Source organism: Ursus arctos, unplaced genomic scaffold, assembly GCF_023065955.2.
Source record: "Ursus arctos isolate Adak ecotype North America unplaced genomic scaffold, UrsArc2.0 scaffold_30, whole genome shotgun sequence".
Taxonomy (NCBI): domain Eukaryota; kingdom Metazoa; phylum Chordata; class Mammalia; order Carnivora; family Ursidae; genus Ursus; species Ursus arctos.
Genome location: NW_026622986.1, coordinates 15,749,138 through 15,893,316, shown reverse-complemented (window position 1 = coordinate 15,893,316; position 144,179 = coordinate 15,749,138). Strand labels below are relative to the sequence as shown.

Sequence of the window (144,179 nt, the reverse complement as noted above, 5' to 3'; positions counted from 1 at the left end):
CCCAGGCGCCCCGGCACAGAGGATCTTAAGCAGGAGAGGATAACAGGATGAGATTGGCAGTTTAGAGATATCATCATCCTCATCCTCATCACTAATATTTATTGTGTTGATCACATGTCAGACACTGTGCTAAATGTTTTATATCAAACACTTTCTAATACATCTTAAAAGTACAATTACTGTAGCTGACAATAAAAGTTATATGCCTGATGCTATAATTGTCAGAAAGTGGAAAGGGGAAACATTTGACTTTATTTAAATAGGGCTTTGTTCCATGATTACCGGTGCAAGCAAGGCTTTACGTGATGTGTAGACCCCAGCTTTAGAGACTTTCATCAGACAGTGTAAACAAACAGAATACTTTTCATTTTGAGAACATGGAATTATTTGGGTAAAGTGGTTAAACTACTGAGTAGTTTTGAGTAAGTTTGGATTATGTTTAATGTATTTCCCCATAGTGCCGTTTTGTGTTAGCTTAATGACTGTGTGTGTGTGTGTGTGTGTGTGTGTGTGTGTGCCTAGAAGGGTAAGTGGGGATTTGGTGGGAAGGCCTTGGAAGAATGTTACAAATGTACACCTTGAATTATGGAAATATAAAGTCTTTGAGAAGACATAAAACTATCAGCAGAAGAGTATCTTTATACTGATAGGTTTCTCAAAGGCATTGTTGAAACAAAGGGCTTTAGAAATTATCATAAAGTTACTTCGCAAGCCATGGGCTGGACATCCTTCCAGAAGTGCCATTAAAAGTACTTAGTAACCAAAAGGACACAAGCACCAATTAACCCGAAAGGACTCAGGCCACAGAGCTGGAGGCTCCCTGTTGGTTTCTGGGTGCTGGGATATCTAGAGGTGCTGAAGGAGGGACCATAGATGCGAGACCCCCTGGGAAACCTCAGAGGTCATACGGTGTTGGCTGTTTACCAAGGAATATGGAACTATTTCAATATTTTATTAGGATGATCACACCATTAGGTATTGGCTTAATATTAGCTGCATATGTTCTTATTTTTAGTAGGACTAGGAAGAGGTATATAAAGATGGCAAGACGGTAGGCATCTGTAGAAGCAACAGAAAAAATGTGCTCAGAGAACACCGCATTTGAAAACAATCAGTAAATTTAACATCCTTCAAATAGACTTCTGTTCCAAAGAAAAATGAGTCAGAACCCCAAAACAGAATGTGAGCAGAGCCCAAATTCTAAAAAGTGTAACATTCATCATAATGGAGATAGACTGTGCTCAACATTGAAGGGCACATAGTTTTGGTTCTTCTAAATAAGGACATAAAATTGTCCGAATGGACTCTCCCATCTTCAAGTATCTATTGAGCTCTTAGAATACCTAAGGGCATCGAGAGGAAAAGCAACATTCTCCCGGGGTGCCTGGCTGGCTCAGTTGGTAGAGGATGCGACTCTTGATCTCAGGGTCATGAGTTCGAGCCCCATGTTGGGTGTAGAGATTACTTAAAAGAAGTAACATTCTCCTTAACAAGGACACCTTCCTGTTAGAGCAGAAGTTTGAAAGCGAAAATGTCTCAGATCCGTCTCTTGTTGCTGGATGATCTCTGACAAGTTCACGTGTTGGGTAGGAATACTGATTTAATGGCTTTCATAGAGATCGAGATAACAGCGGCTTAAGTAAAATATACTACTTTATTTCTCTCTCACTTCGAAGTCCAAGATGGCAGGCAGTCCAGGATGATAGGCAGCTTCACGCGGTCGTCTGAGAACTTGGGTTCTGCTGGGCCGTAAAGTTGCGGTCGTATCTCCATGGTGGAAGCTGACTCAGCTCCCCGTCTATGTTCCCACCTGCTGGAAATGGGGGAAATATAGGTCAGTGGAAGGCACTCCTTCAAAAGGTGTGACCTACAAGTTACATTCCATTGACTGCTATGGGGTCGCTTGGCTATTACCTAGCTGCAGGGGAGTTGAGAATTGTAGTCTCTAGTTGGCCATCTTGTGCCTAGCTGAAACCATGCAGGTTCCCGTATTAAAAGGAAGAAGGAAAAGATGGATATCAGGGAACAATTCATAGACCCTGACCCTTAATTTCACCTTTGTGAAATGCAAAGAATTGTATTAAACAATCAGTGTGTAGAAAACCCCTAGCCTGGTGGCCAGCACATGTTGGAATGCTCAACAGTATTTAGGTCCTCCCCTACCTGTCTTCATGCAATGGTGGCCTGATAGTGTTCATGGGATCCATGCTTACGAGCGCCCAGCTAGGTAACAATGCAGACCTGGCGTAAGAATAGTCGTGTGGTGCCAATCCAGTTACTGTTCTTCATCCTGTGCCATGTCCATGAAGTTTACTAAGGGATGGGTTGACTGGTTTACTACTTTTACTAGTTCACAGGTTTTACTATTAAATAGTTTCTTCCTTGAGCCCCAGGATCCCTTTGTGTTTTGATGAAATGAGTTTAATGACCTAAAGGAAGCTTCTCTAGGAAATATGAAGGATCCCTTTGGGATCTAAGCTCTGAGGAAGAGTCTGGTACAAATCCCACATCACCAGGAGTTCAGCTCTTTCTCCCCCACATTCTACTTTCCAAAATATATCCCAAGGAACTAGGCTCCACCGGGGACCAGGCTCCTTTCTCTTCTATCCAGGTCCTAGGTTCCTGAAACCCTTTCTTTATAGTTCTTTCTTCACTCTCCCGAACAGTTTCAAAATGCCAGTCTTAAGATATCTTTCATCTCTTATTACCTAAAGGAGAAGCTTTAGGCATAATACGGTAGTTTTAGGTATAAACTATAATATGCTGTCTCCAAGATGGCCCCCAACAATCCTCACCTCACGGTATTCACTCTCCTGCATAGTCTATTTTCACATTGAGTCAGAACTGACCCATGTGATTCACAGATTACGGTGGAGATAATGGTGTGTGACATCAAGGCTAGGTCATAAAGGCCATGCAAAGCTTTTGCTTAGCTCCTTTTTTTATTCCTTGCCCTGGGGGGCGAGAGCCACCATGCCATAAGGACATGAGAAGCCTTTTGGGAGAAGCCATGTAAAAAAGCCAGCAACTCGTGTAAGTGAGCCAGCTTGGAAACATCCTCTAGCCCCAGGCAAGTCTTCCTGAACTTGCCTCCACCATCACTTGACTCTGATTTTATGAACTACTAAGCCAAGCATTTAGGTTCTATCTACACTGTAAGAGATAATAAATGTGTACTGATGCTTTAAACTATTATGTTTTGGGCTCATTTATTACATAGAAATAGATCACTAATATACTATTAATCTTTATATTTTGGGGGGATAAGCATGCGCTTCTTTCCTCAAATCTTCCGTTGTATTTGTTGCGCATTTTCCTGGGTGAATCACTACAATTCTTTCGTCAGGACAAGCAGAGTGCCAGGTAGTTCTCTACTGATAGATGATAGTAATGCAATTGCAATCAGCTGTTCATAATATTAAATTTCTTTAGGATTTTTTTTTAGGATTTTATTTATTTATTTGACAGAGATAGAGACAGCCAGCGAGAGAGGGAACACAAGCAGGGGGAGTGGGAGAGGAAGAAGCAGGCTCCTAGCGGAGGAGCCTGATGTGGGGCTCGATCCCATAACGCCGGGATCACGCCCTGAGCCGAAGGCAAGCGCTTAACCGCTGTGCCACCCAGGCGCCCCTGCTGTTTCTTCTTTTGAGTTTTCTTCTAGATGCATCTTTCTGGAAGTCTAATGGAATGATGCTATTGAGACCACTGAAGTGAAGTGTATAAACTTAATCGTGAAACTGTGCATGTCTCTGCTGCTAACATCAGCTCTAATCACTTCACATGGAAGGAAATCTCCACAATGCCTACCTTTTGCTCTCCGAATCGTAACACATATGTCATCTTAGGTTTCAGAGTCTCCTATCAGCTCTGCATCGACTTTCCCGGAACCAGCCTTATTATTTTCCCGCCCCAGCTGTATTCCTTGTCCAGAAGAGGGTCTTCGTGTTCTCATCCCGGAACTCCTGTCCTTTAGGACATAACTCATCTCTTACCTCCTTAGTAAAACTTGGCTAGACCAAACAGACTCTAGCTATGGTACCCTCCGTGTTCTTAGTGGTACAACAGCGTTTACTCTAAGTAGCTTTGAATACGTGGCATAACGTCAGGCGGTTCAGAGACTCCCCCAGGCAAGTCAGAGGGGGCTGGAACCAGTCCACATTTTAACAGGGGCCGCTCTGGGGGAGGCCTCCATTGCCCAGCCAGCACTCACACCGTCGCCACGCTTGCAGAGATGATGCCGGCGACCCTGGCAAGAGATGCTTTCCCCTGTGCACCTGCTTGTTCCTGTCACTCTCTTCTGAATTGAAGTCCTGGACCTGTGGTGTGTTTGATGGCTGCAGCCTCGGTCAAATCCCGGACCTCACTTCATGGGAGCTGGGAGAATGAATCCAGTCCTCTCATGGGAGAGGAAGGGCTCTTACAGATGAAAAGGATGTTTCAAAAGATGTTGGGCAGTGACAAACGTGACCAATGCCCTCTGTAGTCAGTAACTCTTACAACCGTATGTGCTGTGTTTCATTTAATTTGAATAAAATTATGAGGATTAACTTATTCAGCTACCATGGTTTTATTTTATTATTTATTTTCTTATTTTTTTAAATGATCGTTGACACACAGTGTTGCAACCAAGATTTTAAATAGGATCTACTCTTAATAAAATGGTGACATCGATAATGTTGTTAACCTCTCATTTAATTTCTCAGCATGGTTTTCTTCAATCCCAGACTCTGTTTCCTTCTACATGTTTTTCTGTGCTTCATCTAAGAAACTTATTTTAACCTAATCATCTTGTCTTTTTTTTTTTTTTTTTTTTGGAATTGCGACTGGGTGGATAAAAGAAGGGACACCCTTGAGGCCTCCAATTCTGTTACATATTTGGCTGTTAATTCTTTGAGCCCAGCCCAGCAATTCTTATTTAGGTATTTATTTTGAAACATTGTAAGAAACACTATCTGGGGGGAAGGCTAGGATATTACACGACTTAGTTACCGAATTTATACTGTAAGCTTTTTAAGACTGTTTTCATATTGGTTCCTGTGGCATAAAGTCATCTCATTTCTTTTAAAGTGGTTTTTTTTTTTTTTTTTTTTTTTTGTAATCTCTACACCCAGCGTTGGGCTGGAACTCACCACCCCAAGATCAAGACTCACATGCTCTTCTGACTGAGCCAGCCAGGCGCCCCAAAGTCATTTAATTTTAAGAATGATGGTGTCTGGGTGGCTTAGTCGGTTAAGCATCTGCCTTCAGTTCGGGTCATGATCCCAGGGTCCTGGGATCGAGCCCCACATTGGGCTACCTGCTTGGCAGGAAGCCTGCTTCTCCCTTTCCCTCTGCCTGCTGCTCCCCCTGCTTGCGCTCTCTCTCTCTGTGTCAAATAAATAAATAAATATTTTTTAAAATATTTAAGGTTGAAGGGAATCGTAGAGATCATTAAACCCTCATTTTATACATGAAATAATCAAGAGACAGGGAGATATAAAGGTTTGTTCAAAGCCAATCATTTAGTTTTGAAGTTGAGAATAGAAACCAGAGCTCCTTATTCTATATAAGACTCATACGCCAAACATCAGTGATCCTTGATTGTTGTGGGTATGACAGAGAAATGGGTGCTGTAGGAGAAAATAGGGGAAAATGTGAAAATAACTATTTTCTCTTCTGTCGGCTATTGATAGGGCGACCCCACCTATTACTTTGTCTGGGACACTTTTGGTTTATCCCTGATGACTAGAATAACTATTAAGAGGAACCCCTTTCACTCTTAAAAGTGTGCTGGAACATAAATTATAGGTTAGTTCACTCAATGAAAAATTACATTGTTCTTCAATGATTCCATCTGCTCAGCAAATGTATCTAGGTAAAAGGGTCAGAATACACTGTAAATACAATCATTAACCAGAGTAAAACTGAGGCCATAATTGTTTTCAAATTCCAAGTCACCACCATTGGTGGGCCATGAAATGAATTTGGGGTTATAATCAACATTTAAAAGAAGGAATAGGGGTGCCTCGGTGGCTCAGTCGGTTAAGTGTCTGACTTTTGATCAGGTCATGGTCTCAGGGTCCTAGGAATGAGCCCCGCATCAGGCTCCCTGCTCAGCAGGGAGTCTGCTTGTCCCTCCGCTTCTCCCCCCACTTGTGTGTGTGCACTCTCTCTCTCTTTCAAATAAATAAATACAATATTTTTTCTTTTTCTTTTTTTAAATATTTTTATTTATTCATTTGAGAGAGAGAGAAAAGGAGCTGGGAGAGGGGCAGACGGAGAGGGAGGCTCCCCGCAGAACAAGGGCTCGATCTCAGGTCCCTGGGATCATGACCCAAGCTGAAGGCAGATGCTTAACCGACTGAGGCACCAGGCGCCCCTTTTATAACACTTTTTTTAGAAAGCACTTTCGAAGTAGCTTAATGTTTATCTTCCATCTTTTCCTTTTCTTAAGTTTTGGCTATATAGTCCTACAACGGCTGGGCATTTTCACAGTTGACCTCTTAGTCAATAAGGGTGTGTCTCCCAGCCTGGCCTTCAACCTATATAGAGGCAGGGAGGAGAGTGAAGGTGTCTCCTTACTCCCCATTGGTCCCTAGGAGGGGTGAGCCCGTGAGCCATATTTCTATCATGTTCACTTATTTACGGATATTTAACTATGTAAACAATGAAGATTGTGGATATTTAAAGTGTGGGCATACAACCAGATGACTGAGTAATGTTAGAACCACCCTTGGCAACAGATTACAGCACTTAGTGCATTGTTATTGTGTGTGTGTGTGTGTGTGTGTGTGTGTGTGTGTGTGTCCGAGTGCGGGCCTGTGTGTAATGTCTTGTTTGTGCTGCTTTATGTTACACCCTTTATAGACAGGGGCTGTCTTAATCCGTCCTGGCTTTTATAACAAAATACCATAGACTAGCTGGGATAGTTTGTAAACAACAGAAATTTATTTCTCATGGGTGGGGTTAAAAAAGGGGGGCGCAGGTTAAAAAAGGGGATGAGGTAAAAAAAAAAAGATTATTTCTCACAGTTCTGGAGGCTGGAAGTCTGAGATCAGGGTGTCACCATGGTCACATCTGGTGACAGCCTCCTTCCAGGTCACAAGCCTCTCATTGTGTCCTCACATGGTGGGGGGGGGGCCAGGGACCTCTGGACCCTCTTTTGTAAGGCACTAATCGCATTCATGAGGGCTCCACCCTTGTGACTTAAATTCTTAAATTCTTCCCCAAGTCCCCACCTCCTAACACCACCATCTTGGCAGGTTAGGATGTTAGGATTTCAACATAGGAATTTCCGGGGAACACAAATATCCAAACCATATTAGGAGCCATATCTTATATTTTCATTTCTCCCTCTTCAACTAGCAGGCCTAGTTATTATTAGTAGACCTGCTCACCATATTGGTTAAGGCGATCAGAAGCAGGTAACAGAGCACAGAACAAGGTATTTCTGGTCTAACCACTCCTTTGCTAATATAATACCAGATCTGATGATCAGAGTTCAGGAAAAACCTGAGGTGTTTGAGCTCCTCCCCTTTGTGCTGGACTGATTCAAAGCTGTGTGTGGGAGCGGATTATTCTGTTCAGATTATGTCATCTGAACCTCCCTGTGAATACCAGGCCTGGCTTTCCTTCTGTTCTCTCAGTAGGCCTTTGAACCCACAAGAAAAATGCCATTGCTTGAGTAGGGACCCGAGCCATATTGCTAGTCACTAGGGGAACTGTCGGACTATTTATCAAAAGGGTCTGCCCTTTCTCCATGCCAAAGCTTAGGAAATGATTACACATACTTCCCAGCCTTCTCTCCATTCCTTGTCCTTTTTCTTTTTTCCTATAGAAAGCAAAAATCTACTGATTACTTGATCTAGTTATTCTAAATTAATTTAGATTTCCTGGAGTTAAGAGATCATTCGATAATGGGATTTTCAGTGATACTAATAAATACGATTTCTGAAGAGCTACAAGGTGTAAATAATTAACAGGAGCTTTCACTGCTGCCTGGAAATTTCGCTTCCAGCCAGTGGCATGTCAGTAGCGGTAAATGTGGTGGGGAGAGGACACTGAGGTGTTTGCATGCTGGGGTGTCCTTTATTTATTTATTTGTTCACTTTAAGTTGTCAATATAATAGAATGAATACGTGCCAACCCACACAATACTTCCCAAGATGCTTGCCTTTGTTGCTTAAGTTCCATTTTTCCTTGACAATATTTTAAAAATATTTATTGAGAACCTTCTATGTCTCAGGCACTTCTCAGAATCTTTTCCCACAACATGCTACATAGTTTAAATTTGGTTGTTTCTATATAGGGTTAAGTTGGGACATATTCCCACACGCCTTGTGCGTATTAGTTCTCCATAACTGTTTGTTGAACAGAATGTAAAATTATTTTTTATACCATGATGATTACACAAAAAGTTCAAGACAAAAACAAAATTATACATTCAAATAGCCCAGCTTTTCAAATATCCTTTCACCTGGCCCTAAATAATTTGATTTCAGGAAGCTTCAACTCCTTGATAGCATCTTAACAATGACATTTAAGCTGCCTACAAGTACCATGAATTTGTCAGAAAAAGCACGAAGGTATATAAAATGTGTGACTCATAGTAGGCTTTTTAAAAACAGCTTTATTTAGATGTAATTCACAGACTATAAAATTCACCCTTTTAAAATGTTCCACTCAGTGTTTTTTAATATATTCCCAGAGCTGTGCAACCAACACCATAATCAAAGTTGAAGCATTTTCAATACTCCAAGAAAAAAATCCACTCCCTAGTCTCTCCAATTCGCCCTTCTCCTTAGTCCTTGGCAACAGCTAATCTATTTTCTATCTCTATGGATTTGCCTATTCTGGATATTTCATATAAATGGAATTAGGTGACACATATGGCCTTTCAAGGCTGGCTTCTTTCACTTAGAATGTTTTCAAGGTTCACCAATGGCGTACCATGTATCAGTGTATCATTCTTTTTCTGGTTGAATATTTCACTGTGGATATACCACATTTTGTTTATCTATTCATCAGTCGATGGATACTGGGTCCTTAATGCTACCATGACAGAGTTGACTTAGAAGTTTTTGTGTGGACATAGGCCTTCATTTCTCTTGGTTATGTATTTAGGAGTAGAATTGCTGGATCATGTGATAATTCTATGTGTAACCTTTTGAGGAACTGTTGTTTTACAAAGCGTCTGCACTTTATAAAATCCCACAAGCAATGTGTAAGGGTTCTGTTTCCTCCACATTTTTGTCAACACTTGCTGTTGTCTGATTTTTATTAGAGCCATCCTCGTGGGTGTGAAGCATATCTCACTGTGGGTTTTGATTTGTGTTTCCCTAATGGCTAATGATTTGGGTTATTTTTGTTTTCTATGCTGTCTGAATATCTTTTTGGAGAAATGTCTATTCAAATTATTTGACTATTTAAAGAAGCGGGTTATCTTTTAATTACTGAATTCTAAGACTTCTTTATATATTGTTTACATATATTAAAAGTGCCTTGTTGGATACATGATCTGTAAATATAGTCTCTCATTCTTCAGTTGCTCTTTTCACTTTCTCTGTGGTGTCCTCTGAAGCACAAAGCTTTTAGTTTTGCTGAAGTCCAATTTATTTTTTCTTTTGTCATTTGTGCTTTTGGTGTCATTTCTAACAAATCACTGCCTGATCCACGGGCACTGAGATTTCCCAAATTCATCTAAGGATTTGATAGTTTGAGCTCTTACGTTTCATTTATTTTGAGTTAACCTTTATATATGTTGTGTGGTAAGGGTCCAGCTTTATTGTTTTGTGTGCAGATATCCAGCTGTCCCAGCACCATCTGTTGAAAAGACTTTCTCCCATTGGATTGTCTTGGGACCCTGCAGAGTCAATTGACTATAACATATGGATTTATTTCCAGACCCTATTCCACTGATCTCGATGTTTATCTTTATGCCAGTACAACATGGGCTTGATGTCTATAGCTTTGTAGTAAGTTTTTCCTTTTTTAAGATTTTATTTATCTACGTATTTATTTACTTTAGAGAGCGAGCATGCAGAGGAAGAGATGGGGGGAGAGGGAGAATTTCAAGCAGACTCCTCACTGAGCATGAAGCCCCTTATTGCTTGTCTTGTTGCTATCCTTTGGTTGATAGTTGCTAAAATTTCCTGTTTCTCCTGTCTATTCGATAACTGTAATATGGGTTTAGAATCCTGTTTTCCTAAACTTCTGCCAATTTTCTTCACAGCACCAAAATATGCTAGACAGATGATTTTCCAGGATGGAATCATTAGGATTCTTTTCAGAAGGAGTATCAAAAGGAACTGGATTTGCCCTTCTCTTTACCCTAATCTCTCTGCAATCACTTGCAAGGAGTTGCCTTCTTTGGACTCCCTAGGGCAGAAAACAGCTCCCATTTCCAAGGCTGGCAATCATTCCTGCTTTGAGTTTCCTGAAGTATCATTTCCCTCAGGGAAGGCTTTCCAGATTGAGATGTAGAGTGGACAAGTTTTCCATAGTGAATATGCGGTCTTGCACAGCCCACCACATCCTCCCCCCAAACCCACGATATGAAAATGGGGGGAAAAAGAGCCTTCATGTATGTTAAAATTTTGTATTTTCATATGTTTGTTTATATCTGTCTGTTCCTAATTTGGTACATTTTTCCTGTGTTCACCCCAACCTGTTAAAATGCATCCTGCTTTAGGATTTAAGCTGAAGTTTCCTTATCTCCCTCCAGGCTCCTGTTATGCTGGCTCTGCTAGGCACATAATGGGTAGTGAGTAAATATTATTTGAGATTTATCTTATTAATTGTCTTGTCTCCTGTTTCAGAACACCAGCTACTGGAAGGCTAAAGGTAGAGCTCAGTGTGAAGCGTTTAAGACACGAAGCAACAGATACCCCTCAAAAGCGGTGATGAAATCTAGGTAATCTCCCTTTTCTAGTTAGCTATGGGGGCTACCAGATCCCCAACTGGGTAGTCACCATAAGTTTTTATTTCCTCCTGAGTTGATTTACGGAACAGGTTGGAATGACCTAATCAAAAGGCTGAACGCTGGGTCCTGCCAGTCACCTATGCCCCACCTCCGCCACGGCCAATTAAAAGCCCTGGCCAGCGTCAGGAGACCGGGATCCTAATACTGGTTTCTCCAAACTGAAAAACCTTGAGAACTCCTTCTCCGTTAATTACTTCATTCAGTAAATATTAGCTCTAACTCTACGCCAGGTACCGGGCTAGGGGATGTCACCAGAACAGCAAACAGGACAAAGTATTTTCATTCAAGGAATTTACATGTCAACGGAAGGTTTGGGGAGGGGAACGTACACCATAGCCTACAGCTATTTCCCCCTTTCTTAAAACTGTGGGATAGCTTCCTGGTTCAATGCCTGTTACTTGCACGTGATCAAAGCTCAGAATACAGCAAGAGCTGCCAGCTACTATAAAGTCAGTACATGGTTGATCACATGACTACTTTGGCTTTTCTTTACGGAGAGGGTACAACTAACACAACTGGGCAAAACTCTTCAATATTCTACTCGGCCTCGGTGTACATCACCGGATTCCGACGTATGGTTAGCAGCCGCACCCATCTTCCAAAGACCCGAGGTGTTAGGCAGTTGGTATTTCGAAAGGCTGTTTGAAGGGCTTCCTTCACCCAAGTCATGCATTTGCCAGTCGACATGGCATAGGGGTGCAGAAAAGTTGCTTTCGGTTGAGTAGGGTAGCAAGGTCCCGGGGAGGACGCGAGGAGTCACGCTACTTTAATATTTTAATCCAAAGACCTGAATCAAAAGACGGCAGTGGTGCCAGGGCCCTGCAGAGGGCATGCAGGTTTTAAGGCATTGCTCCGTCTTCCATACCGAGCCCGGAAGCCGCCTAATGAACGCACGCTGTCAAAGCAGCGTAGCTTCCCCAGGCAGCGCCCATCCCGCCACCATCCGCAGCAGCAGCGCAGCATGGCGCAGCGCCGAAACCCGCGGCTGAGGAGCGGGGAGCGCCCGGCTGCCTCCGCCTCCTCACCCACAGCTGCCAGGAACGCTTTGCCCGCGCAAGCCGCCGCGCCGCAGCGCTCTCCCGCCCGCGCCTCTGCGCTCTCCCGCCCGCGCCCCACCCGCGTGCCCGCCCCCAGCGCCGCGGGCCACGCCCGTGACGTCCGTCGAACGGGGCGGGGCGCGGGTCGGGGGGCGGGGCGAGCCCGCGCTGTTGAATGGGGCGCTGCGACGAGCCGCACATTCCAACGGGCCCACGTGACGCGGCCGCGCGGCCTGAGGTAAACAACCGCGGCCCCGCCTCCCGGCCCCTCCGCGCGCCCTGCACTGCTCCTCGCCGGCGGGACGCGCTCCAGCTAGGCGGGCGGCTTTCTCCGAGAGTCCCCAGCGGCCGCCGCGGCCGGAGCAGCGGCAGCGGGCGCGGCGCCCCGGGTCTGCGGGCCGATCGCGCCGGCCGGGGTCGAGCGCGTCCCCTCCCCGCCCCCATCGCGCGTTGTGGCGCAGCAGGAATTTGGCGGGGACCCGGGCACTATTTGCGGCTCTTGACGCGCCGGAGGCCAGTGGCCCTTCGGTCATTTCTATTCTAGGGGCACTGGGTCATCGCGCCCGGCCGGCCCCCTCCGCCGGGCCCGGAGGGTGTGTCCCCTTCACCCGGGCTCGCCGCGCCTATAAGGGGCCGGAGCGGCGGGCAGGGACATGCAGCTCTACAGCAGCGTCTGCACCCACTACCCAGCCGGGGGACCGGGTCCCACGGCCGCCGCCCCCGCTCCCCCCGCCGCCGCCGCAGCCGCCGCCCCCTTCAAGGTCTCTCTGCAGCCCCCGGGACCCGCCAGCGGCGAGCCGGAGCCCGAGACCGGTGAGTGCCAGCCTGCCGCGGCCGCCGAGCCCCGAGAAGCCGCAGCCGCCCCCGCCGCCAAGATGCCCGCCTTCTCCTCCTGCTTCGAGATGGTGTCCGGGGCCGCCGCCCCCGCCTCGGCCGCCGCGGGCCCTCCCGGCGGGTCCTGCAAGCCGCCGCTGCCGCCGCACTACACGTCCACGGCGCAGATCACCGTGCGGGCCCTGGGCGCCGACCGGCTCCTGCTGCACGGGCCCGAGCCCGGCGCCGCGGCACCCGCCGCCCAGCGCAGCCGCTGCCTCCTGCTGGCCCCGGCGCCTGGCGCCCCGGTCCCACCGCGCCGGGGCTCCTCGGCCTGGCTCCTGGAGGAGCTCCTGAGGCCCGACTGCCCCGAGCCCGCGGGCCTGGACGCGGCCCGAGAGGGTCCCGACAGAAACTTCCGACTGAGCGAGCACCGCCAGGCCCTGGCCGCCGCCAAACACCGAGGCCCCGCGCCGCCCCCGGGGAGCCCGGAGCCTAGCCCCGGGCCGTGGGGCGAGGAGCACCCGGCGGAGAGGAGCCTCCGGGGCTGGGAGAGGCCGGGCGACCGCAGCGACCCTCCCGGAGCGGACGAGGCACGGCGGCCCGACCCCGAGGCGGTGGCGCCTCCCGCGCGGAGCGGCGAGGCGGCTCCGAGCGTCGCGGCCGAGGCGGTGATCGTCTCCAGGTCGGATCCCAGAGACGAGAAACTGGCCCTGTACCTGGCGGAGGTGGAGAGGCAGGACAAGTACCTGCGACAGAGGAATAAGTACCGATTTCACATCATTCCCGACGGCAACTGCCTCTACCGAGCGGTCAGCAAGACAGTGTACGGAGACCAGAGCTTGCACCGGGAGCTGAGGGAACAGACGGTGCATTACATCGCCGATCATCTCGACCACTTTAGCCCCCTGATTGAGGGCGACGTGGGGGAGTTCATCATCGCTGCTGCTCAAGACGGGGCGTGGGCCGGGTACCCGGAATTGCTGGCCATGGGGCAGATGTTGAATGTGAATATACATTTAACTACTGGAGGGAGGTTGGAGAGCCCCACGGTGTCTACCATGATTCACTATTTGGGCCCAGAGGATTCCCTAAGGCCTAGTATTTGGCTCAGTTGGCTCAGTAATGGACATTATGATGCGGTGTTTGATCACTCCTATCCCAACCCAGAGTATGACAATTGGTGCAAACAGACTCAAGTGCAAAGAAAACGCGATGAAGAACTTGCCAAATCCATGGCCATATCCCTGTCCAAAATGTATATTGAACAAAATGCATGCTCTTGAAGTGTCTGAAAACTACACCCTGGGAGAATTGCATACATAATTTGTGTTGGGAGAATTATGAACTCTAATCAGGGTAATAGCACTTTTAAACTTCCTAGTAGATTTGCCGTAGGTGTAATGCCTTAATCATTTTTTTGAATGTTTTCTCCTCAGAGCTGAAGGTTGCTGGGCACCTAAATGGTTTCATGATGGCTTTGGGTGATCCTACTGCTATTTATAATTTGCTGTATAAAGTTGGCACTTCTTCATTTGCAAGCTCTAGTTTCTCACAGTGTAAATTTGTTCATTCCCGGTGATCTGTTTTCTATAAAAATGTATTTTTGCACAACATTTTTAAAAATTGGTGTACCTTCATCTATGACGTGTTCCATTTTGACAAACAGCTTTCCAGCATAAATCCAGAGAAGTGCTTTATATGAAGTTTATTACTTTGAACAGAGTTTGTGATTTAGTAGTTATTTTATGTTGTTCAATTTGAATTTTATGATTCTTAGATAATTATTTCAAATGGCTATTGATGCATTTGTGTTACCAGATGATTGGCCCATTCCATTTTAATGAAAAACAGATTTGTTTTGGAAATCATTATTTTTCTAGAAATGGTCAACCTTTTAAAGAGAAATACTTAAGGGAAGGTTGGGGGAAGAATTTTCTTTAACGGATAGTACCAGTCTTACTTGAATGAAAGTCTGATGTTTGCTGATGGCAGAGTGATGACTATTCTGTACTTTGGTTGGCCTTTAGAGTAGATTGCCTGGTGCTCTGAATTGTTTTTATTTATATTTGTCATTTTGTTATAAAAGCATTTTAACTTTGTGACAAGATAAGCCTCCTGCTTCATTATAGCTTCTTGGATTCAACTAAGAGATTTAAAAAACTACTAGCATAAATGCCTTGAATCAACCTGGGCCGTTGTTTTATAGCAGGAGAATACTGTCTTAATATTTTATTCCTTTTAAATTCTTTCAAAAGGCAAAATAGGATTGCCCTGTATTATGTACAAATAAAAATGTCTGTAAACAGATCTTGTATGGTTTGCTGGGTCAAACAATGTTCTCAACCTAAAATCTATCTCATTTCCACTTTAACTACTTCTAGTCATATTTATTAAGTACTGCAGTTTGTACTTTTTTTATTTTGTAACATTTTGTGATTTTTTTGTACAATACTGTATTTGTACAATAGAGCGATTCTCAGCTGATGGAATGAATGAATAAAATGCGTAATTTTACTTTTACAACGTCTTTTTGGCCAAGATGGTTTTTCAATTAAGAAGTGACACTTGTAGGAGCGTCTCTTACGTGTATACAATTTTTTGTCATGTGTAAAGATGTCATGAAATTATGAGAGAGACTTCTTAAGTTCTCACATGAACAGGGTAGGATAATCATTAGTAATTTCAAAGGGTAAGTAAAATACAATTTAAAGATGGAGTAACTCAGGGCATTGCTCTCATTATTTCTAGTTAGAATTCCTGTTTAAAACTACAGAGGTACCTGCCGGCTAATAAACAGGGAAGTGCAAGTATTGTGTTAACCAGCACAGCGTTTAAGCATCATAGTTTTCTGTTTCACTTACTCTCAGCACAGATTTAAATGTTTCAGAGAGTAACCAAAACCAGTGTTCTAATTTTTATCCAGTCTGGCATCTTGAGACCACAGGAATCTCTTAATTTTGAGATATGTTACTGGATTTAGTGGATAAGTACACCCATAATGTGGGTATGTTGTTTAGTGTAGGAAAAAAAAACAGCTAGTTCGGATGTTTTATTTTACAGTTGATAGTTCATATGTTTATATTTCATGGTTATAGACACATTTGAGCTTGAGTTCATTGCTTAACCACATTTTTGGAAGAATGCCAATGGTTATCGGGACAATTTCCTTTAAACGTTAACTAATGAATTTCTTTTAAATGTTAGCTAATCATGCATCTCTGGTTTTTTTGGGTAAAAAGAGGTTTGCTTCATGGCTTTACCGGTTAACCTGGGAAAGAAATTATTTCATTCGAATTACCTGTCTAAATATGCTTCTTTCCCTCTTCTCCCCTGAATTTAGACATGTATAAAATTAGGGTATGCTTAAAACTTACACAAATAGAATTTGAAGAAACAAATTCTTCTGGGTTCTGTTTCATTTTTGAATTAGAATCCCAAGTCCTCGATTTACAACCTCAAGGGCGATTTGTTTAAAAAAAGTTCAATGAATCCTAAGGTGGTATTGCATGGCAGCATGTTTTTTTAGTTGTCTTGCCTAAAAGGGTTGTTCATGTCTTTCCCGTCCTCTATGGCTTGGTTTTTTGAAGAAGAAATGCGGTATTGGCCACTCCCTGGGGCTCCGTGTGTGTTCTCTTACGGCCCTACCAGTTCTGTGTATTAGCAGCTGCAGTCCTGGATCACTGAAAACGAGCAGCTGAAGAGGTGGAAATGTGGTTGACTCTTAATTTCCTTCCAGCAAACAGATTTTATTAAACAGTGTATTCCTTCAGATACTCTTTATAGCTGCTAAGAGGCTCCAAACTGTATGAAGGAAACACTTGATGGCTGTGAGCTGCGGTTGCTTTAGAGTTTATTCTCTTCCCCATCAAGTCGGAGGGAGGAGGATAAAATCTCTAACTCCAACTGTGGTTTCAGGTAAATCAGTGTGAAAATCATACTATTAACTTGAAAATTTTACTAAAGTGGTCCATGGATGAAAACTGATACAAATCACTGTTAGTGTGATTTTCTAAATTACTGTTTCATTTTAAAAATTAAAGGGCATAGGACTTCAACATTTTGGCAAAAACCTAATTTCTTGAACCTTTGGTTCGTTTTCCACTTGTATTTCTGTAAGATAAGAAAATGTACTCATTTCCATGTTTAATTGGACTAAGCAGTAACCTATTGATAAGTGCCACAAGGACATGTACATGATTCTTTTTTTTTTTTACATGTGATTCTTTATATTTTTCTGAACTTGTAGTCCATATGCTTTTATATGCTAAAATTTTCATTAGGCACAAAGCCTTTCTTCAAATACCACATTCTATAGAGGAGACAAGATGCTGTATGATTCCTTGAACATCAGAATTGGTTCGCCTCAGCATGGGTAAATAGTCCTTACATTGCAGTGTTTTCTTCATAACTTTCGTATTAAAAAAATGGATCTTGAATTAATCTCACTACTTCATTAAAACTTATTTTATGTGTTTTCCCTAAGGTGAGAAAGTTGAACTCTTAAAATTTTACCATGGTATTCAGTGTGCTCATATGGAGGAAAAGCGTTACAGAATAAACATGGATTTAAACCTTCGGACATCTGACAATTTAATATGCAGGTAAACATACTGGTTCAATTCAAGTGTATATTTCAAATGTGTAACGTGTTCACACTTAACACTTACTTGTCACATGAAATCTTTAGTCCAGACCTTATTACTATTTTTGACATTTCCTGGAGTGTCTATAACCATTTCAAAGAGGCACCAAGAAACGATGGCAGTTATTTCAGTTTCACTCCCTGAATGTACTAAGTGCAATAGACATGGACTGTATATTATGTTCCCTGTTGAATCCCTCGGTTCCAACCCAGTAACTAAAGGAGTAAACACTCAGTAAATATTTGTTGAATGAAAGAATGAATTGAAGGGAAGCGTAAGCTTTGGGAAATACTTATTTGGTTGATGTGAAATTAAATAGAAATGATTGGAGTTGACAATACTGGGAATTACCACTGACAATGTAATTCTGAGCATTTTAAAGAGAAGTCGTATTATAGAAAGTTAAGTACTGAAGTCTGTAATGGAAAAAATAGATTTTGAAACCCAAAAAGCAGAATTTGATGCCATCTTTGTGTCATCTTCCAAAAATGTTGAGAATGAAACTAAGAAAAATTATTTAAAAACAGAACTTCCATTAACCTGAAGCGACTGTGAAAGTGTTGCCTTGTCTGAAGGGACTTGCTCTGACTTGCTTTACGGGTTACACCCACCTCAAGTCCAGTCCACAGCAATTCCTGGTTCTGCGATGTTTCCTTTCTATAGACTGCTTGGGAAGGAAATGCTGGACCGATTTCAAGCATGCTTTAGGATTGTTGCGTTCAACAGCACGGGCTGCAGGCTTACGCCATTGGTCAGTGGGGCCCGGGCAAGTCACACGGATCAGATCCAAACAGATCTATTGGGGGAAAAGGAGCAGAGTTATTTCCTCATACTGTAAATTAGGTCAGCGGCAATTACCCTATGAGTAGAGGTCGGAGAGAGAGTTCACTGTCATCAGATAAAACCCTAGCTAGTCTGGTTTTCACAACTGGTTTTTCAATTTTCTAATTGAACAGCCCATTTATGTGTAAAACATAAAACAAAACCGCTTTTGATAAAATTCTTTAAGAAGTAATCTGTGGTGCACTGATTTGCCTTTGTAAAATAACTGAATACAGTTCAATCTTCCTTCTTTCATGACGGAGGGCTTTCGCGATGGCATGGGTGGATGGCCCGGGAGCCCTGGCAGATGGCTGAGGTGACGGTCCCTTTGTACCTAAAAGGACCTCAGAGTGCTGTTACCTTTGTGTTTTATACTTTTCCTGTCTCCTTCCTCCAGTCCACCATTGACTTAAACACACCAACAAGCGTGCTTGGCAGAATTGACTCAAAGATAGTGGGAAATGGGTTTCCAATTTGCAACAAGGATGCTCTGCTATGAGTAACGGGCTCAAGCTTTAGTTTTTGGTCAACCAGAGAGCTTTTTTTTGCTTGCTTTGTTTGTCTTTTTTGCATTCTGTGGTGGTATCCTGGAAATGCTGAATTCGTCCAATTAAGGGACCTCTGAACGTATGCGGTGGCACATCAAAACAAAACAAGCCAACTTGAGGTTAGCTGAGTTCTCAAAATTGCGTCGATTTGTCATTGCCTGGTGAATACTTTGCTTCCTCTCTGCCCTATGTAATCCTTTTTAGTAGGTACCTGCCAGTGTCTTCCTGTTTGGTTTTCTGGTTCACCAAGATGTGCTAATTATGAAGTCATTCCCGTATTAGTTCTTTTTTTTTTTTTAAAGATTTTTTTTTTTTTTTATGTGACAGAGAGATAGCCAGCGAGAGAGGGAACACAGAAGGGGGAAGTGGGAGAGGAAGAAGCAGGCTCCCAGCGGAGGAGCCTGATGTGGGACTCGACCCCCGAACGCCAGGATCACGCCCTGAGCCGAAGGCAGACGCTTAACGACTGCGCTACCCAGGCGCCCCCCCCCCCCCCGTATTAGTTCTTTATCGAAGACTCCCAATTACAGGACACACAGATGGGTCTAGTACAAACGTGACTACTGTCTGTTGAACCCCCTCTCCCGTATACACCTGTAATGAATGTGTGCTGTGTCTCCACTGGGTAAATGCAGGCTCTGTGGTTGTATTTCCTAGCTTCTCAAGGTACAAACGGGTGCTGGGCAAAGTAGGTAATTGTGAAGGAAATTTATACCAATGGGTCGCGTAACACCTGTGCAGCCAGTTTGTAGAATAAACTCAAATAAAGCCTTCAGTTCTAATGACCAATAGGAGACATTCACACCTTTTGTTTCTTACAGTGAAATTTGACCTGTCCTGGTGATGCAATAGGAATGAAGAGGGAGAACACCGTGAAGAAATTCTTAGCTGTCACTTGACTGTCTCTCTGTCATCTTGCCGAAAAGTGCCAGACCTAGGGGGACTTAACAGATTTTTACTTAAAATCTAAACAACACTCCTATCTCAATAAACAGTAGGCACCTGAAACAGAAACCTCAATCACTGCTAATTCTACAGAATTCTAGGACGGAATTAGAAGAGAGGTTGAAGATGTGTGTTAAACTTTTCAATATAAAGTCGTTTCCTCTGACAGATTTTTCATTACCTTGCCACATTATTGATGGTGGCTGTTGGCAGAAGTCAGTGCTGCTCAGAATTGTGGCAATTTGCAGAGAGATGGCTAGACTGGTTTAGAAAGCAACAGGAACCTACAGGAATAGAGAGTGTGATTTTAATAGTGAAGCTAAGCTTGTAACAGAAGTTGATTTCTCTTACACTTGACTGTTCCAAAGGGAGCAGTCCAGGCTGGCAAGAAGACACACTTCCCCCGACACTGTCACTGTGTGCGAGATCGAAGCCGGGCCACCACCCCGCCTGCCCCGTAGCTCATAGAATGAGCACACACACCCGAGGTGGCACGCTTCGCTTCTGCTCTCGTCTCTTGGCCCGAATTTTGTCAGATGGCCTTATCTAACTGGGGAATATCATCCAGACTGTTCCCAGGAAGAAGGGTAAATGGATTTTTGGCAGGAAAATAGCAATCTTCTCCAAATCTTTACTCGTCAGGAATGGGTTGAGGGTGAAAATAGCTCTCAGAAGAAAATGATAACATGGAGGTATCTGGGAATAAAGGAATAAAATATGCCTGAAATTGTTTCACATTACGAAGATCCAAAAGTAGGATTAATCTTTGCCACAATTTAGGGTTTCTTGCCACAGGTTAAATATATACATGTGCAAAGCCTTCCACGGTTTGAGAAGGCTGCTATTTTTCTATTTCCTTTCCGTTCTTAACTGTTTCTTAGTATATAGAAATATCTTGAAAATCTGGCCTTCGACGCAAGCCCTGCTTTTCTTCAGAAAGAACAATATGAAACTTTTTCCGGTTATGTTTTTATAGATCTTGCTTCTTTCAGATGTTGCTGGTTTTACTTCTCTCCCTTTCTCCATTTTCCAATTATTTTTTATTTACACTGTCCTGCTTGGTTTTCTTTTAGAAAAGTTGTATGGGGTCTCCTGTGCCTAAAATAAGGTGGTCTTTACTAAGTTTTACTAATTTATTGATTTTACTAATTTACTCAGTCTTTAAAAGAAAATCTCTAAAGCTCACCTCATCCCATAAAAAGGGAAAAAAACCCTACCACCGCTGGGTACTTAGAGGGCTACGGGCTCCATATAAGTGTCATTTAAAGATGAGGCTAACCAGGGGTGCCTGGGTGGCTCCGTCAGTTAAGTGTCTGACTTCGGCTGAGGTCATGACCGAGGCCAGCACCCGGCTCTCTGCTCCGCGGGGAGTCAGCTTCTCCCTCTCCCTCTGCTCCTCCCTCTGTTCATGCTCTCTCTCTCTCTCTCTGTCTCTCAAATAAATAAAATCTGTAAAAACAAAAGATGAGAATTACCTTCTGTATAACTCTCTAACTCTTATTCACTTTCTTAAGGTTAATAAGAATCCTCAAAATGGGGGCGCCTGGGTGGCACAGCATTTAAGCGTCTGCCTTCGGCTCAGGGCGTGATCCCCCTGCTTGTGTTCCCTGCTTGTGTTCCCTCTCTCGCTGGCTGTCTCTCTCTCTCTGTCAAATAAGTAAATAAAATCTTAAAAAAAAAAAAAAAGAATTGTGGGATTCTTGGGGAGCCTGGGTGGCTCAGTCAGTTAAGCGTCTGCCTTCGGCTCAGGTCATGAGCTCAGGGTCCTGGGATCGAGCCCCACATGGGGCTCCCTGGTCAGTGGGGAGCCTGCTTCCCCCTCTCCCTCTGCTCCTCCTCCTGCTTGTGCTCTCTCTCTCTCTCTCAAATAAATAAAATCTTAAAAAAAAAAAAAGGACTGTGGGATTCTTTCCTTCGACATAACATCCTGCTTTGCTTGCATCCTCGTTAGTATAATTTCTCACCCACCAAATCTGAACTTACATATGGGGGGCACAATTTTGAATTTCCCAGATTTGCAAATCTCATTTTATCCTCCCCACCTTTTGCAAGGGAAGAAAAAGAGGGATAATCTCGGTTCTAAAAAAGATGAAGTCAAAAAAGAGAAGTTGTTTTTCATGGCCAGTGGCAGTGTTGGGACTAGGACCCAGGCCTCTTTCCTTTAAACCAGAAGGTTGGAGGTGACAGCATGTATTTTCCCCAACGGACTGGTAGTGGCTGCCAGGGGACCTGTGTTGAGAAAAGGCCACACTCAGGCTCGGTAGGGGAGAGTCCACAGTTCATGAGAGTAGAAGAAAGTGACAACCCACATGACAGATATTTGCTCTTTCTAGGTTAGACCATGTTGCCCACGTGACCTATTTTGTGGATACTTTGTAGAGTGGAGGACAGCTTCAGTTACAATGATTCTCTATGAAAAATTAGCTTTGTTCAGTTTCATAACTCTCATAGAAAATAAATATTCATGCTTCAAATTTCACTGTTCCATTGCTAAGGAAGCAGACCATGAAATTCTTGGTATTAAGAAAACATAATTTTCAGGGCAATGCAAAGCCACATAGAGGGGGATCATCAGTTTCACCAAGAGATGGATGTACGTGTCTGTATTTATATATCTTTATTATAATATTTGTATATGTAGGTGTGTGTATTTCTATATGTAGGTATATGTATATATATTACATCTTTGCTGTATTTGTGTGTGTGTGTGTGTGTGCGCGCGCGTGCATGCAGAATATGGCTCAGAGAGGTGTGGCGCGTCTGGAGTGGGGCACGGGGATTATTACGGGTTTAGAAATCTCAGGTGATTTTGATGCTCAGCTAGGTTTAGGGACCCTTGAATTACAGGCAGATCTTACGAGTCTCACTCCATAACTGAGCAAGTGCTCTGTGACGTTGAGAAAGATCAAGCGAGATAGGAGGAAGAATAAGGAGTCTGATGAAAATTCATAAAATCATGAATGTTATGAACAGGATGAATATGGAGGTGCTCCCCAAATCTTGAAATACCAAGACAACATAAATTGACTCAATTTGATTCTCGCGTGTGTAAATATGTCCGTATTTGTCCATAATATGTAAGCAGAGGAAACACGGGATTCAGAGCGTTGTGACACCTGTCAGCGCCAGAGCCCGTTGGCAGGCTCTACTAGCTGGCTGCCCTTTGCCACATCTCCTATGGCCCCCTAAACGGTCCACCCGGGAAGGTCAGGTTCATTCTGCTTCTTAAAAGGAAGGGGTTGGTGTTAGTCAGGATTCTTTGGATTGCAAATGCCAGACACTCGATTCCAACTGGCTTCAGAAAAACAAACGAAGGGAGGGGGGCCGTATTGGCCTACGTTACTCAGCAGGATCCTGGTGGCGCTCACAGAGCTGAAGCCACGCGGCGGCAAGCCCAGGTGCTCGGGGCCTGGAATGAGGTCTTCCCTGTACAAGTCTGTCTCTTCTCTGGCTTTCATCTCGCAAACCTCTGCTTTTGTTTAAACGCTGGCCTCATTCTTCTAGTACACGAGACCTATCCAGTGAGTGCAGGTGGATCGCACCTCCCGTGAAAGGGAGTCCGTTTCCTTGTCTCCAGATCAGTGCGTCCTGAACTGCAGTGGGCATCAGAATCATCTGGATTTTTTGTTCAAGGACAGATTTCAGAGCCATGTCCAGAGTTTTTGTGTTTTTCAGTCTGGGGTGGGGACAGAGCATTTGAATTTCCGACCTGTTTCCAGGTGATGGTGATGCTGCCGGCCCCAGGACCGCAGGGAAGAATTTTCCTTTCCTCTGGGCTTTGGCGCGTGCTGTTTGCTATGCATCGCTTGGTCCCCATTGTTTGCACAATTATCCTGGTTAAATTCAGTGTTTTCCTGCTTCTCTCGCTTACTTCTTTGGATAACCCCACGTAGTAGCTACTATGCTGTTGTTTCCCGTACATGAGGGAGAGGAGAGGTGGGCGCCTGGCATACATTTAGCCTTACCTAAGGTTTTCAAAGTAGAGAGGGAATATTAGGTTTTTAAACATGGCATTTTCAACATACTTTCCACCTTTCCCTCTCAAAATACTTCGGGAAATTGATGGGGGGAAAATCGTAATCTCACAAGGACGAAGAACCTGGAAAAAGAGATGACAATAATAAAATGAAAATGTGGACACTGGAAAGAGGGGTGGTAAATAATTTAGCAGATCTGAGAGCCAAAAACCTTACCAGACTCGGGCGGAGGGGGGGGGGGGGAAGTCCAGAAACAGCACCGCTCTGCAGAATCCCAGAGAGCAAAAGCGAGAGGCACTGGTCACCTCTGCTGGTGACAGAGCAGGTGACACTAAAGTGAACGTAGAGACACAGCGCAGCCCCTGCCTATACTCAGATCTGAGGGTCCTGGCTGGCCAGGCTGACACCTCTCCCCACCTGCCACACCCAACCGTAGGCAGATTGCTTTCCGGGAGAATAGACCAGACCAGAGCAAAGACCTCCAGAGACTCTCAGTTGGGATCCTCAGGAAAACAGGTGGGCCAGGTCATTTAGAAATACACCACCCTTGGGAGCCACCCTGCGCACACATTCCAAACAGCTTTTCTCTTGGAAATATCAGCGCCATTTATCACCTCTAAAATAAAAGTGAGATTACAATAAATGAAAAAGAAACAGTAAGTGAGAAGGAAAGAGAAAGGCAACCGAATGTGGTGAATGAAGGAGAAAATCTAAAAGGAGAAAAAAAGTGACTAAATCCCTAATTGATATCTTCCGAGAAATAAGACAAGATCTTGGATCCGGGAGAACAGAGAGCTGCTATTTTTAAAAAGAACTCTTATAAATTAAAAATAGCATAGCCGAAGTTAAATATTCAGTAGAAATTTGGAAGATAAAGTAGAGGAAATCTCTCAGAAAGTGGAATAAGGAGACATGGAATGAATAATAAAGACCAAATAAGAAAATGCGGAGACTAATCTGTGAAGCCCAATATTTGACTAATAGGTATTAGAGAGAGAGCATGAAGACAATGGTTGAGAAGAAGATTATACAAATGAATTCCTAGAACTCAAGGATAGTAGTCTCTTGACCGTAAGGTCCCACAGGATGTCCACAGTGTCATCAGGGACAGCCATATAGGTTGTGTCTATGGATTAAGTTGGGAATAGTACTTCCCATCTAGGGGGTGGTGCAGTGCACAACATGTACAACTGTGTGTGGCAGCCCAATGAATGCAACCCACACCATGTCATTTCGAATAGATATTTCACAAAGTATTAGGGATTGAAAAAATAGCCTCAATGCCTTCAGAGAGGAAAAATAAGTCATATCCAGAACCTTAAGAACAAGAATGGTATCAGACTTCTCAACAGAAACATTGTAACCAGGAGACCATGGAACAATGCTTTGCAAATTCTGAGGGAAAATGATTTCCAAACTACAATTCTATACCCAGCCATATCAGTAGTCTTAATTGTAAGCAGCAGAATCTATATTAGTTAATTTAAGCAGATAAGAAGTTTGCTGTCCTTACATTGGTTTGTTTATGGACTTTTCTGGTGAGCAAGAGAATGCAGGCTTACACGCCATATTGCCAGGATCCACACCCAATGACTCTTGTGGGGGCTGCATCTGCGAAAATCTCTCCACTAGCACACCTGGTCCAGACACCACAGCACCACAGCTGGCAGGAATGATGAGCTCATTAATGGCTCTGCTATTGAGCCATCCCTCCCCTCCAGAGCAGATGTCCCTGTTTCCACAATTTACCAAAAAACAAAACAAAACAAAACAAAACAAAACAAAACAAAACAAAATAGCTACTCTCTCATGTTGCTGACTTCTCAACTGAAGTTTCACGGGTGTGTGTCCTGGGAAGAGTTTAGGTTACACAGCTCCTTCCCTAACCCCACCAGCCGAAGAGCACATTCTAGATTTTACCTTGGAAAAGTGAGACTCAAGATGTGGGACGTTTGTCAAGGGAAAGGTGACCAAAAGATCCTGGGTAGCACCAAAAATAAATAATATCTACTCTACCAGCCAAACTATTAAGAATGAGGGTAGAATAAACATATTTTTGGGCACTGAAGTCTCAAAAAATGTACCACCCCCTTGGCCTTTCTCAGAAATCTTCTGGCTGCATCCTACCTACATGAGGGTGTAAACCAAGGAAAATCAAGACATGGGATCGAGGAAACAGGCATCCATCTCAGATGAGATAAAGGGAACCCTCATAATGGCGGTGGAGGGAACTTCCAAGTTGACAGCTAGGCAGTGAGTCTACGGGGAGGCTGGAGCAGGAGGGCTCCAGGCTTCGGGAGGGCTGCCTCTGAGGACCGTGTGAGTGTCCTGAGGGGGACTGCCACTGCTGTTGAATAGTTTGGTGGGTTTCGATTAGTGATAACACAGAAAACGAAGCAAATAGAAGACAATTATTACTTTTAGGGAGAACAAAAAAGTTGTATGAGAAAAGGAAATATAACCAATATATGAAATGTTTATACTCAGCTGTGAAACATAATTGCATAATCATAAAATGTACACCCTGGATATTGATTTGGCAAAAATGAAATATATAATTGGGAAGATAAGGGGGGGAGTATATATATGTGTGTAGGAAAGTGACAATCTTATCTTCTTTTTTTTTTTTTTTTTTTTTTAAAGATTTTATTTATTTATTCGACAGAGATAGAGACAGCCAGCGAGAGAGGGAACACAAGCAGGGGGAGTGGGAGAGGAAGAAGTAGGCTCATAGCGGAGGAGCCTGATGTGGGGCTCGATCCTATAACGCCAGGATCACGCCCTGAGCCGAAGGCAGACGCTTAACCGCTGTGCCACCCAGGCGCCCCGACAATCTTATCTTCTATAATAGAAAATCAATATTTACTATCTAAAAGTAAAAGCCAAGAAGTTTAAACATATTTTTTTATTAAACTACATTATATATGTATATGTGTAGAAATTACATTTATATTAAAAATTCACATAATAATGTAAGCACATTATTTTTAAATATGAGGCATATGTCAGAGTACAGATTAAAGGACAGAAACCAGCTACCTCTGGGGAGGGGTGAGGTTGTGGCAGTGAACTATTTTTTTTTTCATTTTAAACTGTGTTGAACTATTTGACTTTTGAGAGTATGAATATATAGAACTTAATAAAAATAATGATTCCAGAGTAGATTCAAGTATATTACAGATTCTTGCAAGCTTTGCATTCCAGATTTGAGTTGTTCAGCACTGTTCCTAATGCTATATTGCGGCGATCAAGACCTGAGTTCTTGTACCAGTGTGGGATACTGGAAACGGCATAAATGATAAATCTGTGTGTAACAAGAGAGAAAGCAATGAATAAAGTTATGTTCCATCTATATTTAAATGAAGCTAGATTCAGGTCTCGTTGACACAGATCAAAACATAAGCTCAGGGCATAAGAGTCAGTGAAATTTCTAGGAGAAATGGCAGAGACAAGAAACCAGCATGTCCAGCAGGCTTGGAGTCCATGCTGGGGTAATTAAGCCCCTGCAATGGTCATCACTGGTCCGTCACTGAGGCATCTGAGAGCTGGTAGTTGGAAAATTCATACCCCCCGGAATTAATAGTCTAGTGGGGGCATAAAATAAGAAATGTGGGTGGCTCACTCGGTTAAACATCCGACTCTTGATTTCGGCTCAGGTCATGACCTCAGGGTCCCGGGATCAAGCCCCGCATTGGGCTCTGTGCTCAGTGAGGAGTCTGCTTGGGATTCTCTGTCTCCCCCTCGCCCTGCTCACACTCTCTAAAATAAAAAATAAAGAAATTTTAAGAACACAAATATAATTTTTTGTTGTTGAATAAGTTGACTCTTAGGGTTCCGAAAAGTGGAAAATCAGCAAGACTGGAGTCGTTAGAAGAGGTTTGCAGCGAAGGCAGGACTCAGAGCAGATTTTGAAGGGAGAAAGGATTCGAATGGTAAGGGGGAGAGGGGAGGACATCTCTGGGACCACACATCCGTGAACGCCGGATGTTGTAATGACCGTGGTGCATTCAGATCGGTAGAGAAACAGTTCTATGTCACCTTGAAGAGCTCCTGTGAACACTGAAGAAATGGTTGGATAGGTGGGGTGGGGCTACATGCCAGAAGATAACGACAGTCTGGAAGAAGAGGTTAAATTTGATGCATTGAAGATGGTCAGCTTTAAAGCAAGGGAGCGATTTTTCTTGATGCATCTTGGCTTAAGAGAGAAGTTTGTTTTTTTCTTATTATAGAATTAAACATGTTAATTATAGAAAATATATGTGTCTCAGGGATTTTTTGATAGAGTCCCATGGGACAGTTCTGTTAGAAGTGGAAAAGCTTGAGGTTTGAGATTAGATTTGGGCTAAGGTCATGACATTGCCCCTGGTAGTCTGTGACCTTAGGGAAAGTTCCTTATTCTTCCTGAACTCTGGTTTCTTCATCTTCTAAGTTGTGCAAATGTGGTAGACACCTTTCGATTTTCTCAGTTCTTATCCCCGTACTCTGGAAACTTCCTTGTCCCCCCATTTGCAGGGATCAATCCTTGAAGCCTTACACCCCCACCACTCTGGGGTACATATCTGACTGAAGCGACACGAAGCAGTATCATTCTTTTGGAAATTTGGCTTATTTGTGGGCCTGGGATGGTATATTTGCATTTAAGAGGCTCTGTGCATAACCTCTTCCACAGAGTCCTGGGGAAGCAGAAGAGGCAGCTGGTTTGCAGAAATTGAGAAGGATGAAATAAAGTGCTGAGAGATCTGGGTGATGGAGCGAGAATCCCCAGATTTTGATTTCCAGCATTGACCTCTTTTGAAGGCTCCATTGCCTTCCTGCATCCTTGTCATAAATTAACCTTTCTCTCTTAAGCTAATTCAACGTAGCTTTCATTGACTTAAAATGAAGAGTCTAACTCACGCGAGATAAAAAGAGCTCTTTGTACAGCTTATGTACTTCCCCATATTGCTTCTTTTTACCTCCACGTTTTGACATTGGTCCTTGCTGGGCGAAGATCCCAGTCACCATCTCTTCTCCTGGTACCACTGGCTGCCTCTGCTGTCCCCGTAGTGTGGCTTCAGCATGGCACCCATCATACTCATTATGGGGGGACTGTCACGGTGTCAGCAACATAGGGTTGGAGCCCCAGAAGCCACAGCTCCTCCCACCACTTCTGGACTCCAAGGAAACACTGAAACATGGATCACAGGATCTCGCTTCTCCAGCAGCCGCCCTAAGGGCCAGCTAACCCAATCTCTACTGCGGTAGAGTCCATCCGTTGGCTTTTGCTATGCACCCCAAAATATAATGTCTTTAAACAACAAATCCTTTCTTTCTCACAATTCCGAGGGTGGCTGGGCTCTTCTGGTCTACACTGGCTCCTCTGGCCGGATAGTGTAGAATGGAGCTATAGGCTTGTTAATTAGCAGCTGGTCGGTCTGCAGTGCCTCACCCACATGTCTGGCAGTTGGCTCAGTGTTAGGCGGGATGATAGCATGTAGCTTCCGTCTGTGGCAACAGACTAGCCTAGGGTTATGTACACGGTGACAGAGGTTCCCAGCAGCAAGAGAGGGCATGCCCCAATGCACATGCGCTTTTCAAGTCTCTGCTCAGCATCATATTTGCTAATGTCCCATCGGCCAAAGAAAGTCATATGGCCAAAACTAGATTTCAGGGGTGGAGAAAGAGACCTGTCCTCTTGATAGGAGTTGCTGCAAAGTCACATTGCAAAGGGATACGTACAAGGATGTATACAGGAATGGTAGGAATTTTTGTGACCATTTTTGCAAACTCTACCACAGAGCTTAATGCTTACTGGGGTGAACTTGGATGATCAGAAGAGAGAACAGAAAGATCCACAATCACTTTGTCTTCTTTCTTCCCGTTGGACTGTTCTGAGGTGCACTGGTTCCACATGCCCTCCCTGGGCGTGTCCTGTGTGACTATGGAACTGTCTGGATTGCTTTCCTTCCTTCTCTATTCCTCAGTCCCCGCTCTTGCTGCCCTGGGCTGGTACCCACCAACAAAGCATGCATACAGGTCTTGCCTCAGATTTATTGCACATGTATTCTGAGCTAAGACACTATTACATCAGATTCTCAAGGAGATTAAAGAGAATATCATGTTTCCGGGTTATGCTCCATAAGTTAGTATTAGAAACAAAAGTATTTCATAATAATAAAATCTTAATGGGCTTTAAAAGCGTAGGCATGTCTCGCTTTACTGCTCTTCCATTATCGTGCCTTGCAAATATTGTGTGTTTTACAATTTGAAGGTTTGTGGCAACTCTGCATTGAGCAAGAATATTGGGGTCATTTTTCTGATTGTATTTGCTCATTTCATATCTCTTTGTCATCTTTTGGTAATTCTTGCAATATTTTGAATTTTTTCATTATTGTTACATTTGTTATGGTGATCTATGATCAATGATCTTCGATGTTACCATTGTAACTGTTTTGGGGTACCAGAAACCACACTCATATAAGACGGTGAACTTAACTGATAAATGTTGCGGGTGTTCTGACTGCTCCACTGCAAAGCCACTCTCCTGTCTCTCTCCCTCTACTTGGGCCTCCCTATTCCCTGAGACACAACAATATTGATATTAGGCCAGTTAATAACCCTAAAATGGCTTCTAAGTGTTCAAGTGAGAAGGAAGAGTCTCATGTCTCTCACTTGAAATCAAAAGTTAGACATTATTAAGCCTAATGAGGAAGGCATGTCAAAAGCTGAGACAGGCCAGAAGCTAGGTCTCTTGAACCAAACAGTTAGCCAAGTTGTGAATGCAAAGGAAGAGTTCTTAAAGAAAATGAAAAATGCTACTCTAGTGAACATACAAATGATAAGAAAAGGGAAACAGCCTTATTGCTGATATAGAGAAAGTTTGAGTGGTCTGGACAGAAGATCAAACCAGCCGCAACATTCCCTTAAGCCAAAGCCTCATCCAGAGCAAGGCTCTGACTCTCTTCAATGCCATGAAGGCTGAGAGAAGTGAGAAAGCTGCAGAAGAAAAGTCTGAAGCTAGCAGAGGTTGGTTCATGAGGTTTAAGGGAAGAAGCCGTCTCCATAACATGAAAGGCAAAGCAGCAAATGCTGATACAGAAGCTGCAGTAAATTATCCAGAAGCTCTAGATAAGACCATTAATGAAGGTGGCTACGCTAAATAATAGATTTTTAATATAGATGAAACTGCCTTCTATTGGAAGAAGGTGCCAGCTAGGACTGTCATAGCTGGAGAGGAGAAGTCAATGCCCGGCTTCAAAGCTTTGATGGGCAGGCTGACTCCCTTGTCAGGGGCTGACGTAACTGACTTTCAGTGGAAACCACAGCTCACCCACCATTCTGAAAATCCTAGGGCCTTCAGGAATCATACTAAATCTACCTGCCTGTGCTCTGGAAATGGCACTACAAAGCCTGGATGACAGCACATCTGTTTACAACATGGTTTACTGAATATTTTAAGCTCACTGTTGAAACTGCTGCTCAGGAAAAAAAGATTCCTTTCAAAATTGTGCTGTTCATTGACAATGTACCTGGTCAACCAAGAGCTCTGATGGGTGATATATACAGTGAGATTAACATTGTTTAGAAAACAATGCAAACATGCATCCATGCAAAACACCCGTTTTGCAGCCCATGGATCAAGGAGTCATTTTGACTTTCAAGTCGTAGTATTTAAGTCGTATACATTTCATAAGGCTATACACAGCTGCCATAGACACTGATTCCTCTGATGGATTGGAGCAAAATAAATTAAAAACCTTCTGGAAAGGATTCATCACGCTACATGCCATTAAGAACATTCATGATTCCTGCGAAGACGTCAAAATATCAGCACTAACAGTTTGGAAGAAGTGACTTTAAGGGGCTTAAGACTTGAGTAGAGGAAGTAACTGCAGATGGGGTGGAACAGCAGGAGAACTAGTGTTACTAGTGTTAGAAGAGGAGCCTGAAGATGCGAGTTGCTGCAATCTCGTGGTCAACTGGAGTGGACAAGGAGTTGCTTCTTATGGATGAGCAAAGAAAGTGATTTCTTGGGATGTGATCTACTCCCAGTGACGATGCTGTGAAGACTGTGGACCTGACAACAAAAGATCTAGAATATTACATAAACTTTGTCGATGAAGAAGTAGCAGGGTTTGAGAAGACTGCCTCCAATTTTGAAAGAAGTTCTACTGGGAGTTAAATGTTATCAAACAGCACTGCATACTACAGAGAAATCATTTTTTTAACAGATTTTATTTATTTATTTGAGAAAGAGATAGTGAGAGAGAGAGAGAACAAGAGCAGGGAGGAGAGGGAGAAGCAGGCTCCCTGGGAGCCTGATGTGGGACTTGATGCCAGGACCCTTCGATTATGACTTGAGCTGAAGGCAGACGCTTAACTGACTGAGCCACCCAGGCTCCCCAGAGAAATCATTTGTGAAAGGAAGACTCTGTTGATGCAGGAAACTCCGTTGCAGTCTTATTTTAAGAAATTGCCACAGCCACCCCAACCGTCAGCAGCCACCACCATGATCAGTCAGCAGCCATCAACACCAAGGCAAGATCCTCTATCAGTAAAAAGATTAAGACTTGCTCAAAGCTCAGATGATGGTTAGCATTTTTTAACAATATAGCATTTTTAAATTAAGCTAAGTGCATTGTTTTTTTTAGACATATGCTATTACATGCTTAATGTAAACATAACTTATATGCACTGGGAAACCAAAAATTTCATTTGACTCATTTTATTAAAATTGCTTTATTGCAGTGATCTGGAACATATGTCTGAGGTAAGCCTTAGAAATTATACAGGCCACATTCTCAAGTCACATTGCAGTGAAACTAGAAATTAGGAAGTTTAAAGAAATCACTCTAACCTGATGGATAACCCCCCCCCCCCCAAAAAAAACAAAAACCGCAAACGTTCCTAAGTAGCATTTGGCCCATTATACAAACAACAGACTATTTACAAGGTAAGTGAAGAGGGAAAATTAATATTTAGAAATCTCCATGGTATGCAGCCAAAACTGTTCTCATGATTAAATTCTTTAATGGTCTTGATAAACAAAAAAAGAAAATAAAAAGACCTAAAATAAGTATTCTACTTAAAAGATTAGAAAAAAGAACATAAAATAGACCCAAGGAAAGAGATTACCAAAATAGCAGAGATGGGCTGGAGTCTGCCCTTCCTGGCTGCTCCGTCGATTTTCAGGAATTTGGGGAGGAGTTTGTTAAATAGCCATTATCAAAGAATCACATTAGATAAACTTCAATAAATTGTGTTAAAAACAAAAGTGATAAATACTCAAGTCATCACTTCTTAACTAATTCAGTTCATTTCACTAGTATATATGCTCTTAAGTTTACTTATGTCAATTGCATCCATCTGGTGGAAATACCATGCGTCTATTTGCAACTCTGCATTGGCCAACGTCACATTGGCAGCTGGAAACCTGCCACGGTGGGAGCATTTACACCATGGCATTTGGCAGGGCTACAGATTAGAGCCGTTGTCGCCTCCTCCTCCTTTTCTACAGAGCTGCTGTTAATGAGCATACCACTGGCCATCAATAGATCATCTTTTTTAAGGAATATGAATTTTCCAGGTTGAGATTAGAAGAAAAATAAAGCATGAAGATGCTTTATAAAGTTCAAACTTATTTTAGGGTGGTGGAATGCTCCAGCTCTCGGGGATACATTTCTTTCATTGTGATGCTTGCAGTTAAATCAGTTCTAATTAATGCAAGATGGACCTTAGCATTCAAAAGTGAGCCAGATCTCACAGTGTTTCTCTGGACCGGTGATAAGTAAGTCTGGACTATACAGAAGTGTTCTGGCCAGGTTGCTGGATACTTCTAGGCTCTCCAGAATCTAGAAATGGGAGGAAATGTATTGTGGTATATATATGGATTTTTGTCAAATGAAATATACTTTATACATGTTTTTCTATATAACATGAGAAAAATGTAAGTAGGTTGGTGAGCATTAAGTGAAAAAATAATGAATAGCAACAGGGACTAAACCCCTTTTTCACGGTGGAGGTTATTTTCTTTGGCTTTGAAATAATTCTTAGTAATAAAATTCTTTGTCAGGGTGCCTGGGTGGCTCAGCCAGTTAAGTGTCTGCCGTCGGCTCAGGTCATGCATGGTCCCACAGTTCTGGGCTGGAGCCCCGCATTGGGCTCCCTGCTCATAGGGGAGTCTGCTCCCTCTCTCTCTGCCTGCTGCTCCCCCTTGCTCATGCTCCTTCCCTCTCTCTCTCTGTCAGATAAATAAATAAAATCTTAAAAAAAAATTCTTTGTAGCAAGTTGTGTTAAAGATATTGTAAGCTGTAAGCCTAGCTTAAAAAATAAATTAATGCTAATTTAAAATACAGAATTATGTTATTGCGGCGCCTGGGTGGTGCAGTCGTTAAGCATCTGCCTTCGGCTCAGGGTGTGATCCCAGTGTTCTGGGACTGAGCCCCACATCGGGCTCCTCCCCTGGGAGCCTGCTTCTTCCTCTCCCACTCCCCCTGCTTGTGTTCCCTCTCTAGCTGGCTGTCTCTCTCTGTCAAATAAATAAATAAAATCTTAAAAAAATAAAAATAAAAATAAAATAAAATACAGAATTACGTTAAATATGTTGGCTTGAGGAAAAAGTGGGAGCCAGCACACAGCTCCTTTACGTACCAATAGCTTCTTCCTGCTTGGTTTTTCAAATTCACTAAATTGATTTTGGGAAGAAACAGTTCTCTTAATTCACTCAGTATACCTGATGAAGTTTTTTTTTTTTTTTTCATGTTTCACTGTATTAACATTTACACATAATGCAGGATGGATTTTGGAGGAAGAGAAATTGTAGTGTAATGCAGGTTTGCTGACACAGTTTTCTCCTTCATGCCCAAGCTGTCTGTGGTCCTGTGAGGGAAAAGAAATGTATTGGAACAACTTACCCCTAGAGCAGAGAGTTATCATAGTTGAGCAGTCTATGCCTCAATTTTTAAGAATGCTTAATTTGTGCCCAAGGTCCTTATGGCCTATAGAATATATTCCATCTTTTATTTCTTCATTTGGTTTTTTAAAAAAGAGTTAGCATTAGGCTTTAGCTTTTTTTTTTTTTAACCAAGACCTTTCCTTACGCTAATGATTATTTTTACAAATTCTCTTTAAATGATGGTGAGATTTATTTTCAATCAGTTAGAAATTTTTCAACTTGAAAATAAACCGTTTCCAAAGATGTCTTTGAACTCAGCCTGACATCTGAACTTTCTTTTTAATTTGTTCTTGGCATTGTGAGCTCTTGTGCATTCCCTGGGCTTATTAGAGCATGTGAAGCTTTTACGACTTTTAGTTAATATAATAAAAACTGTTAATGTAAATTTATCTTAGTTTTCAGCATGTGTTTGCTGATTCTGCACACTTGAGTCATTCAGATCTAAATATAAAAGATCATATTTTGAAAGTAAGGAATGAAATGATCCTTTCCAATTATGTTAAAATATTTAAGCCTTTGGATTTAGTTTTAGTCCAGATTAAAGATCTCTGGGAAATATGACTCCGCATGTTTTTTTCATTTGCCTTTGAGAGATAACCTAGCTGGTTTATAACGTATGTGAAAGTGGATTTTCAACGTGAATGGGCCATCTCGAGATTTAGCCTACTCTAGTAAACAAAATGGGATGAAGGACAGATACAGGGGACCATATCTGTCAGGAAAATATATCCTTGGACTCTTTAAGAAGTATTCAGTTTGAGCCTTTAAGCATGATTTGAATAGTCTACTGTTAAAATCCCGATAGTTCTTTTACCTGCCTAACCCAGTGTAAATAAATATTAAGTGATGGGTAAGAAAATCATAATCCAGAAAAATAATCCATGTTGTCCAGTGAATTTTATATTTTTACTTGAAATCTCTTACCTTTTTAAATGTAAGTTTAAGTAGCAATCTGGGTTACTTCATTCGTGGGTTTGCCTAAGTAAAATGAGGGCTTTATCTGCAGTCTATTTTTGTATCATGGTAATTCATCCATTGGAAGCAAGTTTGACATCTGAGGATGAAGTGGTGTCTTCTAAAGAGGACTCCCAGAATAGAATCAGCATATTAATAAACCCACCCATCACCCACGTGAAATCCACTAATTGAGCGTTGTTTGTCAACTAGTCCCAGATCTTGCCTGTGTTGACAGGTCTCAGTCTTGAAATGTCACTGATTCCTGGCTATTGAGCTCCTTAGGTGTTGTTAGTAGAACAAAAGGGTAGCAAGCTTTGAAAAATGATAAACGATGGTTGTTTATTTAAATTCCAAAAGCAGAGTCTTTAAAAAATACCTTTTGTATGAATTTTAAAGACCCTCTAATTGCTATAATGATCAATTAAAAGCAATCGGATCTGTCATCACCAGAACAGCTACCACTACTTGATTGATTTTAGCTAATAGATATCAAGCAACTGGTGGCCCTTAGTACAAATAGGAAGCCCCTACAGAAGGGACTGTTCGGCTGACATATTATGGATATTGTTGTAAGATTTTGTCCTATTAGTTGTCAGTCAAAAAGAAAAAAGTAAAAGTCTTTCACAAAATGCCTCTGAGGGTGGGGTCGGAGGGGAGCTGAAATTTTTCTTTTTCTTTTGGCGAGACGTGAAGCTTGATTTCTACTCTCACATTCTTACAACTGGGCATGAAGTCCTCATCCCCACCTCAGAGATGGCAGAATAAGCAATCCCCGCTCCCCCGCACACACACAACACATGAATTTTAATGTCCCCCCTTTGGGGGACGGAGGTCACACTGCACACTTTGGGAGACATCCCAAAGATCGTCAGCACTTCGGTACGGTAAGGGTTGGGTCCAATCTCTTGCTGGCTTAGGAAACTAAAAGGCACGTGAAGTTGGTGGCTCAAGCCCTCTGGGCTGGGCTGGGGCAGAAAGGGGACAGGGAGGTGGTCTGGGACAGTTGGGCCAACCATGGGAATGGGCTCGAGTTCTTGCGACACAGGAAGCTGACCCTGGGTGGTGCTACAGGTGGCTGTAGGTGCTGCTCTGGTGGCCTTCGTCTGCCTCGTTCATCAGCTCACTACTCTAGAACCATAGCTGGTCTCCCTCTGGGCCCCCTCCATGGAGTCACCGGCATGGGTGACCTTCCTGCCGCTGAGGATGCTGAAGTCCCTCCCCGCCATGGTGCCGGGGCAGTCTCAGCTGGGTTGGTGTGTCCTACCATGGCCCTTGAGGTGCAGACCATGTTAGGGTCTCTCCAGACCACGGCCACCATGGGGCCGGAGCTCACGTAGCTGATGAGGTTGGGTAGAAGGGCTTCCTCTGCTGGTCATGGTGGTGCTCAGCAAGGATGTTCTCTGTGCCTGCAGCATCTTCATTCCCGTCAGCTTGAGGCCCCTTCTCTCAAAGCTCGGGATCCCATCTGCAAGGAGTTACCGCTGCACCCCATCTGGCTTCACCGCAACAAGGGTCCACTCCCGGGTCCAGGAGGGCTCTCCTGAGCTGGGATGCAAGCACAAGCTTGGCCAGGCGCCGGGGGCCCGAGGACTGCTCAGCAGCCCTGGCAGTGAGGCCCACCCCAAGAGGCCACCCATGACCCCCTGCCTGTGGCCTACTGGCTCTGAACTTTTTTGTGAACACATCAGAAATAGAATTGGTAATAGACATGTTTGCCTGTACCATTTACCAAGTAGTTGCTGTCCAAATGGATACATAACAATAAATTTGTTATAGTCTAGCACTATGATTTTTGTGAAGTTGGCATATATCTGAAAATTTAAGATAAGTGGTATTCATTTATTCAACAGATACATATGTAATGAAATAGGAGATGAGGTTGGAGATGGGGGCAGGGGCCAGGCCTTGTACTGTCTTATAGGCAACAGCAAGGAATTTGGGCTTTAATTCTAAGCAAATTGGAAAGAAATGGAAGGGTTTACAAAATATTGATTTACTGTCTAAAAATATCTCTGTGCCGAGTAGAGAACAAACTGCAGTAAGGCAAGACTTGAGCGTTTATGGCAATAGTCAAGGCCGGAAAGGATGGCAACATGAATTGAGGATGGGTCAAGGGCAATGGGGAGAATTTGGCAGCCTCAGGTTATAAAGCCTGGAAACTGGTGGTTGAGCAAACAGAGAATCCAAACTCCACTAAATACCTAGACCTTCCTATCTTAGATGAAAGACCATCTTGCCTCTTTTTATTCTTCAACCTGAGATTTTGGAAAAAGACCTACAAATCATGCCATCTCATCCATTCTGTGGTTAAGTGTCTGAACAGATCTGTATGACCAGTCACGCAAAACAGACAGCAGAACATACAGACCTCTAAATATCTAAAAATGATGTTCTGACAACTTTTTAAAGTTCCAGATGAGTAGTTTTCAATGGAGAGAGCAAGGTAAAGCTCTCTCCCTGTTGAAGGATCCAAGACAATTGTTGGTAAGAACACAGTTCCTATGTATCTGAAGCCAATTTTCTACTGAGTGGAGACGCAGCACGCAAGGAGGCCACACAGGGTACGGGAAGGCCAACAAGTGACATTGAGATTGTCTAAACAGCAGTCCGATATTTGGGCGATGCCAACAAATGATTTGTGATTCTCATATACATACTGAAAGGTCAATTTGGTTGAGGAGTTTTTTTAATTTGAAGCTTTCAGGAAATGATTTAGTGAGGTGGGTTTGGCCGAGGAGAGAAGCCATCACTTCTTTTTATGTGTCATTCCTACTGACTGTTTAGCACAACACCAGTACAGGGAGGCACGGCATTTTCTGCGAACACATTTTTCATCTATTTGAGGCTACAACAGATAAACATGCAAAGCAATGAACAGAATAGCTTGGACACTGAGAATTCCAATATGGCGGAAAGAGCCATAGACTTTGAAGTCACCCATAGCTTCGAATTCTGCTTCTTGCTCCTACCAACTGAATGATTTCAGGCAAATTACTAAAATCAGGGTCTTTTTTAGTTTTATGTGAAGGAAAAAAAAAATGGAGGCACTGATACCTTTTTTTTCCTTCCAGTTTGCTAGGATTAAATAACAAAAACCGAATGGAATTTTTTTTTTAAAAAAAGAAAGAAAAAGGAAAACTGTGAACAGTAATAAGTACTTAATGTTTGTTTTGAGATTCCAGAAAGAAATTTTGAATTCAGAGCAAAACAAAACAAAACAGAGAAACAAAAAAAACCCTCAGCATCCTCATGTTGAAGGAATTAGGGTAATCATTGATAGGAAAAGATAGGAAAACAGCATATCCATTTGTTGTAATTGTCTCAAGGTTGGAGATGAATGGGAGTGTTCGCTTTCGTGCTATTGAATAATCAGAGACTAGAGAAGCCTACAAAGTGCAAATCGTGCAGTACAGGCAAGGGTAAAAGGAATTAGAAAAGAAAGACGAGTCTAGGCTTTTAGTAAGCTGGAAACTATTAGTCTCAGAAGGCTGATTAGAATGTGGATAAGCATGTGGGAGAAGGGTGTGACACAGGAAACTGGAAATATCTATTACCTTTCTCTTCTGCACTGAAATTCTCTTCCCTGGCCAGCATCCGGGCTCTTAGGGCCGGCCAAACCAGATGATCTTTCTGTGTTCCTTTTCCTGGTTCAATTTCTGCAGGACGCTGACTCCCAGCCAGAGTCACTCAAAAGGTCTCTGCTTTCAGAGCAGGTTTCCTGCCAACTCCTGTCTCCACATCTTCACAATCAAGGTAGACTCTTACGCTGCCAAACGCACTGGGACAAAAAGCAGAATGACTCCGATTTCTTAGAAGCAACAATACGTACGGGGCTCCTCTCTTCCGCAGAGAAGCTTATGGCGTGCTTTGTAAAATAGAGAGATCTGGAAATCGGTGCTTCATCTCAAGGCCTGAGAGAACTCAGAATCTAGGCTAAGGGCCTGTGGATATGTGAAATGAGATTGCTTTGGGATTCAAGTGGAAAATTCCACTCATCGTGGGTTGGTGAAGAGGGAGGGTGGTCTGTGAAGGAAGGACAGCCCGGGGTACTGTTGCTGTTGGGAGTAAAGGAGCAACGGCCGAATCCTGTGCACAGTGTGTGTTCAGTGAATGTGAATTATTATCTCCAAGCAGTGTTTCCTAATTTGCCTAGCGATAAAAAACCACGTGGAGGGCCTTGTTGCATTTGAAGATTTCCAGGCCCCTCATGGAAGATTCTATTTCAGTTGGCCTAAGGAGGGGTGGGGGATGTGGAATTTGTATGCTTAGAGAATGTCCCAGAATTCTTTCGTTTTCTCTTAGTTTAGAAAACATCACCTTAAAGCAATGGTTCTCAGGGTTTGGGTGCTTTGGTCCCCTAGGTACCCCACCCTTAGAGTCCTGGGGGGGGAGTGAAGAATCTGCATTTTTAGGAGAGCGGGTTAATTCTGATACCCGCGGTGAGGGAAAGAGGCTTGCCCACCTTCCCCCTTCCCAAAATAAATGTCCCCTTAAAGAGACTCTCTGACTTTTTTTTTTTTTAAAGATTTTATTTATTTATTTGACAGAGAGAGAGACAGCCAGCGAAAGAGGGAACACAAGCAGGGGGAGTGGGAGAGGAAGAAGCAGGCTCATAGCTGAGGAGCCTGATGTGGGGCTCGATCCCATAACACCGGGATCACGCCCTGAGCCAAAGGCAGACGCTTAATGACTGCACCACCCAGGCGCCCCAGAGAATCTCTGACTTTTTGTCAACTACTCCCAAACTTCGGTTCTTGGCCCAAATATCAAAATTACTGGGGCCTGGAAAGGGAGGCAGGTGAGCGCCTTTCAATTCCCATTATCCTGCTGAGATTCTTAACTAGTAGGTTTGGGGTGGGGCCTGTGCCTCTGTGTATTTTAGGGTTCCTAGGCGAGTCTGTGGTGCACCCTGGTTTGGGACCCATTAGCCCCTACCCCAGAGCAAGGCAGCTTGATTGGTATTTATACACCCTAGGAAAAAAATGTGTCAATTCAGAGCAGGATTGGTCCTTGGAGAAACACAGGGTAAGAAAAGAGAGGCCCAGAGCAAGTGAAGAGCCCCAGTCAGGGCTCCTGCGGGCTCACTCTTGCTTCCGGTTTCCAGACCTGTCCCGTCTCTGGGGCTGCCTACGTCAGCCAGCCTGGAAAAAGCAACCTGCCATTCAGGGCCTCACTAGGGCTTCCTTCCAAGTGGGGCTAAGAAGTCCCTCCTGTAGGGGCCCCCTGTAGGGGATCTACCCACAGGCTTCACAGCCTGTTCCCTTTGGCCTTGGCCTGGAATGTAGCTCCTGGATCCTCTCCTAGCTGTCAATTCCCTCCTGTCAGCCCTCATTGCCCCAAGCAGCTTTCTGATCCAACCGTCCTTCCGTGAGCCTGCCAGCCCTCCCTGCGCTCTCCAGAGCTCCCGTGCTGTGACCAACACAGCCCCTTCGGCCTCCAACTCTTTCTTGGACTGGTTTCTTCACTTTCTTGACTCTACTGAGACGTTCTCTCGTCAGGGCTATTTGTTGCCTCTTTCCCTAAATATCTCACAGTCAGGATGAGGGGAACAGTGTCCTTTGTGGTCCTCTCCAAAGCCTTTTCAAGGTCATGAGTCCACTGTGGCGGGGGGGGGGGGGGATGTCTTTCTCCTGGTTCTTACCTATCACCTCAACTCCTGATTGTCTTAGGAGATGGGAGAATAAAATAATCCTAAAAAAAAAAAAAAAAAAAGAAGAAGAAGGAAAGAAAGAAAAAGAAAAGGAAAAAGAAAGGGACACCTGGGTGGTTCAGTCGGTTTAGCCTCTTGCCTTTGGCTCAGGTCATCATCTCAGGTCCCGGGATCAAGTCCCACGTCCAGCTCCCTGCTCAGCGGAGAGTCTGCTTCTCCCTCTGCCTGTCCCCTCCCCCGCTTATGCTGTGTCTCTCTCTCTCTCTCTCAAATAAATAAATTTAAAAATCGTAAAAAAAAAAAAAAAAAAGGAGGGGCACCTGGGTGGCTCAGTCGGTTGAGCCCCGTGTCAGGCTCTCTGCTCAGTGGGGAGCCTGCTTCTCCCTCTGCCTCTGTCTCCCAGCTCATGCTCTCACTCTCACTCTCTATGTCAAACAAACAAATAAAATCTTCAAACAAATAAACAGGCAACGGAGATGGCAGGATCACCTCACCTCCTGAGCTACTTGATTCCCTGATGGTGCGAATGATGTTACATGTGTCTGAGCACATCGAGTGTCCTTAATGTGTCCAATAGGAGAACAGAGGTCGCCTGAGGCAGAGGCATTATTAGGTCAGGCTGAACGAGCAGTACTGAAAATGCACAGCGGGGCACGGGGAGGCCTGCCTAAAACATTTCTCAGGGCCTACTTATTTATATTAAAAAGCAAGCAGGTGGGACGCCTGGGTCGCTCAGTTGGTTAAGCATCTGCCTTTGGCTCAGGTCATGACCCCAGGTGCCTGGGATTGAGCCCCCAGTCTTACCCTTACCGCTCAGCAGGGAGTCTGCTTCTCCCTCTGCCCCTCCCCCCCCACGCCTATGCCCGCGCATGCTCTCTCTCTCTCAAATAAATAGAAACAGGAAAAACTCTGATCCACTCTGATTGTCCAATATGGATAATATACCAGATATACTAGATGGTTCCTTTGGTTTTAACTAAAATATAACATGTTAATCAGGATAGAGAGAAAATAGACCTTATCACCAGCTTTTGTCCCCCTCCTCCCATAATAATTCAAGACAAAGCAAAGGACCAATGAAGACCTCTAAGTGTGTTTTGATTTGGGACCAATGAGTGTGTTTCACACACCAAAGGAGTTTGTTTCTTGACCCTTTGGCATTCCAAAATTTGCATATGTCTGTACAATGCTAATTTCGGGAGGAGTTGCCTTTTATATGTGGTGTTTATGTTGAAGGGTATTTTTAACTTGTTGATTATCTATCATCTCGTGGCAAAAAAGTTCCTAATAATTTTAAAATAAGTATGTATTCTTGGCATTGAGTGGTACAATTCAGGAAGTTGTGCAAGGTACTGCCACCATTTCAATAGTGAAGTGTTTTGCATGTTCTAATGGCAACACTTAGTGAAAGTTACTTCTGGAAAACTAAGCTCCTGGATGAGCTATTTGCGAATCCCTGTCTGTCCTGCTGGCCAGGACCATTGTCTCAGTGGGTCAAGTTCTCAGTCCTTAGGTGACATTTGACCTCTCCCGCACACACTCAGCAGCCTCTGGGAGTGATCACCTGCGCCACTTAAATCCTTTCCTTTCCCTCCTCCTCCCCACCTCCTCCTCCTTCTCATCACCCATGTGATGTTTTTGTCCTCCTCTTCCCATTTTTACCCCATACCAAAGGCTTATGGTTCAATTCCCTTGATACAGGTTCATAAATTAATTTGCGTATGATGCAATTCCATGGTATTTGGCAAGTCACAATATTTTGGCTTCTATTTTCATTTTACTTGCACAGTTCAAGAAACACAGAATGTAGGGTTAAGATCAATGCATGTAACATTGATTATGTGCCTGCTTTTGCAGAGTAGGATGACCTTAAAAGGTATTTGATTTGGGACCTTGCCAAAAGCATACTTCTGATTCTCTAGGGTTAGCGAGGAGTGGAAATGTCAGGGCACCAGAAGTCAATGATCAGTCAAAGGGTTTTTCTACTGTCCGCTTTGTTTTCTGCCCCAAACCATGTTAAGCAATATCTAGATATTCCTCTCATTGGTTTGGGAGCATCGACAAATGAAATATTTCTTCACAAAATCTTGGAACAATCCCGAACTCTTATTTACTTGGGCAAAAGTGGATATAAAGGAATTCGCCTGCAACACACAGCCGGGCTCTATGACCCTGAGTGCATTTCTGTTCCGAAGGGCAGCAGTGTTCTACCCCCTACCGCCTCCTGGAGAATAGAAGATGTTGAAAAGACATTCAGCCCTAGCCCTCTTCCCTTTGGAGGTGTGTCTGCTGCACAGATTTTCTCTAATAACTACCCTAATTGGCAAAGGTGCACGTAGTTTATGTGACAGAAAAACTCTTACAGGCATTTTGCAAACATAACATATCCTTCCCTTGCTGCAATATTTGTCTTTTGGGAAATGACTTGCAGCGCCTGGTGGTAAGTTGCTTAAGAGTTATAGTCTGTTAATTCCATTTTTTTTCTCCCTAAGAGAGAGGGGGGAAGAAAACTGTCTGATGAATATCAGGGTCCCTAGGCTCATAGGGGGGCATTGGACCAACGGTCTCCCGGAACAGCAGTGTTTTACTCTAAAATAAAAAGATTGGCTTACCAGAGCTGGATCTTGACCGGAGTCCATGGCAATTTAGGGACCAGAGTCCGAACGGCATCTTTGGCCAGGCTGCAGGATTCTGGAGATCCCTCTAAAAAGAGGCCTCACTGTGTTTTTTATTGTATATACATTTCATCAGTTTTTCAAATGCTTCTCTGACTTTCTAAAATGATTTTCTGCAGCATTCTGGAAGCTAAGGTTTGTTTCTCAAATTATATTAAAATTAATTCTTTTTCTTTTCTTTTCTTTTTTTTTGAGAGAGAGAGAGTGCAGGTAGTGGGCAAGAGCAGAGGCAGAGAGAGAGAATCTCAGGAAGACCCACGCTCAGTGTGGGGCCTGACCGGGGGCTAGAGCCCATGACCCTGAGATCATGACCTGGCCGAAATCAAGAGTTGGATGCTTAACTGACTGATCCACCCAGGCGCCCCTGAAATTAATTCTTAATTGTATGCCATTGCCTAATCCCATCTTTCAGGATGGAATTTTTCAGAGCCCTGTGTATCTATCACCCAGTGCTGATAAGCATCCGCAGGTGGCCAGCCCTCTTCCTCTCTTATCCTGTACCTCCTGCCCCATCTCTGTTATAAAGCAAGTCCCAGACATCACATTAATTTATCGAAGGGAATGCTTAAGGACACAAAAATGCAGGGGCGCCTGGGTGGCTCAGTCAGTTGAGCATCTGCCTTCAGCTCGGGTCGTGATCCCAGGGTCCTGGGAGCGAGCCCCACACTGGGCTCCCTGCTCAGTGAGGAGTCTGCTTCTCCCTCTCCCTCTGCAGCTTCCCCTGCTTGTGCTCTCTCTCTCTCTCAAATAAATAAACAAAATCTTAAAAAAAAAAACAAAAATACACTTATGTGAATGAGAATTATGATCCCATGTTGCGTACATATTAACAGTATGTTGGAATTTTTGGAATGCACATTCATGTGTGCCATGTCATTTAATTCTTCCAGTAATCTTCGATGTGCAAATCTTTATTCCCATGTTGGAAATGAGAAAACCATGGCTTTGACAGAGATTGTCATTTCTACTCAGTTGCAACACACATGCGACAGAGATGGGGCTGTCAGATTCCAAGTCTTAGCCTCTTTCCAACACAACGCTACCACCTCACAGACAGGTGGTCGTGAATGAACTTCAGCCATATCCCTACGTGAGAGAGAGAAAGGGAATTTCAAGTGGTTCGTGCATTTTACAACCTAATCTTTCAGTAGTTTGGAGATTTTTGGAGCTCATCATCCTTAGATCGGTAATTGCGTTTAGTCCTGTGTTGTGTAATTGGACTATCAGGACCTTGTAGGAAATTACTCTTAGTAGGAACAAGGCACTAGGTTTGAATCACGTTAATATGTAACTAGCCCGTTTTCTGTCCTGGGGAAGCTGGTTCACTTCTCTGTGCTACAGATAGAATTGATATTCTGACAGTTCCTAAATGGGGTGTTTATGCGTTTATTTTGTGCTTAAACTTGCTATGTGTTCAGGGGATACCAAGATGAGCAAAGCGGATCCTGGCCTCAGGAAGCTTACAATCCAATGGGAGGGAAAAATAAATACATAAATATTTGTAATACTTGTCAAAATAATTATAGATAATTTAGAAGCTCAGAAGATAATAAAACTATTCCCTTTTTTTTAAAAAGATTTTATTTATTTATGTGACAGAGAGACAGCCAGCAAGAGGGGAACACAGCAGGGGAGTGGGAGAGGAAGAAGCAGGCTCATAGCGGAGGAGCCTGATGTGGGACTCGATCCCAGAACGCCAGGATCACGCCCTGAGCCGAAGGCAGATGCTCAACGACTGCGCTACCCAGGCGCCCTGAAAGGCAAATGTTAGTAACCTGGGCTATAGCTGATGAAGCTGAGGTCTGTATGTCTGGTGATTTGAGCATCTCGGGTGAAGGGAGTAGCCTCAGAGAAGCACTGAATGAGCTAGGGGTCTGGGAGGCAGAGAAACTTCTTGGGCTCAGGGATCAGGAAACAGTGAATGAAAAGGTCAAAATCCATAATGATGAGGAAAGACGCTGAGTGGATACATATTGTCACGTGAAAGAGGAACGTGGTTTCAATGGTGTCTACTGATCAGCGGAGTTCATATGGACACTCTGAATGATGATGTGATTATTTGGGGGGAGGCCATGGCCTTAGAATGCATGAAACTCTGATCATGCTTTTTATTTTCACCTATGGTTCTTTCTTTTTTTTTTCATTTTAGACTGCGGTCAGCTCTCTGCTATGAGCAATTTGCTAGCCGCTGAACTTAAGTTAAGACCTTATAAACCCCCTTGCGCGCCTGGGTGTCTCAGTCGTTAAGCGTCTGCCTTTGGCTCAGGTCATGATCCCAGCGTCCTGGGATCGAGCCCCACATTGGGCTCCCTGCTGAGTGGGAGCCTGCTTCTCCCTCTCCCACTCCCCTTGCTTGTGTTCCCTCTCTCGCTGTCTCTCTCCGTCAAATAAATAAACAAAATCTTTACAAGAAAAAAAAGACCTTATAAACCTCCTCTACAATTATATTACCTACAAAGAATAATTGGATAGTGAGTTAAGCCAACAGACACTTTTTGATTTCATATTATTTAACCATCTCTGTTCCAGGTGGCAGTGGCTTAAGCAATTTGTTTTTGTTATCCAGGTGTCTTTTTGTTTAATTAAATTTGATTGGTAGGTTTCCTAACTTAAAAATTAATCAAAATTAAGGCAGTGAAACTACTCTATAGTAGTGGGTCCATGTCATTATATATTTGTCAAAACCCATAGAATGTACAACACCAGGAGTGAACCCCAATGCAAACTATAAACTTTGAGGGATAACGATGTATCAATGGAGGTCCATTAACTGTAACAAATATAGCCCCCTGGTGTAGGATGCTGATTGTGGGGGAATGTATGCACGTGTGGGGGTAGGAAAATCTCAGTAGTTTCTGCTCAATTTTTCTGTGAACCTAAAATTGCTCTAAAAAATAAAGTCTATTAAAAAAATTAATGCAAGTAGAGAACCAACGAAAGCCAGAAGTCTTCGGTCTAGGGAATTTCATCCGGGGTTCAGAAATTGGTGGTAAAAGTGGGGCTACTATGTCATAGTGCAACTGGGGGCAGCAGGGAACCGGGATGCTTCCAGCCGTACCCAAGGGTGGCAAGAGGTTCCTCAGAACTAATAAATTCTCTTGTGGTGTGAGAAGAGTCAGCCAAGAAGAGCATGACAGGGGAGAGATCTTAGAGTCAGAAAGAATGTTATAGAATTCTGGAAGTGCGGCATCACTGTCCTGTTCCTTCCAGAATTGATGCAGAATGAACCCTCGCTTTCAAAAAAGCCCTGTAGTGATGTCTTCCCTTAAGAGTACATCTTGATTTTGTCATGAAAGTTGGCTCCTCGGCCATTTTTAATTTTTACTTTAAAGTTCAAAACGCAAACAAAAACATGTATATCTAATCTAATCTGTCAGATTCTGCCAAGCCTCTCTCACTATTTTGTTAAAAATCATGGCAGCTAAATGTCTATCTCTATCTCCAGACAGACAGATGTATAGATATATAGAGATATATATCTCTCTCTAGATATTTATCTCCCTGGCATAAATGTGCCCTTTTGCTCTTGCATGACTGTTTGACTAAGTACTCTCTACCATCACTTATTCTGTCTTCTCTAAACTCACTTGTTTTGAGTTTGCTTTTTTATTTTCACTGAATATTTTCTTTTGACTCTTAGTATTAAAAGCGATAACACACACACACACACAAATCTTGAAAAAAAGCAGTAACAAGAGTTGGGACCAAGTTTCTTTGGTATTACTATAGGGCTGGTTTCTGGCGGCCTCATGGTCCCTGATCTTGCATATCTTCCTTAGCCACAACATAGTTCCATTTGTTTAGAACCTGGTTCCTGGGTCAATCATTTTATTTCTTTAAAGAACTATACGACTTGCAATTGCAGGAAGGGACTAAGTGAGCCAGGAAATGAGGATGCCTGATCAATCCTTCAGTCACTTTCCCGGAGTGTTGGTGAAGTCAGCGAAATCTTCCTTGCATAATTCTTTTTTTTTTTTTTAAAGATTTTATTTATTTATTTGACAGAGACAGACAGCCAGCGAGAGAGGGAACACAAGCAGGGCGAGTGGGAGAGGAAGAAGCAGGCTCCCAGTGGAGGAGCCTGATGTGGGGCTCGATCCCGGAACACCGGGATCACACCCTGAGCCGAAGGCAGATGCTTAACGACTGCGCCACCTAGGCGCTCCTCCTTCCATAATTCTTATCAAAACTCTGGAGTTGCCCAGATCAATCTTAGGAAAAGAAAACTGGTATGATTCTGTTTGAGGGGGTAAAATAATTCAGGATCTTGGCATGCAGCTATTGTACTTCTGTACAATTACATTGTATGTTGAAATTTACTATCTCCTTGTTTTTTTAAAGATTTATTTTTTTGTTTTACAGTAGGAGACGAGGGGCAAAGGGAGAGAGAGTCTCAAACAGATTCCGTGCTGAGCTCGGGGCTCCACGTGGGGCTCTGCTATGGGGCTCAATCTCACAACCCTGAGATTAGGACCTGAGCCAAAACCCAGAGTCAGGCGCTTAACTGACTGCGCCACCCACGCACCCAAAATTTACTATGTCTTAAGAGAAATATGGCTTCAGAATTTTTTTCTTGCATCTCAATCTGCCAATCACAGAGAAATTCAGTAAATGCCTAAGAAACTAGGTCTGATCACCTTGAATTTCTTTTACTTCCACCATAATATTTTATTAATTTTTTTCCACGTGCCATAAAATGTATCAATGATGTCTATGTCTTGGCTGTTTTATATTGCAGAATCATATGATTTCTAACTGGCGCTCTCTTGTTAATCCATTGGCAAATATTTACCTCTATTCTGTCCAAATGGAACATCCTGAAATTACTTGATACCTCAAAATATTACATATTTCTTTGGCTATTTAAAAGATAATTACTGATCTTTAAAATTATTATCTATAATTTAATCTTTCAATTATTTTTACTTTTTAAGTCAGAAAGTAAAGCTACTTTCTTCAAAAAATAATTTTTTTAGGAAATCAGAGGTGTGCCCTATGATATATGAGTGTATATCAGTAAATGTTACCTAGCTCCCTCGGTAATTTGCAGGGGTAATGTACAACGCACTTCACAATCTTCCAAGAACGAGGCATTGGTCTTAGAACTAGAGAAAATTGCTGGATATCAAAGAGAGGGCTTCTGAGGTAGTTGATATAGCTGTGCCAAGAAGACCCAGCTAGCCATCCGTTCTATTGTTGGAGAACTGTGGCAAGAGTCTAGATTCCATCTTGATACAGGCCAGCAGAGAGAGTGATTTACAGTACATTCTAACAGAGCAGCATGGCACTGAGGAACGTCTTCAAAATCAGAAAGGCCAGTTTGGATTTGAAATTTCTTATCCTCTGGGGATAAGAGTTTCCTTCTTTATAAAGGAGCACGGCGATATCCTCCATGTAGGGCTGCCAGATGTTTACAGCTCACATGGGTCAAACACAGTCGCCAGCCCACAGGAAGTGAGAATTCACTGAGAAGGGTTGCCATCATTCCCTTCATTTCTGTGGCCCCGTTCTTCTGGGTTGCTCTTTCATTCTTGGAAAATCTCTCCTTGGGCTCTTCATCTTCTGCTCATGCCTTGAACATGAATGCTTTCCAGCTGCCTTCTGTTCTCTTTGTGCTTACTCTCTCCAGTAATCTCATCCAGAACCCTGACTTTTGCCCTAACCTCAGCAACTGCTTCCTAGCCTGAACCATTTTTCAGCATTTCTCCTGGGCTTCAAATCCAACTTGCTACTAGTAATTTCTGCTTGATTATCCCCCAGTTACCTCAGACTACACATGTCCGCAACTGAACTCGCCATCTTTCCCTTCACGCACTCTCTCGTTGCCTCTCCTACCTGGGTTAAAGTAGCACCATTCACTTATTCTCTGCAGCCAGAAAACTGAGGGTCATCTTTGAACATTCACTACCATTTTTATACCCAACTATGTCATCTATTCCTGTCAATATTGCCACATAAATATCTTTTCATCTCTACAGTCCTAGTCTGGGCCCCCATTCTTTTCCTACTATTAAGTAGCTTTCCCCATTTCAAGCATCAACCGTCTCCAGACTATTTTATACAAAGCCAAGAGAATAATTTTCTTTTTGATACTACTTTCTTTAAAAATTTTTATTTTATCCAAAATGTTTTATAAAAAGATCATAAAATGCAGATACATAAAAATAAGAAATAACTGCCTGTAATCCACTAGCCAGATGAAACCACTACTAAAATTTGGCATACATTCTCTCAGATTATTCAAACTTTTAAATAGTAGGCTGTGCTGTAAGGTCAAACCCTAGCAGGTTTTGATTCCTTGATATGGTGAGACTGAAAATAAACAGCTAATGAGGTGCCTGAGTGGCTCAGTTGATTAAACTTCTGGCTCTTGATTTTGGCTTAGGTCATGATCTGAGGCGCCTGGGACCCAGCCCTGCGTTGGGCTCCCTGCTCAGTAGGAAGTCAGCTTGCTTAAGACTCTCTCCCTGTCCCTCTGTCCCTTCCCCTGCTTGCTCACTCTCTCTCAGTGAAATAAATAAATAAATAAATAAATAAATAAATAAATATTAAAAAAAAAAAAGAAAAAAGAAAAGAAAGAGCTAGGATCTGCCGTCTGACCTGCACTGGGCCACGGATGGTCCCTACACTGTGCTGATATAACAGAGGCCGACCATTGGTTGGTGATCAATTTTCGATCGATTTCATTTTAAAGGACATATGGTCAAATCACATACGTTTGTTGAGGTTATAGTTTCTCCTGAAAGAAATAGATGTCATCCTAGGAGTGATCCATCCTGCAGCATGAAACTTGGACAGGAAGCTGAGTTGAGGTAAAAGGCTTTTTTCTAGGCCCCGAATCTCCAAGGAACTGTTGAAAAGGAAAAACAAAGCTGGGGGCATCACAATGCCGGATTTCGAGCTGTACTACAAAGCTGTGATCACAAAGACAGCATGGTACTGGCACAAAAACAGACACATAGACCAATGGAACAGAATAGAGAGCCCAGAAATGGACCCTCAGCTCTTTGGGTAACTAATATTTGATAAAGCAAGAAAAAACATCCGGTGGGAAAAAGACAGTCTCTTTAATAAATGGTGCTGGGAAAATTGGACAGCTACATGCAAAAGAATGAAACTTGACCACTCTCTCACACCATACACAAAAATAAACTCCAAATGGATGAAAGACCTCAATGTGAGACAGGAATCTATCAAAATTCTAGAGGAGAACATAGGCAACAACCTCTACGACATCGGCCAAAGCAACCTTTTTCATGACACATCCCCAAAGGCAAGAGAAACAAAAGATAAAATGAATTTATGGGACTTCATCAAGATTAAAAGTTTCTGCACAGCCAAGGAAACAGTCAGAAAAACTAAGAGGCAGCCCACGGAATGGGAGAATATATTTGCAAATGACACTACAGATAAAGGACTGGTATCCAAGATCTACAAAGAACTTCTCAAACTCAATACACGAGAAACAAATAAACAAATCAAAAAATGGGCAGAAGATATGAACAGACACTTTTCCAATGAAGACATACAAATGGCTAACAGACACATGAAAAAATGTTCAAAATCATTAGCCATCAAGGAAATTCAAATCAAAACCACACTGAGATACCACATTACGCCAGTTAGAATGGCAAAAATAGACAAGGCAAGAAACAACAATTGTTGGAGAGGATGTGGAGAAAGGGGATCCCTCCTACATTGTTGGTGGGAATGCAAGTTGGTACAGCCACTCTGGAAAACAGTGTGGAGGTCCCTTAAAAAGTTAAAAATTGAGCTACCCTATGATCCAACCATTGCACTACTGGGTATTTACCCCAAAGATACAGACGTAGTGAAGAGAAGGGCCATATGCACCCCAATGTTCATAGCAGCAATGTCCACAATAGCTAAATCGTGGAAGGAGCCGAGATGCCCTTCAACAGATGACTGGATTAAGAAGTTGTGGTCCATATATACAATGGAATATTACTCAGCTATCAGAAAGAACGAGTTCTCAACATTTGCTACAACATGGACAGCACTGGAGGAGATAATGCTAAGTGAAATAAGTCAAGCAGAGAAAGACAACTATCATATGATTTCTCTCATCTATGGAACATAAGAACTAGGATGATCAGTAGGGGAAGAAAGGGATAAAGAAAGGGGGGGTAATCAGAAGGGGGAATGAAACATGAGAGACTATGGACTATGAGAAACAAACTGAGGACTTCAGAGGGGAGGGGGGTGGGGGAATGGGATAGACCGGTGATGGGTAGTAAGGAGGGCACGTATTGCATGGTGCACTGGGTGTTATACACAACTAATGAATCATCGAGCCTTACATCGGAAACCGGGGATGTACTGTATGGTGACTAACATAATATAATAAAAAATCATTAAAAAAAAAAAAAAAAAGGCTTTTTTCTCTTTACTCCCAGAGTTCCCTTCATCTATACTCTGAGGATTTCAGGGCATTTCTGGTGAAGTAACAACAATGGCTACACCAGGGAAGCTGGGAGCAAACCCGCCTTATTAGAGCCCAAGGGTATGCCCTGGGCATGCGCAGTAGAAATTCTGTGGGTGGTGCTTCCTTCCCGGTACTCCCAAAACTACAGCGAGACTCAAAGTTTGCTCAGCTATGGGGGAAACAAGGGAAAGGGTCCGTTTGATACTCGAGACAAAATTAAATGACTAAATACGTGCAACTAGAAAGGCTAGACAGAGCTAAGATACCCAGGAAGCAGATGTTGTCGAAATCTGTTCAGTGCTCAGTGACTTGAAGTCAGCCGTCATTGAAGGCGAGTACCTTGTGGCCCACAACTGGCCCCTTTTCAGCACTGATGGGTCTTGATTTACTTGCATTCCGTGTTTTATAATTCTGTGTGTGGAAATAATTGAATGACCTTTGAAAGGTAAAATCTTCTCTAGGTGTTTGATTTTCAACTAGGTAACAATCCTTAGAGGAAACAAACCTTCATAAACCATAGGTGGCCATGTTGCTTTGATTTCAATGAAAGTCACAGGTTTTGACTGGGGACAGTTTCGGTGGTTAACAGCCTCCCCCCCACCCCCACTTCCCGCCGAGATATTTCAATGTCGCCCTGGGTGGTGACGCTGCTTTGGCACTTGCTGTATGATCCATTATCTTGTGTAGGAACTTGCAGCTCTCCAATTTAAATGTATCTTGTTAATGCTTCCTTGTTCTACTCTTGGAAAGTAGGTCTGAGATTTCCCCAGTCTCAAAAGGCATTTTTATGTACCAATTATTTTACTCTAATATCTTTGAAGACGGCAATTAACATAGTATATTTAAATAGCTAAGTTAAAAAAAATAAAAAGCTAAGTTTTTCCTCTGCATATCCTGGCCTCTGAAATGTCACGGATCATGTGTATTGCCTGCTATTTGGATCATGGGGGAGGAGGTGTTTCAAATTAAAGTAAAAACAAATTCAGCCTTTCCATTCCTAAAGTTAGCTGTATTTTATCGTTGTAGAACAGATTCAAGTGGGAATCTGCTTCTGTAAGTTACCTTTAGTTTCTTAAGAATCCTCTTCTCACAGAGTTAAGCTAAGAATCTTTTCAGCCTTTTTCTAAATATTTGCATTTATGGATAGGAAATGGAAATATTTTTCATTTTTATAGCACCAAGAATATGTCCAAACTTTTTATAATGGAATAAAATAGACCAAGATAATGTCTGTTTTATAAATTGTTGTTCAATTAGAAATGGTTTTATGCTAATTGAATTAAATGTACGCTAATGTTTAAAGATTTGTGTACTCCAATATTTAAATACTTGTTTTCTTCTAAGGCCCAGGATAGTGGGTTGCTTATACCACTAGATCTCCAACTTTAGTTGTACCCTGATTGTCTGGAAAATCCTGAGTCCTCTCCTGAGCATCTGAATCTGTAGATCTTAGGAGGACCAATAATTCACCTTTCTAACAAATTTTTAGGTGATGCTGATGCTTCTGGCCTAGGGAACCCCACTTGGAAAACCACTGGTTTAAGCATTCAGAGGGATGCTTTTCATAGAGCTTGTCTGGGTACTGGAATGTTTCTGGGGCTGATAGACACGGACAGGGACTTCTCACAGGTGTTCCAAATCTAAACCCTTTGGTCTACATCTCCATTTAATTTCACGATCTTTGGAATTCTGGCCCTGAGGATGGGAAGAGGGCTGATGCCATTAGCTCCCCCCAAATCAGCTATGGGAGAGTAGGCAGGAGAAGCATGTATTAATTTAGGTTTGCACAAGTTGAGTTGGACGTCTGGGTAGAAGTGTACGAAAGGCAAGTAGAAATTAGGGACCAGCACTCAGGAGCAAGAACAGGGCTGTAGAGAGAAGGAAACGAATAACTTACTGATGACCTAGGGGTTGATGCTTTCACTGCCTTGTTTCATTTAATCCCCACACGTCTCCTGAGGGTAGTCAAAAAGTATTCTTATTTTTTATCAATGGGGAAGGAAACTGAGATTTGGATATTAAGTAACCTGTAATTACTTGTCTAGGACCCAAAACTGAACCCCGGTTGGTCTGTTTCTAAACTCTCTATTATATTTGTGGATGAGAGAGTTTGAGAAGGGAAGGTAGGCTTTTGTGTCCTATCCTACAAAGGGATCAGGTAGCAAGAAGGCTGAGAAAGGTCATTTAGAGTTGCTGTCTGAAAAGAAAGCCTTTAGCATTTTGGTTGATGGTATAAGTCCCTCGACTACAGAGGGCAAGGAAGAAGCGGCAGTGAGTGAAGTATTTGCTGATCGAAGATTGGTTTTAAAAGGAAAAAGACAGGTGGATGATACTTTGAAGATTAGGGTCTTCCCTAATGTAGGCACCTGTTCAGGACCAAATGTTCGTGTCCCACCCAAGTTCATAAGCTGTGGTCCTAACCCCCAATGTGATGATATTTGGAGGTGGGCCACCTTTGGAAGGTAATTAGGTTCTGATTCAGTTATGGATATGGCACCTCCATGATGGGATTGGTGCCCTCATAAGAAGAGGAAGAGACAGATGTCTATTTCTCCATGTGTACGCACCCAGAAAAGGCCATGTGAGCACACGATAAGAAGGTGGCCGTCTGCGAGCCCTGAGAAAGACCCTCAGCAGAACTGGACTGTCCTGACACCCTATCCTTAGACTTCTGGCTTCCAGAAGGGTAAGGAAGTAAATGTTGTTTAAGCCCCCCGGACTATAGTATCCTATTAGAGCAGCCCAAGCGAAGACAGCGCCCAGGAAAATTGGTGCGTTGTTTGTGCAGGCATGGTCCATTAAAAGGTTGCTCTGAGGGTTTTGAATAGATGAAATTGGTGTCTCTTGATGTCTGTTCCCTTCCCTACTTCTGCTGGAACACTTTCAAACAAGCAGGGTATTCCAGTCTCGTAGCGTTCTCCTGCCAAATATGCTTAATTATGTAACTGGGTGAGGTGTGCGTTGCCTCTTACATAAGAACCGGTTTTTCTGTCCTTCATCAAGCTAGATCGGGCTACCTCTTCGCTCGTGCGCCTGTGATATGTGAGGTGGCAAAGGCGGTGTTAAAAGCATTCCTTGAATGGCTTTCACTCTTAGTTGGGGCGTCGGTGCTGAGGAGCTCAAGTTCTTAACACTTAACACTAAAGAAATCAACTGTATTAGATTTAGGTCTCTGAAGTGTTTAGAGAGCTACCCAAAATAAATGAAATATCAAGTTTTTGATTCATATGGGTCAGTCCCTTCATAGGCAAGATAGCATAAAATGGTATTTCCTTTCTGCTCTGAACTCGTTTTATCTTTTGATTTTGAAGTTACAGTGGAGATGACTTATAAATGACTACAGATTTTTTCTTCTACAGCATGACTAAAAAGATTCATAGTTGATTTATTATTGATCTCCTGAATATGTAACAGGTAGAGCCAAGAGAATGAAAAGCATATTAAACATGAAGCTAGTGGGGCCGAACTTCTTTTTCGACCAGACAGAATATAAAATGACTAATACATCACCAGGATACTAATTAGTATCTAAGAGAAAATGATACCACTGATATCACATAATTTCTATGAATTGGAATACGTTTTGGAAATGATTTATGGGTTTTTCTTTTGTCTGGAGAATATTGTAGCTGAGGTTTTTAAAGGGCTAGGAATTCTCCCTGAGGGTCAACTTGAAGACTGTGTGAAGCTTTACCAACTTGAGGTCTCAAGAGTAGACAGACACTCAAATTTCCCCCAAAGTCAGCCCGGTGTGTGGGTGAAATTTAATAGCTATCCACACAAGATTAGAGAAACATCAGCAGCTTCTGAGACAGATAGAGTTAGAGATAGATAAAGATATAGTTTTTTACAGGCCAATGGTGGCACTATCCTTCTTCTAAATCACCTGGAACAAAAAGGATATATAAAACCATAACCTTTTTGTGTCCCATCTGTAAAATGGGGATAATAGTAGTACCCACTTTATAGAGTTGTTATGAAGATTAACTATCAATGCATGTAAAGCCCTCAGAACCATACCCACCATAGAGTAAGCCCCCAGTTAAAGTATTTACTACCTGGAAGGGAAGATGGAATAAGTTCTCTTCCCACGGCTGTCAGCAAAGAGTAAAAAACAAAACAAAAAACAAAAAACAAAAACGGGGGGCAGGAGGGAGAAAGGTAGAGACAACTCGGCCAGGTAAGTTCAGCAGTGAAGGGGCAGATTGGAGAACACTGGTGCAGATGAGGCCACCCGTGATGTGAGGGGCACATCACAACAGATCTATCTGGCTTGCTTGGGAGGGCACTTCTTGTGGGGACAGTGTCTCCCAGTGGGTGGCCCGGGTAGGCAGGGACAACGCTCTTAATTCCCTTTCCTTGAACTAGGCATTTGCTTTTGGATTATTGTCATCTCTGAGCACAAGCTCCAACCTGAGCAGCCTTTGAAGGAAGCTACTTTCTCCCATTCAAGACTCAGGGTTCACTTCGAAGTAGAAGGGACTCTACTTCTTTCTCATGCTCTCAACCCTTGCCTACGTTTGGGAAGACAGCATGTTGTTTGCGTCTTTAACATGTATGGACAGATCCTTTCCTGAACGGACCTCTCTAATCAAAGAATCACAAAGCCTCCTCCAGATATATATTTAGAAATGTTGCCATGGTCACTGTTTCCTGTTTGGGCGTCTGTCATCTGCCTACTGCAGCCTGCAGGTGAGACTCTTCCAACAGCTCATCATATATTTTTGTGCCAGAACCATCGTGGCGGGGCGGGGGGGGGAGAACTTGGGAAGAATCCCTTGTCGCCATCACCAGTCTTGCTAATTGCTTTACAATTTTACTGTAATTGGGCAAGTCCCTGGGCCTCCCTGGACCTCCATTCCCTCCTTATGTAAAATGAGGGTGTGGGTGAACCTCTAAACTCCTTCAAGGTGTGATGTCACATTTGATACACATGATCCTAGTCACGAAGAAGATAACTAACTCTAGGGCTGCGAACGTATTTCTCACATACCGATCACAAAGGCAATTCGACAGCAATCCCTTCCACTCAATACAATCTCAAGGAGATTGGATCTAGTGACCCGGAAGCCACTGTTACAGCTGACTTCCCCTTGGGCTCCATGCCGTCTAGCCCGACCTATCCCCACCCTCACTTTACTTGAAGCAGGCTTTGCTGTTATTTACTTCTTGGAGGCTCCCAAAGTTCAAGCCAGTTCATCAGAAAGATTCCTGGGGGGTGCCTGGGTAGCGCAGTCGTTAAGCGTCTGCCTTCGGCTCAGGGCATGATCCCGGCGTCCCGGGATCAAGCCCCACATCGGGCTCCTCCGCTGGGAGCCTGCTTCTTCCTCTCCCACTCCCCCTGCTGTGTTCCCTCTCTCACTGGCTGTCTCTCTGTCACATAAATAAATAAAATCTTAAAAAAAAAAAAGAAAGATTCCTGGGCTCACAAGACTTCATGGAAGTGAGAGGTTTTAATCCCAGCCTGGGCAGGATCAGACTGACAGGGGTAAGACTGGTCTGAGTATTGTCTGGGATTCTCCTGTCATTGTTCATTGAGGATGTAGGAACTGTCCCACCATACTTTGAATAGGGTCATTTTCCAGGCATGATCATGACAGCATTTCTCTAGGTGGCTAGCAATCGTGGAGAGAGGACATGCAAAGAAAGTTACTAATATGGACTATGAGGTGGCTGTGAAATTGAAGAATTGGATTTTTTATGTATTCTAGGGATGACAAAACAATCGCCCAAGAAAGAGTAATGCTGACTCCGTCAATGACTGGGAAACTCCGGGGTGAGCATTAATGAGCCCACGGATATTACGTCAAAGATGAGATTTGTTCCCTGTATATTTCTAGCATCCAGCCATGTAAGTGTACAGATAATCTACACACGCAGAACGCAAACTTGAATGTTCGGATCAAAGCTTTTGTAAATTATTTCGTAAACTTCTCGGGGGTAGGATTGTCTAATACATGTTGTCTTAGCCTAAGTACCTGAGTTCATTACACTCAAAAGAGAGGTTTAGCTGCTTTAGATGTTTGTTGAGATGAAGAGAGGAGACACCTATATACATAGATAAATTGCATGGTGTGTTCGATAATATTTTAAGTGAAAATGTGGCCCTCTTGTCTGTGAGAGAAGCTCATAGGTACTCTCGAGCAAATGACTTCTTCAGAATGTTCTATTTTCATTTTATCATTCTGGTTTGGGGACCTTGAAGATTTAAGTCATATCAGAATGCACAAAGCAAGAAATTTTCTTAGTACAGTTAATATCTCCCGCCCCCCACCCCATTTATTAGGCTTGAATGCTGTCAGGGAGCTTTAATGGGGATGCTGAAATCTAAAATATTTTTTGAAACAGGTAAAATGATTTAATACTAAGGGTTCATTTACTAATAAGCCAGGCTGTTGCACATAGACCTCCTTCGTTTTTTCCCGAGAGCTTCTCAAGGCCCAGCAGTCCACACCCACTCATTCGGCATGGTTCAGAAATTGTTTCAAGGCTTCATCTGAAAGACTGAGGGTGTTCACATCCTTTTTTAGTTACTTTTTTATATGCTATAAACTATTGTAGACCTGTAAAAAGTATAGATGGCAGTATAATTAATACTCATTGTACTGGTCACCTGGTTTAAGAAGATCACAAACATAATTGAGGTCCCCATGAATCCCTGTCAAAAGTTTTCATACTTTTACTATATACATATGTAGCCTTAAAATTCTGCTCTTTTTGGCATATCTCTAAATCTATAGGTACCATGCTCCATATGCCTTTCTTTAAGAGCTTTTTTTGTTCATCTATATATTTTTGACATTTAACCATGTTGGCATATGTAAGTTCTATTTTGCTCACTTTCACTGACGTTTGGTATTTTATTAGGTGACTAGACCAAAACTTTTTTCATCTGTTCTCCTGCTGTTTGATTGCTTCAAATTTTTCTCAGTTTTGAAAGATAATCATGTTAAACATTCTTTAACATTTCTCCATATCTCTTATGGAAGAATCTCTTTGGGGATAAATATGTAAGAGCAGAACTGCTGGGACCTAAGGTACGCACATCTTTATCAAGACTAACTAGGACCAGAGTTCTTTAAAGAGGTTATGCCCATTTACAGTTTTCCCGAAGAGTGTCACTACTGCTCTGCATTTTTGCTGACACTTACCAGAATTTTTTTCTTGACCCCAATATTCCTTATTGTTTAATGGGCATTTCCCTGATTGCTCCTAAGGTTGAGCAGCTTTTGTTATATTTATTGGCCAATCACGTTTCCTGTTGTGAGAATTATGTCGTTACATTGTTTTGCTCATTTTAAAAAATTGTTTATCTTCTTAGTGAATTACAGGAGTTCTTTACAATATTTGGTCACTAATATATTTTCTCCCAGTCTGTGTTCTTTTTATTTTTAAGTGTTATCTTTTAATGAGCAAATAATTTGCTAATTATTTAAAAAGTTTTTCTCTTTAATAAAGCTTTTCATACCCTGGGATTGTAAAGCTATTTCCCTCAATTTTGTTTCATAAACATTTTAAAGTATTCCCCTCCCCGCATTTAGCTTTAATTTCTCTTGTAAATCATGTGGGATAGGGATCTAATTTTATTTTTTCATGTAAATAACCAATTATTCTAGTAGAATTTTTTCGAGAGAGAATGAGAGAGAGAGAGAGAAAATGAGTGGGGGGAGGGGCAGAGGGAGAGAGAATCCTAAGCAGGCTCCATGCCCAGCATAGAACCTGATGCTGGGCTTGATCTCACGACCCTGAGATCATGACCCGAGCAGAAATCAAGAGCAGACGCTTAACTGACTGAGCCACCCAGGCGTCCCTCAAGTAGAACTTATTGAATGGAATTGTCTATGCTAGGAATAGGTGAATTTTTATTAATCCTATTTGGGTTTGTTTTGCTTCTTGAAACTAAGGGATCAGATTACTATCAATTTTGGGAAAACAGAAGACATTATCTCTTTGGATATTTTCTTTCCTGCATTCTATTTATTTTCTTTTTCTGGAACTCATATTAGAACTATGTGTGAACGTCTGTCTTCCATGCTACTTGACCTCTTTTTCCTGTTTTTCACATCCTTGATTCCCTGTCTTGCCTTCTGCGCAATTTCCTCTGAGTTAAGTTCTTACTAATTTTTCTTCAGCTGTGTCTAATGTGCTGCTTAACATTTCTAAGTTTTCATTTCAATGATTCTATTTTTCACTTGTATAACTCATAGTTTAGTCTTTTTCTATCTCATCTTTTTCAATAGTGTTGTTTTTTCATGTGTTCAGTTTCTCTTTTGCCTTTATTTTGGCCTACTCGTTTCATGGCTCTGAGACTTTTGTTATTTGAAGTTCTTCCATTATGTGTTGACTTCAGGTTGGTTCTTCAGTAGGGTTTCTTTGATTATTTGTAAATTTTGGATTGTGAAATCATCTCAAGTGGGACTTACTGGTGGGAATCTTGCACAACCTCCAGGGCAATTTTTAATCTCCTCCTGCACAGGGTATTTCTAGCTTGGTTTATTTGGTACCTTTTTTGGTTGGTTCAGACATCTCTAGACAATGGAACAGGTGCGTGAGTGAGTATACATTTTGGGGGGAGATAATTATTTTTTTCCACCCAAAGCCTAGGCCAAGATGAACAGTCTTCTTTTCTTGTGTGGCTTTTTTTTTCTTTTCTCCAGTCTACCTTTTATAGAGGGGTAAAACCTTCTGGAACCTCTCTTGATTCAGGTTGCTCAGTTCTACCTCCCTTTCCTCAGAAAGGCTCCAGACATTTTCTGTTACTCCTGTGGTGATTGAGAACCTCAAGTTCTGGTTGCAAAAACATGTAAAACCCTGTAGAACTGTTTAGTGTTATCAGCCTTTTCTTACCTTTCTAGTTTAAGTGTTTCCATCGTTTTTGGCCACTGTAGAGTTCTCTTGCATAATTCTTTCGTTTTATAGCAGGAGCATTTCCACTCCCAAACTGCCAGGAAGAGAAGTCTGTTTACTTACCTTTTAAAGCTTAAGTTATTTAGATAACAGTCTTGGGTTAGGGTGAAAGTGATGTAAGCACCGATAGAGCCAAACCATCACAGAGTGTAATATGAATGTGTTCACCTTAATAATTGGTGTTGTGATGTTACCTGCATTAAACTGTATCTTCGGGAAAATAACTCGCTCTCGACTGCAAATGTTTTTATTCTTTCAATACCAGTTCGTTGCTACTAAGTGTCTGTGATCTGTATGACAGTGTGAGATGTGCCTCAGATTTCAGTGTATTGACTATTGCCCTATTTCTCTCTTGGCCAAGAGATACACAAAGCCCTGTGTGAATTGGAAAAATGACAACCGACGTAATGCAGATCTTCTCTAAGAAAAATGTCTCCTTAAAACAAAACGAAAAGAAATTAAGTGGTGCTGGAATCTTGACAATGTTGTCATGAACGGCTGCCAATTAAAAGCAATTAGCCCCATTGTTCTTTATTCACTGGACATGCAGCTTAATGGCGCTCAAAGGGCTCACAGTCTGAATGTGATCTGATCTCTTTTTACAAGTAATTATGACTCAAGGGAAGGCTCAGTAGATATATCTACAATTATACATACGTGTATGGCCATTTTGTTCCCTTAGAAACAGTATCCTGTTATTTGTACCGATTTTCTAGAAAATTAACTTTTCCAGTTGGGGAAGCTTGGTTTACTTGGCAAGAGGATGCATAAAAGCACCCATTTACATTTACTGATTTGGCAGAGACATAAAGAGTATGGTGAGTAATGCCTTTCATTTAAGTATACCTCTCCTGAAAGATTGCTGCAAGGGGTTTTGAAACGAAGTGCTCTTTTGAGAAAAAAATAACCAAAACTTAAAAAAATAATTTTATTATTATATTAATAAACCGTCTTTATTATTATTTTATCTTATGGCTATACCAGAAAGTTCCTCTGCCCTTAAATGGCTATGGGACCTCTAGGTATAAGGATCAAGTAATAATAACTATTTCTTTCTTTTTAAAAAGATTTTATTTATTTATTGGACAGAGAGAGAGACAGCAAGAGAGGGAACACAGCAGGGGCAGAGGGAGAGGGAGAAGCAGGCTCCCCGTTGAGCAAGGAGCCCAATGCGGGGCTTGATCCCAGGACGCTGGGATCGTGACCTGAGCCGAAGGCAAATGCTTAATAGCTGAGCCACCCACGTGCCCCAACAATAACTATTTCTTGGGGCAAAAGAGATCTTAGGAAGTCTGTTCCAAGGTCATTGTGACCTTAAAGCAAGCCAGAGAACAGGCAAGCTCCACATTGCTCTTCCCATGGCCTTAAGCTCTCGTGAAGTGGCTCTGAAACCACAAATGGCATCCCCTGAGTGTGACGACAGAAGGGCGAATATCCATTAATGCATCGTCATGGCTTCTTTGACATCTCTCTCACCAATGCCTGAGAGGTCCATGGGATCCCAACAGCCAATGGTGATAGAAAAGTCTGTGGGACCACTTCGCTTCTCTCATAGTTGAGTTGAGGAACAGGACAGCAAAGCCGCCAGGTTCCCTAGGAATAAATTTGTGATTTCTTTGACTCCATAAATCTTCAATGAATGAATGCTGAATTTAAAAACACTTAATCAGGGGTGCCTGGGTGGCTCAGTTGTTAAGCATCTGCCTTCGGCTCAGGGTGTGATCCCGGAGTCCTGGGATCGAGTCCTGCATCGGGCTCCTCTGCTGAGAGCCTACTTCTCCCTCTCCCACTCTCCCTGCTTGTGTTCCCTCTCTCATTGGCTGTCTCTCTCTCTGTCAAATAAATAAATAAAATCTTTAAAACAAAACAAAACAAAACACTTAATCAGAGTCTACCAGGTGCTTGGGTTAAGTCACAGAGGCAATTAAAAAATAGCTCCTGCCCTGAAGGAATCCGCAGGGTGGTGCTGGAGGTCCGTACAATAGACGAGTGTCACATGGATGGAGTCGGGGCACAGATCCAAGTGTGGGAACGTGGGGGAGAGGGTCAGGAAGGGATCCTGGATGAGTGACCTCTGACTTGAGTAAAGAGGGAATTGCAGTGTGTAGCTAAGGCTATGATGAGAATCATAAGGCAATAAATAAGTATATCAAATCAACACTGTGTATACCTTAAACTTACGCAGTGTTATATGTTGATTTTACCTCCATTAAAAACAAAAGAAGGGAATTGCATGTGCGTTAGCCAAGTGAAGTGTTCTCAATCATAAAAGAAAGCAAAACTTAGGGATACAACAGGCATGGCTATCTTTCGTAATAAACTGTTCCATTTAATTATCCTGGTTTTTGTTTAATTTTTTAAAAAGATTTTAGTTTTTAAGTAAACTCTACACTCAACGTGGGGCTCGAACCCACAACCTCGAGATCAAGAGTCACATGCTCCACCAACTGATCCAGCCAGGTGCCCCGGTTTAATTCTTATTCCCTTGATAACACAGCCACTCCTATTATGTACAGTGTTATTTTTATTTTTTCTTTAATTTTTAAAAAGATTTTATTTATTTATTTGAGAGAGAGAGAGAGAGAGAACAAGCAGGTGGAGGGGGAGAGAGAGAGGGAGAAACAGACTCATCACCCAGCAGGGAACCCTATGTGGGGCTCGATCCCAGAACCCTGACCCGAAGGCAGACGCTTAACCGACTGAGCCACCCCGGCGCCCCACACTGTTATTTTTAGAAGCAAAAGCATCTCACCTTCTGAATAACTTAGATGTTGTAGATCACAATGGACACCTCGTGAGTGGCCTCCCTCACCCACGCCTGGCCTGGGCCTGACTTGCCAGGAAGAGATGCCGTGAGGGTGACAACGGGCATTTCCTGTGCTCCGGAAGCCCACCAACTGGGAGAGGCTCAGAGAGGCCATAGCCTGATTTTCAGCATGGGCTCAGCACGAAACCAAATGCACCTTCTAACTGCCATGATTAGAGCGAAAACTTTGAGCATTCGTTTTGGGCTCCGTGCTGGTGGGCAGCGGAATGCAAACCGGGGACTGAAATGAAGAAAGGTAGCTTTAGGATGCAGGCCTGGCAGATAGGTGGCAACACTCAGAGATTCCCAGGACAAAGCGTTCTCCATCCCTGTGCCAACGAACTGACAACTTCCTACAAGAAATTTAGGAAATTGTTGGTGTTAGTATTGAAAGGAAACAACTTATTTCAACACGAATTCACTGAGCGCTAACTTTTGGACAGTTGCTATAATCAACGCTGGGTTTAGGATGGTGAAAAAAGACATTTCTGCCTCGAGTTGCTCACAACGTGGACAGACCCTTAAACAGGTAACCATAATGCAGTCGATGAGGGAGCAGAAGACAAGCTGAGGACAAAGCAGAATCTGACACCCCCCAACCCTCCCCCCCAGATGGGATGTATGTGACATTACTCAGGCACTCCTGGCTGCCCCAAAGCTAAGAAAAGGAAAAACAAAGAGTTAACTTATGGAGATCACAATCCTGCAAGACCCGAGTTTCCCTCGGTTAGCGATCTACAAGAACAAAGCCTTTCTATCAATATCCTAGCTTCCAGAAGGAAATGTGGATACAATTAAATGTCCTTACAACCTGCAGTGCACTGTCAGATACTTTTTTTTTTAATAATTATTTTTTATTATGTTATGTTAGTCAACCTACAGTACATCCCAAGTTTTTGATGTAAAGTTCCATGATTCATTACTTGCGTATAACACCCAGTGCACCATGCAATACGTGCCCTCCTTACTACCCATCACCAGTCTATCCCATTCCCCCACCCCCCTCTCCCCTAAAGCCCTCAGTTTGTTTCCCAGAGTCCATAGTCTCTCATGGTCCATTGACAGATACTTGAAGCAGGCAGAGTGTAATGTTCCTCCAGGAAGTTCCCAACTATCTTCATGTGAATGCCTTGCTAGAGGGAACAAAACCTTAGCTTTACAATGGCAAGGCCTCCGGTATCCGTGAGTCTTCTTTAACATATGAAAATCCTTTTGAAACCTCCCTTATGCTTACCTCCCCCCAAAGCCCTAGTTTATAATCAGCCACCCCTCACCCCCCACCCCTTGCAGCAGCTCCTTCTGCCCACAAGTCCTGTCCCCGAGTTTAATAAACCACCATTTTGCACCCAAGACGTCTCAAGAATTCTTTCTTGGTCGTAGGCTCTGGACTCCACCCCACTGAACTTCACCTATATTCCCAAACCCCATCACAATGACAGAGTGGATTTGGCTAATTTATGAAAACACTATGCCCGTGACCTTAAGACCACTGATTCCCTGACTGGCCTGATAAAGGGCAGGGGAGATCATCAGGCCTGATTTTCCACCCCAGATCTTTCCAGAATTGTCTGTCATGCCGCCATTCTGCTTGCATTTCATACCTCCAGATCTCAGTCCTAAATTAATAGTTTATCAGTTTACCACACCACGCTTGTGGAACCGCCCAAGGGGCATGCAAACTCCGGTTCTTTAATTTCTAGACGTCGGCTCTGTCTCCATACGACCTCTGTCCCTGAAACCCCCGCCCCCCCCCGCCCCCGTTCAGTGTCTCCCCCATCCCAGTGTTAACCCTGGCCCCTGTTTATCCTCAGTCTTTGATCTTGTCCTCCTGCCCTACCACACCCTGCCCCTTCAAAGTATCCTTGACTCGTGTCCTGCCTTTTTGAACCCCTGTGGGTTTCGGCAAGGATCCTGGGTGGTTTAACCATGGGTGGGTCTTGCAAAAATAAAGCCAGGATCCTGAAAAAGCTGACGGTGGCAGTAGAGGAACAAGCATATTCTCTGGTCCTGCAGCTGAGAGGAAACAATCCAAACATCGGATATAGGATTTCTAGCTGGTTTCCGCCAAACATCGGATATAGGATTTCTAGCTTCTCTTTATTCCTACTTCATCAGATTCTCTCTCCTTTCTGATTTTCTTTTTCTGTGTCTTCCCAATTGCTTTTGAAGACTTTGTGTAAGCAGAGAGAGCATTTCTTGTGCTTTTTTCCCTCCCCATCAAGAAATATTAAATCTGCCATCCTGTGTCTTTCCAGCCATTTTCAGTCTTATTTAATAAATGGGCTCTCGGGACTGTTAAAAGGCCCCAAACGGCATCAGTTAGGTGAAGGCCCAAGTCAGTAAACCGGGGCTCAATGCCTAATCTAATTGTACCCCAGAAATAGAAGTCTTAACTGGTCAGTCAGGAATTTCCTGATACTCACCCAAGAGCTTTCCGTCTCTGGTCCTTCTCCATCCCGCAGAAGGAGAGGAGGTCAGCTGTATAACAAAACCCTCTGCCCTTCCCCCTCAGGGAAGGGGATCTGGCTTGAAACAACCCTTTCTTTTCTTTTGCTAATAACGTTCTTGCCCCACCCTCCTTCCTATAAAACCTTCCATGTTCATACCACGCCTCCGGGCTCCCCTCTGTTGGCTTGCTGGGGTGCTGCCCAATTCACGAATTGTTTCCTAGAGCCGGTGGGATCATCAAATTTACTTGGTTGAATTTTGTTTTTTAATGGAACTAATACAACAAGGTACATTCTCTATCTTCTTTAATACAAAGCTTACGAAAAGAATACGGGCCGGGTAAAATTAACATGTGATTTTAGGCAGTTGCCTGTGGAATTTTTTAGCCATTGGCTAAATTACTTAAGGGGCTTCCTGAGGGTTCTCTCTCCAGTTCTCCCTGAGGGTCAGATTGGGTCTGCTGCTTGTTTTTGTAAAGACAGTTTTATTGGGATATTGCCGTGGTCATTTGTTTGCCTGTAATTTCTGAGTGCTTTTGCACGATAATGGTGGAGTCCCACAGTCCTGAAAGACTCTTGGGTCTGCAAAGCCGGTCCGGTTTTTTTGCAGTATTTGCAGACCCTGCTGTAGGTGTCTAGGTGTTAATTCACTGGGGCTACGTTATGGTGCAAGTGGCAGAGATCCGAAAACCTCAGTGGCTTACCACAGAGGGCCACTTTTTACTCACCTGATGCCATTTTTGAGGGTTAAGCTTTGACGGTTCACTCCAGGGTGTGGGCTGAAGGAGCAGCTCCCCCATATGGGTTAGTGCTGATTTAGGAAAAAGGGAAAAGAGAGAAGGCAGAATCATGATCGTTCCTGAAACTGATGCTGTCTGGGGACCCAGAGGGTGTCCCGCAGGACAGCCAAGAGGGCTGTTGGCTTCACGCAGGGTGGAAATGCAATGGGAGCTGGCAGCAGGTGAACGCAGAGTTTATATTGAAGATGGAGAGACAGCAGGTAACAGACGGGCCATTCGGGAGACCCGGGAAGGAAAAGGAGCGTGAGAGTCCTCTTGACCTGGGCTCTGGGGTTTTTATTGGCAATTGTGGTCTGATGCACGTGTCCTCTCAGGCATCCAGGAACTGGTCAGAGCAAGGACAGGGGCCAAGTGTCCTTCATAAGTACTCATTCCCGGAAGCCAGGGGTCTTGGTGTCAAGGCATTTACCGTCAGCGGTCTTCGAAAGTTATGACGACCAGCCCGGTCACTCCTTAGATGTTATCTGTCATGCTGGAAGATTCCAAAGAAATCGTTAACTCTTTGACCTTTACAAGGGGGACATACACTAACACCTGAGTTGGGGGGGGGGGGTGCAGGTCCTAGAAAGAATAGAAGCAGAAAAAGAAGCAAAGGGGAAAAAACCCAGCTTTTTCTTTCATGGGGTCCCTTCGGTTGCCCTGTCTCAAACTCTGATGGCCCCTGTCACTTCCACTCGTGCTTCCCTCATGTTTCATTGGCCAAGCAAGTCACAAGGCCAAGTCTGGGGAAGGAAGTATATTCTCTGGCAGAGACTTGCGGGAGGGAAAGGCCTGGTTAGGAATTCAGAGAACACTTCGACAAGAATACGGTCTGTTACAGTGGCTCTTCGGCTTTTGTTAAGGGTTCAGTATAAACCTGGAGACTTACCAAGGTCTCAGGGCAGAAACGCTCATCATTTTTGTCTTCTCTTCCTTAAGCGCGTCAGAGAGTAGGACTGTACAGGAAGTACAGCCTCAGATTTCTATGTGTCCTGGGGTGGAAAAGGGAACCTCAGAGCCTGCGGATTCCTGGCAAGACTCCCCCTCCTGGCCCTTCTCCTTTGGGACACTGCCAGCCTTTCCTCACTCTCTGCTTTGAGACTCGGGGCCTTCATGTCACCACTTCCCTGGCGTCACAGCTGGAGTTCTGTGAGGAGAGCTGAGCACAGGCGGTTCACGTGGGGCCTGCCTTCAGCATTGGGGGGAGGGGGCAGGGAAGGCAGTAGAAGGGGGCCCACGCAGTGCAGGCGAAGTAGAGGCCTGCACAGATCCTGCTGTGTTGGGAGAGCTCTGAAGTGTCATGACTTTCGGGGTGGCCATGCACAAGGTGGGCCATGGGGCCAGGCATCCACACCTCCTCTTTGACCAGTTACTGGCATATGTGTGTGTGTGTGTGTGTGTGTGTGTGTGTGTGTGTATGTGTGTGTGTGTGTGTGGTGGGGAGTGAGCCGAGAAAGGAATGTGACATTGGGCAGGAAAGCTCATCCCTGGGCGTGTGGCCGGGCGCTGAGCTGGGGGCCTGGGCCCAGCACTGGCAGCCCTTACCACCCCTTGTCTACGCCAAGCACCCTTAGCAGGGCATGCCTCAGGGCGTCCAGGGCGTCCTCGATCCCTGGATTCTCATCTCCGTGCAGCTCTGAACATGCCCCTTTTGGTCCCAGTGGCAACTGAACTAACAGGAGTTCACTCCTTGCGGAGTGACAGGCAGACGCTGGCTACACCAGGCGGAGGTGGCCTGCAGAGGAAACTCTGTTTGCAGCAAAGCAGGAGATGGTGGGGAGCAACTTCCAAAGCCATGACTCCCCGAGTGGGGTGAGTGGGTTTCTTTTATTTGGGGTCAGGCTGAATATTCAGAAAGGGGAGTTTTGTGGTCACAGGTAAAGGCGGGCGTAGGGTTGCACAGGTGTGCTTGGAAAACATGCCTCTGCATATGTCCTGTGTTCTGTCGGCGAAGCTTGTGCTCGTCCTCGGGTGGGGATGTAACCTGGTAATGAGGTAGACGTAACGGTCGGACGCTCCGTGGTCCGTCTGCGCAGGTGTCAGTCAGTGGTTGAGCTCGAACTGGTCTACGCCTCCAGAGTCCTTCCTCTTGTTTGCCTCTAAAAGATAAGGTTCACATTCCTGTGAAGAAGGGGATGGGGTCAGCAAAGGCCTGGATGGTGACAGTTTTAACCTCATTAACCCTATGGGGCACGGTTTCCCAATCACCTGCCCCTCCCCCAACCCCTGATACTCGGGCTTTTTGGAGTTCACTATAGTCACTTCTCCATATCTGCAACTTCTTCTCTAACCATAAAGAATGGTGCTCTTCGTGCTCTGAGTGACACCTTGTCCTTCCCTGAGGCCCCTGCTTCCTCGGCACACCTTCCAAAGAATGCTCTTTTCTTGCCTATACCCTGTATCCCCTTGGGCACAAAGAGTGGGTGGGTAGCCTCCTTTTCCCCATACTGCCCCTTCCAGACCTTTCTCCTCCCCTCTACCCTACTACTCTGAGCCCCGATTCTCCTATCCGGGGACACTGACACCCTGTGCTGCTCCTTGTTGCAGACCATGGGTCATTCCTGCCCATTCCTTGAGGACTTTAGCCCCTGGCACACTAACTCCGTTAACACAAGTTCACAGCTTTAACACAACATCATTCTTCTGGTATAAATGTCCATGCTCTTAACTCTTTGATCTCCCAGTTTGTCACCTCTCCTCCTGGAATGGCTTTGGGTCCCACCCTTCCTCCTCACATTCCCCTTGTTTGTTGTCTTGATTTTGTTGTTACCAGCGATTCTATTCCATCCAAAGTTTCCATTTTAAGCATCTCCCCTCTCTAGTCATCATCTTGTATCTGGCCAACTCATTTCCTCTGGGATTCTAACTCCAAAAATTCTTTGACTTTGTTGGGACCTCAAATCTCGCTTTCCCTCTGTCCGTTCTTGGTCCAGCTGAGAATCCACACGTGCACCCATCATCCATTGCGCTGTTTCTCCCTGGTAAAAAGTTCAGCTCTTCACCCCTTGCAGCTGGACAGGGCTAGAGAAAAACACGCTTGCTCAATTCATGGACTGTTGTAGTCCATGACAGCTGCTAAAACAAGATACCACAGACTGGGTGGTGTCTGAACCACAGACGGTTCTCGCTTACAGCTCTAGAGGCTGGAGGGTCTGAGATCAAGGCAGCCAGCACGGACATGCTCCGGTGAGAGGTCTCTCCCTGGCCTGTAGCTGGTGCCTTCTGGCTGTAGCCTCGCACGGTGGAAGGAGAGTGGGAGGAGCTCCGCCCTCATTACCTAAGCACCTCCCCAAGCCCTACCTCCTAACCCTGTGACATCGGGCAGTGCGATCTCAACCTGTCAATTTTGGGGACATTCATACCATAGCATGACACTTCAGTGAGGTCGTAGGACTGTAGGTCATGACGACCATGGTCATATAGTCTGTCTCCTTCCCACCTGTTTAGGTAACTCTTCCACGCTTTCTCTTTTCCCTTCAAACTCCCAATATCTTCTCCCTCTCCCTTTCAGCTGACTGGTATTTTATTGAGGGAATAGGAGCAAAGAGAAAACTTTCCACATGTTCCCATTTCCATCTGTGCCCATATAGTCCTCTTGATCCTATGGAAGAACTGTCTTGGTTTCTATCCAACGTCATACTCCATACCCCTGTTACGTAGTAGGTCGTAGACCCTCCTGCGTACTCAGGGAAACTGTTCAGTGTTTGCAGTCTCTTACACATAATCAACTGATTCCTGTTTAATATATTAATACTATCCGCAAAGAAACATGCTGTCCTCGGGATGCCTGGGTGGCTCAGTTGTTAAGTGCCTGCCTTCGGCTCAGGTCATGATCCCAGTGTCCTGGGATTGAGCCCCCATAGGGCTCCTTGCTCAACGGGGAGCTTGCTTCTCCCCTTGCCTGCTGCTCCCCTGGTCATGCTTGCTCGCTCTCTCCCTCTCTCTCTCTGTGTCAAGTAAATACATAAAACCTTAAAAAAAAAAAAAAAAAAAGGAGAAGCATGCTGTCCTTTCTTCCATCTTAAAATGCCTCTCTTGACCCCACAACCCCTTCTAGGTACGGCACATTTCTCTGTACCTCTCAGGAGCAAAGTACAGAAGAGTTGTCTGGACTTAATATCTTCTTTTCCTGTCCTTGCCCTCACTGCAGTTTATCTTTCTTTCCTGCCCCCCCCCCACCAAAAAGGCTTTCACATTGTAGGTCTAATGGCCCCTTCTCTGTCCTCATCTGACTTGACCTCTTAGCCGCATTTGACACAGTTGATCACTTTCTCCTTGAAATATATTCTTTCAGCTCCCAAGACACTGTAAGCTCCTGATTTCCTTTCTTCCTTGCTGGCGAGTGCTTCTCAGTCTCCTGTGGCCCCCCCCCCCCCATCCTCTGGGTTGCTAAATATGACAATACCTCAGTGATTCTCCAGCAAACATTTTCTCTTCTCTAACCATGCTTCCTCCCGAGGGAGTTTATTCAGTTCCATGACTTTAAATGCCATCTAATGTTTTTGTAACTCCCAAATTTCTTTCCACACCCTGGACCTCTGCTTTGATTCCAGACTCATAATCCAGTTGCCCACTTGACCTTTCCACTTGGCCATCTCCCAGGCAGCTCGCTCAGTATGTACAGCATTAGACCCTTGATAATAGCTGTCACGAGGTTGTTCTGAGAATCAAGTGAGGCAATGCATATATTGTATTTGGATTATCTGTCATGGTAAGCACTCAGGTAATATCACCTATTATTATAACTGCATTCGGTAACTATTTGTTAAATAAATGATTATTACAGTAAATCACTGGGTAATAATGTGCTGTCTTAAGTAGTCCGCAATCATAAATACATGTTGATGACAAAGAGAATGAGTAATATGGTTTATTTAATTTAGTGTCTACTATGTAGCAGGCACAGTTATAGGCACTGAGAATATCACAGTGAAAAATACAGACAAAATCCTTTTTCTGTTCAAGTTTACATTCTGGAGGGTAGAAGGGGAAGGAGACAAATAAATAAAATATGTAGTATGCAATGGAGAAAAATACAGTAGGGGAGAGAGATTAAGCATGCTAGGTGGGGGTGTCTGGGTGACACCAGGGTTGGGCCCCCTGCTCAGTGGGGGCTCTGCTTCTCAGTCTTCCTCTCCCTCTGCCCCTCTCTCCCTGCTCGTGTTCTCTTTCTCTCTCTCTGTCCCAAATAAATCAATAAAATCGTTTAAAAAAAAAAAGAGTGCTAGGGGTTTGGTAGGGGAGGTTATTGCCAAAAGCATGGTGTATTGCTAAATCATCACTATTGCTGTGTAACCTCTCCAAACTTAAATCAATAATAAACTGTTACCTCACACAGTTTCTGTGGGTGAGGAATTTCAGAGCACCTTAGCCTTGTGGTTCTGGCTCAGAGCCTCTCAGGAGCTTGCAGTCAAGATGTTAGCCGAGGTGACCGCCATCTGAAAGGATGGCTAGGTCTGGGGTTGGCGGGGCCTTAGTCCTCGCCATGTGGACCTTTCCATAGGGCTGCTTCATGGCCTTATAGCATGGCAGTTTGCTTCCCTCAGAGAAGGTGATCCAAAACAGATCAAAGCATGAGCCCCATGTTTTGTATGACCCAGTATCCGAAACATACACTGTCATTTCCATAGTATTCTGTTGGTTACACAGGTCGGTCAGGTTCGGCGCGGGAGGGGACCACCCAAGGCTGGCTGTGCTAGGAGGAGAGGCTCATGGACAGCCATCTTGGAGGCTGGCTACCACACGGCTGCACAGTCTCTGACCCTCCTTCTAGAGACAAATGGGATCTTTATCACCTTCTGTCCTGCGAAGTGAGGGGTGCTCTGAGACTGCTTAGACCAGCAGAACATAACCGAAGTGAAACTATGTTAGTTTCTGAGCCCGGGCTTAAAGAGATCTGGCGCTTAGCCCCTTCCTGCTTCTTGAAATGGAACACCTGCCCCCCCACGTCGAATTCTGACAACCTTGAGAGCACTGTGCTGTGGGGAAGCCCAGGTTAGCTCTGGGAGAGACACCAGAATCCTGAATGAAGAAGCCTTCAGACGATTCCAGCTTCGGCCTCCATTTGACGGCAACTGCACAAGTGCTCCAAGCGAGAACCTCCCTGCTGAGACCTCCCACTCCCAGAATCATAAGAGATAATAGTTATTTATGTACATCACCAGTTAGGGGACAGTTCCCACAGCAGATGATGGGAAGTCTGGGTTAGCTACTCTGGAAAGATAACATTCCACCAGGGATGGGCTGTCCAGACAATAGAAAAAAAAATAATTGAGAAGCCCTAGAAGAGGGACAGGCTTGGTGAATTTGAAGAACAGAGAAATGTAGGTGATGAAGTCAGATATGTTGGAGCTTAGAAATCATTATAACCAATTACCATCATTAAACTCAATTTTACTTTGAGAGATACAGAGGTTGTTGAAAGGGTTTACTGAACCAGAGAAGTAATATAATTCACTAAACCTGTATTTTATTTTATTTTATTTTGTTTTGTTTTATATTATTTTATTTTATTTAATTTTTTTAAGTAGCCTCCATGCTGGGCATGGAACCCAACATAGGGACTGAACTCATGACCCTGAGATCAAGACCTGAGCTGAGATTGAGAGTTGGACACCTAACTGACTAAGCCACCTGGGTGTGCCTAAAGTTTATTTTAAATGGCTCAGTCTGGTTGTTCTGTGGGGGAAAGAATTCTAGGAAGGCAAGACTGAAAGAAGAAGAACAGCTAAGAGACTGCTCTTATAGTCCAAGGGGGTAAGCTAGAGGTGATGGGGATTGATAGAATTCTGGAAATGGATTGAAAGTAGAGTCAACAAGATCTACTTATAGATTGGATGTGAGCTGCAATGACAGAGAAAAATACATCACGAAGGAGTTCTAGGGGTTGTCCCAAACAACTAAATGAACCAAGTTGGTATTTACTAAGATGGGGAAGAAAAGGAGGACAATTCATGGCTTATTTTGGGGGAGGGCTAGAGTTCTGTTTTGGAAAAGCTTAAGCTAACTTCCAAGTAGAAATGTAGATTGGATAGGTACGCCTGGGGTTCAGGGTAGGACTAGATGTATAAATTAATGAGTCATGAGCATTTAGATTTGAAGCCAGCAGACTGACATCATCGCAGAAGTGGTCAAAGAGGTCCAGAAAGAAAGCCCTAGGACTTGTTAGCATTTATAAGTTGGCGAGAAGAGAATCCATCAGAGAGGTTGAGACTGAGTGGCCAAGGATGAAGGAGAACAAGAGTGCGTTGTTCAGAAACCAAGAGGAGAAATACTTTAAGAAGGAAGCATGGTCATGTGTGTCAAATCCTGCCGATAAGGAGGAAAACGAATAAAAATTAATGATTGGGTTTGCTCCTGTAGCCGTCATAGGTGAAAGGGGGAAATGGGGGGACAATAGAGATATTTTAAGACGGAAGCATGTGTAAATGCTGATAGGGATGATTAAGTAGAGAGAGAAAGCTGATGAGATAGGAGAAAGGGGATATTTGCAGAGTTGAAGTTGCTGTGTAGGAGAGGGGGTGGGATCTAGTGCACAAAGACCAAGTTCATTGTTACAAAAGGGAGGACAAGGCTTATAGCTACAGGTGCAAAAAATTAGTGGATTTGTGGACAGGGATTTTATTTTTTCTCATTGAAATAAGAAGTAGGCTGATCTTGCAGAGAGCAAGGGGTGAGGGAGGTTTGAGAAGAGAGAAGTAGTTGTGGAATATTTGTTTGGGAGAGTAGATTTGACAAAAGCAGCCAAGAATTGGCAGGCAGCCTGAGGGCCAACCTATTGCTTTGGTCGTGATTTTCCAGAACGAGCAGCCGGCATGAGTATGTCTTCCTTAGCTGCACAGGTGCAGGTGAGGAATGGGGAGAGAGAGTCAGATGTGGTCAAGGTTGGAGGTTTTAGGCAGTTGCAAGTAAAGGAGTGATTAAATGACGTTGGGGGTTGTCTGCAAAATCGTGCTTACAATGTTGACCATGGAGTTTGAGCCAAGTGTGAAGAGAAGTGAGGATGGGAGAGGGGGAGTGAACAATGAAAATGAGGAGCCAGTAGGGTCAAACACTGTTGGAGTTGGGGTGTAAAGAGGGTGAGCCGGCGGGAGGAGAGTGGGGGGTCTGAAAGTGGGATTTTGGATGGGATGCCCTTGTTGGTAATGGTGGGGATTAAGGTGTGAGCACGGAGAGGGGGTGACTGCGTGAAAAGGAACCAGATCCTTGCTGGTGAAGAGTCCAAGATCGGGAGGCTGATGAGTTAAATGTATCTTCCATAGGAGGTATCGAAATCCCCAAGAATGATGGCAGGAGTATTGTCAAAAGTGTGTGGGCTCTTAAACCTTGAGTGAATGAGAGGTAGTGGCCAGGAGTTCTGCCGACAATGACAATAATTAAAGGTTGCAAGTACCTTCTAATGCTAATTTCACGAGATTGGCTGTTTCATTCAATCAGTACTGGTCTCAGTTTACTGGACTAAAAGTGGGGAAGTCAGTCTATGTTATCTCCAAATTCCCCCTGTTGTAGGATTCAACAAAAAATTTATATATTCATTAATTTTTAAAAAAGTTTTGTTTATCGGGGCACCTGGCCAAGCTCAGTCAGTTAAGCGTCTGACTCTTGATTTTGGCTCAGGTCATGATCTCAGGGTCATGGAACCTTGGCAGCCTGCTTAAGATTCTCTCTCTCTCTCCGTCTGCAAACACCCCCCCCCCCCACACACACACTCGCAATCTGTCTCTTTCTCCCACCCCAAAAAGAAAAGTTTTATTTATTTACGTAATCTCTATATTCCACATGGGGCTCGAACTCATGACCCTGAGATCAAGAGTCCCGTGCTCCTCCAATTGAGCCAGCCAAGTGCCTCTTGACAAAAAATTTAAAAAATATATATAACCATCTTTGGAAAGAAAGTCTTCTGATAACTAGAGAACAGTTGAACTGTAAGTATTTCCAGTTTTCTGACCATATAAGGAAATTATTTATTTCAGGCTATCATGTATAATCGTGCTAATTGATAAGGGCATTTTCTTATAGGGAACAAGATATGGGTCTTGTTGGGTTCAAAGAGGTGGAGAGAAGGAGGGAGAAGTAAAATTCAATTCTAATTCTGTTTGCTAAGTACTAACCAGGGAAATTTGGAATTAATGCTGTTGGAGATTTTACCATTAAAGAGAAAATCACGTGACTTTTTAGTTTACGAAATGAGTCCACCGGGAGTCTTTGGCGCCAGAATTCTAATTGAATGAACGCCCCCCACGTATCAGGATTCCCTCACTCCCCTGTTCCCCCGCCCTACCGTCATCCTCCTGCTTAAAGCACTTGCTCATTACAACGTAGTCATTGATTTCTTCTCTTACCACACTGTCTGGAATTGGAGGTCCGAGAGGGAAGGATTGTTTCTTATTCATCTTATTAAAAGCGCAGTGCCTGATACGCCGACCGCTTGGTGAATATCATCAATCCAGGATCGAGCGATAGCCGGAATGTGTGAACGGGAGCGCTAGTCATAGGCTTACTTGCTTCAGCGTCTATTAGAAATGACCATCTTCTAGGTTGTTCCTGTACAGTTAGGAGTGTGTAAGTATTTAATGGATAGAGTGGAAGTAGAATGTGAGAAAATCATGTGACTAGGGAGTTTGATAGGATTGCTGGTTCCTGCCACATGTCGTCCCTTGTGTCGAATCTCATACGTGGGTGTGGTGATACTTTTTTCCTCGTCCAGAGGCCTTCTTATTTAAACTTACATGACATTGGCAAAGTGTTTCTAATAATCTAGGTCTTTTATTTTATTTTTTTAAGATTTTATATATTTACCTGTCAGAGAGAGATTGAGGGCACAAGCAGGGAGAGTGGCAGGAAGAGGGAGAAGGAGACTCCTTGCTGAGTGGGGAGCCCGATGTGGGACTTGATCCCAAGGCTCTGGGATCATGACCTGAGCCGAAGGCAGAAGGCAGACGCTTCACCGACTGAGCCACCCAGGCGTCCCAGTCTAGGGGCCAAGAATCCTCAGAACACCTAAAGGAAGCATTCTGAGAAACTGGGCCCTCTCTTGGCCTGGCTTTGTAGGGGCTTTGGACGGGGTCTCCCACATTGGACTTTGGTGCGTCGGGGCAAAGTGTGAATGGGAAGAACCTTATTTCTGACTGATGACATTTTATTTATTTATTTATTTTATTGTTTTGTATTTCTAACTGGACATTGAGCCATTTGCCCCAGCCCCGGAAATAATCCGTGAAACTCTGACATGAACTCTGAGGTGGTGCTTTGGTTTTTCAAGAACCCTCTCTTCTGACAAGTCAGGCCTACTCCGGATGCCTGGGCCATCCCAGTGGCCACTGGTACATGGAGCAGTTGGGACTCACAGGGGTGTGTGTGTGTGGGGGATGTGTAAGGGTGTGTGTGGGATATGTGTGTGTGTGTGTAGGGGTGTGTGTGGGGTGTGAAATTATTTACTGTCTCACCTTCGCCTCTAACGGCTGAGAGGACAGTAGGCAAGTTGTTTCCCTCTATGGACCTCTCTTCTCACCTGTAAAATAAAGGGTCGACCCAGGAGGACCCTGGTCGGTCTTGAGCAACTCTCATTTCCGAAATGCTGTGAATTTTTTCTTTTTCCAGTACCGGTTGTTCTAGCTCTGAGTGAGCCCGGCCTAGCCACTCCCTTCTTGAGATAATGTTTCAGGCACAGTTTTCTCCCATCTCCACCTCAGTCCTGTGGTTTTTCTCTCTCATATCATTGTTTTCTTGTTCATATCTGTGGGTTGGTTTACAGACCTTCTAGAAACATTGAAATCGACTGAGCGTGCTCTGTTGGAGGTATTCATCTGAGCCACAGCCTGGGGACACGGTTGGGACAAGCTCTGTCCCCTGGGCTCTCACAGCTGGGCAGAAAGGCCAGTTAGCACCATCGCGCACATCCCACTTGAAAGACCCTACAGGCTCACGAGCATCACCTCTGTCTCCCACCCCGCAGATTTCACTTACGGATTTCCAAAACGGTGTGAAGAAGTTACCAGTAGTATCAGTGAATACAAATGGCGATGAGCATTTTTATCTGCTTTTTTGGAGCAAAGATAACACAGACCTTCCATCTGGGATTAATTCAGTTGGACTATTCCTTTTGGCAGAGCTGTTATCTTACTGTGATTATATTTTTTTAACAATGGGGAAAACATTAAGTAGAAAGTAGGATGTTTAAAATTCTGAGGATTTGGAACTGGAAGGAAAGCAGTGCCTGCGAGCTCTGCGGTGCCCCGGAGCCCCGGAGCCACCCTGAAATGAAAGGAGGGAGGTCAACCTGGGCGGACTGAAAGGCGCAGGAGCGCCCCCTGATGGTGATGTTGTTGAATTACTTTGCTGACACACTCTTAACCCATTCAGGGTGTTTGAAAAGCAAAATTTTAGCTTCACTTCTGCACCAAGAGAAGAAACTCTATTTAGGACAAAGGAAATCTGTCTGTTCCCACTCCAGGAGAGCCAGAGTGGGGGCCGGGAAATGGCAACTTCCTAGGTTTCGTTTTGTGACCTCGTAGACATCAACTTCCTGTAAGCACAAAAACACTTCCAAGGAAAAATTCCAGTGAGTTTTGAACAGTCCTCACCTGTGCTCTTCTCCATTATCTTAAAGATTAGGGAATTGAGAACGTTATATTTTACACACTTTATAGTTGATTAGTTTGGTAACTGTTGTTGTTTTCGCTGTTTGGTAGTTTTAGTGTTTGATTATTAATTGTTGTTGACATATCTCACTAATGAATGACTATCCAGAAAAAATTATATCAGTTTCATATGGGATTTGTAAAACACTAGAAACCATGCTTGCTGTTACAGAATATTTAATTAGAAAAAATGCATTTTGGGAAAAAAATTTTTTTTTTAATTTTATTTATTTGAGAGAGAAAGAGAGAACACAAGCAGAGGGGAGCAGCAGGCAGAGGGAGAAGCAGGCTCCCGGCCGAGCAAGGAACCGGATGTGGGACTTGATCCTAGGACCCTGGGATCATGACAGGAGCCAAAGTTAGACGCTTTACTGACTGAGCCACCCAGGTGCCCTAGGAAACCCATTTGTAAAATGTAATTTGTCTCATCTTTTACCACCACTTCTGAGCTCTTACGTCCTTTCCTGAATTGCTAGCTCTTTGAAGTAGAACGTGATTTTGCTCACTTTTGTGTTCTTTCCAATTCTAAGTGCCTATCACAAGGAAGAACATAATAAATACGTGGTTTAATGGTCATGGATTTTAGAAAAACCCTGTGATATAAGCAATGAAGCAAATCCTTGACCCACCTGTTACTTGACAAGAGAGGACAAGTGACTTGCCCATGGTCATATGGCTAAGAAGTGGAAGGGCCAGGATTCAAACTCAAGCAGTTTGGTTCCAGAGTTCCCCGAATATAGTCAGGTGTACGAGTTTGTGTATACCCCTTCCTCTTTCCTCCCACTGCAACTGATATGGTCTCCCTTTCCCTTAAGAGCCCTGCTTTTTCCACTGGTATCCATACCCCTGCATGCGGCTCATTTAGTGGGGGGGATTTCACTTCTGGCAACTGAGATGGGGCATATAGCTTGGGCCTAAAATAACTATGGGGTCCCATCCCCTGGCCAGACTTACTGCATCAGGGGTGGGCAGTAAGCCTGCAGACCATGCTTGCTGAGAAACTGCTGGGAGAGAAGTGTCCTCTCTCTTCTGGAAAAACTTAGGATTCCTATCTTCTTTACCCTTAGATAATGAATGGGAGCAGGCAGCTGTGGATAGCCAACGGAGGACCACTGGAAGTGAAGTTGACATGGCCAAGGGCAGACAGAGCAGAAGTTAACCTGGTCTTGGATGACATTGGTGAGTAACGGAGTCAAATCACCCCTGAAACTGACCCTATCTCTAGCATTCAGTCATGTAAGCCATTAAGTCTCTTTTATTGTCTTGGCCATTTTGTTTATTTATTTATTTTTTAATTTTTTTTTAAATTACCCAGTGGAAACTCTTCATGGCCATAGTTTGGGAAGATAAGATTCTCTTTCTCAAAAAGCTAACTGGTTAGAACTTTGACCAAGTATAGTTGTTAAGCTTGGAAAGAAGTAATTAGATCTCAGTGTTTAAGAGCTACGTGATCACTAGTTCATGTTATATTTACAACTCCATATTCAAATAAAACCTAAATGTCAGGTGCCTGAGTACAAATATAAAAATATCGGGACCTGCTGTTAGTGCAGCTGAACCCGAGTCATGGCTCCCTTAGGGAGAATCAATACTTTTCTTTTAAGCCAAGCTCAGCTTCCTACATGTACTTCCAAATGACAGATAATAAACGTCCAAGGAAAATATTTTTAAAATACCTCTACAGAGGCTGAAAATTAGGAAAAAAATGCTACTCGCCTCTTCTAAGAATTAGAAAAATCACCCCTTAGGGGTGCCTGGGTGGCACAGCGGTTAAGCGTCTGCCTTTGGCTCAGGGCATGATCCCAGAGTCCTGGGATTGAGCCCCACATCAGGCTCCTCTGCTATGAGCCTGCTTCTTCCTCCCCCACTCCCCCTGCTTGTGTTCCCTGTCTCGCTGGCTGTCTCTCTCTGTCAAATAAATAAATAAAATCTTTAAAAAGAAAAGAAAAGAAAAATCACCCCTTAAGCTCCTCCCATATAGAGGATTTTACTTCTCTCCTAAAGTAGAGCCAACTAAATAACTTTCAGAATGGAAATTATGATTGTTGGTGGTTATAATGACACATAATTCAAGGGTAGAGACAACTAATCCGAAGATAAAACCAATATCTTGAAAGAGCATTTCTTTAAGATTTCAGTGGTCCTAAACTTTTAAACGAGAAGGGAAGAGCTTCCGTTGGTATGAAGAAAGCCTAGAGAACCAGAGATCTTCAAAATAAATATTAATTCTTGGTTAGAAAATCTATAAGCCCCTCCTATTCTAAGGTCCTTGTTCTGTGTTTCCTTCTTTGACAGAATCTATAGGCTAGAGAGTTTCCTTTCCAGCTTGTAGACAACCTCTTCTTTCTTCACCTCCTGGCACTTTATCTTCAACGAACAGAATTGTAAGATGCTTACTAAAGTTGGGGGGAAAGTAACCATTTTCTGCTCTTGTTTTCTGTGTATCAGAAAGAGGAGAGGGTCCCAAGCCGTCTGATAAAATGGATGCAGTATCCTTTATTTCAATAACTAATTATTAAGGAAGAATGGTTTGCTTTCCAAGGTCCCCGGACTACAGAGAACTCAAGCCCTGGCTGCAAGCTGTTTGCCTTGAAGAGACATTAATAACCACAACTACCAGGCAATAAAGTAGGTAATCTCTAGAAATGCCTGGATAAATTAAAATGAAATACAACCCAAGACTCCAGCCCTTCAGACCCCATTGAATATTGTGTTCTCAATCAGCTGGTAGGATTTTAATTTATTTTATTATTACATTTTTATGACAAGTAACATAACTCATTCATTTTGTCCATTAATCCTCTTTCTCCTTCATAAAAAGGGCATACGTGATGATGACCTGTATTAAAGTAATTGTCTGTGTAGCGTTAATAGTGATAATCTGTAAATAGCACAAAATTTGTAGAAAATTCAAGTATGAGGCATATAAAGCGTATGATGCAGAAGGAGATATAAATCTTTAAATATTTGATTTTTCCCTGCATGTATATTATTTTAGCCACTTGAGCCACCTAGTGGTAATATCTGTGAAATATGATTTCTTATACTGAAAACTAATATAAAAGCTTTTAACTGTTTCCAACTTAATAGGACTGAAGTAAATAAAGTGAATTACAACCATTGTATATGTTCAGATTTCCAAATTAATATTCATTCACTAATAGACAAATACATTTATAATTAATTAATTAGCAAAGTAAGCAAAATGTTGTTTTTATAATTATTTTATCATATTCAGCCTACCAATTTAGTGTCAATATTTGTTAATAAATGTATTTATTACTAATTTATAAATTAAACAAATTATTAAAACATAACTCTTTGCTTATTTTGTTTCTCCCAGTAAAGGCCATATAGTCAAGAATATAAAAATTATATGCAATAATTGATGAAGGAGAAGTTTTCAACATGTATAATAAAGAAATAATCTATCAAACATTTAATGATTTAAAATGACTAATACATTTTAGAACTTGTTGTATTTAAATGTAACCTTCGATAAATGGTTATAGCCAGGTTTTCCAAATCTGTCTCCTGGCGTATCATCAGTCTCACGTCTTCTGACATTCAAAGAACAAGAGTTAATTACCAGTCTGCTTCGTGGTCCATTAGAAATACTGCATGCCCAGATTACTACACAGTGACTAATTTTAGATTTCTTTAACTGGGAATTGTAGCTCAAACTAAGTTTCCACGTTGGCTCTGTTCTGGTGTAATAACTTCCAGCAGAGCCAAATCACAAAATACTTACTAACTTCACGTGTTAGAATCCACATTCGTCTTTGCCTTGTTAACTTTTACGGAGCTTTTTATTTGTTGTTCCAAGAATGTCAGGTTCTTTGGTTTCCAACTTTCTTGAATTGCCATATGTCTCTAAAGAGGTTGTGTGTGTGTGTGTGTGTGTGTGTGTGTGTTTAAAAATCAGAATTAGCACAAAGGAATGATAGATTTATCGTCTCTGAATTCACCAAGCTTCCTACTTAGTAGGGTTGCAAAGTCTAGTTGCAAATGAAACCAGCAGGGCAAATATTCTCTCATTTTGGATAATCCAGCTTTCTGTAAACTCTGCCTTCCCCCCATCTCATTTCGCTGGCATTAGATGAGCAGAAGACAGGAAGTTTGCATGAGTGGTTCCTAGAAGCAAAGCTGTCTGCGAAGTACAGAGGAGTAAGGAGGGTCAGCTGGAGAGTCGATAAGACCTTTAAGGAGTGATTGAGCAGAATAAAAATGAAGGAGGAGCTTTGAAGGAGGAGCAGAGTCCCTGATACGTAAGGCACCCGGGCAGATCTGGTGAGGGAATGAGGCTCCAGAGGGTGGCTTCTGCTAGAAGCATATGGGGAGTGTCTGTTCTTTTGCCCTTCCCTCTGGGAATGCCGTCTTTCTGGACAGGGTGCATGGTCGTGGGGTAGACGTGTTGCGTAGGCTGGGCCAACCAGAGAACTTCCTCAGGCATTTTGACCTTGGGACCGGTGAGAATGAGTCTGATGTGATCTCTGGGGAGAAACCTGGGGGATTTATGGTACTTCTTGTTGCTCTGTGGAGAAAATCAGCCCAAGAGAGGACAGATAGAAGCCAAGCTACGGAAACACAGGACAGGGAGAGTGTCTGAACCTCACATAGTTTGACTTGGGTTTCTGTCAACTGGCAACCTGGAGAGTTCTGCTTAAATCAGAGTAGATGCCACCTGCACACTGACAAGTGACTTGTTCAAATGTTTCCGTGAGTAGAACGTGCTGAAAGGTAAGGGGGAAGACCAGGTTCCAGAGTCCTGAGAATCAGAGAGAGAATGACCAGAAGAGCCCGCCCAGACCTCGTATTGACCAACACAGGGTCAGTCACCTCATGTAATATTCATAAGACACTAACATGAGGTGTGCCCATATGGGTGTTTGAAGGATTGCTGGAGCATGTGGAATTTTCATCTACCCTGAAATGCTCATTACAGACCGCATGTTTCCTCAGTTTCCTTTTTCACCGTTGACATTTCTACCAATACGCTGTGATGACGACTAACTTTTACAAGTGGGAAGTACCAAGGTACCTAATACTCGTCCTGGATTGGGATTGATGCTGGCTATATTGGTATCGGTGCCTGTTATGCCCAAAGCCCCACTGAGTAAAATGGCCCAATATCCCCTTTCCTAAAACCGTAGGTCCCGTGCAGCCACGTTTGGTATCAGGTGACTTACGCATCTGCATCCTCATCGAAACCCCCCACTCTTAGCTCCTTAGACGAATTCAAATTTGAAAATGTAGTGTTCATGAAATAACACAAACCCCCAAATGAACTGTAGAACAGTACGTAAACCCATCCAGAGAATATGGAGGAATAGGACGTTCCTTTGTTCTGGCTGCATTTTTAATGTAGAGTGGTTGATACCAGCTAAAGCGAGGGTCATTCATGTTCAATCTGGTCTTGATTCCCCATCCACTTCTCTTTCTTCACAAGCTCTTCGAATGAACTTATTTACTCTCATGATTTTAGCCCCCACCAATGTGCTTGCTAATGGCTCCCGAATTTCTATCTCTACTATTGAATTCTTTCTTGAACTCAAGATCTGTATATCTAGTTGTGTATTGGACACTTCTTAGTTCTATGGAAATGTCCAAATCAATGCATCTAACAAGTAAACTCTTCCTGAATTCTTCATATTTCTTGGGGAAGAGAGTGGTATCATTATCTACCTGGGTGCTTAAGCCAGAAACCTATGAATCATTGCTGACTCTCTCAGTTTTTGACCCCTATCTCTTATCGGTCAGTATGATTTTTTCCACACCATCTCTTTATTATTCCTCAAATGCATCTCTTTCTTTCCATCCCCACCATTATGTCCTTAGTCAAGATCCTTATTATTTCTTGTGTGGCTTATTGTAACAGTCTCTTAACTTTTGTCCCAGCCTTGAGTGACTCACCACTTTTTTAAAGATTTTATTTATTTATTAGGGAGAGAGAGACAGTATTAGGGGGGACAGAAGGAGAGGGAAAAGCAGACTCCCCACTGAGCAGGCGCCCCTGAGTAATTCACCACTCGGTATCATTCTCCTTTCTGAAATTAACTTTCTCAATTGAAGATCTCATAGTGTCATTTAAAAAATCTTGCGTGACCCCCCCCAGCCAAAGGACTGTAAGTTCTTCCGTATGACTTTTCCTCTTCCTGCCACGTGATCATTAGCCAGGCCCGTCCTCCTCTTCTACTTCCCAGCCCCGCGAGTTGCTCCCCGAAGGGGCTGTGCTCCTGTTTGCCTCCGTGAGCAGACTGCTCCTTCTGTGAATACCGATTCCCAGTGCAGCCCAGCCACTCCCTTCTTCGGAAAGGCTTTCTGAACCTTCTTCCTCTGTGGATAGTTCTATCCGAGACCTACCACAGTGTCATGTTATCATCTGCTCACTCCCATGTCTTCCCAAATGTGCTGTGAAACTCCCGGAAGCTAAAACCAGCACCTGGCTATTGAATGAATAAACAACCAGAGTCTTATAGCCAACCGGTGAGTTCGAAGATGAATAAAACCATGAACCATTTACTGATCATTCTGTTTGGAGTGTACCCTCTCGGCAGCATCAGTGAGGAAGCGATAAATAAGAAAAATGAAGATGGCAGTGCTGTATTCGTATTGACCAAAGACTGCAAGGGAGGACCCTCCTGCCGTGATCTGCCCACTTCCAGCAGAACAGATTGGTGGGTGAGAAAGATGAAATATGCTAACTTGAACTGACATAAGTTAGGGTGGGAGGAAGGCAGTCATTTCATTCTGATAGAGTAAAACCTGCATAGAGACTCTGCTCTGTTGTTAACTTTTAAGCAGCACTAATGCACACTGGCAGGTGTCTGAGTGAACAACTTTGAAAGCTTCTGATGTTTCCTCAAAAAAGACTGGAAAAGGCTTTTTTTTTTTTTTTAAGATCTTATTTATTTATTAGAGAGTGGAAGGCACAAGCAGGGGGGCAGGAGAGGGAGAAACAGGCTCCCTGTGAGCAGAGAGCCAACCGAGGGGCTCGATCCCATGACCCTGGGATCATGACCTGAGCAGAAGGCAGACGCTTAACCGACTGAGCCACCAGGTGCCCCTTTCTCCCTTCTTCCAAAGGAAGAGTCACTCATACTAGCTTTCTCCACTCTTCATCTGGGGCTGAGCCACCCAGGTGCCCCTGGAAAAGGCTTTTCTAGGAACAAGACAGAAGAGGAGCTATGTGGGGTCCTATGAGGACTCAAACAGAAGAGTAGATTCCATTTGGATTTTTATGCTCCCAACTCAAAGGAGTTGGCCAGGTAGTTGTTTTCAGTCTGTTTCCTGTTATTTTATCTATTTAGGCTTTTTCTGTCATGATAACATTTGGCAAAATGGCGTTTGCCTTTCTTTGTAGGTCAAAAAAATCATTTGTGGGATTTTCCCCCCTTTTCTCCTGGGACCCCAAGCCAGCTCAACTACCCGTTGGAGATACCATGGTCTTTACCCTCCACAAAGGGGAGCTAGAGACACACTTGAGGGACATAAAGCGAGGGATTTATCATACTGGTCAAACAGAAAATTTCAGGAACATTTATTTGGCACCAACTCAAAAGTCACTTCAGAATTTCTATAAAAAAGGGATTAAGGGGCACTATTTGTTAGTAAAGGGGAGTGGGAAGAGGTTGAAGGAGATATGGAGATCATGGAATGGTAGAGTGAAGTTAAATCCCTCTGGACCCCCCTCCCCTTGTGTTACTATGGTAACTATTTTCTTAGTAAATTGTGCTGGACATTGTGGAGAATTAAAAAAAAAACAAAACACTTGATTAACATGAACCCTGCCCTGAAGGAAATTAAGAGTTCAGCCAGGAGAGACAGGTTTAAGAGGCTATTAAGTAACTGGTTTAAGAGGCTATTAATCAGGGACACCTGGCTGGCTCAGTCGACTGGTAGAGCATGCAACTCTTAATCTCTGGGTCATGAGTTCAAGCCCCACGTTGGGTGTGGAGACTACTTTAAAAGAATAATAATTTTAAAAAAAGATACTATTAACCCCGAACAAGTTTCCAAAGGCCAGTCTGTGCAGCTGATGGACTGAGAATTCTGGGCTTGATGACACCATTTAAATCTTTCCTGGTCCCAAACGCAATTGGTACCACTTAGTGGTCATTGTATCTGTCCTCCAGTTAAATATCAATAGGGATGATTCTGGGTGGTGGGCGTGGCAGGACTTTCAGGGCAACAGTGGGGATTCAGGCATATCTGGATCACTTGGTGCCCCTTTCTTCAGCCCAGTGACGGGAACTTGGGCTCAGGGATTACTGGGGATACGGACATGCTCCCCTCACAGCCCTGTTTTCTAAAACAGGGTTGCTACAGTCTCTTCACCCAGTCTTACCTCCTCATCCCACCGATTTGCCTTTCAGAAAGTGAGAGTTTTGCCTGCTCTGCTCTGTTTGAAAAGTGGAATTGGGCACAGGTGAAGACACTTGCCAATCTTCAGTTGCATTGTATCTGAGTTTACATTATCCTGGGGCATGATTCTCAAGGGAATTTTCTATAATCATGTTCTCTCTTGAATTGAAGGAAATCAGAATACTGCCCTGAGGAGAAAGAATTAATATATAATTAGTGTATAAGGTGGATATGTGTGAATAATAATATCCAAGGATTATTGAATCTTTACTACATGCCGGGCATTGTTCTAAGCAATTTATTCATGTTGTCTCATTTATTCCTCACAGTGGCCCAGCGAAGTTTCGCCTGTTGTCATCTCCATTTTAGAGATGGTGGAAATTTGGGTATAGATAAACTAATTTGCCCAGGAGCACACAGCTACTCAGCGGCAAAGTTGGAGGTATAAACTCAGACCGCCTTACTCTGGATACCGTGGTTTTTTTTTTTTCAGATTTTTTTTTTTTTTATTCGACAGAGATAGAGACAGCCAGCGAGAGAGGGAACACAAGCAGGGGGAGTGGGAGAGGAAGAAGCAGGCTCATAGCGGAGGAGCCTGACGTGGGGCTCGATCCCATAACGCCGGGATCACGCCCTGAGCCGAAGGCAGACGCTCAACCGCTGTGCCACCCAGGCGCCCCTGGATACCATGTTTTTAACCGCTAAGTTATTTGGAAGTGAAACAGTATAGGTTGTCTTGTTTTGCTTTGTTTTGCTTTAAAACAACCTCAAACTCACAGCGTAGCTCAAATTCACAGCTGGACAATAATAATTAAGATCTGAGCCGCGAGCTTTGTTACAAATGGGAAGAGTACCATTGGGGTAGGAAAACCCTGCAAACACTTGGAATGTTAATTTCCCATTTCCAAAGAGATTCTGATTTGATTTTTAAACCTAGCGTCTTATCTCTTCAAAGAAACATTTTGCAGCCTTACTTGTTTTTGTCTTTCCCTAAAGATCGCAGCTTTTCTTAATTTCTTCTTCTTTTCCATTTAGGTATGCCCATGTCTACCGCATAGTGGGGAAAAAATCCTTGGCTGCTTCCTCTGGCTTTTTAGAAAGACCTGTTTCTTCCTTCCACTTGCCCTCCACTTCCTCAAGGTTTGTCTCCTGAAGTTCCAGGTAATCTCTTTTCGAAGTTCAAAGGCATTTGTCATTTTCATTGCTTCTGGCTCTTTCAGCTTCTGTATTACTGCAATACCCAGCTCTTCTGCTTCTCTTTTTCTTTTTCTTTTTTTCATCTCTCAGCTTCCTCCTACCCACTCTCTGTGGACTTTCCAATGGGTATTTCTTAGAATGTTGCTTCTCTTTCGATGCATTCTTCCCTTTGGAAAGGTCAAGGTCATCCTTTTTCAAAGTTTCACCTTTTCCTTTCATACTAGCTACTTTATATCTATCTTTACCTTAGCGGTTTCCTCTTGCCCTACTGTATGCATTTCCAAGTGCTTCCTGGAAATTTCCGGTTAAGGATTCCCCTGCCACCATTAGGCTCAAAGTGAACAGGCCTTAGTTCATAATCAGTATTTCCCATGTGAATTCTCATGAGAATAATAATAATAGAAAACACTTACGCAGCCTGTACACTAAGCCTGGCACCATTCCAGTTATCATCCTGACGTCACAGATACGGAACTCAGGCCTCGGGATGTGAAGTAATATTCCCCCAACTGACGTCACATCGCCAAAAAGTGGAGGAGCCAAGATTCACCCTAGGCAGGTCTAAGAATCTTTACTCCTGGCCAACACTTGATATTTCTGTGCCATATTTTCTCATTTGTCACAGTCAAAATTGTATTCATCAGTGTTCTTTTCTTCCAGCCCAATTCATAGCTTTTGACTTTCAAGATGTTTTCGGTGTCTGTGTAAGTCAGGGCTTGCAAAGGCACAAATGGCCCATTCAGAAACAAACAGGCAAGACCCAGTGGTATGGGTAAGGAAACCAGCAAGGGATGGCGGAGCTCCCAGGTGCTCACACACTGGACGCTGTCACCACCTAGTCTTGAGAGCATAAGAAGGGTGAACGGTGCGGTGGGAGTGCAGAGAAAGCTGGGTCTGTGGAAGTGGGACCCCGTGCCAGTAAGGCATAGGGTTGTGAGTGGAGAGGATAAATAGCCCAACTCCCTCGAGTCCCGGCTTCTGATTTCCTACTTGTGCTTCCCTGCCTCATGCCTGGATCAGGGCATGCCTGCCTCCTCAATGATTTAACCTCCACTTTATCCTGCTGCCCTAACACCAGACGAGGCCCTCTAAGATGCCACATCTCTCTCTGAGTTTTCTTCCCACAATCGTCAAAGGCTTGTCATTGCTTCTCATTCTATTGCCAACAGTCCTCCAAATCCCGAGTCTAATCCCTCTTTCAGATGTTCTGTTCTGCCACTCTCCTAGCTCTTCACTTCGCTTGGCCTCCTCATTCCTGTCCTTTTTTCTAGAAACATACCACTCTCATATTTGCAGCAAGTGCTATGGCTCCTATGCTTCCCTAGGCCTGAAATGCCTTCTTTGGTCTTCTATCCAAATGCTATACATCCTTCAAGACTTATCTCGTTTGTAAAAATTGACCTGACCACTCCTATGTACGTGGTCCCCCTTTCTTCCCAAGTTTCTACTGAACTATGGATAACAGCTTGCCAATTAAATCTTTCCTAGATGTTTCACAAACATGTGCCTTGTCTCCCCTAACTGATGGGTAAGGACCCCAAAATCAAGACTATGTGTTTTTTTTTAATTAAAAAAAATTTATTTTAAAGATTTTACTTATTTGAGAGAGAGAGAGCATGCACGAGTGGGGGCAGGGGGAGAGGGAGAGGGAGAAGCAGACTCCCCCCCTGAGTAGGGAGCCCAATGCGGGGCTCAATCCCAGGACCCTGGGATCATGACCTGACCTGAGCCGAAGGCAGATGCTTAACCCACTGAGCCACCCAGGTGCCCTCGAGTATGGTTAATGATTCATCAGTGTGACTCCCATTTTCTAAGCTATAACAGTTTGGAGGGGTACAATTAAAGCTGTGTGGGGATGGTTAACATGCCAACAAAAAGTAATCTATTCTCTAAGCCCCCTACTGTACAGTTGGGGCAACCCCAGCTTTCAAGTCCCTCCCTCTCCTGGCAGGATCCCCTGTGCTCTCCTTTGCTGCTAGAAGCACTTCAGATTAAGTGCCCACGGGCATCTCTGTGTGCTCCTTCTTTGCTTCTGTAGGCATCTTCCAACTTTCCTTCTGCTGACTTTTCATTTCCATATGATAGGCATTCTTGTTCTTTTTGGTATAAACCATCCTGTTTGCCAACAGTTGCCTGTTGCGTGGGGTTATTTGGTTCATATGCCAGGGGAATTCCAATCTACTGACCCCTAGCTAGTATTTCTGGGTTAAACTGGTCCATGTCAACTCTTCCACCATGTAGGGCAATGCCTGGAAGATGATCTTCATTCGTATTGTTGGTTCGGGAATCTCAGTGCTGGAGCTATGAGCTCCTTCCAGCCGAGAACCCTCCTTAGAACACTGACATGCTTGGACTTAGTTGAGTTCCCTTAACAACCATTAACAACTTGTTCTCACAAGACCATCCATCTGTCATCTACTTGATGTCTACATATTGATTTTTTTCTCGGTGCTTTTCCAACTCATAATGTAAAGACCCTAGAATTTCTGTTGCTGCTATTAGGAAGGCTTAAAACTTGACCTTTTCATAGTTAAGTAGAGGTAGGATGAGTTAGTGAACAAAAATGGACTCATTTCATTGGTCATTCGGATGGATTCTCTGACCTTATATTAGAAGACTTTCTCATTTTTTTTTAATGTCTCTACCCCATCTTTTTCAATGAACGTTCCCAAGATGACAGGTTCTCTGATAGCTTAATTAGAACTAGAGTAATTAAAAAAAAAAAACCAATCCTAAGAAAGGCCAACGTATTTCAGAGGGAGGAAGAATTTGCATTGTGAACTCTATTCATAATGGATATACTGGGTTCATCTGAATGACATATGTACAGTTAAAAAAATTATTCGTTGTGCCCATTAATTTTGGAGCAAGGAAATGCAACATTCAACCTTTTCTAATCTACTGTGGTTTGTAATTAGGTGATGAAAAGCAGTCTTCTCCAGATTCAGCAGCTGTTAGCTATCTAGATGTTTCTTTCCATCAACTAAAAGCTATATTGCTTTTTTAGAGATGATCACAGAAATGAAAAACATCACCAGACTAGCTAAATCAAGACATAGGGAATGGAGGAGAAAAAAAGAGAACCGATTTAAAAAAGCAATCGAGTCCATACAAGCGCATTTCTTCTGAAGATTTTGACATCCTGAAGGAACTTATCTGTCTGCCTCAACTCTTATAAAATTGAATGGTGTGAAAGAGGAAGCTAGGGCTAGATGGGGACAGAGGAGGGGTTCTGGGCCCTTCCCTTTTGCAAACACAAAGACCTTCTTTTGTTAGAATGGAAACGAAGGAAAAAAAAAAAAAAACAAACTCAGAAGCTGAACTTAGTGGGTTTGAGGGCTTGCAAATGCAACCAGCTGAAACTTTGTAAACATTTAGCATAAAACTCATTTTTAATCTCATAAACTTAATTTTTTCCCCTAGCATATGGGATGCATAAGAAGGAAATAAAACTTTAGTAAATTGAGCCTTACTTGTGCTTTATAAAAAAGAAATTGAATTGCTCTAATGGTAGCTGCAGCTGGCATTCAGCTTCAAACAACCAGTGTAAATCTAGTTTTTAGTGCTTGATTTAGTAAACACTCAGCTGCAAACAGGCTTCCAAAACAACTCTGAATGCAGGGTTTTCCGTAAAGGCAGTTATGTAACCTCTGTGTGCTATGCCTTTAAAATACGTGAAGAATAGCAGAAACCCTGATTGAGATCTCTGACAATTATCCTTCACTCTATATTTAAGTCTGCATAGACTTCACTACTCGTTAGACACGGCGCCTGCGCAAATGGATTCTAATAGGCCGTCAATTTCAATGTATGTGTTATACTCATTAATCATGTAAAAAAAGTAGAGTGCTAATAAGCAGCTCGGACGCCAGAGTTGAGTTGGCCCCGTTGTTTGGTTCTCGGATCTCCAAGTGATAATCACAGCCTGTGTGTGGTTCTGCCCTTCTCTGAGCCTTGTCCTGCTCCCCCACGTCGACGAGCCGCAAGAAACCCAGTTTCGGATTCTGTTTAGCAAAGGCTGCACGTGCCCGGCTTGCAATTTTTGCTAAAAATAGAGAGAAAATCTTGTCCCTGACAAGCAAGATGAAACGTCCAACTGGTTTTAAATCAACGCACAAATAGCTGTTCGCATTCTAATGCCAGTTTATCCTAAATATTTCTTAGCGACCTGGGTTTAGTGGGGATTTTTGTGTTTCGCTTGTTGTTTTTCCAATCACTCCCTACATTCACTGGTAGATAAAATGGGGGTTGGCACCTTATGGCGTTTCTGCTCACAGACTCTTTTATAATAATTCTGGCTCCGATGGCCAAGGTTAACCCTGGGAACAATTTGGAATTAGGATGAATTGGTGTCTCTTTCTTCCTCCGTAAACGTCTTGCCATATCTCAGGCTTATTTTTAGCTGGCTGCCAACCGACCCAATAAGGATTTCTCTATATTTCAGGGGCATTTCCAATTTGAAAAGAGACCCTCAAGTGTGGAAAAGTCCTCAGACCCCAAATTTGTGTTGTTTGCAAGCCAGAATCTGGGTTAATCTGGGCAGAGGGCAGTTTGTTCTAAGGCGGGCTCTGGGCAGAGTGGCTGGGCTTGAGAGAAGGAAATTCACTTACACCCTCTTTCTTTTTCCCACCATCTGGTCGTTCGGCTGCCAGCAACTGGAGCTATTAAGCAATTGGAGACTTTATGAAATTTGAAAATAAGATTGCTGCACAGCACGGTAGGTGGAGGGAGTCACGAGCCGATGGCTCTACTCATGGCTGGGCTCTTACCAGCTGAGCGACCTTAGGGAAGTCACTCAAACTCTCTGAGCTTCTGTCCTTCCTCCCTTTCAGGGTGTTGGCCAGGCTACATAAAAACACGAGAAAGTAATTTGAAACTCCAGAGTACTACACGACTCCGAGGGACTTGCATTATTCAAGGCAGTGAGGGTTACATATACAGTAAAAAAAGAGACAAAGGCTGTTCACCACCTGTACCGTCGTGTTTTCAGAGAAATTATTAGCATGCAGCAGATCCTGTTAGCGAAATTTGGGATCCTGGAGAAGATTTGATCCCTGACTGCTCAAACAACTGAAAAGGACAGAAGCACTACTGAAGTGAAGTGAAAGTATTAAGGGGGAAAACAGATGGGCTATTCTGGATGTAATCTGTTTTACACCTCTCCCCAGCCAGGAGAGACATTCAAATAATATCACATCTCTTTTTAATATTCAAAATCAGTCAGCTGAGAGGCCACCTGTTTATGCTGGAAGTCCAGCATTTTTGTGTGTTTTTTTTTTAATTTTTAATTTTTGAATTTAACATCAGTCATTCATAGGCATTAACATTTAAAAAGTTGAATAGTAATACAAGAGCTATTATGAAATTTACTTTCCTGACTTGCCCCTTCTCACTTTCCTGGCCCCCCGCCCCAAAGGCAACAGCTTTCAACTCTTTTTAAAGCTCCTCCTGCCCTTACACCTTTCCTAAGTTCTAAAAAGGATGCATATATTGCTATTTCTTTGCAATGTTAGACATTCTCTATTGAATTCCTACCATAGATGACAGAGCTCGCTCTTTATGCTGCTCTCATTTTGCTGCTCCTTTCTCAACTTCAATATAATTCAATTTCAGTTTTGGTGAAATTAGTATTAGGATTGTTCGCATATTTTTATGATGGAGCATGGGCACATGCCATAGTTCCTTCCTTCATAGTTTCCATAAAGTTAATAATACTTGTCTTTCCTTTGCTGAGTTTTCTTTGTGTCTATTTGTAATTACTTCCATTTCTTCTAATGGCCTTTCAGGGAAACACTCCACAAAGGTCCATCACAACACACACAGTAGCTAACCTGTCAGTTCCTGTATGTGGTTTTTGGACACTGCCCCTTCGTGCCTCCCATCTGGCTGGACTGTGGTCATCTCTGGATTCCCTTTGCTCCCATTCCAGGCCTGCGTGGGCCTTTTGAACTCCTGTCTTGCTTTGTTTTTTCACCTCTCTTATTTTTTATTGAAGAACATTTGCTGGTAGTTTCATCCAGTAGGTGTTACAGTAGCAGAGGGAGTCAGGATAGCAGCCTTTGCCATTCCAGTCTCTCCAGTCACACTGTTCCATTCATTCCTCATACTTGTGCCCAGTTATTAGAAATCTCTCTGCCACCATCTTGAAAATTGTCCTGTTTCTCTCTCCTGTTTTGAAGGGACTTTTCCTTGTATCTTATGTATTCTTCCTCCATGTACTGTGTCTCTCTGGCAAGGGCATCTTCGATTGCTTCCTGAGGTCATATGTCTGAAAAGCACATTTTTGAGAGCTTACATTTCTAAAACTGTTGGAGTTTTACCTCATCTATAATTTATGGAGAGTACTGAATTCTTTTTTTTTTTTTTTTAAAGATTTTATTTATTTATTTGACAGAGAAAGACAGCCAGCGAGAGAGGGAACACAAGCAGGGGGAGTGGGAGAGGAAGAAGCAGGCTCATAGCGGAGGAGCCTGATGTGGGGCTCGATCCCATAACGCCGGGATCACGCCCTGAGCCGAAGGCAGACGCTTAACCGCTGTGCCACCCAGGCGCCCCGAGAGTACTGAATTCTAAGTGGGAAGTTCTTTCCTTCAGAATTTTGAAGGCCTTGCGCCATTGTCTTCCAGATTCCGGTGCTGGTGTTGGGGAGTACCAAGCCCAGGCAGCGGCTTTTCTTGGTCCACAGTGCTCTGAACCGATGTGCCTTAGGGCGAGTCTGTTTCTGCCCCCGTGCTGGGTGCTTAGTGGGCCTCTCAGTCTGGAAATGGATGTCTTTAGTTCTAGGAAATTTTGCTTCTAACTTCCTCTCCCTTGTTTTCTCCGTTCTTTCTGGTAATCAGATAATTCTGATGTTGGAGTTCCTGGAATTGTTTCCTAATTGTCTTATTCTCTAGTTGTCCTTCTGTTTATCTTTTCCCTGGTGTTCTGTGTTTTCTAACTCAGTAAGTTTGTTTTTTCCCCCAAATTTCTGTTCCCAGGGTTTTAATTTTCAAGAATGCTTTTTTGTTCTCTGAAGACTCCTTTTCACAGGATTCTGTTCTTGATTCAGGAATGTGGTATCTTTTCTTGTGCTTCTGAGGATACTAGGTGCAGTTTTGTTACTAAAGCATTCCTCTTCGTGGATTGTTAGGCTTTCTCCAAATTGCTCTTTTCTGTTTGCTCTGATCTTTCTCTTCCACCTTTGAGGGCTTTCCTGGATGTCTGCCCTTGTCTGTCTGCACATGAGCAAGAGGAGGGAACTAAAACTCTGATTAGCATCTCTGCAAATATGCTTGGGGCTTGTGAACCTTGACTGTCACCGTGGGGTCATTGTCACTTGGGTCATTAGTAGGGGAGCTCTCAGTGTTAATATTTTGAACTTTTTCTCCTTTTCTCTCTTATTGTTTTGCTAGTCTTCTTTTTAATAGTTTTTTATTGTTTATTATGATTTTTAAAGATTTTATTTGTTTATTTGGGAGAGAGAGAGTGAGACAGAGCACCAGAGGGGGGAGGGTCAGAGGGAGAAGCAGACTCCCCACTGAGCGGGGAGCCTCATGCGGACTGGATCCTGGGACCCTGGGATCATGACCTGAGCCAAAGGCAGATGCTTAACCAACTGAGCCACCCAGGTGCCCCTGTTTTGCTAGTCTTAATGAATTTTTTTCTTCCTGAAATTTCTAGCTCTACGTAGTATCACGCACTGCAGTATCTTATTATGCTGTGCCTTTGGATAACTTTTGTCAACTAAGACATTGTGAATCTTGTTTCTTTTGTCTTTTACTGACCCTGTGAGCTACTTACTATAAAATGTGGTTTATTACATACTGCCTCTTGGTGTTAAGTTCTTTTTGAGAAAAGAGATTTTTCTATTGCAAATAAGACAAACAATGATGTCTTTAAAACAAAAGAAGTATTTCCCGGTCTCCTTACTTGAAACACATGATTTTCATCAGCTGCTTTTCTCTTCTTGCAGCAGTCATTTGGAAAATGACACTCGACTCACATCGTCCACATCCGCTCTTCCTGCCGTCTGCCTTCCCTCCAAGCCAACAGACACACGCTCCTACCTTCAAAGCAAATCCGGTCAGTGATTCTCCTCCAATGTCAGACCCAACTAGTGGCACGTTCATCAGCATAAGCACTCCAGATGTCAGAGGCTGTACCCAAATTGAGATAGGTGCCTTGTCTCTCCAGCTATTAAGTAAGAAGAATTCTGATATTAGACCTTGGGCTGCCCTATCTTTCCTAACCTCTCTTTCCCCATCTTTAAAAAGCGGATAATGACACTAATTTTCAGGGTGGTCATGAGTGTTAAAACAAACTATTAGGTGGGAAGCTTTTTTTTTTTTTTTTTTGGTCATTGCTTTAGGACCATCTCAACACCTGGGGCTTTTCAAGGAGGGTTTTGAGGGCCTTAAAGCATGCTTACTCTGCAGGAGGCTGCAGGTACCACCCGGCGCCAGTATACAGCCTTCGGGGCATACGTTGTTTCCGTAATTACTCCCTTCAGGGTATTTCCTTATGAGGTTGATTTTGTTCCTTATAAAAATGTTATTGCAGAAAAGAAAGCCAGGTTATGAGAAGTAATTGCGTTTGATTTTTCATATTGTTGTAAGGGACAGAAGGAAACAAAGTGTTATGTTCATTCTCTTCCTTCTTTTCAACTGCAGGTTCCCTTAGATGGACTCCAGTGAATGATTTTACACGAGTACCCACCACAGCTACACTGATAATACATTAACATGTCTGTTCATTGGGAAGGGCAGGCCCGATCGGGGGAGATGACGCGAGAGCATGAAAAAACCCTGGATTCTAGAGCAGATTGGCCTTGGTTGGAGTTCTGTCTCTTGCCTTTTTCACTTTGTGTAAGTCGCTTATCTGGACTGCAGTTTCCTTGTCTGCAAGATGAAGTTAGTGACACTTCACGGTGTTGATGAGAATATTCAGTGAAGCTATGATCATAAAGTATTTGGTATGTGGTTGGTACTCAGTTAATATCAGTTCCCTTTTCTTCTGTTAAACTATCTTTTGTGTTCTTACATTTATTTAAAAATATACTTGCTGCATTTAAATGGGTGTTTATTACAAAATAATATCAAATAATTGTTTTTCATAATATTCTGTATTTCCTTGTGGGATTTTTATACCTTGGCCTGAGTTCATCTTTCAAGCAGGGTGCAAGTTACAGGCTTCCCTGGGTAACCAGCACTGTGACTCAGAGGCTCGCTGACCCCGAGGGGAGCACTGCACGGGGACAGATACCCCTTGGCTTTGCTTTCCTTGTCTGCTGCTGCCATTCCTCCTTGACCCTCAAAGTCACCACTGTAGCAACAAGATGTCTCTTCTATGAACAGCTTTTTCCTACCCTGGGATCAGGTGGGCACAAAGGAAAGAAATACCTATACTCTGTTAGGAAAGCATGCATATTAAGTTCAAGTTCTCATTCCAAGATAACATCTGTCCACTTAGGGCTTTAGTCAAAAGGAACCTCATAGTCCTTCCGGCAGCACTCACTGTATTATGCCATCTCTCTGTGTATTTGTATTTCCTATTATTCTCTCTCTCCATACATTTGTTCTTAACTTCAGATATTTACTATCATATTTCTTGGGAGAGGGTAGAGGAGAGGATTTCAATTTATTTTGAAATTTATATTAAATGTTTAATTATTTGAGCTTTTAAATGAGATGTTTTATTAAAATCCAGCTATGTTGGGGCGCCTGGGTGGCACAGCGGTTAAGCGTCTGCCTTTGGCTCAGGGTGTGATCCCGGCGTTATGGGATCGAGCCCCACATCAGGCTCCTCCGCTATGAGCCTGCTTCTTCCTCTCCCACTTCCCCTGCTTGTGTTCCCTCTCTCGCTGACTGTCTCTATCTCTGTCGAATAAATAAATAAAATCTTTAAAAAAAAAAAATCCAGCTATGTTACATCCATCGGATCTGTGCTAGCCGTGGAAACTCCAGCCAACTTGCTATGCATTTATCCAACAGGACCAGGGTGGATGAGTAATATAGTTATAAGGATTAAGTTGCAATTTGAATTTTTTTTAAAAGATTTTATTTATTTGTCAGAGAGAGAGAGAGACATCCAGTGAAAGAGGGAACACAAGCAGGGGAAGTGGGAGAGGAAGAAGCAGGCTTCCAGCGGAGGAGCCCGATGTGGGGCTCGATCCCAGAACGCTGGGATCACGCCCTGAGCCGAAGGCAGACGCTTAACCAGTGAGCCACCCAGGTGCCCCAGCAATTTGAATTTTTAAGTGGACCCCCAAACACATTCTTAATGTCTGTTAACTGTTAGGCTTAGAAATAACAGTAACTACCAATCCATAAAGTGCTTGTTAAATACCAGGAAGAAAATGTGTGGAACAGAGAAGTAGAGTGGCTAGTGGTAAAAAGCAAGAGTCTCAGGGTTAGAAGGACAGATTTCACTCCCATCACTTACTGGTTGGGGGATCTTGTAAAAAATTTTTTATCCTTATTTTTTAACCTGAAAAATGAGGAAAATAATAGTTTTCAATTTACAGGCTAATGAATTATCAAATGGAATAATGATTTCACGTTACTTAACATAGTTTCAATATAAAGTTTTAAATGAAAGTTCAAATAAACGATTTTTAGAATTATAATTATCATATCAACATTTCATTAAACAACCATTTAGATACCTGTCTATGTATGTAAATTCATGAAGACGTGGAAACCACTTTTTTTACATAAATGGGATCAAACTATACATGCTATTCCATTATCTGATTTATTCTCTTCACTGTATACTTTAAGATTTTCCAAGTCAAAAATAAAGATCTCTATCTTTTGAAATGGGTAAAGTGCATTTTATTTTTTTCATTTATCGTAGCTTAATTAGCCATTTCCTTACATGTAGGCTCATCTGTGTCCATTTTTTTAATTACAGATTCTGGAATGGAAATCCTTATGGGTGCTTTTTTTTTTTTTTAACACATGTTCATTTTTCTCTACAAGGTAAGTTCCAAAAAGTGGGATAACAGGATCCTTAAACACTCTTATTCTAATTAAATTGGTCTACTTTGAAAAAGTTGGTCATCTATACTTGAGACCAATACGAATTGTGGTTTTGATTATTTTCTCCAACTGTTCCTTCCTAACATATCACACATTCTTGTTTTCACTTATTTTTAATTCTGTAAGTAATACATAATTCTTTGGTAAGACTCTACACAGTTACAGCAAAACTATTCACAACACCGATCCCCTCAAAAGCAAACTACTGCTCTTAGTTTCTACGTCAGTAAATGAAGCTCCTATTCGTAGACATACCATGATTTAACCATGTTTCCAATTAGGGACATATAAAACATTTCCGAAACTTTCACTTTTGCAAGTGAGATGCCAGTTAAAATCTTTATACATGCTTGTTATGTACATGTATGACCGTGCCTATAAAACCGTTGAGAGTAAGTTATAAGGCCAAATAGCACGCACTAATACAACTTTACTAATATGCTGCAGAATAACCCTCCAATGAGTTTTACAAATCCCTACTCCTGCAATAATATATGAAAATAGTCGTCATCTCATACCTTTGCCAGTAGGATGGTATCAGTCTAAAATAATTTTTGCCAGTTTGATGGGTGAAAAAATGCCATTTTAAATCATAATTAAGAAATCAAACGATCTTCAAACTTCAGTGTTTCATCTGCAGCTATTATTAATTTTGTTGGGTTCCTTATTGACCATAGCTTATTTTATATGTATTTTTGTATACGGTAAAGATGAGTGTGTCCATATAGCAATTCCTGTTCTTTTATATAAGTTGCAAATATTTTTTCTAGTTTATAGTTTGATTTTTTTTTTAAAGATTTTATTTATTTATTCGACAGAGAGAGAGACAGCCAGCGAGAGAGGGAACACAAGCAGGGGGAGTGGGAGAGGAAGAAGCAGGCTCATAGCAGAGGAGCCTGATGTGGGGCTCGATCCCATAACGCCGGGATCACGCCCTGAGCCGAAGGCAGATGCTTAACCGCTGTGCCACTCAGGCGCCCCTATAGTTTGATTTTTAACTTTGTTTATGTTGTCTTTTCTTATGTTGTGTGTGTGTGTGAATGCATTGTCTAGTACAAGATAATAAGCACATTTTCTTTGAATTTTTAACTTTATATATTTTTAATAGCTTAGGTATAAATCACATATAAATTCTCCCATTTAAAGTACACCATTCAGGGGTGCCTGGCTGGCTCAGTTGGAAGAGTGTGCGACTCTTGATCTCGGGGTCATGAGTTTGAGCCCCACTTTGGGTGTAGAGATTACTTAAGGAAAAACTTAAAAAAAAAAAAAAAAAAGTGTACCATTCACTAGTTCTCAGCGTACTCACAGAATTGTGCATCCATGACCACAGTTTTAGAACATTTCATCAGCCCCAAAAAGAAACCCATATCCATTTGTAGTCACTCTCCATCCCCCTCCACACTTCTTTGTCCTCCCGCCTGAGACAACCATTACTCTGCTTTTTGGTTCTACGGTGTTTCCTATTCTGGACGTGTATAAATGGAGTCATGTTATATGTGGTCTTTTGTCTCTTGGCTTCTTTAACATAACATTGCCAAGTTCTATCTATGTTGTAGTTCTGTGTTTTTAAGATTTTATTTATTTATGTGACAGAGAGACAGCCAGCGAGAGAGGGAACACAAGCAGGGGGAGTGGGAGAGGAAGAAGCAGGCTCCCAGCGGAGGAGCCTGATGTGGGGCTCGATCCCGGAACGCCGGGATCACTCCCTGAGCTGAAGGCAGACGCTTAACGACTGCGCCACCCAGGCGCCCCTGTGTTTTTAGAATTACATCCTAAGTCCATCTGGAATTTATTGATTTGTATAAATTTGGTAAATCATCATATATATATTATTGATCTTTTAAAAAAACATAGCCAGTTGTAGCAATATTATTTAAGATTCGGACCATCCTTTCCCCACTAATGCGATGTGTCTCCCCACCCGTACATGTGGACCTGCGTCTGAACTCTCTTTGTCTATTCTTGTGCCTTGACCACACGGCTTCCAGAGCTGGAGCTTTACAGTCCAGTTCCGCTACATAGTAGGGCAAGTCTTCCCTCATTTTTCTTTTCCCAAAATTTTCTTGGTTATTCTTCCACATTTTGCCTTCCCTTGAATTTTGGAATTGGCTTGTTGCATTTCATCAAAATCCTACTTCAATATGATTGGAATGTCATGGACACAGTAGATCAATTTTTGAAGAAATTTCATCATTATAATATCAGGTTTTCCTATCTTCTTACAGAATTTATAGTTATATTTTTTATTCATTAGAGGGAGTGTAGATATTCCACGTGGAATTAGCTTTTTAATTGGTTATCGATGTATAGGAAGGTCACTTCCTGTGGTAGGAGCTGCGGAGGGAGGAGGAGAGTTTGATAAAAAGATCACGAGATCTGCTTCGATGCATTCTGTTTGAAAATGTCGATGAGAAATGAAGATGGGCACACCAGATGTTGCACCATTTATTCTGGTGACTTTTTAAGAATGGCACTGGGAAGCCAGATGATGCACGAGGTCTTTTGAAGGAGAATATGGTGTTGGGACCAAGAATGTTGGAAACAGTGAGATTTGAGAAGAGCAGAGCTTCTATTCTGTAGTTGCAAATTTCTCTTTTACTAAAGGGCAAACGAAGCACGATTAACTGTTTAATTTGACTTAGCTCATGTTGCAAGGCTACTGGAGTAAGTGATTCTTGAGCTCATGGCTGGCCGTGCTTTGCAGCCTGCCCTTCTCTAAGATCCGGTTGCAGTTGTGTCCTGCCATTACCCCAGGTTTCGGCATGGCCTGTGGTAACCTGAATTTCCAAGGCAACCTATGTGGTTCAAATGAAGGTGAAGATAACAGTGGCCAGTTTCTCTTCTCTGCACACACAAACTCTTGTAAGAGACCTAATTTCCCAGTGTGAAGTCCTCCAATGTCACAGGAAACCCTCAGGGGCATCTTGGTGGATTTCCAAGCATTGTCCTCTTCGGTTCTTTGCACAGCCTGACGTCTCTCCCTCTCTGCCATGGTGACCCAACACACTGTTCTCTGACGTCCACCAAGACCCTTGACTGATAACTCATGGCCACGTCTCATTTTGTGTGCAGGGTCATGCTGCCTTTCAGTTGAGCCGCTGATTTTCGACATCCCGTGTCAAAGATGCTGTAACACACGCACCGAGGCCCTGCTGCGTTCTCTACCAAAATGGGGAGATGCTGTCCTCATTCTCTAACACATCATGGAACAGTCTTACCGGGCCAGAGGAGAGCTGTCTTGGGCTCTCAACAAATACCTGTCTGCACGGAATTCGGTAGCTGGATCTGCTAAGTGACTGCACTGTGCCCAACATCTCCTTCCTCTCCTGTTCAACTGTGTGTGGGGCCTTGACTTTGAACCAAGCCTGTGCGTTGGCATCTTCTGTCTTGGTCCCATGCATACAAAGACCTCTGGTGTCCCACCACCAGGGCCTTCCAGATATGACCAGAAGGTCTGAATTCTAGGATGACTACAATTTAGGTTCAAGCTGGAACCCCTTCTGCTCATCTAAGGCAGTGATTCAGAATCATGCATTAAGTTTGAATCATCCTGGTGGGTTTGTGTCCATCTGCTCCTACTTGCAAGGAAAGAGACAAATTATGGTTTTGGGCATATGGCTTTTGCTACTAAACCTTACTGTCTTCTCTTAATGGCGAACATAGCACATTGTTTAAAACTTAGGAATTATTATAGCATGTGACTAAATGTATAATAAAATACCATATAAGTTATATTGATACCTTGATGCTCAAACTAATGGAATAAGTTTGAAGACAGGAATGGTTGGAATGGAGAATATCATGGCCATAGACCAAAAAGCCCAGATTATTTCTTGGCTCATCCTTTTTTTTTTTTTTTTTCTTTTCTTTTCTTTTTTTTTGGATTAGCAGTGGCAGGAAGTTGTTGGAGAGGATGCCTGGGTGGTCATTCCTCTTCTCACCCAGTAGTGAGCTTTTTGGTAACTACATTCCTTGTATTTGTCTTTCTCTTTACTTCAAAAGAATGAAGAGGTTTGATGCCCTCAGCTGCCCAAGCCTGCAGGACCTGCTGTGGACGACACTCATTATGACTTCTCTGGTTTGGGTTTATCTGAGCCACTGAGAACATAAGATGTAATTTTAGAGAAAGTACCGCCTTGATTTTAAGAGTCGCACGGTAGTAGGAAGAGAGAGAAAGGTGAGTATCAGACATAAACTTGAGAAGCGTGCTGCTCTAAGTCAACCTCTGCTTTCAGACAGGCCCTCCGGTCGGTTGTCCATTCCACTCTTAACGCCTGTCTCAAAGACTCCTGTGGTTACATAGCCCCGGGGCTCGCAGGTGTTATTATTTAGGAAGTGTTTTCCGACTTTGGAAACCTAAGTCATTTATTCCTGTTCCATCTGCAGTGAAAATGACAAATCGTTGAGTTGTCCCTGCTCCAAATGGCATGTGGAGTGGAATGTAAAGTATAGAGGCTCTGATATCAGACAGACCCGAGTTTCAACCCTGAGTTCACCACTTACTAGCTGTGTGACCTTGGGCAAGTCATTTAATCTCTCCCAACCCTGCCTTTTGTAGCTCTGCAGTGGAGATCTAATGCCCATCCCAGCGGGTAGTTAAATGAATTAAATGAAATGATAGATGTGAACATAGCTGGCATGCATTACGTGTTCAACAAATGCCCTTGACCTATATGCTATTTTCAGATACACCCTATGTCCAAGTAATTATTTTGCATCGATTCTGCTGTTTATGTAGCAGGTGACGTCAGCAAGGAAAGAGTTCATTACAATTAAGGAAGTCTTTGGAAATCGAGTTACAGCCTGAAGATTGGACTGATATCCAGGAGATGGAATTATTTTGCAACCAAAGATTAGTTCAGTGAAAAAGATTAATGAGTCACATTATAGAATCAGCTCAAGCTAATGACAAATGAAAATGTTCTGGTTTTTAGCTGGAGTTGATTTAATAATATTTGTGCAATAACAGCATTAAATTCAAAGTCTGTTCCAGTGAATTGGCCTTTACCCAGAGCTTTCCTCTCAGAGGTGAGGTCATTCTCATCATCTGATTGACTGTGTTGGAGGCAGCCCCCTTGAGGGTGCAATTTCAGGGCTGGCAAGAAACCCTCCAATTCTCAGACACCCCACTCACTTCTCCTCCCTCCTGTGATGTAACTATGAGGTGATCGAAGCTTTCATCTACCTATCTCCACGAATTAAGTCATCTGGAAGAATCCTAGATGAAGCAAGAATCAGGCATTCACATCTTAATTGGCATTAATTTATCTGACTAACCCTGGCAGAAAGTACAGTCCCGGGGGTTAGTTGTTTTGGGGAAGAACAAGTCAGAGCGGGAGACCCAGAACCCTTGGGAAGAAGTGGGTAATGTGCAGGGACTGAGGAACTGCTGGTGAGGGCTTCTTTGTTACCCCAAGCTGCCAGCACACTGTTTATCTTTCAGTTGGTATTTGGGTCAGTTATGCCTTCTTCGGACATTACTGCTTTCGTGTTTCTGTCATTCCCCCTAGGCTGTAAAATCTTCGAGGGAAGGGAGCTTCCCTTTCATATCTCTGACTTGCCCTCAGAGTGCCGCCTTTGTGTCTAGCAGGCATTCAATAAATGCTTGTTGAATGAATAAGTCAGTCAGTGGAAGTAAAGGGGGTATTCAAAGTGAAATGAAGAGCCATTGAAGAAAATCTGTTTTTTTTTCCTTTTTCTAACCTAGGGCTGCATTTCATAATTCTATATTCATTTGTTGCTCCAGGTAAACACTCTTTTGTGAAGTCTTTTCTATTTGGGTCTCTCTGCCCCTTCTTTTTGGCCTTCCTGCCCATCACCTCCAATCTATCTGAGCAGGCTCACCCTGCCCGTGAACTTGATAGCTGTCTGTGCTTCTTTCTTCTCATGGGAATCCTGGAGTCCACTCTGATGGCCTTCAGGGTGGCCAGGAAGAAATCCACCATTTGATTCTAATATCACACAAGCAAGAAACAATGAGGGATCACCATGCTTATGAAATGCTTTATTTTTAAGTTCAAATTACAGTACAAAAATCAATTCGTTCACTAATAGAAGCAAAGAAATATTGAACACACCAACTCTATGCCAAGACTGGAAATAGAGTATTGCACACGATTTTATACTGCAGGGGACTCTGAAAGCTCTTGGATGCATAAAAATTGTGTTACCCTGAACAACATTTAAAACTTGTTCTGGAATATTGGGATAGTTTTCTATTACAAAAAAATTCATTTCAATGTTTCTTTTATTAAAACATTTCCATCACCACCAGGATCCTTCCTATTGCTCTTTATAGCTACATCCAAATCCCACCCCACGCCCCCTTTTCTTAATCCCTGGCAACAACTCATCTGCTCTCCAGTTCAATACTTTTGTCAATTTCAAGATGGTTGTATAAATGGAATCGTATAGTCTGTAACCGTTTGGAATTGGTGTTTTTCACTCAACATAATTCTCCAGAGATTCATCCAGGTTGCTGTATGTATCAGTAGTCCGCTCCTTTTTAATGCTGGGGTGTGGTTGTACCGCAGTTTGTTTAGCCATCCATCCATTTCTGGTCTGGGGCTATTACAAATAAATCGACTATAAACATTTGTGTATAGGTTTTGCTGGGAACCTAAGTCTTCATTTCTCTGGGATAAATACCCAGGAATGTTGATTGCTGGCTTGTATGGTAGTTGCATGTTTAGGGTTTTTTGTTTTTGTTTTGTTTTTTTTACGAAACTACCAAACCGGGGCGCCTGGGTGGCTCAGATGGTTAAGCGTCTGCCTTCGGCTCAGGGCATGATCCCAGGGTCCTGGGATCGAGCCCTGCGTGGGGCTCCCTGCTCGGCGGGGAGCCGGTTTCTCCCTCTCCCTCTGCTGTTCCCCCTGCTTGTGCTCTCTCGCTCTCTCTGTCAAATAAATAAATAAAATCTTTAAAAAAAAAAAAAAAAAAAAAGAAGAAACTACCAAACCATTTTCCAAAATGGCTGTACCACTTTACATTCCCACTAACAATGTGTGAGTGATCAAATTTCTTAGCTTTTGTGACAACATTGGGTGTTATTTTTTATCTTAGCCGTTCTGATGTGTGTGTAGGGGTATTTCATTACGGCTTTAATTTGCATTTCTCTGATGGCTAACGATGTTGAACATCTTTTTATATGCTTATTTGCCATTTTTATGTCTTCTTCGGTGAAATGTTTCTTCATGTCTTTTGCTCATGTTCTAACTGGATTTTTAATTTTTCTTACTGTTGAGTTTGGAAGTTCCTTATATAGTCTAGATATTAGTCCCTTGTCAAATATAGCACTTGTAAATATTTTTTCCCCGAGCCTGTAGCTTGTCTTTTAATCCTCTTAGGAGAGTCTTCTATTGAGCAAAAGTTTTTAAATTTTATGAAGCCCCATTTGTCAATTTTTACCTTCTGGATTGTGCTTCTGGTGTCAAGTCTAAGAAATCTTTACCTCAGTCCTGAAGAATTTTTCCTCTTTTTTTCTAAAAATTTTTAGTTTTACATTTTAAGTTTGTGATACATTTTTAGTTCGTTTTTCCATAAAGTGTGAGACAGAATGAAGTTTATGTTTTTGCCTGTGGGTGTCCAATTGCTCCAGCACCATTTGTTGAAAAGGCTGTCTTTTCTCCATTGAACTGCTTTTGCACCTTTGGCAAAGTTAGTCGGGCATATTTGTCTGGGTATATTTCTGGGTTTGCTGGTCTGTTACATCGATCTATGTGTATGTTCCTTCACCAGTTATCCAGTCTTGATTACAATACCTGTACAGTATGTCCTCAGATCAGCTAGACTGATTCCTCTTACTTTGTTCTTCTTTTTCAAAATTATTTTAGCTATTCTAGTTCCTTCGTCTTTATATATAAGGTTTGATATAATCTTGTGTAGTGTTTGCAAAAGAATCTTGCTGAGATTTTGATAGAATTTATATTAAATCAATCTGGGGACAACTGACACCTTTACTCTGTTGAGTCTTTCAATCCATGAACATTGTATATCTCTCCATTTATTCGGATCTTCTCTGATTTCTTTCATCAGTGTTACGTAGTTGTTATCGTACAAGTCCCAAAGATAAGTTTTGTTAGATTTATACTTAGTGTTTCATTTTTTGACAGGTTGTAAATGATATCGCATTGTTGTATTAGGTGTTTGTGTGTTCATTGCTTGTATGTACAAATACGCTTGATTTTTCCCCACATTTATTGAGAAATAATTGAGATACGTCACTGTTTAAGTTTAAGGCATACAGCATGATGGCTTGATTTACATATATTGTGAAATGACTACCACAATAAGTTCAGTTAACATCCATCTTCTCATATAGATACGATTAAAAAAAGAAATAAGAAAAAAGATTTTCTTCTTGTGATGAGAACTCATATGATTTACCTTCTTAACAACTTTCCTGTATGTCACACAGCAGTGCTAGCTACAGTCATCACGTTGCACATTACCTACTTCTTGCTTATTTATCTCAGAACTGGAAGTTTGTACTTCCTTTTGACCCCCTTCCTCCAATTTCCCCTCCTGCGACCTTCTGCCTCTGATAAGCGCAAGTCTGATCTCTTTTTCTATAAATTCAGGTTTTTTGTTTTTTTATAATTAATTTTTGTTAGGAGAGTTGGACTTATTTTTTTGTTTATTTAAATTTTTTTATAATAGTTTTTTATTTTATTATGTTAGTCACCATACAGTACATCCCTGGTTTTTGATGTAAAGTTCCATGATTCATTACTTGCGTGTAACACCCAGTGCACCATGCAATACGTGCCCTCCTTACTACCCATCACCAGCCTATATTTACCTTATATCCAGTGACCTTGCTGAACTCACTTGTTGTTCTAGGAGTCTTTTTGTAGATTCTTTTGACATTTATATATAGAAATCATGTCATCTGCAAATATAGACAGTTTCATTTCTTCCATTCTGGTCTGTATGTCTTTTTATTGTTTTCATTTTTCTTGTCTGAACTGGCTAGAACTTTTTTTATTTTTAAAGATTTTATTTATTTATTTGACAGAGGTAGAGACAGCCAGCAAGAGAGGGAACACAAGCAGGGGGAGTGGGAGAGGAAGAAGCAGGCTCCCAGCGGAGCAGGGAGCCCAATGCGGGGCTCGATCCCAGGACCTTGGGATCGGGCCCTGAGCTGAAGGCAGATGCTTAACGACTGAGCCACCCAGGCGCCCCATGAACTGGCTAGAACTTTCAGCACTATGTTGAATAAGATTGGTGAGAGCGAACATCCTCTTTTTCTCAATCTTAGGAAAGCTTTCAGTCTTTTACCATTAAGTGTAAGGCTGGCTCTGGATTATTTTTAGATGCTCTTTATCAAGTAGAGAAAGTTTTCCTCTATTCCCAATATTCTGAGGGCTTTTACCATGAACACGTGTTAAATTTTGTCAATGACTTTTCTTCATCAATTGATGTAATCATGTAACTTTTTTCTGTAGTCTGTTAATATTATGAAATATCCAGATTGATTTAAAAATATCAAACTAGCCCTACATTTATAGAATAAAACTCACTGGTTATAGTAGCTAATTCTTTTTATATATTACTATTTACTAGTATTTTGCATCTATATTAACATAGTATATTATTCTGTAGTTTTATTTGTACTATCTTTGGTTATCGTATTAGGGTAATACTAGCTTTGTAAATAAATTGGGAAGTGTTCTCACCTTTTCTATTATCTGAAGGATTGTGTGCAATTGGTGTTAATTCTTTAAAGTTTGGGAGAAATCTTATGTGAAGTTTGTAAGCCTGGAGGCTTAAAATTGTGAATTCAATTTCCTTAATTGTTAGAGGGCTGTTCAAAAATTATCTATATCTTATTGAGTGAGTTCTGACAGTTTGTGTTGTTCAAGGAAGTAATTCATGTCGTGTAAGTTGTCAGATTTCTGTGTGTAGGGTTGATAGTGTCCCCTTATTACTTTCTTACTGTCTGCATGGTCTGTAGTGATATTCCATGTTCCATTCCTACATGTACTGGTATTTTGTGTGTGTCTCTCTCTCAGTCTTGCTACAAGTTTGTCAATTTTTTTTCAGTAAGCTTTTTGTTTTACTATTTTCTCTCTCTCTCTCTTTGTTTTCAATTCATTGATTTCCACTATCTTTATATTCCCTTCCTTCTGCTCGCTTTGGATTTATTTTTGCTTTTCTTTGTCTATGTTTTTGAGGTGGAAGCTTAGATGATTAATTTGAGACTTTTCTTTTTTTCTGATGTCTGTATTTAGTACTATAGAATTTCCCCTCCACATTGCTTTAGTTATGTCCTATAAATTTTGATGCATTGCATTCTCATTCTTAGTTAGTGCAATGTATTTTTTAATTCACCTTGAAATTTTCTCTTCGACCCATAGATTACTTAAAAATGTGTTGTTCATGGGGCGCCTGGGTGGCTCAGTCGTTAAGCATCTGCCTTCGGCTCAGGGCGTGATCCCGGCGTTATGGGATGGAGCCCCACATTAGGCTCCTCCACTGGGAGCCTGCTTCTTCCTCTCCCACTCCCCCTGCTTGTGTTCCCTCTCTCGCTGGCTGTCTCTCTCTCTGTCAAATAAATAAAAAATAAAATCTTAAAAAAAAAAAGAAATGTGTTGTTCAGTTTCCAAGTGTTAGAGATTTTCTTGTTATCTTTCTGCTACTGATTTCTAGTTTGACTTCATTGTGGTTGCAGAAAACACTGTAAAAGTTCAATTCTTTTAAGTTTTTTTGCGGTTTGTTTTATGGCCCTGGATTTGGTCTATTTTTGTGTATCTTTCATGGGGACTTGAAAAGAATGTACATTTGGCTGCTGTGGATGGAGTGTTCTCTAAAGGTCTTTTAGATCCTGTTGGTTGATGGTGTTGTGAGTCCTTTGATATCCTGGCTGGTTTTCTGTCTAGTTGTTCTATTAATTGTTGAAAGTGAGATATTGAAGTTTCTGACTCTAAATTGAATTTGTCTTTCTCCTTTCAGCTTTATCAGTTTTTGCTTCACATTCTGCAGTTTTGTTGTTTGGTGCATGCATGTTTAGGATTACTGTGTCCTTTGGTGGAGTGACCCTTTTATCATTATATAATGTTCCCCCTCTGTCTTTGGTAATTTTCTTTGTTAAGTCGACTTAGTCTGATATTAATGTATATGTGACATATCTTTTCCATCCTTTTACTTTCAGCCTACTTATACTTTTATATTTGAAGTGAGTTTCTTTCTTTTTTTTTAAGATTTTATTTATTTATAGAGAGAGAGAAAATGAGTGAGAGAGAGAGCACAAGCCAGGGGTGGGAGGGAGAGGCAGAGGAAGAAGCAAACTCCCCGCTGAGCAGCGAGCCTGATGTGGGGCTCAATCCCAGGACTCTGGGATCATGACCTGAGCCAAAGGCAGACGCTTAACCAACTGAGCCACTGAGCCACCCCTTGAAGTGAGTTTTTTATAGACAGCAAATAGTTGGGTCGTTTATTAATTACCTTGCCAATCTCTGTCTTTTAATTGCTCTTAAAAGACCATTTACATTGAATATAACTAATTGCTGTGTTGGGGATTAAGACTGCTATTTTATTTTTCATTTTCTGTTTGTTTTCTCTTTTTCATTTTTCAATTTTTCCCCATATGAGTTACTTGAAAAAATTTTAAATTTCGTTTTGATTTTTCTGTCGAGTGTTTTTCTGTAGAGTGTATATCTTCTTGTGTAGTTTCTTTAGTTATTCTCTCGGCATTACATTTAATAATTAGGTGTCATCATTTTACCAGTCCAAGTGAAGTACAGAAATTTTACCTCTCTTTACATTCCTTCACTTCCCCTTGTCTATGACATACTGTTGATTTCATCATCACGGTAGTTGTTTTATAAGGGTTCTGTGAACTCCGAATTAGCAAATACTAAATCACTTCTCCTAGGGGAAATACGGAGTTAAATTCCTTCAAGCCTCAGGTTACATTTTCATCAACGGATCAATACATAACTGTTTTATGTATGTTTCCATTTAAAGACACCTTATTTAATATATATTGTTGATTCAGTAATATTGAACTCATGGCTGACGGCACTATAACTCATGCCTGAATGAAGCTTATTTAACACATATATTTTCTCCATAAAGCACATTACAACCTTCTTGCACTTTGAAACACAAGACAGAACTTCAGCATTGCACTTGGAGGCCATTTTAAACAGCATTTATTCATAAATAAAAAGCATGAAAAACGTCACACTAGGTAGATGGAGAAAGCATTTGTTTACAGTATGAGAGTTGAAACAAGAAGAGAGAATGTCACCTTGTTTGGCCTCAGTTTGGAACATGTATGTCAATGACTCAGATTTTCTGCTAGTTGGCACTTGTCTGCAAATACTGTAAAAATTTATTAAATTGTAATAAGCCAATGAATTTGCAAATATAGGATCTGTAAACAATGAGGATAGACTATAATTGTTTTAAATATTTTTTCTACATAAATTTAGAACCACATCAGACAGTGTTATGATTTTTGCTAAAATCAGAAAACAATTTGGAAAGCTCAAGGAGATAAGAAAAGCTTACCGTATTTATTTATATTTTTGCTTACTTGTTTTGTCTTCCTTGCCGATGTTCCAAGTTTCCTTCTTTTATTATTTCTTTTTTGCTTCGAGATTTTTTTCTCTCCATCCTTTTAGGGTAGGTCAGCTGGTGACAGATTCTTTTTGTTTTCTTTAATCTGTGAATGTCGTGATTTCCTCTTCATTCTTTAGGGATATCTTTGCTGGGTGTAGGATTTGAGGTTGTCAATTCTTTTCTTTCAGCACTTGAAAAATGTGTCACTTCCTTCAGACTTCCATAGTGTCTGATAAGAAATTCGCTGTTGTTCGTATAGTTTTCCCCGAACCATAATAATGCTATTTTTCTTTGGCTATTTTTGAGATTTTTCTCTGTCTTAGTTTTTGGAAGTTTAATGATCAAACATCTTGGCATGAATTTCTTTGAGTGTATCTCTTTTGGGGTTGACTCAGCTTCTTGAATTTGTAGCTTTATGTTTCTTGCCAGATTTGGGAAGTTTTCAGCCATTATTTCTACAAGGGAATTTTTAGCCCAAACTTCTTTCTCTTTTCCTTCTGAGATTCAATGACATGAATACTGAATATTTCTTTATAGTCCTACAGGTCTGAGTCTCTCTTCAGTTTTTTTCTCTGTTGTTCAAATTGGATCATTTCTACTGTTCCATCTTTCGGTTCACTAATTCTTTCCTTTGTCCTCTTCATCCTGTTGTTGAGTCCATCCACTGGGATTATTATTTAATTATTGTATCAATTTCAGTTCTAAAATTTCCATTTGGCTCTTCTTTATTATCTTCTAGTTCTTTTCTGAGATTTTCAACTTTTTTTGCTAAGGCCTTCTGTTTTTTCATTTCAGTGTGTTCATAATTGCTTTTTGAAGGATTTTTTTTTATCATGGCTGCTTTAAAATACTTGTTAAATAATTCCAACGTTCCTGTCACTTGGTGGTGATAATCATTTAATGCCTTTTTGCATTTGGTTTGCGATCTTTGTGGTTCTTGGCATGATGGGTGATTTCTGATGGAAATGTGGACATTTTCATATAATGTTAGGAGTCTCTGGATCTTACTTAAATCTTTTGTTTTAATTGGCAGTTTCTGACAGTTTTCAGGAAAAGGGGAAGAACTACCATATTATTGCTAGGTGGAGGTAGCAATATTCCCTGTTGGGCCTCTGCTGACACCAGCACAAGGAGGTTCCCTGTTACACCTGAGCCAGGATGGGAGTTCTGGCTCCCACATGGACTGCACGGGCACTGCAGTGAGGCTGGCCTCCTTACTATTTGGTGAGAATTAAATTTTTGACTCTTCATTAGGCCTCTGATATCCACCTCAGTGGGGCATACTCATATGTTTAAAAAAATCTATTCCTTATCCCTAGAGAGAAGATCTGTCTAAGTGTCCTTGATGAACTTCTGAAGTTTTCATTTCTATCATCTCCCTGCTGATGAATTCTTTTATTTACAGTAAGTCTCTTCACCTGTCTGGGCCTGGCAACTGCCCAGACGCTCTGTCTTCACCCATGGTGAATTTTCATATGCACAGAGACTGTTTTCTCCTATCATTATTCCAGTATTTTCTACTTCTCTTGCTCCTCCTCTGTTCCTTGGCTTCTCATTGTTTACGCCTTTGAATGTTTGTCTGTCTTTTCAGAGCATTTGGCTTTTAAAATAAACAACAATCAAGGAGGGGGTTAAGTTAAAGTGTTGAGAGTGTAAGTCAGTGCCTCTTGACCCAGGCATCTCCCCCTGGATGCAGGGGTCCTCTCAAGTTGACTGGGGAAGGGTCAATAGGAAAGACTGGCTGAGGAGCTAATTTTGAAGACAACCTATTTCCTCTGAGGAAAGGAAACAGTGCAAAACTATTTGAGGTCATATTTCTCTGTCTTAGCCACTTGAATGGTGTAGTGGCAATCAGAAGCTATAAATAGATAAACTTTGCTAGAAGCATCTTAAAGAACCATCAGGAAATGGCTGGCCTTGTTCATGATATTTTAGAAACTGGCATGTTAGCAGCTGATAGCACTATCTCTAATTTCACTTTTGCAAATATTACTCATGGACATTGTCACCCCTTTGTCAGTCTCTGGGATTCTCGGAAGTATCCTTTTATTTAACGTCCCATCCCCCCTGCTCTGCACACTCTTGGGCTTCTGGATGGTCAAATAGGATTTGAGTGATTGATTAGCAAGTTTTACTAATGATTTTTATTGGCTTTATTTGCTTAGCATGTAATTATCTTTTCCTGGTAATTAAGATTTAGTCTTAGTATTCATACTTGATATAATTTTGGATAAAGATTACCCCAGTTAGCGCCTGGGTAGCGCAGTCGTTAAAGCGTCTGCCTTCGGCTCAGGGCGTGATCCTGGCGTTCCGGGATCGAGTCCCACATCGGGCTCCTCTGCTGGGAGCCTGCTTCTTCCTCTCTCACTCGCCTGCTCTGTTCCCTCTCTCGCTGGCTGTCTCTCTGTCACATAAATAAATAAAATCTTTAAAAAAAAAAAAAAAAAAAAAAAAAAAAAAGATTACCCCAGTTAAACTCAACTGCATTTCTAATTTCCAAGCAATTGTAGAACAATTTATCCCAACTACAGTACTTCTATCTTCTGAGGGGGGAAAAACCTTTGTTTTGCTTTGTTTTAAAATATGAAGTATTTTTGCTTATGAAAGGTGACGGATAACACAGAATGCGGTTTTAAAAATAATGGCTTCCAACAAATTGTTCATTGGATAAAATTGGTATCAGTCTAGGATATAGTAACCTTTTCTTTGGAGAGGCATTTGAATGAGTTGGCCTTTTGAATCCATTTATTAGATTAATCTCTTTTCAGAATCCCAATTATGCCATATCTGGCATCTGGAAAAAAAGAGCATAGTGTCCCTGTCCACTTATATTCACGGACCCTAATAAAACCTGCTTGTGGGCCACGGCATTCAGCTGGTGTCTGAGCAGGTCTCCTTCTATCCCCTTAGCGAAAATGAAGTGGGTATCTGGATTTATCCAGGTCAACAGAAAGCGGGGCTGAGCGGGGCTTTAGCTGATCCTTCTTTGAGTACGTGGGCAGCTGTGTGGCTCCCTGGGCCCTTGCCGAGAAGAGCAGAATTGCCAGGCCACCTTGCTGGGGTGTGGTAGTGACGGCTCCTTCCCTGGCCTTCCAGCAAGGCTGCCGGGGTGACAAGGAGCCGCTGCACTTTGGACAGCGTGCGTTCTGTCAGCCACGTTCTTCCGCATGCTCGCTCTTGGAGGCACTAATGATGAGGTGAACTGCTTTCTAGAACTGCTTTAAGGTCATCCTAATTGGCTACTTTGTGTAATACAGCCTTTCAAAGAGACTATGTATTCTTTTGCTCACAGCTGCATATTAATACTACTTCCTTTGGAATTTGATTAAAGCAGCCTCGACTCTGATACTTGTATGATTTGATAGTGGTTACAGAATGATCTGCACTGAAGCTCCCAGCGTGACACAATTGCTCGAACTACCCCTGAGTGGGGGGCGGGGGGGGGGGGGAGCTTGCGGGGGGGGGGAAGCTTTGGCAGAGAGGAACCCCCACGCATATGCTTTCCCGGCCACCCGGCTGTTGTGAACAGCGGCTCAGCAGCAGGTGAAGGAGCCCCAGGCCCGGGGACTCGTCCCTGTCAGCACTAATGCTGCTGCCTAAACACTTTAACTCCCTTCGGTTTGGTTTTCCCACAGACGCTGCTGACTGGGGCTACTGCTAAGCCGAAGCGGGCTGGAGGTCAACAATCCGGAGACTGCTCTTTATTAAAGGATCAGCACGTCTTAATGCACACATCCGCTGGGGCCCAAAGATCTGGGTCTCCGGGAAAGAAGTTTTCTCCTTCTCTTTAAATTAGCGAAGACAAACCCACAGCAGGTGCGGGGGGGGGGGTGCGGGGGGGGCAGCTCAGGGGTCGTTCCTATATTCGAATTCTAAATGTGGAACGGAAAATCTTGAATAAGGAAGCTCCTCTTGCTCTCCAGACTCAAGCTGCTGTGTCATCGAGGAGTCTGTTTGCAGACATGAGCTCCGCGTCATGAGCTGAGCCTTGGCTCGGCCCCGCCCCCGGGAGCACTTGGACCCGACGGCACAGAGCCTTCGCGGGGCGCTGCGTGACTGCCAGGGCTTAGCGGCTTCTCTTACCCTGAATGCAGCTCCTCAACATGTCATTACCCCTCCCACACATGGAACCCGTCTCCCAGGTAAATGTTTCTGCTCCGCTAACGCCGGTTCCCGGTATAAAACAATCCTCCTCTCTCCGCTCCCTGTGGGCCACCAGGCACACGCGGAGACCGTGCTGGGTGGTGTGTGCTCAGGCCGGGGCTGCCCTCACATTTTTCCTGCAGTGATCACACGACGCGAAAGGGGAGCCTGAGGAAGTGTTGGCTCTGCCTTTTCTCCCCCATTGTTTCTTTCCTTCCACAATTGGAGGGAAAAGTGTCGGGTTTTTGTGAAGTGCCATAAAATTGGATTTAATAAGAAGAAATTAGGAAACCATGCCATTGAAATACCTCATAACATTAGCAAAAGAAAAAGGCAAAAAATTGGGCCGCCTGGGTGGCTCAGTCGGTTAAGTGGCTGCCTTCGGCTCAGGTCTTGATCCCAGAGCCCTGGGATCGAGTCCGCATTGGGCTCCCTGCTCAGCAGGGAGTCTGCTTCTCCCTCTGACCCTCCCCCCATGCTCTCTCACTCACTTTCTCTCAAATAAATAAAATTGTTTTAAAAAAGCATAAAATAAAATTGTTAAAAAAAGGCATAAAATAAAATTAGTGGCTGGGTGGGTTATCTCCAAATGCGTATTGCTGATGAGATGATGAGACTCCCTTGCAAATTTGACTGCAATGACTAATCAGAACTTATCTGTTCCAAATCTGAATGAGATTAGGGTTCGGGGAGTCTGCAGGAGTATCGGGAGTGCAGGGCAACTTCCCCTTCCAGCTGCTGCCTGTGTTGCACATTGATAGCAGACAAAGCAAAGAACAGAGACAGACAATCCACTCTGAAAAAACAATAAAGCAACCAGCGTAGATGGGTGCCAAGGCATTAATAAGCCTACAATTCAAACAAAAGCAATCTGTTTTTGTCTATCAAGTTTGCAAAGATAAAAGAAACTGTAATTCCCTGTGTTGGCAAAAGGTACCGGGGAGCTACTAGAATCAGATAGACTGGTTTTGCTTCTTAGCTCTTCCTCTTACTATCGAAGCGGACACAGGCATGTCGTGTGTTTTCTCTGTGACTATTTCCTGTTCTGGAAGATGCAGATAATGTTAGTAACCACCTCACAAGGGTTTTGAGAAATTTCAGTGAAGTAATGCTTATAAAGTGTTTAGTATAGCATCTGACACAGAGTAAATGCTTAATTAATATTGGAATTCTAATAATTATTATTGGAAGCTAGAAACCCAATATACTGATGGGGGAGTATGAACTGACAAAACCCTAAATAATAAAAACATGACATATATGTTAAAACCTTACTAACAAGTATACATCTGACTTAAGCACCCCGTTTCTAGAAATCTACTCAGAGGAAACAGGACACAATAATATGTTTTACAAGGATAGCTTTTATGGTATTTTTTATAATGACAGAAATGGAAACAATTTAAATACCTAACAGTAAGGGAGTAGTTAAAAATGATGGTGTGTGTGCCTCCCAGTTTCAGTCAGGTATCTTTCCAAGAGATGCAGGTGATGTTTTTGAGGAATATTTAATGGCTAAGAGGAAATAATACTATGTGAGAATAATGGTTTTCGGTGGTCAGTGGGATTGCCCGTGATTTGTGATTTTTATTAATATTTGTTCGTAATTTTAAATTTGTCTGTAATCAGTCAACAAATACTTTGGGGGCATCTGCTGCATATTGGGCACCCCGGTGGGCACCACGGATAAGGTAGTGACTACAGCAGATGGAGTACTGTCCTCACAGAGCTTCCGGTGTCGCCACTGAACATGTGTTCCTCTTATAACAAAGAGGCCTACTAGTAACACAAAAGCGGAAACTATCTTAGTTTGTTAGGTTGCCAGAACAAAGTACCACCGGTTAGGTGGCTTAGACAACAAATTATTTTTCTCACGGTCCTGCAGGCTTGAAGTCTGAGATCAGGGTGTCGAGAGGGTTGGTTTTCTTCCAAGACCCCTTTCCTGGGCTTGCAGGTGGCCGTCGTCTCCCTGTGTCTTCACCTGGCCTTTCCTCTGTAACTGTGTCCAAATTTCCTCTTCTTAGAAGGACACCAGCCTGATTGGATTAGTGTCCACTGTAGTGACTTCGTTTAACTTAGTGACCTCTTTAAAGATCTTATTTCCAAATACAGTCATATTCTGAGGTACTGGTGGTTAGGACTCCAGCATATGAACTTGGTGGGGGGAGACAAATTCAGCTCATAATAGAAACCATTTGATAATATTTCTTGTCTGACGATCACTCTTTTGAGTTATATGGTAAAGAAACCACGTGCTTCTTCTTTTCCTTTCGATTAGCCCCTTTGGCGAGCCCCTTTGGCGAGCCCCTTTAGGAAGACGAAGAGCACGGACCTCTCTTTGAAAGCCTGTTCATTGGCCCTAAGATGGGCAGCTGTGGAAATGTTAGTTTAGGGGAAGGTGACTTAGATGGGAAGTCCTAAATCATCTGTAGAGGATTATGATGTCATGGCGACATTCAAGGGTTTCCCTGGCACTTCAAGTCTGAGCGAACTTCAAGTATGAACTTGAAGTGCCTAGTGAGTCCAGGGTCCCCACCTCAGCCCAGAACTAAGCATTCCATGTGAGCCTCCCAGGGAGGACTTCCTGAGGGCGGTGTCCCAAGGTCTAACCGAATTCAGATGCATAGTCTGCAAATGAAATCTTCTGGGTGTGGCAAGGGCCATCCAAGGAGAAGGAGTCATTGATCGAGAACAGTAAAACCAGAAGCTTCTTTTATTCTATAAATCCAAATTTACCTTCATTAAAAGAGGGGATAGATGGCTGTTTTCAGCTGGAGGATTACCACAGGGTCGGATTAATGTAGACGTGGACGAGAACCTACAGACATCAAGTCCATTCCCTTGTTTTAAAGGTCAGGAAACTGGCCCACCAAAGTCACCGAAGTTTGCCCAGATCACACATGCGATGAGCAGCGAAGGCTGATCTCAAGACCAGGGATCCCGATCTTGATCCGGGGTCATTTCTGTGCTAAACTCTGAGGGATGGAGGGAGCACGTGTGCTGGTGGAAACAGTGGACCTGAGGTTCTGCCCCAGCTGCAGACTGATGGGCTATCTGAGGGCTCTCTTTGGTCTCCTGTTGGTGGTGGTGGTGGTGCTTTTTTACCTTCAAAATAAAAGTTAGATACTCGAGTCCCTTTGAACACTAATGTCCCTCCAGTCTTCTCTGGGTGCCACTCATTCTATGAATGATTTCCAGCACACTAACAAAAAGAGCCATGGTGTCATGTCTCATCTAAGGAAGACGGAGGACTGGGAGGAAAAACAAACAAACGAACAAACAAAAAGCAACTTACAAAATGTGGGAAACGAATGATAAAACAGTTTGCAATCTTGTGTTTGCCTCCACTTACGTTAAAGAGCGAGCGTCTACCTCCCAGCTCATGGAGTGATTACACTCTGATACTTTTTGTTTGCCTTTTCAGATTCCTGCAATGTCATTCTTTTTTTTTTTTTTTTTTTTAAGATTTTTATTTATTTGAGAGAGAGAGAAAGCACGCACAAGCAGCGGAAGGGGCAGAGGAAGCGGGAGAAGCAGACTCCCTGCTGAGCCAGGAGCTCGATGCGGGACTTGATCCCAGGACCCCGAGATCAGACCCCTGAGCAGAAGGCAGATGCTTAACCAACTGAGCCACCCAGGCGCCCCATCCTGCAATGTCATTCTTACCTCTGTTTTTATTAGCAAGTGAAACATCTTCATCTCATTTTCTTCTCCTCTTGAAATGCTAAGCTATCGTTTTCAGGGTGCCAAATGTCAAGGGATTGATGAAAGTTATTTTAGCTTGTCTTTTTGATTAGTTTTAAATGTTTTTCTTCTTTTCTTCGTTCTTCTCTCTGTGTTCTCTTCAGTGTGCGATTAGGTTTGTTTTCAAAAGGTGTTGTAACCTTAGCAAAATTTTCATTAGCATTCCCTGTGCACATTTTAATTAAAGGAAACTCATGCTTTGCTCAAGCCATCAGAGAAATGAAAAGTATAGTCTAATGCTAAATACGCTGGTATTTTGCATGAAATTAACTGGACCCCCTTCTCCAATGTAAGAACAGAAAGAAGGCCATAGACCAACACCCACTCACAGAAAAATTCATAAGGAGCACGGTTCCAAGACTGTTTCCAATTATCTCATGTCCTTTTTGGTTTTAAAGGACAAGGATCTAAACGAGGAGTTGTACCTTCCTGGATGAAACAGAGCATTAATTGCTGACATTTTTACTTGCTGCTGCAGAGCATACGTGAGGTGTGAGGCATATATTTCTACAAGGTTCCCGCGTCAGTTGTACAATTTTTACTTGGGTTTCTTGCATTAGTCCTTTACTAAATTGATGCTGCTAATTTCATTTATGTTACAAAAATTGAAATTTAAACCATTAGTCTTTCCCTCAAGTATACAGAAGACTAATAAACTGTATTTCACTTGTCAAAGTTTCACTTGTCACTTTTATCATACATAGTGTTTATGGAAATAAGGGTTCTTAGAATTTTCTGCTTTTTTGTTTCAGCAACAAGGGAAGACCATCTATTTTATTTTGTTTAGAACTCTTATTTTCTGTCATTTTAAATGAACCTAAAACTTTGCTCTGGAGTATCTGATCCAAGAGTCTGTATTTTTTTTTATTTTAATGTTTTTTTATTATATTATGTTAGTCACCATACAGTACATTCCTGGTTTCTGATGTAAAGTGTGATGATTCATTAGTTGCATACAACACCCAGTGCACCATGCAATACGTGCCCTCCTTACTACCCATCACCGGTCTATCCCATTCCCCCACCCCCTCCCCTCTGAAGCCCTCAGTTTGTTTCTCAGAGTCCATAGTCTCTCATGCTCCAAGAGTCTGTATTTTTAGCAACCTTCACATGGTCACTTTAAAAAATTGCTTTTAAACAATCTTTCATTTTTGTGCTCTTTTGGTCAGTATGACTAAGAAATTACTCCGGTTGGTGAGTAAATTTGAAGATAACTCCCTCCATGTGCCAAAGAACAAAATGTTACAAGAACTGCCTGTTGATTTGCTGTGGTTCCTTGACAAAGAATCTTGAACTAGCCAGGAATCCACTGAGGCCTGGAAAGAACGACAGTTATGGCACATGACCCCTGCCCCGGTCCTAACTCCTTCCACCCTGTGGGCCTTTAGCTCCTTATTCCAGCAAGTGTTGGCCACGGAACCTGAGAAGTGAAGTAAGAGCAGTTGAGATGTCCACAGAGCAAAGAGTGGATGGGACCCCGTCCACCTCCGTTCATGATCGGTGCACACTCTGACCTGCAGATAATTCATTAATTCATAATGAGAAATCACTGTCACAGAGATTTGGAATACTTAGAGTCTACATGGCCTCCTCGTGGACAGACTGACATGGCAAGTCAAATAATACTACAAAACTGCTACATGAGAATGAAATTAGAAACTAGGGAGTTAATGGCATCCGGCTAAAAGAGTTGAACGTATCCATTTCATAAAAGGGATGTTCTTACTAATGGGACCACAATATTTGAAGTCCATTAGCTAACTCTCCTTCATCTCCGGATATGCTTGGATAGGCATTCTACCATTTACCTCAGTGACTCCCCTTCTTCTATGTTTCCTAACTGACCAGCTCCTTTAATGATTTATACATTCTTTATTTAGACATATCAATACATTTAATCATATCATGGTGAAATTAGCCCTGCCTGGGAGCCGTGCTGTCTCTTTAAAATGATGGTCATTCATCCATCAAATATTTATAGAGCGTCTCCTGTGGGCCGGGCCTTGTATTTCGCATTAGGCACGTGGCGGTAAGTGAAGACGAGTTACACAGTCTGGTGGGGGAAATAACTAAACAAGCAATTATAGTCCCGTGTGACAGGTGTTACGGAAGGAAAAGAGCAGGGAGTTATGGGTCACGTCCTCCCTAGTCTAAGGGACTCGAGAGGGTTTCTGGGAGAAAGTGATGCCAAATTTGAGAACTGAAGGATGGGGTTGGGAAGGACAGAGATGAGAAGAGTACGCTTGGGAACTTCCTGTGTGAAGGCCCACGGGGGAGAGAGTACAAGTGACCTTCAAGGCACGGAAAGAATTTCATTAGGGCCATAACGTAATGTGGAGATGATAATGGCTGGTGAGCTCAGCAGGGACCAGATCAGGAAGGCTCTTATTAGACTTGCTGAGAAGACTGGACTCTCTCCACGCTTGCTACGTTTCATAATGGGCAGAAATAAAGCCAGGAAGTGGGCACAAAGGATGTCCACACAGGCTTCCGGCTGGGCTACAGCACAGCACTATGCCTTGCAATAGTCTGTAGGAAAAGTGGAGGGAAGTGGAGGGATTCATTTGCCTGCTTTTTTCCCATTTCCTGTTTTCCATCATTAAGGGTTACCCCAGGTGTATCAGTTCCAGTTAACCAGAGAGGCAGAACCAAGGGGAGACTCTACGCATGGATTTGTCACAGGAATTGGCTTATGCCCTTGTGGGGACTTGCTTGACAGTCCCATAAAGCTGTCTCCGTATTTGGTGCAGGAGCTGGAGTGCACAGGGCAGGTGGTCGGGAAGAGACGATGATGAGCAGGCTGGAAGTCCATGAGGAAAGCCTACGTCTGTTCTTGCTTCCTTCGACCTCTGTGGGGAAGGTGGTCTGGCAGAAGAGGGCGCTCTTTGTCATCGAGCTTAACACACACCCATGGCCTAGGATTCGGGAACACTGAAGGTGAATTGAGAAAGTAAGACAATTGCAGGCCCAGCTGCTGCTTCATGCCAATGCGGTAAGTCACCCAATCAGCACCACATGTCAGCTACAAAATGGCATCCTCCTTTTGTCCACCTAATGAATCTCCCTAGAATCCCCGTTGGTCCATCTTGGGGCATGGCTTTCAGACCAGAATGCCACCTGCTTCTCCTCCAAACCTCATTCACGGGCCAGTGGTTGAAAGCACAAGACCTGGTGGGAATTTAATTCTAGGTAGCACCATCTGGCCTGTGTGGTGTGGAGCTTCATCCAAGTGTAGAAGTTCTAAGAGAAGCCAAAAACTTTGAGCAGCTGTTGTTCAGGCCCGGCATGTGTAGAGCAAGTGTCGGTTGGCCCATAGCAACCAACACTTGGTAGCAGAATGGGCTGGGAGGCAGTATATCTGAGGGGATCTGAGGTGCCTCAAAATAGAGCTATCTGTTAGGAAATTTCAATAAAATTATACATAATAGGACGTTTAAGCCTGAATGGAAAATGTTTTAAAACTGAGTCAGAAGACTTTGAAAAGTTTATTTTTATTGGGCAAAGAAACATAATATTTCAGAACCCTGTCAACTGAAGCTTATAGTTCTTATGTATTGACTCTAAAACCTTTTACGTAATAAATAATTTGCAAATTTGGGTACTTTACCGCTAAAGTTTTTAATATCCATGTATATCTATTATACATTACCTATGGTTATAACACGGAGTGGTGCTTCACTCAGATTAAGAGCTGCAATTCTAAAAGCTGGTTCTGAATGAGAATAACCTTTCATTCAGCTTCTTAAATGTTTTTATCAGTAAAACTTAGTGGTAGGATTATTCCCGTTGATTATAGTGACTGGTTGTGGGGAGGGGGAGGGATTAAACTAGATCATGATGGTCCTTTGGGGTTTGTGAAATAGTGCTTTACATTATTTTTTAAGTAACTGAATTATCAATGGATCAATTATCACGACTTTCTTGTGGGGTATAGATCAATTTGAATTTCTTGTTTAACTTCAAATGAAAACAATCCGTGTTGTATTTTTAGAAAACTAGACAGTAGGAATGATCACGGGCAGCTTCACAAAGGAGGTAAAGGTGGTCTGGAACCATCCTTTGTCTCCACTTCAACACTCACAAAAATTCTGCAAGTATTAGACAAGACTCTTTAGACTGTGTCAGAAAACTGACTTGAAATAGCTTAAGCCAAAAAAAAAAAAAAAAAAAGAGGAATCTATCAGCTCTTGTAACTGAAGTCTAGAAGATTTCCCGTGTGGCCGAATTCAGAGACTCAAGTGATATTGTCAGATATCTTTGTCTGTCTCTTCCTCTCATGCACACATACGCAGTTTCTACCAAATCCAGCCCGAGGTAGGCTCCACCCCGAATCCCCACTGAGCAGCCTCAGAGGCTGGGATGTTCCTGGTGACCATGGCGAGTAAGGTGGCTGGCAGTCCCACTGTGTAGTAATGAATTAACTTCACCCAAAGAGAGATCTGGCCTAGGTCCTGGCCCTTGTGACATAATCCCTAAGCCCTTAGAATTTCCAAAGTGATGGGAGTGTCTTTGTTATCCGTGGTTAGCAGCTTGGACCACATCTGGTGGTTTATTCTAACGAGGTGATTCAAGGCAAGGGCCCGGCCACGCCAGAAAGATCAGCCATTTGATGAGAAAGTTGTGACTTGAAGCCATGAGATATCAGCTTAAAATCAGGAGAAGGGTGGTGGTTAGAAATTGAATCCAACCATGTGGGCAATGATTCAATGAGTCATGCCTAAGTAATGAAATCCCACTGAAACTCTGGAGACCAAAGCTTGGGCGAGTTTCCCTGGTTGGCAATATTCTTTAATTGTTGTAACATTTTGATGCTGGGAGCGTAATGCATCCCTGAGAATGCATATTTAGAACCCTCTCACACTTTATTTTCTGCATCTCTGGCTATAATTTGTACCATTTTGCTATAATAAAACCATACTTCTAGTAAACTGAGGGTGCTCATGGGAGCCCCCAAATTTGTAGCCAGCTGGTCTGAAATTAGGATGGCTCTGGGAACCTCTGAGCTTCTGAGGTGAGGGTAGCCTTGTGGGGACTGTTCCTTCAGGCTTTGAAGTTTGGCATCCTCTTTGTAGTTGGTGTCAGAAGTTTTGGGGAGACTTGTCTAGATGACTGTGCCCTTAACCTTGAGTTTGTCTACCTCTGGTACCCATCACGGGGGAACAGCAGTTTCTGAAAGGAAAAATGCTGGGTAAACAAAAAAAGAAACCAAACAAAATAAATAAAACAAAACCAAAACAAATGCCCAATTAACTCCCTTCTCAATGTGCTCCATCACTCTCAAAAATATGGTACCTATCACAATGCCCCATGGCTACTGTTATGGACTGAATGTTTGTATCCCTCCCAAATCCATATGTTGAAGCCCTAAACCTCAGTGTAATGGTATTTCGAGGTTGGCTTTTGGGAGGCAATTCGGTTTAGATGAGGGCATGAGGATGGGGCTCCCATCATGGGAGTAATGTTCTTTTAAGAAGAGAAAGAGAGACCAGAACTCAGTCTCCCTGCCATGTAAGGTCACAGGAAGAAGGTGGCTGTCTACAATCCAGGAAACAGGTCTTTATCAGGAATTGAATCTGGGGGCACTTCACCTTGATCTTGGGCTTCCAGCCTTCAGAACTTTGAGAAATAAATGTCTGCTGTTGAAGCCACCCCGCCTGTGGTATTATGTTATGGCAGCCCAAGGCAACTAAGGCATACTAAGACCTTCCAGGGCATGCTTACCCAAAGCTGGGACCTTGGACAACATTTTGTGTTTTGTACCTTCCCTAATGACCAGTCCTGAAATAAAGACTTGACTTAAGTAGCTAGTTATTGATAATGAATGTGCTAACTTTCTTCTAACACTTACTTTTGAAAGTCATTGAGTTTTTAACCCAAATCACAGAGTCATCTAGAATGTAAGCTTCAGGAGGGCAAGGACTAGTTAGAAAGCTCCCTGGTGTCCAAGGGGTCAATTAAGACAATGAGCCAAACCCTCAAGCCTTTACTCATTTATTGCAATAGTGTCAGCAAAAGGCCACAAAGGGAAGGCAGGTGCTGGCTTCCCCTCTGTTCCATGTACTCATAAATGGAGCTGAGCGAGGACCAGGTAGATCTGTACACTGCTGAGGGAGCACTGAGCCACAGGGTCCCGCCGTTTTGTGGAAGGGGGGAATTGGGGGCAGGAAAAGGGCAAGGAGTGGAAAAGTACTGAGCATGAGTCAGAGTGGAGGAAGAGGTCTTCCAGTACCTCCCCACCATCAGGAGGTTCCCTGGGAAGCCTGCCAGGCTCAAACCTTATAATTAGCTACGGTCGGGCCTGAGAGATTACACGTAGGATTTTGGCCTGGAGTGGGACTCCTCAGGACCCTGGTCTGTTTGTTCCCTAAGGCAGCATTGGGGCCCGAGACAGTGCGAGGCACAGAGTAGGCGCTCAGCAAATTATTTTTACAGCTGGCAACCAGAGCCACTGAAGATGCCCCAGGAGCTATTCCATTGGCCCTAATAATGTCACTGAATGTTAGAGCACCTGTCTCCAAAACGGATGGCTCCAGCAACACATCAGATGCCCAGTCTAACAGGTCTCCAACAGAGCAGCGAACACGGGAATCGTGGCACGGGGTTGGGAGGTAGAAGAAAGACAAGAGCTGGCAGAAGACAAAAAAGAAAAAAAAGTGTGAAGAAATGAATGGATGGTTACTGGAGGTTTGGGGAAGTGCCCTTTTGTGCTCATTGCATGAAAATGGAGCTTTATAATTTTAAATTCTCATGTGAGGAAAGTGGATTAGGTTGTAAAATTTATATCAACTCCCTGCACCTTCTGCCATTTGGCCTTTGGGCTCATTCACAATGTAATGGTCACGATGTGCTTTGTCCCCAGAGGTCAGCAGAAGAACGCTCTTCCCGTCTCTGATTATAGCATATTCTCATTTAAGAGGGGCCTCTCCTGATCTTTGCATGCTGCTCCCCCATCTGTCCTTCCGGTTTGTGCATTTGGCCAAATCCAGAGCCATAAGTCACAGTTCACTCCGTAGGGTAGCGTGGCATGTCTGCGGTACTCAGCGTTAACTCACCGGATTGAAAGGATCAAAGAAACTAAACTTTGCTAAACAAGAAAAGCCTGCTCTGTTGAATGCTTCTTGGAAATTTGCATATTTTCATCTCATTGCCTTATAAATTATTACCAGGAAGTGAAATCTTTGTAGTCTATAAACAATACGATGAAGTGCAATTTTTTTCCCCTCTAATGGATTTGTTTTTAAAGAAACAAAGCTTGGATTCAAATATTTCAAAGATGTTTTCTATGATCCCATGTTATTTAAAACTCATTCATTAAACATCTGATGAATAGGTCTATTGCATTTTTTTTAAAGCTGATTGAATGCTCATTTTGGAAGGATGGAATGAATTATCACACAATGATTTCATTTCAATACGTCTTTGTAGGTGTCCGGTGTTATATGGAATTGAATTGGCTAGCAATTGACAGGCTCGCAATCATTATTTTTCATGTAAAAGCAGAAGTCTATCTTTAATCTCATATTTTCAGTGGTGGAAGAGATGGAGGTGGTGAAGCATTATTATTTGTCCCGCGCAGTAAATTACGCCACAAAATAAATCATGTGCAGGGCTGTCATAATGGCCGCAATGGTTATAGTGACAGGAAAAAAAAAAAAACAAAACAGTAGTGACGGCTAGCCTTCAGTGCACAGTGAAATAGTGAACAATTTGTTAAATATCCCTGGAGTCAATTAAACTGGCATATGATCCGTTTGGTGGCTGCCAAGCCTCAGTGGGAGCCAATTAGAATTCACCAAAAATGAAAATGGATGAATCTGGAAAAACAGTGCTAGATAGATGGGGGAAAGCAAACAAGTCATTGAGCCAAGAATAATGTTGGTGGGCATTCTCTAAAGGAGATCGGTAAACAGAGGACTGTAGAGTTGTTCCACGTTCACGGTGTTTTGAATGTTTCTTCTGCAATATTTTAAGCCATTACTGCAAAGGAATTAAATTAGTTGGATTTAGCCTACACAACATGAGAGAACCATTCCGCAAATTGCAGCCATTATTAATTTTGCTCCAGAAGCTGCCTTGCATGAAACATTAGAGTGATTTTTCTTTTCTTTTTGCATTTAAACTACAGATAAACACTGCAGATTGCTCCAGATGAATGCTGTGGAGACGCTGAAGCCTGTCCGACAGTTTCTTTTTAAGTCAGATATTCCATCGTGAAAGATGTTGGAACAATCTAATGATGGATGTTGATTAGTTCACTGCTGTCAAGACGAGTTACTACTCCACATCTCTGATACTGATCGTGTTTTTGCAGTCATGATTGAGTTGTTAAAGAAAAAACACTCCACGGAGCTCTCTCGACTGTGTCCAAACCAGCACCAGCTTGAAGTATCATTGGCTGACCCAGCAGCATCAAAACCCACAAAGCGAATAGGTTAGATCCATCCCGGAGACTTTTCTCCAGCAGCAAATGGATTTGCCCTCTTTAGAGCAGGGAGCAGAGTCCCAACACTATTATTCTTATTGGAACAGACTAAGGAATTTACTTCAAATGAGGTTGCTGGTTGTCCTGTGGAAGCTGTGTCAGAATAAATACCCAGCTACTCTTCAGAGGCATAATTTGTTCATTCTCCCATGAAACATTTGGGCCACATGAGCGGTAGATAGCAGACTTTGTTTGGATGGAGGAAAAAGTCTTTCACTGTAGCCGAACTTGTATGTGGCTCAGGTAGGGTCCCATTGTAATGAAAACAGTTTAACATTCGGTTCTTTGCAAAGAGCTATTTCCATATGCCAGATGTCCTGAAGCAATAAGCCTCTGTTACTTGCTCACAGTCAATTTTATTAAGGGAAAAATTCCAAGTGACAGATGTCACCAGTGAATGTCCACATCAGTTTCATGCAGAACTGGCTTTGAAATGTATCATTGCAGGGTAACTCTTTAAATGCAAAACCTGTACTCTTACAATTTGACAAGATAGGATGTTTCACAGATTTACAGGAAGAGGCATGGACAATTTCTCATGTGGCAGACCATATATTGTAACTTTTTTCGACCCCAAACTTCCCTAAACTTAGGATAGTGCTTGATAATGCACGAGGTGCTTGATAATGAAAGAGATGATGGCTATGGCCCAAATGCTTTTTATGGGGTCGTTTGGCAACTAAAGGCCAAAACTGGGGTGATTGGCATATGCCGTAAGAAGTAGGCACAGGATGGGATGTGCTATCAAGAGCAAACAAAACTTCATGAAAGTGTCAAATTCATTCTGTCTTTTCAAATACGGTGTGTCCCTACTAGGTGTAAACTATGAGGATAGAAATTCCAAGTGATACAAAGTTGCTCGGTGATAACTTGGATTTCTTGATGGGGCTTGGGTTGTGGATGGTGGCATCTCCTTTCTTCATATTGAAATTTAAGGTCTACCAACTATGAGCTTCCAGGTGTTTTAAAAAAAGTTTTTATCTATTTATTTGAGGGAGAGAGAGAAAGTGTGTGTGTGTGGGGGAAGCACAGAGAGAGAGGGAGAAGCAGGCTTCCCATGTGGGGCTCGATCCCAGGACCCTGAGATCATGCCCTGAGCGGAAGGCAGATGCTTAATCAGCTGAGCCACCCAGGCGCCCCCTATGAGAATCTAGTTAACAGAAGGTCTTCATATTGGCTTATCACAATCTGGAAATGAGGTCGTTAATGCTGTCCCTGAAGTGGAGCCCCTTGGCGGGGCTTCTTCCATTGGACTGAGTTAGATAATAGGAGACCAGAGGATACCAACGATGACCTTGGGAGCATTTACATAGGTCATTCCTAACAACAACACCACTATGCCTATTTAAAGCAGCCATCGAGGGCACTTAATGCTTTTATCTTATTCCTTGTCCATTGACTCTATTTGGAAATGTCAACACCATTTTGTGTTTGTCTGAGATAGCCTCCATTTGTGTATGTCAAGCCGGGAGACACACTTCAGTTGACCTCATAAAGTAATTCTCCTTGTCAGAAACATGCCCGCTAATATCCTGGACTTGATCGTTCCCTGTCCTCACTGTAAAGTGGTCATTGAGAAACATGTCCAGTCTTTTTCCTCTTTGTGTGCCTTGCCGGGGTGACACAGATATTGCTGTCTTCTGGTAGAGACTACTCTTTCCCCTCAGACTTTCTAATCTTTTAAATATTTAACATATTAAATTGAAGGCTACACCCGAGCCTGATCTTTCCTTGGTAACAGGGATAATAGTGGGACAGAGAGTGTTGGAAATATCTCCTTTTCAAAGGTATGCCTTTTTTTCCCCCATTTGGTATTTGATTAAATCAGTGATTCTAATTTATCAGCACGTTGGTAACAAAACCAGTCAATTTTTTGCCAGGGCCACTCCATCTTCTAGTAAAGTCTCTAGGACACAAAGAGTACATTTATCATGAAGAGATTATAAAGGTTCACTTTGACATTTCAAGGGAGACTGATTATATGTATTCTTTTCATGAGATGCTGAAAGTCTATGTGAGTATCAGTTATGCCCAAGGAACTACCAGATCTTGATGACTTTCCTACCTCCGAAGTTAGACTCTTGGATCCCACAATTAGGGGAAAGTTTTACTTTTCAGTTTGCTCTGAACTGAATGTTTGCTCCCCTCCCATTTGTATATTGAAACCTAACCCCCAAGGTGATGATATTGGACAGTGGGGCCTTTGGGAGGTGCTTCGGTCGTGAGGTCTCTTATTAGAGGGACCTGAGAGAGAGACGGCTTGTCCCTTCCACTGTGTGAGGCGACAGTGAAAAGGCATCTGTGAACCAGGAGGTGGGCTCTGACCAGACACCAACTCAGCCAGCACTGTGATCTTGCACTTCTTACTTTCTAGAACTGTGAGAACTGGATGTCCGTTGTTTAAAAGCCACTCAGTTACTAGTGTTTTTGTTATAGCCACCCAAACTGACTAAGATGTTTAAATATGATTCCCAGTATGTTGTAAATAAACAGAATTAAAAAAAAAGATTTTATTTACTTATTTGAGAGAGAGAGAGAAAAAATGAGTAGGGTTGGGGCAGAGGGAGAGGAAGAGGGAGAAGTAGACTCCCCATGGAGCAGGAGATCATGACCGGAGCTGAAGGCAGACACTTAACTGACTGAGACACCCAGGGGCCCCAATAAATGGAATTTTAAAAGCTTTTAAGCACATTTATAATATACTGATAATTGGGTAAATAAACTCTTTTTATAGGTTTGGGTTTTTTTTGTTTGTTTGGTTTTTTTGTTTAGAGAGAGCGTGTATGCAAGTGGAGGATGGAAGGGGAGAGGGAGGGAGAGAATCCCAAGTAGACTCCGAGGCCAGCGTGGAGCCCGACTGCAGGCACGATCTCACAACCATGAGATCATGATCCGAGAGGAAATCAAGAATCAGATGCTTTTATCAAGCCTAGCTATTGACTTCATGATTGCTATCCTGAGGTCTATCTCTAACCTCTTGCTTATATCCATATCCACTAGTTCTGTAGGGGAGGACATTATCTTTGGTTCTTTTCTTTGTTGGGAGTTTCTCTTTCTAGTCATTCTGTCGAGGGATGGCTGAGTGAATGAATAGAGTCCAAAATATCAACCGCGACCCAAGCAAAATGTACCCTAGAAATAATCCGAAGTGGTTGAAAGCTATCACAGATACACAACCATAACCAAGATGACCCAAAACAATAAAAAAGAAAAAGGAAAAAAGAAGAAAAGGGGGGTGGGGTGGGAGAGATATTGTAATCTCTCAGGGTGGACAAAGCAGGGTGATCTGCCTGTTCCTGATTGATTTTTGGTCTCTGTTAGAAGACACTATATCCCAAAATTGCAAAGAAATCAGAATATATATATCAAGATAAAGTAGAATAGAGTGAAAAACGGGCTAGTATGGGGCACACATCTATAAAACATAGATGTGAAAAAAATGTTAAGAAGCGACTTAGAAACATAGGTTAGGAAATAATTTATTTGAAAAGGGAACAGGGTAAAAAAAAAAAGAAAAAAGAAAAAATGAGAAAAGAAACTAAGAAAGAAATATAAAATTTTAGCCTGAAGTATAAATGAGTCATGAGGGAACACCTGGAACTCCCTATATTATTTTCCCCTGGCGCTGGAGTTTTACAGTCCTGTGGGAAATAAGCTTATCATTCACTTGTTCTTCCAGTCTGTCTTCTGGGGGAGGGGCCTGCTGCTTGGCTTCTCGGGTGTCTTTGCCTGGGTGGTGTTGCCTTCAAGATATAGGGATAGAGGAACATACCTCAATATCGTAAAAGCCATCTATGAAAAGCCCATAGCGAATATCATTTTCAAAGGGGAAAAACTGAGAGCTTTTCCCTTAAGGTCAGGAACACGACAGGGATGCCCACTCTCACCACTTTTGTTCAACATAGTACTACAAATCCTAGCATCAGTGATCAGACAACAAAAAGAAATAAAAGGCATTCCAATTGGCAAAAAGGAAGTCAAACTCTCTCTTCTCAGATGACATGATACTTCATGTGGAAAACCCAAAACACTCCAAATTACTAGAACTCACAGCAATTCAGCAACGTGACAGGATACAAAATCAGTGCACAGAAATCAGTTGTGTTTCTTTTTCTTTTTTTTAAAGATTTTATTTATTATTTGACAGAGAGAGGGACAGCAAGAGAGGGAACACAAGCAGGGGGAGTGGGAGAGAGAGAAGCAGGCTTCCCACTGAGCAGGGAGCCCAATGCGGGGTTAGATCCCAGGACCCTGGGATCATGACCTGAGCCAAAGGCAGACGCTTAACAACTGAGCCACCCAGGTGCTCCATCAGTTGTGTTCCTATACACTAACAATGTAACTGAAGAAAGAGAAATTGAGGAATCGATTCCATTTATAATAGCACCAAAACCCGTAAGATACCTAGAAATAAACCTAACCAAAGAGGTAAAAGGTCTATACTCTAGAAACTACAGAACACTTATGAAAGAAATGGAGGAAGACACAAAGAGATAGAAAAACATTCCATGCTCATGGATTGGAAGAATAAACATTGTGAAAATGTCTATGCTGCCTAGAGGAATCTACACTTTCAGTGCCATCCCTATCAAAATACTGTGGACATTTTTCGTAAAGCTGAACCAAACAATCCTAAAATTTGTATGGAACCAGAAAAGATCCAGAATCGCCAGGCGATTGTTGAAAAAGAAAACCGAAGTCATCACAATGTCTGACTTCAAGCTATATTACAAAGCTGTGATCATCAAGACAGCAGGGTACTGGCACAAAACAGACTCATAGATCAGTGGAACAGAATAGAGACCCCAGAAATGGACCCTCAACTCTATGGTCGACTAATCTTCGACAAAGCAGGAAAGACTATCCAATGGAAAAAAGACAGTCTCTTCAATAAATGGTGCTGGGAAAACTGGACAACCACATGCAGAAGAATGAAACTGGACCATTTTCTTACACCATACACAAAGATAAACTCAAAATGGGTGAAAGAACTAAATGTGAGACAGGAATCCATCAAAACCCTAGAGGAGAACATAAGCAGTAACCTCTTTGACATCAACCACAGCGACTTCTTTCAAGGCATGTCTCTAAAGGCAAGGGAAACAGAAGCAAAAATGAACTTCTGGGACTTCATCAAAATAAAAAGCTTTCGCACAGCAAAGGAAACAGTCAGCAAAACTAAGAGGCAATCCATGGAATGAGAAAAGATATTTGTAAATGACATTACATTTAAAGGGCTGGTATCCAAGATCTATAAAGAACTTATCAAACTCAACACCCTAAAACCAAATAATCCAGTCAAGAAATGGGCAGAAGACATGAACAAACACTTCTCCAAAGAAGACATACAAATGGCTAACAGACACATGAAAAAATGTTGAACATCACTAGCCATCAGGGAAATACAAATCAAAACCACAATGAGATAGCACCTTACACCAGCTAGAATGGCCAAAATTACCAGGACAGGAAACAACAAATGTTGGCGAGGATGTGGAGAAAGGGGAACCCTCTTATGCCATTGGTGGGAATGCAAGTTAGTACAGCCACTCTGGATAGCAGTGTGGAGGTTCCTCAAGAAATTAAGAGCTACCCTATGACCCAGCAATTGCATTACTAGGTATTTACCCCAAAGATACAGATGTAATGAAAAGAAGGTGCACATGTACCCCAATGTTTATAGCAGCATTGTCCACAACTGCCAAACTGTGGAAGGAGCCAAGATGCTCTTCAACAGATGACTGGATTAAGAAGATGTGGTCCATATATACAATGGAATATTCCTCAGCCATCAGAAAGAATGATCACCCAACATTTGCATCAACATGGATGGGACTGGAGGAGATTATGCTGAGTGAAATAAGCAGAGAAAGACAATTATCATATTGTTTCACTCATATGTGAAACATAAGGAATAGCATGAAGGACCACAGGAAATGGAGAGAAAATTGGATGGGAAGAAATCAGAGAGGGAGACAAACCATGAGACTGTGGACTCCGGGAAACAAACTGAGGGTTACAGAAGGGAGGGGGTGGAGGGATGAGATAACTGGGTGATGGGTATTAAGGAGGGCACGTGTGGTGATGAGCACTGGGTGTTATATGCAGCTAATGAATCATTGAACACTACATCAAAAACTAATGATGGCTAATTGAACATAAAAAAAAAAAGACACTTAACCAACTGAGCCACCCAGGTGCCCCCCAAAACCTTTTTCTTAATGATTTTCTGAATTTACCCTAAATATCTTCCCATGCAAAGAAATCATTTGCTTTCAAGACTGAAGCTCCATGGGTTATATAAGAATATATGTTATTTACTATTTATTTACCACGTGAACAAGGGGCATGTGAAAATTCATTATAATTAATTAGAAACAATTTATTCAATAGCATTCATCACCTGGAAGGTTCTAGGCACTCCTATGTTGCCAGATCACTGACAAATCACTGCAGTTCCTCCAAGTAGCTCATGTGAATCCATAGGACCTTGCAGATGAAGGCCCAGCAGGCCTATCGAGTGGATAACGCCACAGTGTAATTGTGCAATCTTGCAGCAGAGAGCAAGGTAAAGAGTGTCCTGGACCTTACCGAGAGATCTGTTTCTGAAACACTGACAAATAGGCATTTGGTAGGGAAAGGGGGCCAGCTGGTGAAGAAAACTATCTGTTGGGGCACCTGGCTGGCTCAGTTGGTTATGCATCCGCCTTAGGCTCAGGTCATGATCCCAGGTCCTGGGATCGAGCCCCACATCTGGCGCTCGGCTCAGCGGGGAGTCTGCTTCTCCCTCTCCCTCTCTTCTCCCGCTCCTACTCTCTCTCTCTAAAATAAATAAATGGAATCTTAAAAACAAAAAACAACTATCTATCAGCTAAAAAAAAAGGTCGAGTAAGCATATGAGGGGAAATGGAGAGTTAAGAAGCTTGTTAAAGAAAGTGTCTTTTTTTTTTTTTTTTTGAGCATAAAATTGGTGTCCGAACTAGGGATAGGAGTGGCATGGGAACTTAGGATGCATCTGAAATGAGCGCGGGTCAAGAAGTCTTGAGTATGTTACTCATTGACAATAAATCTCTTGAGAGTAAACATGCAATGAAAAGGTGCTCATTTGGAAGAAAGTTGATGGCAAACTTCATAATGGAGACATGAAACTCATCCCACGTGGACACACTGCCCAGTTTCAGCATCACTAAAATGACTGCCTCGTGGTACCACTCTACATCTCCTATGAAGTAATCTTGTCTACAAAATGCAACCGGAATCTCATCAACTTTCTAGATCTGAAGTTCTGTCACTGGAAATATGGAGGAGAGAAGAAACAGTGCGTTGACTTGATGAGGAAGCAACTGGCCAAGTTCAGAATGTGTGACGTTCTGGGAATATGACTCAGCTTCTCTAACAAGCAAATGGCACAAATAAAGGGGGAGGGGGTGTGGTAAGATTGGAAACACCCAACATGTTCATTAAATGCTGTGTGTAGACCTTGTGTGGAACGTGGTAAAAAGATAAGCCAACTGTAAAAAGACATTTTCGAGACAATTAGAGAAATTCAAATATTGTTTGGGTTGAAATGCAATTGAAGAAATTACTGTTAATGTTATTATCTGTGATAATGGCAAGGTAGGTATGTTTCTTTTTAAGCAACGGAAGGGAGACCTTGTTAGTTAGAAATACGTACGGAAGTGTTAGATATAAAATAACACAATGTCTGGGGTTTGCTTTAACATATTGCAGCAAAAAAAACAAAACAAAAAAAAACGGGGGTGGAGGGAATGAAGCATAAACAGCAGAATGTTGACAACGGCTGGAGTTAGGTACATGTAGTTTTATTATACTCTACTCTCTATCTTTGACTATTTGAAATTTTCCATAATAAAAATTGTAAAAGGGCTGCCTGGGTGGCTCAGTTGGTTAAGCATCTGACTCATGATTTTGGCTCAGGTCACGAGCTCAGGGTCGTGGGATTGAGCTCCGTGTGAGGCTCCACTCTAGGCATGGAGCCTGCTTGGGAGTCTCTCTCTCCCTCTCCTTTGGCCCCTCTCCCCCATCCCCACTCTCACGCTTTCTCTCTCTCTCTCCCTCTCTCTAAAAAAAGAAAAGGAAAGAAAAGAAAAGAGAAAAGAAAAAAGAAGAGAAAAAAGAAAAGAAAGGAAAGAAAAAAGAAAAAGGGTTTGGAGTAACAGGAAATATTCTATAGGCAGCAATTTTTCTGGGCAATATTTATTTTACAACTAAGCCCTTACATTCCCATTAACTTATTCCCACTTCTGCATAAGCAAACATTCTGCTGAAATAATAGTAACAGCTCTCATTCTATGGGTGCCAATCAGAGGAACAGACTTCACATTCCTGAGGCTCTGAGAGATTATATAATTTGTTTGAGACCAGTCTTTTAAGTGTGACACTGCATTGCTCTCCTGTCTGAAAGTCCTAAGAAAAGCCACAGCTTCTGCAGTTGGTACATTGAAAAGATTTGTGCGACAGCCATTAGTAATACCAAGAATGCTCAAGACAAAATATGGTACTCTAAGAGCTGAACTTGGGGCAATTGCCAATAATGAGATAGAACTCTTTGCAATGACATATTAATGACAGTGCCTGAAAGCCACCAAACCAGCACTCCCCAGTGAGGAGCACATGATTAAAGAATGTGAGTTGAAGATGGAGAAGGGGAAATAGACAAGGAGATGGGGCAGTGAGGACATCATTCTGGCTCCATTGTTCTTGGCCAAGGTCTTTACCAAGAGAAAACAGATGCATAGCTAGTCCCACAACCAGGCTGGACTTTACTTAAATTATTTGTAATTTGCTGCCTATCTTTGTGGCAAAACAATTAGGTTTAATTATTTTCAACCAAAACTTAAGCTGTTCTATATTTTTAAATTTGAAGACTCTAGTCAGTTTTTATTAAGGACAGTATCTGGACCAGGTGGACTTGACCCATAGGTGTAATCAAATTCTGGGTGCTGTAGTAGGTGGATTAAGTGACAGTCACACTTCCAAAAAAGCTCCCAAATCGAGACAATGTTTGAAAGAACCAACACTTACACCTGCATTAGAGTAACCCACATGAACTTATCAGATTGCTTATTTTTATCATCAATAATCAATATAACCATCACAACATGGGCATTTCATACAGATCTTCCTTACTAACTACTGCAAAGACCATCTAAACTATGTAACTCTTACTATTTAAAAACCAGTGTTCATCTTTGCTTGACTTATTTCACTCAACATAATGCACTCCAGTTCCATCCACGTCGATGTAAATGGTAAGATATCATCTTTTTTGATGGCTGAGTAATATTCCAGTGTGTGTGTGTGTGTGTGTGTGTGTGTGTGTGTGTGTGTGTATACACATCATCTTCTTTATCCATTCATCTGCTGAAGGACATCTGGGCTCTTTCCACAGTTTGGCTATTATGGACATTTCTGCTTATAAACGTTGGGGTGCATGACCCTTTGGGTCACAATGTTTGTATCCTTTGGGTAAATACTTAGTAGTGCAATGGCTGGGTCATAGGGTAGCTCTGTTTTTAATTTCTTGAGGAACCTCCACACTGTTTTCCAGAGTGGCTGCGCCATCTTGCATTCCCACCAACAGTGTAAGAGGGTTCCCTTTTCTCCACATCCTCGCCAACATTTGTTGTTTCCTGACTTGTTAATTTTAGCCATTCTGACTGGTGTGAGGTGCTATCTCATTGTGGTTTTGATTTGTAGTTTCCTGATGACAAGTGATGTTGAGCGTTTTTTTTTTTTTTTTTTTTTCACGTCTCTCTTGGCCATTTGGATGTCTTCTTTGAAGAAATGTCTGTTCATGTCTTCTGCCCATTTCTTGACTGGATTTTTTTTTTGGAGGGCGTGGTGTTGTTGAGTTTGGGAAGTTATTTATAGATCTTGGATATTAGCCCTTTGTCTGATAAAACATTTGCAAATATCTTCTCCCATTGTGTAGGTTGTCTTTTGGTTTTGTTGACTGTTTCCTTTGCTGTGCAAAAGCTTTCTATCCTGATGAAGTCCCAATAGTACATTGTTACTTTTGTTCCCCTTGCCCTTGGAGAATGTCTAGCAAAAAATTGCTGCGGCTGAGGTCAAAGAGGTTACTGCCTGTGTTCTCCTCTAGGATTTTGATGGATTCCTGTCTCACATTTAGGTCTTTCATCCATTTTGAGTTAAAAAAAATTAAAAGGATAAAAAATAAAGAAAAACCAGTGTTTAATTACACTTGCGATACATGAATATATTCTCCCTCCAAAAATCCAAAACACTACTAATGGCGAAGCAAAAATCCAATATTTATCCTGGGGTTATAAAGTAATTCTTCCTGAGTAGATCTCCACAAGTAACAGAAAGCAATTAATTCAAATGAGCTTACTTTTTGCAGCCATGGAAGGGGAAGTGTTGAGGATGAATCCTCTGGAGTTTGCCCAATTTTCTGTTTGTTTTCGTGGGGAGCCTGGCCATGTGTTGCATTAGTTAACAAGTCATGTCTGAGGCTCACTAAAAGGTATTTCGGGGGTCATGTAGTTTATCGCCCATCTGGAAGCAAGACCAGCAGGGATTCCATTTCTCAGGGGATTTGGCAATGGCATACCCTTAAAAAAAGACATTGGAGATATTTTCTGTTTTGTTTTTCTAAGATTATTTCTCTTTCTGCACATTCTATAATCAGAATAGTATCCATTCTACTACTTAAAAAAAAAACAGTAACATTTTCTGTGTCATGATTCTAAAACATATTTTTAGCTTTGTTTTTGTTATCTTTTCCTGTAAGGGCTCCCATTAAAGTATGCCAATGAGAAGAAAAACAAAATTAAAAGCTGTTCTGAGAAATTAAGATTCTTAGAGGCATTTTTTTTTCATGTAGAAGAAAAATTGAGGATTTGAGGTTACTTTCATTACTGCTCTTTAAAAATCACAAATAGCTTTTACTTTTTTCCTCTTTCTTCTACTTTTTTTAGCAGTTCAAACCATTGTATTTTAAAATAACCTTCAGTTTAGAAAAAAGGCAATGTGAAACTTTAGCCTGGCGGAAGAATCTGGCTAAATGTTTAGGGCACTTATTCCCTGGGGAGCTGGAGGACTAGGATTAACTCCTATATCTGAATTACCAGTGGGTCTTTTTCAAACTGTGTTTGCTGAGTAAGGGCAAGACAGAATTTGAGAGGGTTGAAGGTGGTCATGTAAGGACAGTGGCCTCTTTCCTACAGAAAGTGGTTCAGGCTGCATTTTGTCAGAAATGTTGAGAGGTTCTCAAATGAGTAAACATTTCTAGATTCCTCTTCCTTTCATTCTTTTCTTCTCTTTTTTTGAGAGAGTCTGTTGAACACCTGAACTCACTTGATCACTTCGCATCAAAGAGGCTAAAAAAAGCAAGGTACTTGTCCCCACCCCACTCCCACCAGCAAAATTTGAGAAAATGATTCGGTTTGACCAATCACATGCTCTCACTGGAACTTTGAATTAAGAGCAAATGGCGCACAAAAGCAGGGCATCTCCGGTTGCCAAGGGTAGTGGTGCCAGTGGCCATGCTCAGCGCCCAGAGCTGAGAAGAGGGGCCGAGCAGCAGAGGGGTACCCACATGCATTTCTGGTCCTGGGTCCCTGGCCTTGCCTGCCAATTTTGGGAGCCACTCCATGTGCTTCTGGCACATTCTTTTTCTGCTTCAATCATTCAGAGTGGGTTTCTGTTGCTAAGAAAACAATTGTCACTGACACAGGCTCTTTCTGAGATTTGGACCTCAAGATCTTAAAGTGAAAATAAGCACAGAAACATTCATTTGGGGGGTAGGGCGGCCTTTCTAACATCTGACCTGCTTCCTTGTACCTGATTTCTCTCAGGACACTTTCCTTGCCTAAGTACCCCAAGGGAGAATGATGTAATCACCAACACCTCACAGGGAACTCAGTCAAAGGGGCATAATTTCAAGGAAGATTAATGCCACTCTTTCTAACCCTTTCAACATTGGTTGCATACTTTTTCTTGGAGAGCGATAGTTCTGGAAAAGGGACCCTGTCTTGAGGTTCAGTGTTGGGGTTTACTTAACTAAGCCTTGTCAAAGACAAACTTGCCAGTAGCTGATAGTTACCTTTTCCTGATCTCTTCCTACCCGCCCGTTGAATCCACTTACGGGTGGTGAAAAGTAGCAACGAGAGCTAAGGACGGGCTATTACCTGCTAAGGCATTCTGAGACGGAGCCTCTGAAAATGAGAATATAATTTATCAAGCAGTGTGTGTTCAATGATTCAGAAAGATCCATATGTGCTTTTGTTTCAGCTACTCTAATGAGAATGTGTCAACTTCAGTTATATTCTTCTATTACCAGCCTCACTCCTGACTAAAGCAGAGTGGCTGCTTTCCAGCGCGGCATGTTAGTATTGCAAGGATATGCTAGCTTTGCAGAGAGGCTTTCTTCATCATATAGGATCTTCCGGTTAGGACTGAGCCCCCTCCGATCGTCGAAAACCAGCATTTTAGGACTGAGCCCCTTCGATTGTCAAAAACCAGCATTTTAGGACTGAGCCCCTTCGATTGTCAAAAACCAGCATTTTATTTCTAGAAAGAATTTGACAACATTCCAGCATCATTAACCACCACCGATTTTTAGAAAGGAAAGAAAAAAGTCGAAGGCAATATCTTGAAGAGTGAGTGATTCTGAGGGGTGTGGGATGGGCTGAAGCCAGAGGCCGAGACAAAGCAAGATGTTACATTGTTTAACAGACCAAAGGAAAATGACATTTCTCCCAGTTCCCTGCTGAAATGAAGGTCACGTCTTCCGGTTTGGAGACAACTGGTGTCCCAAGGGGACAGAATATTTTACAGTTACAGGAATGTGCTGTCCAACAAGTAGATGTTGAGACCCATGAGCGACCAAGGATTAGTATAAATGTTCTACTAGGGGAAAATGATCCCCACCCGAAACTCAGCAAAAACCCTGATGCTTTTGTATCGAAAGAAAAACCCTGAGGATAAAAATGGGAATTTAGATGAAGCAAATAATCTTTTTTTTTCCCCAACTCAATACCCATCTGCCTTAAGGGTGAAAAATACACAAGAGTCTCCATGGCAGCGGGAACTAAAGCAGGGGTTTGTCCTTAAATAGCTCGCTGGGCTCTACGTGGGGGCAGAGTCTAACGCCTCATTTGTAATGATGGTCATTTAGGGGCGGGCTGCGTATAAGACGGAAGACGAGGTAACCAGGAGGAGTTCCTCGGAATCCATTTCTTTGCCATCTCCGGGGGCATCTGAAACCAAGATGCTTCACCTGACGCTCTGGGATGACATTTTCATGCTGATTCCTTCCCAGGCCGTTTGCAAAAGACCATCTGCAATTCGAAGAACACATCTTCACAACTTTACTTCGTTCTACTGTTTGGTGGATATCTCTTTATGAATAACCAGTCTCAGGAAACTTCAGTAACAACTGTCAGCCCTGATGAGGACAACACAACCGATAGCAAAACTCGGGTCCTCCTTGGAGAAATGTAATCTCACGGATTCTTGGATGGAAATCCCATCTGTAACTGACTTCCTCCATCCCTCTCTTTTGAGTGATGTCTGTGTGTTCATTGACTAGTTTCTAGTGTTTATGGCTTCATAACATGCTGAGGCCATTTTGAGATTGTTGGCGTTTTAACAAATGACTAGAATTTTGGCAGCATTCGTTCATTCACCTTTATATGTTCTAATAATAAGTGGTGCTATTTACTGAGTGTCTACTGTGTGCCAATCACTGTGCTAGCTGCCTTATGTATATTATCTTTGATTTTTACAACAAGCCTGCTCTCATTTTAAGGATTTCGGAACTATGGCATGGAAATCAGCTAAGTAATTTTTTTGCACACTAGCTGTTTTCTTGCTTCCGATGATATTCGTTTGGTTTTATTGCATGAGTTCGGGGGCGGGGGTTCTTGCTGGCATTGGGGGTTGATTAATGCACGTTCCTGATATTTCGCTTCTTCATGCACATCTTCCTGCCATGTCAGTAACACCTCATTCGATTTTGTAATTGTTTCTGATCCTTTTCAAGTTAAAGCGGCTTACCTCTCCCTTCGGCAGGGTATCAAAGTTGGCTGCTGGCAGTTGATAGGCATTATCAGAGGCTACAGATCAAAGATGCTTCATCAAATAGAGTGCTTTGGCTCTCAGAGAGCGAGCAACTTGGGCATTCCTTTCCATCACAGTGATGAGACGTTAGTAAGAATTAACTAATTTGCTGTCTATAAATGGGTGTCTTTGACTCTAAGCCCTAAAACTATGCTAAGACTGCCTATTATCTGTTTGAGACCTTCTACTGAAATTTCCAGAAACCTTAAAAATGTATTGCCTTTGAGTATACAAAATTGTCCTTTTTCTAAACGCTAGGTTAGTTAGGCACGCATATTCATTAATTAGATTTCTTTAATGTTTGCCAACATGGTGTCAAATAAAAGAATACATATATGACATGTATGAACCAAGAATTTTTAAATATGGACACAAAATGAGCTTCCTGGGAAAGAACTGTAAGATTTTTAAATAAGATTTCCCAAAATGATTATAACTTTCTCAAAATATATGCTTCAGGACACTAGCCCCCCAAGTTGTTCTTCGGAAACAGGAAGTTAAGTGGTCATATCAATCTGGGGCACAGCGCATGCTTGATTTCTCCCTTGGAGAGTTACAACGTACATTAGCATGTTGCAAAATCTGCAGCCCTCTGCAGTAGGAAATCTGTGCTTTCCTCAAATCCATTTTTTCTCAAATGCACTTGACCATGGCAGATGTTATTGGGTAATACCTTTTCACATCCCATAGACCATGCTTTGGGAAATGCTGGACAATGAAAATGGAAAGAAAGAGACAAGTTTAAGCTTTTTGAATATGAAGCCTTCTACCAGGGAGATTTTGAGAAAGTCGATCCTTAAAGTCAGGTTTCTTGCAGGTTCCAGCCTATGAAAGACATTTTTGGGTTCTTCAGCAGGGACAAATTTGTATTGAAATGCCCATGGTCAGCGCTTGGCCACCTTCCAACACCCCTGCGTGTAACTTAGACCAGCTCCCCACCCCATCCTATTCCCGCCCCTTGATGACACTCTCTACAACCGGACAGGAGATCTGGTGTCCACTCCTTTCCCCCCACCACATGCAAGGGGGGGATGAGGTCTGTGAAAAATGGGTAATCCATGCCCATATGTATTTTTAATGAGAAATTTGGTGCATTAGATTTTTTGTCAATGTATGTCACATATATACTTGTTTCTTAATGGGAAAGTAAAACTTTTGAGTATCCTATGATCAGCCTTAAGGTCAGTTTCTATGCATTGATTTCTTCAGATCTATTGACTAAGAAAGGAATTCATATCTGTCACAATCTATTACCTCCTATTTGTTTTGAACGTGAATACTGCACTTCATGTCTCCTATGCTTAAACCACACCCTGTTATATTATTCTTGGGACCTATTCCAGGTAGAGCATGGCCCTTCCACACTGGTCTAGCCTGCTCCCTAGAAGAAGCTGTGTCAGTTTTCATTAGTGCTTTTGCTTATTTAACAAGCATCCAAATGGAAAAGGTAACAGGGCAGAGTATAGGAAATATGAGAAGGCTCTACTGTCCGTAGATCAACAACTTGAACTTTAAAAGAGATTTTGTGTCTTTTGGCTGTCCTTAGAGGAAGCGGACTGGACTAGG

At 42.6% G+C, this 144,179-nt stretch overlaps 1 protein-coding gene, 2 long non-coding RNA genes and 1 pseudogene across 5 annotated transcripts; 3 read left to right on the top strand and 1 right to left on the bottom strand.

Annotated features, from left to right (window-relative positions):
* Window positions 1-12,303: 12,303 nt before the first annotated feature.
* On the top strand, window positions 12,304-15,340 carry OTUD1 (OTU deubiquitinase 1). Its single transcript, XM_048219497.2, has one exon. It carries the CDS (start codon window positions 12,651-12,653, stop codon window positions 14,094-14,096), a length of 1,446 nt encoding a protein of 481 aa, XP_048075454.1. The 5' UTR covers window positions 12,304-12,650; the 3' UTR covers window positions 14,097-15,340.
* A 21,364-nt stretch (window positions 15,341-36,704) lies between these two features.
* LOC113241315 (nucleoside diphosphate kinase, mitochondrial-like) lies at window positions 36,705-37,276 on the bottom strand (annotated as a pseudogene).
* Window positions 37,277-43,398: 6,122 nt separating this feature from the next.
* On the top strand, window positions 43,399-104,964 carry LOC123002260 (uncharacterized). Of its 3 annotated transcripts, XR_008956553.1 has the most exons (6): window positions 43,399-43,569; window positions 80,056-80,167; window positions 88,388-88,513; window positions 96,501-96,610; window positions 97,198-97,392; window positions 103,573-104,964. It is a non-coding gene; the product is annotated as an uncharacterized LOC123002260 (long non-coding RNA). The 3 variants fall into 3 exon arrangements; XR_008956551.1 differs by lacking the exon at window positions 103,573-104,964 and having other exon boundaries at window positions 43,400-43,569; window positions 97,198-98,255; XR_008956552.1 differs by lacking the exons at window positions 88,388-88,513; window positions 96,501-96,610; window positions 97,198-97,392; window positions 103,573-104,964 and adding an exon at window positions 81,531-82,075 and having other exon boundaries at window positions 43,410-43,569.
* Window positions 104,965-115,658: 10,694 nt separating this feature from the next.
* LOC113241333 (uncharacterized) lies at window positions 115,659-131,171 on the top strand. Its single transcript, XR_007190112.2, has 4 exons — window positions 115,659-115,954; window positions 116,062-116,280; window positions 122,776-123,017; window positions 128,151-131,171. It is a non-coding gene; the product is annotated as an uncharacterized LOC113241333 (long non-coding RNA).
* The last annotated feature ends 13,008 nt before the right edge of the window (window positions 131,172-144,179 follow it).

Bases quoted from the DNA above. Each gene is read 5' to 3' on its own strand.
- OTUD1 (XM_048219497.2), top strand. From the start codon at position 12,651: ATGCAGCTCTACAGCAGCGTCTGCACCCACTACCCAGCCGGGGGACCG.